Genomic DNA, 144,179 nt, shown 5'->3' on the forward strand with positions numbered 1-144,179 from the left:
GTGGGGCGGGGCGATATGGTTCAATCCTTTCCAGATTGGTAATTAGGAGGTCAAAGTTGAGTATCGCAGGGCCGAAAGTAAGACATATTTTAAGTTCAGTCAAGGCCTGGCTTTCCGGGATCCCTGCTATGAAACCGTGAACTGACCTCATGTTCGACGGAGATAAGGCCCGGACCGCGACTTTGCCAAGTTTGAAAGTCCCCCTTGAGAGAAGGGTGGCAAGCGCTTGAGTGGATTTGAGCTGCAGGAGCACGCAGCCAGACGCCAAAGGCACAGTCTGCTCAACAAGTCCGGGAAGTTCCCTTGCCAAACACGAGGCCAGTTTGAAAATAGAGAAAAGAGACATAATGGGGCCTACACTTCCGACTGACTGAAGGAGGTACTTAAAGGGCATGGTATTATGGGTCAGATGGTGCATATCCAACCCTGAAAGTGCCTCCCCCAGTAAAGGGGTCAGGATTTTACTCTGCCCCTTAGAGGTTTGGTTTTGGGTTGAAGACATAGTTCAAGAAAAAATTGGATAAGGATTGAAAAAGAGAAAGATGCATTGCTGCGGTTGTTATGATCCTGAACCTTATGTGAAACAAGTTAAGAATAAATATCACAGATAGTTTGAGCATCACAGTAAGAACAGTAAACAGCAAAATTAAGCACCTTACCGGTAAACAACCCAATATATACATATATAATGAGGAATAATTAAGTAATTTGGTAATTTTAATTGTTAAATTGAGAAATAGCCAAAGAAAAATTCCGAATACCAAATGACGTCCGAAATACTACAAGTTTTGAGATTTACGAAAATAGTAAAAAGATAAAATAACGGACGGGCAAGGTGTCTGGAGCAGTAGATGGATGTATATGTGTCGTCTATTCTCTATGGTCCCTCTAGTATATTCTTTAATGTAGGTGACAGAAGCTTAAACATTTCTTTGTTTACAAATTGCTCTGCGGTAATGGCGACCGGAAAAACGAAGAAATGAATGTCTCTGACATGTTCCTTTAATTTCTATATAAAAATTATTATTCGAAGGCACTTTCTGGTCTGGTCGGTTCTAAAAATATTCGACTTGTAACAGCGAGTAACAGCGCAATCAAGCCGACAAAAAATGATTGATCATGTGTGAAGTTAGTCGCAGTTTGAGAAACACTGCACATTTTTATCCTTTGAGATGCAGATTTAAGCTACACAGTTTTAATGATAATTAAATAATTATCAGCAAGCGGTGATTATGATAAAATGATTGGTATGAAAGAAAGCGTAGCAGATAATACATCGAAATCTCGAAACTGAATTCCTTCTTGTCATTTGCGCTGCATCATGGTAACACGGAAAAAATAGTCTTACAGATTGATAAACAATCTAGTGAAAAACCCACTTACGGGGAGATAGCTAGATCAGGGAAGCTTGTTTCCCATATCGGGTAACGGAAGTAGTTGCCGCTCTTTGACAACGCTCACTTGCAAAAGACCAACGGTTTTCATATATTGTTTAATCTTTTAAAACAAGTCCACGCATCACTTTATAAACAAGAAACGGATATATACGCTAATAGAATACCCCAAATGACACTCATTTTATGAAATAAAAGTTAGCTAAAAACGACACTGAGAGAGACTGAAAAATATTTGTTTGCCAGATGTACAAACTACTTATAGCAATTGAGAATAGTTGATAAATGTGTGTCACCTTTTGAATATATCTTACTGCAAATACAACCGAAATTCTTCTCACAACACTTCATTAAGACTTCAACAGTTGACATATATTTAATTGAATGACTACAGGCTTCCTGAAAAGTCCCAAAAAAGTGCCTGTCAACCGGACAGGCTGATGGAAAAGTTAGCCTGTCCAGACAAAAATTCACCTGACCGAACAGCGTGAGTTTATAACTGAAGAATTAATATATATATCATCATATTTATTGCAATGTGAAGCCTGTGTATAAGTACACTCGATAAAGTAAAAACAAAACACTTGCGTGTTCAAGTGATTACAGTGTATGATGGAAAACAGCTTTAAATTCTAGGCAGACTCAAAACAAAATAACATTTACACGATTGGTGTTGCCATTGAAGAACTTTAGCAACGACATACGTTTTTCATTTGAAGTTTTTTTTTACAACCATTGTATTAAATTGGATAGATGGTAATATGTCGGAACATTGAAATTGACGTTTTGGAAATAACAACATTTCAAAGGGAGAGCACCTTTAAGAATTAGTGACGCGTTAGTGTTCTTAATGACAAAAAGGCTTGAAATTCACGAAAAGAGTGATTCTAATGTGGCGTTTTCGTTCTTTTGGCAAGTATTAGACTTTTCAGTATTTAGTCATAATTTATTTTGGCCTGTCACAATGACCGGCGATATTAGAAACTTCGCCGGACCGTAAAGAATTTTGCCGGACAAGACCGGCGGTCCGGCCTTTTCAGGAAGCCTGGACTACCGGAATTACGTGGCGTAACGGTTAAATGTAGAATGATTTATTATCAAAATCGTTGAGCTTTGAGATCCTTTTAAGAAGTAAACACAAATCTAACCCTGAATTTCGACCACACCGAAATAAACCATGCCTAAGGCGTACATGCACATGGCAGTCACTAAAAAAATTGTACGCTCCGTGACATTTTACAAGTATCTTGCCGCAACGAATTATTCGGCAGTGATCAATGGAACAATGTTAACAGGGTCATAGATAGTCGTTAGTGAAACATATTATTAAATTATTAAATGTTAATTGTTCTTAATTTGACTAATGAACTTACACAACAATTTTCATATATTTTAAACATCCTCTTTATTCAAACAGCTTTGCTTTTATCACTTAGACAAAAAGTGAAACTATCGGCTCGTGTATGTATCAGTATCCATTGAAATCAGAGGTATAATAATAAAGATTGTTTAATATTTCCATCGATAATTTGGAAAATACTTGTTATTCTCACATAGCGTTTAAAATACTCAACAACTATCATGAAGGACGAACGTTTTATCCTTACGGTTCTAGGTTGGAATATTTTAAGTTCAATTGTCTATGCAAAATACATGGCTAAAACTTGCATAAGACAAGGTTATTGGCGGTGTATGGTTGTTTTATAGTAACATGACGTAGGCTATAGAGGTTATTTGTATGCAGTCATTATGATACAGCATGTATTCTACTTAATGTATACAAAGGCAAAACACACATTTGTGCTCCTACTGACACTTGTAAGGAAAAAAAACACACCTTAACTGATCTTTTCATGACGATCATGTGCTTGTATTGTGTAAATGAGCGCCCTGAACATTCCATATTTGATATCCTTATTCTGATAACAAAAGTATGTATATATGAGTAGGGTGTTTGCAACGTGTCAACCCCGTTGTCAACAATTTACAATGACCATTTTAATGAAAAAGAAACAACGTGCAGACTATGCAGCATGTCCTAATTTGATGAATCGACAAATAGTATTACCTTCCCATTTAAGTTATGAATACAGGACTTACGCTCGAAATTTTTATTCATTTTGGAGGGCATGTATGTTGTTTCATTACAATTTCTTATAAATAACGAAGTTGACACGTTAAAGTCGGCACAGGCTGTATGATATTCTTGAAAAGATTACGTACTTTTTTGAAAGTGCAACACGTTCGGCCGTTGATTTGGTTGGGCGCTTTTTCAGCACGTAAAAGTGGTGAAATTGATAGGTAGCAAGTTTTAATGTTCCTTCTTCCCTCTCAACCACCACCATATCTCCAAAAATAAGACAGGTATGAAATGTATACGAATACGCATCGCAATTTTAATTTTAATTTTATTACTTTTATTTACTTCAAATGTTCTATGATCTGATAAGAGCTTAAGCTGTGAACAAATTTCAACTCTAATTGTGGCAAGTATCAAATAATTCAGATTCGGAGATCTTATTTATTTTGTAGTGTTTAATTTAATATATTAGTATACTTTCATCTTTTGTATGACATCATGGGGTTTGACGCGGTCCAAATGGAGATTATCGACTAAAATCAACTTTTGAAATTATTCGAATACAGTTTTTGTGCCAATAACAGACCTTGTTACCTAAAGTAGTTTCGTTTGCTAAAAGATTATATAAGGGAACAATGGTCGCATGCAATATCAAACTAATATTGTTTTGCAACCCAAACAATATACATGTCATTAACAGTTTTAAAAGACAAACCGGTATTCCTGTTATATCATTCATGTTTTGACTATTGTTTGTTTCACTCAAAAAGGAAGAAAATTAAACGTTGAAGCTGTACAAATATTTGATGGATATACACGAATGATAATGTCTGTTTAATCACTTGTTCAATACTGTTAATTTGGTTGCCATCCAGAAGTGTTTTTGTTTCCAATATTATTGTTCTGCAGAATATCTTTTCAAGACGTTCAGTTTGATGTGAATAAAGATCAACGCTCATACTGTTTTGAACTATTTTAAAGACATGGCCTTTATATAATGAAAAGTATATCCGTGTGCTCTTGATGATAAAACATCACACAACGCAGATGTAATACCATGTATATACGAATTATAAAGTCACATATTAAATTGAATGACTATTGGAATCATATGACATGACATTCAGAAGTTGAATGACGATTTTGTTTTCAACATCGTTAACATATGAAAGCATGAAACGATACTTTAATATTCGTTAACATCGGACACTTATATTTAGTTTTAAATACGTGGAAATAATGGAATACATCGTCTATATATAATGTGTGATTTAGTAATACCGAAGACGAACTGCATAATTTACACAATGAAAACGATACCACGAAATTTCTTGTTGTTTTTGTTTCCTTAAATTTTAATTTTGCATTTATGTGTTCACTCCAGCGTTTGTTTCAAACTTGAGATGTAAAATATGCAATTTATCGGAATTCGTGCTTTCCAAATATAACATTTTTTGAAATTTTATTTCAGTATAATATTCACAAAACCGAAACGCGAAAGAAATTTCTACAGGCGTTTATCTTACTTAAAATACAATAACACGCAATTAAAGTAATATCGTTGTGGTAGCATTTTAAGGGGCCTTTTCACGTTTTAGCAAAATTGACAAAATTGAGAAAACTTGTCTCGGATTCGCACATTTTCGTTCTAGATATGATATTTGTAAGGCAACAGTTATACTGAATATCAACCATTCTCTAAAATAGCCATTATATGCATATTTTGACGATTTAAAAACCTGAACATTATAAAGCGTTGCAACGCGAATCGATTGAATAATTTTGAGAGCTCTGTTGTTGTCGTTATAGTTTGTGAAACTATGATGATTGCTTATATAAAGTATAAAATACATCTTGTATTGTATGAGAAAGGATGGCCGAGTGGTCTACGTGGTATTTATTTTACTCCAAGACTCCAGGTGTCAGTGGTCGAGCCCTGCTGAGGGTTACTTTTTTTCTTTTTCTTAAAATTTGATTCTTGATATTTTACTGGAGCTTTTAAGATCCTTGCAAATCTTTACGAGTCATCTGATATGAATGATATAATGACGAACATGAGATCCAGTGATACAACTTTTGATTATATATGATGCTATCAAATATTCTGTAAAGCACCGGCGTCTTTAATTGCCTGAGCAACAGCCTGTGCAATGCAATAAAATATATAGGATGATAATTGTGGTCTTTATCGTCTCGGTTTTCATCAAACTTACTCGTTCAAGCGGATGTAAAATAGTCAGGTCAATTTATGAAAAAATACCACTCAAACCCTAAAAAATTGCAACAAGAGGTATTTATTTTAACGGATACTGGTAGGGTAGAATGTCCTTTATACAATATCAACAGTTTACCAAAATCGGACCACTGAAAAATTGTTTTGTTTTTTCAAGATGGCGACCAAGATGGCCGCCAAAACCTATAAATGATGATAACTTTGGGAGTATCCACTCAAATTTCATTATTTAGGTGTCTATACTTAGGTTTTGGGGGGCAAATGACACATTAAGATACTAAAAATTATGTTGTATTAACTTGTGTTAACTTTGTTTTCCCTTATTGAACCTCATGCGTCATAAACAACCAAATATTTAAAACAGGCCCTCAGTATACAAACATATCGGACCTGCGTGTGCTTAACACTGCCTCATACTTGTTTGCTTTTAGGGTTGCGTCAACAATGCCATTATATTATATCATCAGGCCCTTTCTGTATTAATCAGAGCATTTAACGAGTTATTATTGTCTCTTTTTGTAATAAATGATTAAATAATGAGTGCAAACACATCCCAGTGTTTTTTCACCATTTTGGGAATGGGACCGGGTCCCTTTGGATTTGGAAAATTCGCGGCGTTTTGACTAAAATTGGGAAATAGTGTTGCTGTTTTGTTAACAAATGCTTTAACACTGAGGATATAAATGTGTCCAGTATTATATTTCCTAAGGTTGATCTTAGATGGATGGGAGATGAACAAAATATCGAGATCTTTTTTGTGTGGAAACCTTCCATTGGGAATTTTTGGCTCCCATTTGGGAAAATACTTTTTATACTTTTTTTTCCATTGGGAACGGGTCTGGTTACAGGACCCGATTTTGAATGGAAAAAAAACACTGCACCCAAACAAGATTTTTGTCCAATATGCAAGGAGGAGATTGAGATATCCAAGAATAACACTGTTGCTATTCAGTGGAAGGGAGTAAAGGGAATACATGGTGCTAGTGTGAAGCAGAAGTACGATCATTTTACTGCGGCTGGCACTTAAGTACGTAAAAATATCGTCAGCAGTATACAAATAATAAAAATATTAAAAGTTATGCTGCAAAGCAAAGTTGTAGTTCTGTACAAAAGAGAAACTCAAGACAATGGCATTGATGTTTTGAAAGTCATATTGACTGCATACTCTGTGGTGGTAAGGTTAAATCGGACACATGAAATTTTGGCTGGGTACGTACTGACCAATTTGTTTTTGAGTCCTGTGATTCCAGTTCAGATGTCATATGATTATTATATGGTAAAAACACAATGCGCAATGTTTCGGCAGTTAGTCATGCCCTTATTGAAGTTCGTTCACAGGCTGCCATATCACCACTGCAAGTTGAATTTGCTGTTCAAATCATTCATGTACACCGTTGGGAGGTAATTATCGAATGTAGAAGGTTTTTTTGGAACCTGATATCCTGAGCAGTGATATAGATTTGTTGGAGATGTATGTTTTCCCAGCTGCAGTGTTGACCAAAGTACTTTCATCATTGACAGCAAATGAACTATTCATTGGATGAAGGTCAATACATCTATTACCCCGGCATCGAATTGTCTGTATATGCAAAAACAGGCCGCAGAGCTGAACACTATCAATACGACAAATTCCCAACTTGGAGCACCGGTTGGCAATGCATGCTTGTACGGAGGAAGTATTCGAGGACCTGACGCGATTTTTGAATTATGACAAGAGGGTCGATATTTTGTGAGAAGTCCCCTTCAGATTCAGGTAGGCAACAACAAATTGGCAGGGTATGATGCATGGTTTGCATCAGGAAAGCCAGCACCCTGAGCAGTCGGCAGTCAAATTCTTGCCTAAAATCAATTGTACTCTGGGGATGAGTCGTGCAATATGTCAACATTAGACTCTGTAACCTTTCCATGAAACACAACCTTCCCACAATTTTAACGTTTAACAAACCCTTGCATTGGACGGCTGCTGAAATCATCATTGATGTGTCACAAAGTAGTTGCCTGAAAAGTATTGTTGTGATGTTGGGGTGTTTTCATACACTGATGAACTTACTGGGGCCATAGGATTCCTTATTGAAGGAACCGATCTAAAAACATACTTGAGACTATGGGGAACATGCCAGTGTGCACATTATGACAGGGAAAGCTGTCCAGACAGCTTTGCGGGGCCATTTTCGTGTTGACAAGTGCATTCACAGCCAGATCATATCAGGAAGATCCCGAGGTTCAGATTCTACTTGATCAGGCAGAGAAGTTGTACTCTTCCATTCTAAGGGGCGACACGACGCAGATGCTTCATTCTCTGACATTTAGATCAAACTCGAGACGGCTACAGAAAAGAAGAAACTCGAACTTGCCCGAACCACATAGACAAGCCAATTATTGAAGACTGAAGATTGAAGACATATTGTCGTATAAATTGAGTCCCCATCCTCCTGCCCCGTTTGATGTCAAGAACATACTTCGTAAAGCAGAAGAGCCTCAGATCATTCAGGCAACGAGAGATCAAGCTGTAAAAGTATCCAGTGAGGCCGTGATCAACTGTATTCTTAAATCAGATTGTGCTTGATGGTGGCTCCTTACTACATAGTTAACCATGGAAGAAGGGCAACACAAACAATGCAATAGCCGAGTCTTATGCAGAATTCACGGACAAGCAACAGTGGTGTTCGATGATTGCAAAGATGACCCTTCTATCAAAGATATTACACACCAGAGACGAGGACAAAAACGTGAACAAGAGTTTGAGTTTCGGCAAAAGGCAGAATTTTCATGCAAAAATAAGGACTTTTTTCTTGTGACAAAAACAAAGCAAGCATAATTGCTCTGATCAGCACAGCTCTGCCTAAAAGGGGATGTAATGTCCTTGTGTCCAGGGGATTCAGACGTTGATATTGTTAAAGTAACAGTGGAATGATCCCGTCCATAGCCCCACAACGTTAATCGGCAAGGATTCAGATTGTGTATCAGGTGATAGTGGACAGCTGATTGTAATAAATTGGATTTTAATGATATATCAACCATAGGTTGAAGTAACGTACCCTGGATAGTATATAGGCCCAGGAGCCCAATATAATCAAATACATTTATAAAAGCATGCTTCATTAGAGAAAAATTGACAAAGAGCAATGTAAAAAATTCCCACCCTCTGATATTGGAATCCTAACAATGTCATTAACTAAAATTTATCATAGACCCGTCATCGCGGGCCGCAAAAATTTCAAAAATAGCTTTAATCCAAAGCATCCCTTGGTCCTCTTATGGGCAATTGGATAACCTTTCAAAAGAAATCTGTCCAGCCGTTTACTCACAGTCGGCCGATAATCAAGCAATAGTTCGAGCCCGTTTGTCCTTAAGAGTAAATACGGGACCGACTTTCAAACAATATTTTTTAGTTTTCTCCCCTAAATCTATAACTCGCTTCTTATTCCTTTTTCACAACGAGGCATGTCACATAATGCTCCTGGGCCCATATACGTTACTTCCACCTGTGATAACAACTGCTCAGTGATATCAAAGATTAATTCAAAGTTTTATTTGTGTTTAAAATAAAAAGCATCACCTTTGAGTCAAACGTTATGAACTTGTGAACCTTATTATTGTGCAAGCAAACCCTGTAAAATTTCAGGCAATGTCCCTTGGGAAGAAAACTAATAACTTATATCATATTTTCCAATTTAATGATGTGAACATAAAACGTGAAGATGATGTTGTTCTTTTTGGCGTTACATTATATTTTTATCTTAGTTTTAACTCTCACATAAGTAACATCTGTAGAAAGGCATCAAGGCAACTAAATGTAATGAAGCAAATTGGTCACAATTTAAATAAGCTTTGTAAAATCACAATGTATCAATCTTTTATTTTATCAAACTTTTATTATCCCACTTACCTGGCACTTTACAATTGAAACAAATACATCAAAGAAAATGGAAACAAATCAAGAAAGAGCACAAAGATTTTACTTCAGATTATGATGGTCTTCTCACAAGGTCTGGTCTTCCATCCCTTAAAATAAGGCGCTTAAGAATATTTTTTTTTAATTATAATAAGGATGGTCCCTCTTACATGATTTTGTTGAAATTTAAGAACATTCTTATAATTTTAGGTATTCAAATACAGTTAGGCTACCTAAGCCAAGAACAATAAGGTATGGTATAAACTCTTTCAATACACAGTTGCAAAACTCTGGAATAATTTACCAACTCATTTCAGACAAATTTCATCCTTGAACTCCTTTAAATAAATGCTTGGCTTCTGGAATGGATCAGTTTGCTCTTGTCTATTTTGCGTAAATAAATATATATATTTTAAATTTTACATTTTGTAGCCTGTGGCACTGAATGGGTTTTAATCGAATCCCACGTCCTTGTGTCTGCTATTCTCTCCACTTAGATATGTTCCTTGCATGATCTCCACTCTTTGCCTTAGTTTTGTAAACATAAAGTGCTTATGCTCCCTGTTTTGCTACCTTATGTTTACCCTTATGTTTTGCTTCTCATGTGTTAAACATATTTAATATAATATTAATTTGAGCCGTGTATTGTTAAAAAAGTCATAGAGTTGTTAGATTTAATGTTTTATCTGTGCTCTTAAAATTTTACAACATCGTTTAAGCTGTGATTTTTCTTAATGATATTGTATAGCTTTTGAACTGTATGTTTTATGTTATTGTTTTTAGCTGCTATCTGATGTTTTAGCTTGCTTTATATATGTTCCTATATGTATTGTGGTGTCTTGTCATGTTAAATATGCATTCGGTTCCTTTGTTTTTCTTTTTTTACTGCTTTTAATTTTAAAGTAACATTACTATTCAAAATCAACGACAAATTCGTACAATTATTCGTAAAATAAACTTAACCAATTAAAAATCAGTGTTCCTTATGGCATTTCCCGAAATTTCAACGTCAGATGTGGTCTGGTAAAATAGATAATTGTAGATACAAAATGCTCGTTTTTCTTATTGTTTTTCATATCTATTCATACGACACATGAACACTCACATGGTGTTCGTGTGTCGTATGAATAGATATATTCGCGGGAATTAATTGTGGCCACAAATAAATAAAAACGAGCATTTTGTATGTACAAAAATCTATGTAATCATACCACATCTAGCGTTGAAATTTTGGCTATTGCTATAAGGAACACTGATTGTTAAGGTGTTAACTTTATTTTACAAAATACTTAACGAAATGTTCGTTAATTTTGAGCGTTATAGAGACTTTAATGTTTAACCTTTTATGTTTGTATGCGTTGTACATTATTTATTTATTCGTAACTAAGCTCTGTAGTATAAAATGTGTCTGAAATTTTAAGTGTATGTAAACACTACTCTTTTATAGAGAGTTTTAAGTTACCTCTAGTCTTTAAAAGCAATATTTAATTCATACTCATATTCTCTGTTGTTCTAAACTACAGTGTTGTTATAACTATGTTTGATTATAGGTGCTATATATCATGTTTGTTGCCATTCGATGTAATGTGTAAGTCGGCTTTTAAAGCTCTTCAGAGCTTGTGTAATCTTGTTTTGAAATACCCGACTTTATAAATAAATATTACTTGACTTGACTTGTGGCGGTGGGTATTTATGGAGTCCATGTTGGATTTAAGTGTATCATAAACTTACACTATGTCTTATGATCTTAAAGTGTTCTTTGGTCCTTGAAACCTGGATAAACGCACCAAAACAGCAAATTTGAGAGAATAATTACATAGTTATGATCATAAATTAGTTTTTGAGGTCATCTTGAAATAAACAATTTTCCAGAGGTCCGATATCGATAAACTGTTGATATTATACAGTACGTGTTGCCCTACCAAGATCGGTGAAAAAAACTTTTGTAGCCATTATTGGGGGGGGGGGGGTCAAAGTAAAAGTGCATATTGACCTTACTAAAAGTAAATAAATAATGCACAGCGATTTATGAATGTCAAGCAGAACACCAAACAGCAATGTGTAAACGCTTTAAGGTGCAAAACGAAATATGAATCCCCCCACCAATATTTTTGATATACTTTTCAATATAATGCCCAATGCTTTGCATTGACCGTTCCAAGGCGGTGACCCCAGCTTTATTAATATTTTGTGTTTATGTTGGTTTGTATTGTGCTGTATTGTGCTGTTTTGTACTGTTTGGGCAATCGGTCACTTGCCTTAAATAAAGGACCAACTAATTGTTTTTAATGAAAATTCAATACTGCTCCAGCAGCTGGAGTTTCACTTCTTTATATTGTCACATGGCATGTCAAACATTTGACTTGAAATATTTTTTTAAATACTCAAATTTTCTTTAATTTCTGTTAAATGTGGTTTCAATGTAAATCAAACACTCACTGATCGTTTTCATTCGTGTATGTACATTTAGTGCACACCTGTATAAATGTAGGAATGCAAACGGTTATTTTTATTGCTAAACCAATAAGTTTAATCGGTTAATTGAACGGTTTAACTAAAAACTTCATAATGTTTAAAGGGATCTTTTCACGCTTTGGTAAATTGACAAAATTGAAAAAAGTTGTTTCAGATTCGTAAGTTTTCGTTTTAGTTATGATATTTGGAGGAAACAGTAATACTGAACATTAACCATGCTCTAATATAGCCATTATATGCATCTTTTGACGATTTTAAAACCTAAAAATTATAAAGCGTTGCAACGCGAAACGATTGAATAATTTGGAGAGTTCTGTTTTTGTCGTTAAATTTTGTGAAACTACGAAGATTGCTTATATAAGGTATAAAATACGTCAAGAATGTGTACCCGGCGGAATAGCTCAGTAGGCTAAAGCGTTTTTACTTCAGGACTCTGGCAGGACTCCAGGGGTCACTGGTTCGAAACCTGCTCCGGGCAATGTTCTTTTCCTTTTTTAAATTTTTTTCTTGATTTTTTACTGGAGCTTTTACGATCCAATGTTTACATTTATCAATATAAAGCATTTAATGAATAAGTTAAAAAAATGCCAAAATCTGTGAAAAGGCCCCTTTAAGTATACTCTCAAATATATCATATTGCCCGTACATGTACTGTCTTTAAAACAAAACAAGAGTAATCTATGATCAGCTACGTTATTTAAATAGCAGACCACGTGTAAATGAAATAAATATATTATTAATGACAAATTAAATTAAATGGATTTGCCAACGTATGTTATATTTTGTATGTGATTATCACGTCTAAAACTAAATGGATAAAAATTAGCAACTTAATTATTAAGTTATTAAATAAGGTCTATTATTATGCATCTTTTTGTTGAGGGCGCTTACGCTCGCGTCGTAAAGCTTACTTAAATGTTTATAATTACTGTGTTTCTTTGTTCTTTGTGTTTTAATTTCTATGTTTCATTTTAAATTGATGTTTGTGTTACAGTACGTGGTTCTTTTAGGCTGGTCTGACGGCAGGTAAAATACAACTAACTGCAAATATATATTTAAATACTATATATTTAATGAATATCAAAGAATGCCGTTCATCGTATGTATACAACATCAACAAGGCATAGCATCAACGATTGATGTTATCTCCATACTTGACGACAATGTAAACAACGTAAACATAAATAACAATGGCGACGATGGATGTTATGAATACTTGAATACAGGTCGCACAGGTAATTCAATCTTACTTACATGTTACATAAAATACAATATGAAAATGGCTAAAAACATACATAAACATAAAACAATGATACTAAAGCAATTTACCTGCAAATATATATTTAAATACTATATATTTAATGAATATCAAAGAATGCCGTTCATCGTATGTATACAACATCAACAAGGCATATCATCAACGATTGATGTTCTATACATACGATTGGTCAGCGCTAGAGGGGAATTAGCATAACAAAGGAGAGTGGACAGGTGGACAGGTGAAGATAAATATAGATGTTAGTTTACCTGATACTGTATATGTCAACCTACGCCTACGTACATCTACGAATACGATGAACTTGACGGACGGACCTGAACTGTATAAATTAGGTTATGTAAAGAAAAACAAAATCATTTCAAGCATTTATACATTTTATTTATAAAAGATTCAATTATTGACCTGTAACATATTTCCCTCCTCCGAAGAAATGGCGTCCTCGACATCTATATATAAATGTACACAAGTAAAAGCGTTATACTAACATGATCAAATAAGCATTCAGATAATAATCACATGAAAATAGCAAAATACATAATCACATTTGCATACATCAAATGAAACCTTAACATCCAGGTGTCATTACAATACAGTACTGCAGTGTCAAATGCCTACAAACATATACCACTATACTATAGCTACAATCAAACTAATGCGTGGCTATAATACTACAGCTATATTATTCCATCTGAATAATCACACAAACATAACGGCATATCATTACTCTACGGTACAATTTCAATCTAAACTGAAGCTGACAAGCTAGAAATGCGTTATTTCATTTGGCAATACTGCAAGATACTATCTTTAAAATACAGTACACACACATAAGTCAAAATGTGCATGCAACAATTGCAAAATGTAAATGTTTCAACACTTACAGAAATCATCTCAATAATATATTATGGTAATACAAATAAAACAAAAGTCAAAATGTGCATATAACAATTGCAAAATGTAAATGTTACAACACTTACAGAAATCATCTCAATAATATGGTTATACAAATAAAACAAAAGTGACTGCTGTTCTGTACTGTTGTAATCTTTTCCAAACATCATCCCATGTAATGCACCATCAGTGTCTTGCACCTATTGCTGTCACTGACCCTCTCTGCTGGCCAACAACAAAATCACCACAGGTAATCACTCTGCTTGGTTTCCGCTGTCGTGAGGTCTTACGCGGTAATAATCCTGTTTCACCAGGCTTTCTTCTATGTGGAGGACGATATCTCGGTGCACTTGACCCAGACGAAGAAGACGAATCAGAACTAGCATGGTCACTAACAGAAACTGCTTCGGAGTCATCGCAATCTGTGACCTGTTCAGCTGACTCAGATTCCGAATTTGCTTCGCTGGACGTGGCACTTCCAATGTCTTCAATAGGCAGGCTGATAAATGGTAGAAGATGGTTTCTATGAAGAATCCGTTTTCTTCCTTGACCATCTTCCTTCTGCACTTCAAAAACAGGAAGGTCTTGATCCGGTTGAGCGAGAATCACATAGGGCATCTCTTCCCAGATGTTAGCTAACTTGTGTTTTCCCTTCAGACCGACGTTTCTCAGATGACATTTTCAGATGGCTACGTTATTGCAGAATCCACTGTATCGGATTTCCTTACAAACCCTGATAAAACAATCGATTCAAAGGGTTGTATGCTGATTTCTTTATCATTCGTAGAGCGGACTATTCCAATCGGCTTTCTGTGACTGATAAAAGAAACAGCTGTTCTCCAACCACTCCTTAAGTTTCCTTCAGCGGACTGTGGTATGAACTTCAGGACATTGGTTCCGACAATAACAGGGACTTCCAAATTATAGTCTGTATTCGGAACAACAAGTACAGGTACAAGAATATCATGATTGGGAACTCCTGGTACATTGACAACTGCCTCTATATAACCAATATAAGGTAAACTATTTCCATCTGGACCTTGGACAATGAATTCCTCTATGGTGTGTATTTCTGGTAACGGGTCTAGTTGCTTGTACCAATCTTCACTAACTGTGATCATAGATCCTGTGTCAACCAGGCAAGATGATTTTTTTCCATTTATAGTTACTTCGCTCTCATTTGAATGTCCGATAAGTCTGTCAAAAATGTTAATCTTTGGTGGAGGTCTTCTCTCTACGTTCTCCAGGCCCCCTTTTGTGGAGAACTTTTCTGGTTTAAATCATCTACAGGCTTCGTATCCTCACTCTTTTGCTCCTTTTCAGCCTGAACACTTCCTTTTCCTCTACCACGATTGTTTCTGCCTCTAGCATACCCTCGGCCTCTTAAATGTCTGTAGTCTCTGTCTCTATTTCCTGGAGTAGTTGTTTTGCTTTTGTATTCCTCGTTTTCTTTCTGGAGTGCATCTACCTTTTTATCCAACTGCTCAATCTTCTGTATAAGCAGTTTCATCATTTCTTCACTGTTGTCATCAGAAGAACTGATAACAGACTGTCGAGCTTTGTACGACGGCTTCTCTTTACCTTTCTCTTTCTTTTCTCTCTGTACCCTTATTTCAAACTCTTCAGCTCTTACTTTCTTCTGTAAATCTGCATAGCTAATGTCTGACTCAAAGTGCACTCTAGTTGCATTCTTCAATTCTTCATTCTGAAGCCCTCTCCAAAATTTCCTTTTCAGCATATCCTCTTTCTCGCTTGCATTTATTGCTGTCTTTCTACTTGCTTGTAAAAGCATCTCTTCTAGCCTGAGACCCCACTCAACTATCGACTCGGTCTCCTTCTGCTCTGCCAAAAAGAAATGGGACAAGATGCTATCTCTACTTGCTATGTTTCCAAATGCATCTTCTAGTTTCATTTCTATCATCTCCACTGTAGCATAAGGACCAAGGTGAAGCATAATTCGTTTCGCTTGTCCTTTTAAGGCTTTTCTTATAGCCTGCAACACAACCATCTCAGAATAAATTGCCTTTACACATTCTACTTCTAGCTTCCATTCTTCAAAAGTGGCTTCATTTCGAGGTACTGGCTCCATACCCGAAAATGATGTCAAATTCAACTTGCTATTTATATCCTCTGACTTCTCACGACATCTTAAGTCATTTCTATCATCATACTTCTTTCTTGTTTCATCTGCACTTTCAATACCTTTAATTTCAGTAGCCTCTTTCGGTTGCATGATTTCTATATCTTTACCTCGGTGTGCATCTGCTTCTTTACTATAGGCACCACCTATTTTAACTTTCTTCTCTGTTGTGACTTCTTTCAAGAAGGTCTCATGATTCATGTCCTTTGGACTCTCTTTTCTGCTTTCCTGCTCGTGGTGAAAGTAGTCATGCTGGTGTAAGGGCGTATCTCTATCTCTTATCATATCTTCCTGTATTCTCTGAAGAAGGTTTAGGTGTAAAAATTTCTCGTGCCATTCGTTCTTTAATCTCTCTATATTTCTTTCTTTGTCTATCAATTCCTGTTCTTTACGCTTATGTTTCATTTCCATCTCTTGTAGTCTTTCATTTAATCTTTTCTCTGTATCTCTCATATACAGATGTATTTCTGATTCCTTCTCATTCATCTTTCTTTCCTTTGTTTTGTATTCTTGTTCTATCTTATTCATTCTGTCGAGCATAGCTTTCTCAAAATCTTCTAGCTTCCTCTCTTTCGCTTGCATATATTGGTCCCTATTCATTAACAACCTCTCTCTATCCTGAAGTGTAACTTCTTTTTCCTCTAACTCTTTCCTCCAATTGTGTTCTACATCTCGTCCTCTACCTCGACTATCATGGAGTGTTACCTCATTTTCCTCCAACTCTTTCCTCCAAGTGTGTTCTAAATCTCTTTGTACCGCGCTACTCTGCTTGTTACTTTCATCCTCATCTGCAGTGTTGAACATACTACTTGACAACCCCTGTAACCTATCTCTCACGCTTCGAAAAACATCATCTAATGAGACGTCAAAAGCGCAATCAAGCTGATCACTAACAGATGTATTTATAGGTGGGCTCGGATTTCTGTTGCATAAAGTTGGCCCTGTGCCTTGAGTATTTCGTCTGCTCATGTCTCTATCTATACAACCAGTCAATTCTGCTGATGGATTTATTGTAAGCCCACTCACTTGTTCTGTTGTAACAAATGACCGTCTTCTTTGACTCCCATTGTCATCGTGTTGAGATAATATGTCCCTATCTCTGGGTGTGTCAGACGACTCTACTTGAGACATTTGTGCTCTATGTTCCCTTAGCAATTGATCTCTTTGTAAAATTACTTCTCGAATTTCCCTTTCTATATTCCTTCTTAATGCTCTCTCTTCCCTTTCACTGACTATATGATCCTCATCCATATTGAAATTTATCTGATAGATACAGTTTAGATCAAGTCAAGTATATTAAATCTTATCTCACTGTTTCATTCATAGAAGTTCACCTGATTCAGTACACTACAACTTCACATTCACATATACTAGTATAACTTTTAAGTATGTATATATACTCCTTACCACCAAACCATTCAATTTCCAAGTTCCTATTCAATAGCCTTTCTAGTACACCTTACTTCAAAAGCTACTTTCAAAGTAGTCACTTCAATTCAAATTCAATTTTTCAAACCCTTTTCTAACAATGGTACTCCTCATGCACCTCTCAAGTATTATATGTGCACACTTCGATACTTTCACAATTCTTGCAGTTATACTCCAACTTCATCAGCTAACTGCTTTCACTTTCACAGAATTAAACAATGACATTAATTATACACCATACTTTTCAAATCATATATCATTTATTTTTCAATCCACTTGTGACAACTTTCTATCATCAATTGACACCTTTTATATTTTATCCCCAATATCTCAGTTTATTCTATATGTTTATTATTACATATGTATCTTTACACACTTTAATTTTTATTTATCTTTGCAGGTATTTTATTTTGCCACAATATTGTATGTGTTATTATTTATTTCAATTTATACCAAGTAAACAACACATTTATAGTCTATGTATTTTATAATTGTTGAACCAATATTATAGAGAAAATGTATGTAGTATAGGATATACAACACACATTATGTATTTTATATATGTTTATTATTCAACCAATATTTATTATCTTGAAAAAAAAACTAAAAAAAATGTGCTCTGGTGATGATTCGAACCCACTTCGAACCAACACTTAAACACTATTACGCTTCTCTAAACAATGGCTTTACTGTCACGGCTATCCCGCAAACGGTAAACCAGTGCTTGTGAGATTCAATACCGCCAATAACACGTGACAAACTATCGATAAACTTTGCGTGTTTATTTTGTTCACATGCTGTTAAAATCCGATTCAATCCAAGAAATTTTTCCGACTGAGAAATTTCTTTACATCTATAAATCGTAAACGTGACTTTACGATTTATAAAATGTACACGCTACGCGTGATTGGAATTCCAATCATTGACAGCGTTTTGTTTTAATTTTCTACCACTTTCATAATTACAAAGTAATGAATACTGTTTAAAAATGAAAATTTTCACGCATGAATACTGTATGAAATAATATGCATTTACATGCATACAATTTCTATTTCTCAGGCCTTTTTCATATAATTTATTTTCTTCAATGGGTTAATATTAGACTACAGACTAATCTAGGCAAAACTATACTGTGATCTGTATAAACTAATATATGAAGCTAGGTGTAACTCCTACACATTTCTACTAGATCTTTTTTTCTAGAAAAGTGTTAGTATAAAGAGTGTAAGGAGTATAGCTATAGACTAGAATAAAGAGTGGGATATTTGGTGGCTGATGGTTCTACAATTAAGTAATAGTTCTTCACCAAAAAAAATGCAAAAGTAAAATGGGTAATTCACACAACAATACACCTTACCTATGTTATGACAGACAGTTGATCACTGACCTATAAACAGCCGACTGACCGCCAGGTATCTATTGTTATACGGAGTTTCAAATGTAGGACTAATCTACATGTGTATATAATCTGAACATATACCTGTCAGTGAGTTGGTTGCATATAAGTTTAAACAATGACAATTATGCACACAATTAAAACAATTTAACCACTTCTATATGAATAACACTAATCACTATGTGTATGATAAACACAATGACACACTAAATAGAGTTTATATGAAATAACTCCAATAACTAAATAGAGTTTATATAGAATAACTCAATTGTTATGATTTAAGTAGTGTCACACATAATGACACCAAAGTTTTGATCCCTTAGAACATCCGTAGAATAGTGAGTCGGCGAAAACGATCCTATCCCCGGGGTTAACTTTGGGTATCCTGGCAATCCTGCTAGCTAGCTATACTAGATCTCGTGTGCACACAGTTTATGGCAGAATAAAGGTATGTAGGGCCCACTTGCCTTCCAGTTGATATGTTTACATGTACATGTTGTATTTCTACAAAATACCTCGGTACCGATCTGTGCATCTGTATTCATATCCATACAGCGTCTGTATTCATCTATGCTTGTGTATCGTTACCCCTGCCAGCTTTACTACGTTGGGCGCCAGTGTTACAGTACGTGGTTCTTTTAGGCTGGTCTGACGGCAGGTAAAATACAACTAACTGCAAATATATATTTAAATACTATATATTTAATGAATATCAAAGAATGCCGTTCATCGTATGTATACAACATCAACAAGGCATAGCATCAACGATTGATGTTATCTCCATACTTGACGACAATGTAAACAACGTAAACATAAATAACAATGGCGACGATGGATGTTATGAATACTTGAATACAGGTCGCACAGGTAATTCAATCTTACTTACATGTTACATAAAATACAATATGAAAATGGCTAAAAACATACATAAACATAAAACAATGTTACTAAAGCAATTTACCTGCAAATATATATTTAAATACTATATATTTAATGAATATCAAAGAATGCCGTTCATCGTATGTATACAACATCAACAAGGCATATCATCAACGATTGATGTTCTATACATACGATTGGTCAGCGCTAGAGGGGAATTAGCATAACAAAGGAGAGTGGACAGGTGGACAGGTGAAGATAAATATAGATGTTAGTTTACCTGATACTGTATATGTCAACCTACGCCTACGTACATCTACGAATACGATGAACTTGACGGACGGACCTGAACTGTATAAATTAGGTTATGTAAAGAAAAACAAAATCATTTCAAGCATTTATACATTTTATTTATAAAAGATTCAATTATTGACCTGTAACATTTGGATGTTGTATTTTCTTTTTCAGGTTGATGTTAAGTGATGTATTTTAAGTATATTAGTTGAACTATTCTCCTTCTTATTTAAAACGCGTGTTAGACGTTGGTGTTGGCATCATTGATTACGAAATGCAGTAACAAAATATCAAATTCTGATGTAGAAAATATGGAAACAGGGCTACACTTATTTTTATTATCATTTCAAGTGTTAATTCGCACAAGCAATGTGCATATAGAGAATACTAGGTTAGCGTTGAATACAGAGAAGTTTATGTTGCGAGGCTTAGAACGCCGGTGTTCGAGCCGAGCAACATAAACTTCTCTGTATTCAACGCTAATCCTAGTATTCTATTTATCCCATTTGATTTTTTCAACGTGACATTTAACATAAATAGATCTAATAACCTTAACAATCATTTAAATTCAGTCATAAAAGCGCTTAAAATCTTACAAATGTAACCATGCGTAGTGATATACATGTATTTGTTCTGGTACGCAAAATAGTCTTAAAAAATTCACACACAAACTGTAAAACAAGTAAAAATATCACCATATGCATACATTCAATTTTACGCAGTATGCGAATTTTAACACATTACGACCGCGAAAAGAAGATTTTAATTTACTATAATTCATTTTATTTTCGAAAGAAAATGATCAAAATCCAATATGGCGGCGATTGCTCCTGACAAACTGCTGTCGATGTCAACATACATACATGTACACCATCGACGACCTAGTTCTGGCTACCATAGCTTTAAATGTCGCTTTTTATGATTTTTGACTGGCGCGACTTTGTACAGGTCTGTCATTCCTAAATAAACTGTACGCTGAAGTTTCTTTAGCTATCGAAGACCTTGACAATTTTGACGAGTAAACAGACAACTGCAGCGACTGACACTTTATTTGACAAAATATACAGGGCAATACGTTTTCCGACTTCGAACGACGAATTTAAGGACGCGCAGAACGTGTTTTTTTATATAATGTTATGGGTATGCCGTTTGTGATCCGATGCGTCAATGGCGCCCATGTTTAAAATCATTTCCCCGAGAACAGGGAACGACAAAAGTACAAACAAAAATCAAAACACGTAAGAACTAGTATCTTACCTTTAATTATCCTTTAAAATCCATCTAATAATCCATTTAACTCAATAATTGACGATTTTGCATCTAGGGTCTTTAATAATTATTTTAGCATAGTTAAATAAAGACCCTTATGCCATTCTATCACTTTATTCAAATGAGTTTATGAACGCGTTAAACTTTCTTCTTCGTCACACGCTACGTCATGTACTCTACATTACTGCTGTTCAAATGAACCGGAGCAGTTTATCTAATAATAGCCGTTGGTAAACTCGGTTGCATTTGCAGATTTCTGCATACAAACATAATTATGTTTAAACTTGCACAATGTTTTATTTATCTATGGTAAATGCCCTTATTGTACGAGAAAATAATTTAATATATAAATACACACAGAATGGAAAACATTCCAGTACACAACAGATAAATGGGTAGAAAATACCCGTGTACAAAATGGGACGTTCCCAATTCCAGTGTGGTGCTATTCTTACCATCTTATACTTTACACAGCTCTATGCCTAACGTGAATTAAATAGGAAAGCAAACATAGCAGATTATTCATGAACTGTGCGATATGTGTATGGCTTGTTGTACATTCTTAATATTTAAGTTAAATGTCAAAAGTATATGCTTTGGTTATAAACAATGCACATTACACGAAATAAGGAAAATATGATCAATTGACAATTCAGATATGTTGACATACAGTACATGTAGAAACATGTGAAATAAGTCGCGCTTATAATAAATCGTCAAAAAAATGGGGAAAATGACGCAATAAGTATGTCATTTTATGACGCCATCAATCAGCTGATTCATTATACGGATGGCGAAAAATTATGTCATATGACTAGATTTAAAGGTTGAAGGTCGAACAATGTTGAAGCTTAAGTTTTGTCGACTTTGTTTCTTATGAAAAATCATTCAGAGGTAAAGTAAATATAAATAAAAAAAAATAAAACAAAAATCGTGTTATTTTATATTTTATTTCAACAGTTCTTTTGGTGAATATGTCATATATATATTTTTCTGCAAAATATGCACATTTTCTTTTAATGGGTGACCTTAAAATTCGATCAATGAACCAAACAATATCGACCTAATTTTAGCGCATATCACATGACGTCATTTAAAAAGTAGTCCGTGTCCGCGACAGGTATATTCCACAGTGTTGAATACAAGCAAGTATATTCCACAACGTGTTATACCGTCAATGTCGCGGTGAAAATGGGATAAAAGCTAGTGCTGAATGGGTCAAGTTCCCCCCGGGTACTACTTCCCCGTACCACGTACCCCGGGTACTTTGAAGTATACTTCACCGTACACCGATTTTCAAATGATACTTTTGGGTAACCAGGTATACAAACAGGTACCCCATTTATCCTCATAAAACAATTCGTACCCAAAAAAATTTTCGTAACCAAAATGTTCGTACCCACATTTTTTTCGTACCCAAAATGTTCGTACCCAAATATTTTTTCGTACCCAAATTTTTGTTCGTACCCAAATTTTTCTTTGTACCCACATTTTTTGGCATATTTTTTTCGTACACAAAATGATCGTACCCAACTTTTGTTCGTACCCAAATGTTTTTTCGTTCCCAATTTTTGTCGTACCCACATATTTTTTCGTTACCACAATTTTCGTACACACACTTTTTTCGTACCCAAAATGTTCGTACCTACATTTTTTCGTTCCCAAAATTTTCGCAACCACATTTTTTTTCGTGCTTAAAATTTTCGTAACCATATTTTTGTTTTTTATACTTATATGTGAAAAATGTGGGTACGAAGATTTTGATAACGAAATAAATGTAGTTACAAAAATTTTGGTTCCCAAAAAAATGTGGGCAAGAAAATTTTGGATACGATAAAAAATGTGGATAGGACAATTTTGGTTACGAACAAAAATGTGGGTACGACAATTTTTGGTACGAAAGAATTATGCCAAAAAATTGGGTACGAAAAGAAATTTAGTAGTTAAAAAATTGTGGTACGAACATTTTGTGTACGAAAAAATATGCCAAAAAAATTGGGTACGAAACCAAATTTGGGTGCGATAACTTTGGGAACGAAAAAAATATTGGTACGAAAATTTTAGGTACGAAAAAAAATTTGGGTACTAATTTTTATTATGAAAAATAGGGTACCTGTAAGTAAACCGGCGTACCCAAAAGTAACATTTGAAAATCGGTTTTCGGTAAAGTATACTTTAAAGTAACCGTGGTACGGAAAAGGCGTACCCGGGAGGAACTTGACCCATTTAGCGTATGTAGTTTATTTTTAATACAAATGCATCTCTACTTGGAATACCAGACAGTCGCTCCAAATATAGGTGCAAGAAACACGATCAAACATTGCACATCAGTTATGTCTTACTCAGACATTAGACGATGTGTTCGTGTTACAAACTTGCATCAAAACTAATTGGAAATTCAGTTTTTATTGAAAAGGAATATGAGAAGTGACAACGCTACAAAAATACAAATACTATAACGTGTTACCGCCAACCATGTTTTGCGTTGCATGTGTTGGTATTGTGATAATGAAGGCTGTTTGTGACAGTTTATTCACGCCATGTAGTTAAAAACATAGTTTCAATATATTAAAGGGCGCAACATACTGTCTTACATATGCTCAACGGACTTTGAACATATTAATTGCCTCCGTTACCAGTAGCGATGCAAGTAACGCTTCGTCACACACGCATTACCGACCACAAATGCATGTCATCATCTCAGCGTCATGCGAACATGGGAAATATGTCATGTGTGACAAGTGTAGCTAAAGCGCAGTCGTACAGTCTTGACAAGAGATACACTGTCCGTTAATAGACCACGTGACTTTATAGCTGATTTCGTAGCTCTTTACAAGAATGTGATGATGCGCAGGCTTTCCTGGAGCTACGTATGCCTTTTATGGAACGTAATAGCTGGCAGAGTGTGTGGCTGGAGTCTAGCTACTCGATGAAATGTAGATGTTAACCGACTCTACGCGGGTGAGCGGAGAGTAATATGACGTGTTCCTGACCTCTGGCAACCTGTTTCGTGCGCCAAGTGTGGCGTTATTTAATAACACAAACATGATTATCAAATGTTTTGCTGCATGTCTGTCGCGTTAGTACGCACATTGCTACGACGAAAAAAAAAGCCACTTGACGTCCGCGAGCCATCAGACGCATGTGTCTTATTTCCTTTGAAACACCGACTCAAATGTAATTTCTGTGACTAGTATAGAACTATGTCCGGCAATCAGTTTCGCTTGTGCAGAATTAATAAGAAACTTTACATTTGAAACCCACTTGACTACAATGTGTACAATCGCGAGTGATAAGCTTCTTATACATTTAACTTAAACATTCGCTAAATTTCCAACAAAACGATTTTCTACATGTTCTTATGTTTATACACATTGCAACCGAGAACGCAAAATTAAACTAAACATTTCCGTTTTCAAAGTACCGTCAAATAGCAGCAGAGCTTAACACACGAATACGTCGTACTGCACAGTCAACGTCGTGCGGAAAGTATTTTCCTGTCCCAAATATCCGGCCTGATACGTGGACTAATATATGATGATCTATGTTATCATAGATGTGTACTTAGAAAGGATATTATTTCGGTAGTAAACGGATTATTCTTAAACTTTATGTTCTATAATATATTTAACGACTATATAGAAAGGAAGGACATCTTGATAGGTATGATTGAAATTCGGATCCTCAAAACGTCGACCTGGTATAGATATCCACGGTAGTTTAATTCAAATAAGTATACTAGTTATAGAATGTGATTTTGAGTGGATTTTAATCTGATCAGCTCGATGTTAGTCCTACAATAATTTTGGGTTTTCCAAAAGCTAAAAAGTCAGTATGTAGTCTATCCGTCAAACGGAAAAGTTAAATTGAGAAACATTTGATCGTATATGGTTAAGAACTGATGGACGTGCGTGTATGTTTATTTATTTTAAACTACGTCTGCGATAACGGCCTTTTGTTTGCCTTCACGATGTAAGTTTTTCAAACATTATTGTTTTTCACAATTTGATTTAAGGTTGTTCAGCTGAATTTGTTTTAAAAAAAACAATAACAACATATAAGCTTAAATTAATGAATTGATACTGGTATAAAATACTATTTAAGTATAGGGTTTATTAAATTGAAAACTATTGCTGATAAAACATCACAAAACATTATTTGCAATGCAAATGGAAAATCGTTTTAATACGTTATATTCCAGCAACTTCCTACTAGCATTACCTTGTTGAAAAACCTCGATAATGTGTTTAAATGTCACATCTGTTTAATTAACGGTATTTTACCCGTTTCATGTATGTTATTTAATCAGTGTTCCTAGACAATTGGCTGAAAAGTGTTCCTTAATAAGTTACTGACGCATGTTCCTTGAAAATGGAATAACATCTGTTCTTGGACAATTGGCTTACAAATGAAAATGTAAGCGTCACCATGGAAATAGAACACATTCTACGGAAAATCAATGCATCACCAGCGAAATCAAACAAAGTCTAGGGGGAACGAATACCATACTTGGAACACACATAGCACAGCATGTGTACAAATATAACGAAAACTTCTTAATAAGCTATTCAATTCAGAAGAGTTTAGACAAATGTAGTTAATAATTATATATGTAACACCAAAATAGTTTTGCTGGTATTTAACACAAAACGCAATAAGAAAATAACAGTTTAAAATGATTATTTATAAACACACCATTGCAATATCAAGAACAATCTCTATAAGAATAAAAGTATTTAAACAAGTATACAACTGTAAACTGGGTTTGGTAAATTAAAAATATAATTTTAACAACAACAGCGCAATGAAAGGATAAATTTCAAGTCATTAAAAAACAATACGAGCGCTTAATCAACACCTTCGACATAATTGATTACACGGCCAAAATACTGTATACCTGTGAATTTTTGTTTTATATGTGTGTGCAAAGCAATAATATATCTAGAATGATCATTGCCGGTTTAACTTTATCAGTTGGCAGCCAAGATATTCAAGTTTTACCAAAACACATAAATAAAAAAACATCTGTTAATGTTGAATGTATTGGAAATAATACTACAATTCGTCACTCGTTTAGAGCGATCAAGCGAATGAACAAGTAATGCACAGCCCTTTACAATGTTTCTCACGCAGAATAACAGACCGCATTTAGCACATGCTTTATGGTGCACAACGAATTTATGAATACCCTAACGATGCATACGCCTACCACTGTACTAACATACAGTGACGTAAGCGATTGTGTTCCGCGATTAAGCGGTAAAAAATCGCTTAAAAGTAAGCGTTTTTAACCGATTTAACCGCTGAATAGATTTTCAGCGGTTAATAAGCGTTTTAAACGGATTTCATCGGTTTTTAAGCGGGAAGCGGACAACGACAACAAGCGAGGCATGGTATTGTTATGCGCATGCGCCAACAAGAGACTTTAAATAGATTATGGGAAACCAACAAGTTATAAATAATACAACTTCATGTCTACATTTCCGTACGTTATACTCATTGAGTATGGGTCCGAAAACTATTTATGTTTATTTAACATAACTCGTACCATATGGAAGCATTATTTACTAGTATTGATCATTATATTTTTTTTTGTACAAAGGAACTTTATTTGTATACACTGGGAACTAACCAAGATTATACTGTAAATACTGATTTATACTGCATTATATATAATTATCCTATATAATATGATTTCTAACCTGTCCATACGAAAGCTGTTTTATGACTGATTTTGCATGCATGTAATTTTGTTTATCTTTTATGAATAACCCGATTTCTCGTTTATAATATGCAATATATTATGTCACCATTAGTTGATTAGTCCACTATATTTTTATCTCAAATCGTTGAATAAAAGTTCAATGGACAGTATAAAAGGCCGCTATTAAGAGGTTGGCCGAGTTTCATCAACTACAAGGTGAAGGGAATTTTATCTTAATATTTTTAGTGAAAGGAATGAAAAAACTGCATCTGATTTTTTTAAATACATGTTACAAAAACAATGCAAATATTTATAGCAAAACATCTTATATTCATTTATGCCTTTATTTAAAAAGAAATACTACTTGGAAAATGAAAATGTCGAGAGGAAGAAAATATGACGGTACTAAATACAAAATACTGGGAATAATAAAAATGTCGTATATAGGAAGACATATATAGGGCATTAAAACCATTTAAGTTTGTAAACTATTCCATGGACCTCAATCAACAAACATTAAACCAATGGTGTATACATACGCCCTTTAAAAATAATGTTGGTAAAAAGTATAAATCGTGGTTTCCAACCCACATGTACTCTAACTTGATAACAGCATGATTATAGCTAAGCACGTTAGCTTAATGCACTATAATTCAAATATTTATAATTTCAACTATTTGATTGAAGGATCATAAAATTTACTTGAGAATGTTCTATATGTTGACAACATAATACCATGCCTTTGCTGTTGTCATTAACGTATAACAACAGGCGGAGCATGTTCTATATGTTGGCAATTGAAAACCACGTATTGGCTGTTGTCTTGGACGTATAACAACAGACGAAGCATGTGCTATATGTTGACAATTGAATAACATGCATTGATTGTTGTAATGTACCTATAACAGCATGCGGAGCATGTTCTGTATGTTGACAATAAAAAACAATGCATTGGCTGTTGTCACGAGCGTATAACAATAGGCGGAGCATGTTCTATATGTTGACAACAGAATACCATGCATTGGCTGATGTCATGCACGAATAATAATAGGCGGAGAATGATCTATATGTTGACAATAGAAGACCATACCTTGGCTGTAGTCATGGATTTATAACAACAAATGGAGCATGTTGTGTAAGTTGACAATAAAATATCATGCCGTGAATGTTATCATGAACATATAACATCAGGTGAAATATTTTCTTTATGTTGACAACAAAATACCATGCCTTGGCTGTTGTCATAAACGTATAACAACAGGCGGCGGAGTATGTTCTCTATGTTGACGCTAGAATATTATGCCTTGGCTATTGTCACGAACGTATAGGAACAGGCGAAACATGTTCTATATGTTGACAATAGAATATCATGCCTTGACTGCTGTCATGAACATAAAACAACAGGTGAAGTATGTTCTATATGTTGACATCAGAATACCATACCCTGGCTATTGTCATGACCAGATAGGAACAGGCGGAGCATGTTCTATATGTTGACAACAGAATACCAGGCATTGGCTGTTGTCATGAACGTATAACAACAGGCGGAGCATGTTCTATATGTATGCAATAGAATACGATACCGTGGCTATTGTCACGAACGTATAAGAACAGGCGAAGCTTGTTCTATATGTTGATAATAGAATACCATGCATTGGCTGTTGTCATGATTATAACAACACCAGAGGGAGCATGTTCTATATGTTGACATCAGAATACCATGCCCTGGCTGTTGTCATGACCAGATAAGAACAGGCGGATCACGTTCTATATGTTGACAATATAAAACCACGTTTGGGCTGTTGTCTTGGACGTATAACAACAAACGGAGCATGTTGTGCAAGTTGATAATAAAATATTAAGCCTTGACTGCTGTCATGAATATATAACACCAGGTGAAATATGTTCTATATGTTGACAACAAAATACCATGCCTTGGCTATTGTCATGAACGTATAACAACAAACGGAGCATGTTTTGTAAGTTGACAATAGAATACCATGCCTTTGGCTGTTGTCTTGAATGTATACCAACAGACGGAGCATGTTCTGTAAGTTGACAATAAAGTATCATGGCCTGACCTCTGTCATGAACATATAACACCAGGTGAAATATGTTTTATATGTTGACAACAAAATACCATGCCTTGGCTGTTGTCATGAACGCATAAAAACAGGCGGAGCATGTTCTATATGTTTCAATAGCATACCATGCCTTGGCTATTGTCACGAGCGTATAACAACAAGCGGAGCATGTTCTATATGTTGACAATAGAATACCATGCCTTGGCTGTTGTCATGAACGTATAACAATAGGCGGAGCATGTTCTATATGTTGACAATAGAATACCATGCCTTGGCTGTTTTCTTGCACGTACAACAACAGACGGAGCATGTTCTGTAAGTTGACAATAAAGTATCATGCCCTGACTGCTGTCATGAACATATAACGCCAGGTAAAATATGTTCTATATGTTGACAACAAAATACCATGTTTTGGCTCTTGTCATGAACGCATAACAACTGGCGCAGCATGTTCTATATGTTGGCAATATAATACCATGCCTTGGCTGTTGTCACGAGCGTATAAAAAAGCGGAGCACGTTCTATATGTTGACAATAGAATACCATGCCTTGGCTGTTGTCATGAACGTATTACAATAGGCGGAGCGTGTTCTATATGTTGACAATATAAAACCATGCCTTGCCTGTTGTCAAGAACGTATAACAACAGACGGAGCATGGTCTGTAAGTTGACAATAAAATATCATGCCTTGACTGCTATCATGAACATATAACACCAGCTGTAGCATGTTCTTTATGTTGACAACAAAATACCATGCATTGGCTGTTTGCATGAACGTAAAACAATAACCAGAGCATGTTCTATATCTTGTCAATAGAATAACATGCCTTGATTGTTGTCATGTACGTATAACAGCAGGTGGAGCATGTTCTGTATGCTGACAATAAAATATCATACCTTTACTGCTGTCATTAACGTATAACAATAGGCGGAAAATGTCCTATAATTATGTTTACAATAGAATACCACGTCTTGGCTATTGTAATGAACATACATTATAACAAAAAAGGTGCTCGGTTCATATGTTGAAAATAGAATACCATGCCTTGGCTGTTGTCATGGATATAACACCAGGTAGAGCATGTTGTGTTCGTTGACAATAGAATACCACACCTTAGCTGTTGGCATGAACGGATAACAATAGTCGGAGCATGTTCTATATGTTGACAATAGAATACCATGCCTTGGCTGTTGTCATGGACATATAACACCAGGTAGAGCATGTTCTGTATGTTGACAATAGAATACCAGGTCTTGGCTGTTGGCATGAACGGATAACAATAGGAAAAGCATTTTCTATATGTTGACAATAAAATATCATGCCTTGACTGCTATCATGAGCATATAACACCAGCTGGAGCATGTTCTATATGTTGGCAACAGAATATCATACCTGTACTGTTGTCATGAACGTAAAACAACAGGCGGGGCCAGTCCTATAGGTTGCCAATAGAAAACCTTGCTTTTTCTGTTGTCATGCAGATATAACAAGACCAGATGGACCATGTTCTATATGTTAACAACATTATACCATGCCTGCCTTTGCTGTTGTCATGAACGTATTACAATAAGGTGGAGCATGTTCTGTATGTTGACAATATAATACCATGCCTTGGCTGTTGTCATGAACGGATAACAATAGGCGGAGCATGTTCTATATGTTGACATCACAATACCATGCACTGACAGCTGTCATGAACATATAACACCAGGTGAAATATGTTCTATATGTTGACAAAAAATACCATGCCTTGGCTGTTGTCATAAACTCATAACAACAGGCGGAGCATGTTCTATATGTTGTCAATATTATGCCATGTCTTGGCTGTTGTCATGAATGTATAACAACAGGCGGAGCTTGTTCTATATGTTGTCAATATTATGCCATGTCTTGGCTGTTGTCATGAACGCATAACAACAGGCGGAGCATGTTCTATATGTTGACACTAGAATACCATGCCTTGACTGCTGTCATGAACATATAACACCAGGTGAAATATGTTCTGTATGTTGACAATAGAATATCATGCCTTGACTGCTGTCATGAACATATAACAACAGGTGAAGTATGGGCATGATATCAGCATATTAAGCATGGTTATTACATACTGGACAGGTGTTTTTCCCAGTGTATACCAGTTCCCCACCCCGCATCATCTACGCCACAAACAGATGGAGACTTAATCAAAATTAAATGTCATCTTTGTAAAAATTTAAATATCTTCAATTAAAACTTAATTACATAGGAATTGACACTGTATTACAAAATGTGTCCAAAAATTCGCAGTCTAGTCAGTTTATTATTTAGGAGTGCATGGACACAATCTTGGTAGTCGCATTATGCGACTTCGGGCCGGCAAAGCGAACACACGCATGTCAATTAAAGCCACTACAAAACAGGATTTGTTTTGAAGTAAGATTTGTGCTATTTTAATGTATTGTTGATTGTTATTCACGTAAAATAATATGGTTGTTTCAGCTAAAATATCAACAGATGTTGTAGCAATAAATACGATCATGGTGATATTGTAATATTATAGTTGTTTGTGATGTTCTTGGTGTTCAAGCTATTAAAGCGTTTTTAATTTACTTGTTTGTATTTGCTTTAAAATATGTACGGGAAGGATGCATACAAAACAAAGTCCATATGCTTGACTAATGTATACACGTTTTAATTGAACTTAATTTAACTTAGAAAATAAGTAATATTCATCATTATACATTTCACTTTCACAACATCTCATATATATATTTAACAAAAGAGCACATATATTACACAACATCAAACATCTATTTAAACGTAAAACTGACTAGATTTGTTAGGCTTTTCAATTATTATCTATCTGAGTTATATATGCACTTATTTGTTAAGTACTAAATATTATTTTTAAAATTATAAACAAAATCCATTCAAATAGAAAACAAGAGCTGTGTTTGTGAAACAAAAATGCCCCCTACTGTGCCGCTTTGAAGCCATATATTTGACATTTGACCTTGAAGGATGACCTAGACGTTTCACTACTCAAAATGCCAAATTTCATGTTGTTATCTTTAATATTGTAAAAGTTATGACCAAGGTTAAAGTTTTGGGACAGACACACAGACACATGCATACAATGACAGACAGACAGGCCAAACTCAATAATCCCCCGATCATTCGATCAGGTGGGCATACAAAATCTCCCTGTTGCGAACATGTGTTTAAATGTCAATCAAATAATAAAGGTCTCACAAGTTCAGCAGAAGATTGCATCACACATGTCACTAGATGTTGTGGCATGCTTAGTCTTTCTTATCCGTATTTTATGTCGGTCTTGTTTTTTTTAAATAAATGTAACACTTGATTTAATTCTATATATTAGATTTTTGAAAACTATTATACAACACATGGTTTTAATGTAAACATATGTTAATCAGAACCAACAGTACTCAAAAGAATTATAAGTTAATAAAAACAACACAAATATTGATAATCGCAATGTTGAGTAAATATCGTACATGCATTAAGATTTAACAATAAACATAAAACAAGTGTTGTCCAAAGGCAAACTTCGTTAATAATACTTTCGTTTTGATAGTATAATGTACAGTTTCTCTAATTCAAGTAGAATGTCAACTGCAAAGACAAATTCGTTAATTTGATAAATAAAAAAAAAACAGAAACAAATTATTCTACGATACTGTAAATACAAACTCCAAATGGTCTTTTTGTTTTCTGTAAAGTGATGCATTATGTTTTTGTAATAAATCATAACCTGAGATTTAATTGAAAAGTAACTAGACCTTGTCAGATACAATATATTGTAAGATGCATGAAGAACTGATACTTTGCAAATTAATTAATATTTCTTAAGGCTTTTTTTACAAAACAAGTCACATTAAATCATAACATTTACAGATAAAATGTAGTACGTGTTTTTTGCTTTTCATAAAAACACCATATTTATATGCTACTGTAAGCGCCTTATAGACTTCCTATTTAAAACAAAGAAGTATTAAGGCAAAAACTATAAAATTATTTACAACACAGAAATTAATATAAACCATTTAAAATATAGTTTATAACACCTTGTTCCAAACTATTTATACGAAACAAAATATAGACGGTCAGTAGGCTTACATTAAAACACTGCCATACACATGTACTACTGTAAACGCCTTACTAAAAACTTCCTTTTTGGCACAAAGGAAAGTATTAAGGCAATCACTGTGCAATTATATACAACACCAAAAGTAATTGAAACCATTCAGAATATAAATTATAAGGGCCTTGTTCCAAACTATCTATCCAAAATAAAACAATAGACAGTCATTAGGCTGAAACTTTTACAATAAAATATCTATATACTCTCTCTCCTGTTAACGCCTTATTAAAGACTTCCTTTTTGGAATAAAATAAGAATTAAGGCCAACACTATATAATTATATATATAACAGAAAGTAAAATAAAGCATTTAAAAAAAGTTGATTTAGCTCATTGTTCCGAATTATCTGTTGGAAACAAAACAATATACATTCATAATGCTCAAACTATACAACATAATAATAAAATATGAATATCAAAACATAACTTTTTTCATCGATTGATTCGGTCATTATGCAACAATTTGAGTTTAAGCAATTACAATTTAACAATAGAAGTATATTTTTATGTTCCTTATTTGTAAAACCAGCCTTGAGTCTCTGTTTAAATACACCATTAGTTCAAGAGCAATCAAATATGTTTTTTTTTTGTAATCTTATTTTTTTTTCAAAGCAATGTATTGAATCAAAACTTATTATTTGATTATCTTTATCACTGAAACATCATCAAATATATAGAACACATCACATATATGTTAAACACATACCGGTAAAACATCTATATAAAAGCAAAGTTGACTAGACATTTATGGCTTGCATTAATAATTATAATATATGCACTTATTTGCAAAATAAAACTTAAATAAAATCTGCTTCTCTCGTCATTTATCACAATGGTGTGTGTATCCAATTATTATAATATATGCCTCCAAATGAGAGTGGAATAACACATGCAACCACAGAAGAGCATACTCCTACCATGCTCAGTCATTTATATCTGGTTTTAAGCCAGTCTTGTTATTTAATAAATGCGACTCAATTTAAATATTAAAAATACCATCAAATTCAAATGTTACATTTTACTTAAGTTAAGTTTAACACAGACAGAATAACTAGACATAGTAAGTCCTATATAACTCCCCCATCCACCAACTTGGAAGGAGGTTATGCTACATTTGTAAATTATATGTGAAATCTACCCATATGAATGTGTTTGCGATAGTCTGTCAGATCATGAGTAATGCCCGATAAAAAAAATGGAGATCAGTAAAAACATTCAAAAATTATATCGCCCTTTATACTGGTTTCAAAAAGCATAGTAATACATACAAGATTGTTTTTATTCAGTGGCCAGTTAAACAGAGTTTGGTCAAGAAACATATATTTACAAAATTAACCCAACAGGGAGACCCTTTGAGGCATACATGAATGCATAACATATAACAATACAGAATACGCAATTGGGATTGAGTGATCGGTTCAAGCGGAAACACAGAATATTTCATTTAAAAACGAGTGTTTGATATTTATTTTTGAAAATTACGTTATTTCCAATATAGTCAGAAATAATACATCTGCAAACAACACTTCATATATTTGCGTTTCATCATATATGGAAATGCCGACATGGACTATTTTAATTGTTCATACTTAGCATCGACCAATAAAATATAACATGGTGGGAGTTGTTAACCTTATTTTATCCCGTATGACATTCAAAACTTACGAAAGACAACAATTTGCTCGTCCACATTGACTCATGCAACTATTCATAGTAAGTAACAATATGACAATTTGTCAATATTAAATAAATCGACTAGATGTTTTGACTAGAAGTGTCTCATGTAGACAAAAAAGGAAAGTAATACATCCAATGTCGTCTATCTTAGACTAACACATCCCGCACATTTTAAAGTCCTACACGTAGGCATTATTCCACATTATATTCGCATCGTTTGCAAATAAAAGTGTCCGATCCTGCACTGTGTAGAGCTTCCCCTACACAGTGCGGCTTCTTGTGGAAGTAGCACTCGCACATCCCACAACGCATCTAAAATATATCATAATAATTATATGTACGGTACAATGGAAAACAATAAATCAATTAATGATATTCAAATAACCTTATTCGTTCTTTTTTTCTAAATTCAGACATCATAAACTTATTGAACGGTTTTATTTCAAACAAATCAATAAATTTGGCACTTTATGTACAGTTTTCCTTTGCCAGTGTTTTCGTCATAAAATATAACATTGACCGGCATATAAAGTCATTAATACCCATTTGAGTATTTTCGGACATGTAAATTTGTTTAAGCTGCAACTTGACCTAGATATTGGCCTGAATGTATTTCCATGCATATAACGGTAAACTATTGTACAATTTTCTATTGTTATACCGGATTACCAAGTTTCCTCTTTAAATACATACAGCGATATATTCGTAACTCAAAAATCTATTATAGATCAATAGAATATGTTAATTTTTCACACTGTGAGAGAGCAAATCAAATAGCAAAATGATGAATTTTTTTCTACTTTACAATCTAAGAATGAAATGATTTTAAAATTATAAAATTCTTACCAACTTTTCCTCCCCTTCTGGTTTCCAACCACATGAAAAACAGCACTCTTTAACATTCACTGAATATAATACATGATACATGTAGGTCATGTGAAATATTATAATACAAACAATTTAACATATTATCCCGAAAATTCGATTATGACATACATTTATGATAGACAAATAAGGCGATTGAAAAAAATGAAAAAAATAAACTGTAAAGGGTCCGTTAATACATGATGGCTTGTACTTATACCTACACTTGCCTTATACTAATTATGTGGAATTTGTTTGATACAAAAGCATTCATAATATAGTCTTAAGTGTTGAACTTTCCACTAAAAATTCACTTGTAACATTCAAATGTATCGATACCTTCATATAAAAGAAGAGTGGCTGCAATCTCTTTTCTTTTGTTGAGCACGTCCTTCTTTTCAAAGATACATGGCATCCTCAAAATATGGTTTTCTGCGAACTGAAATTAGTACGTGTCTGAATAATAGTAACACATTTAACACATTTTTCGTCAAAAAAAGCTCCTACGAAAAACACCTAAGGTTTAAACTGTAAGTATAATCCTTGTTATCTTGAAATCGACATTATGTCGTCAATTTGAAATAAGGTTTGCCATTTACACAGTTTTATCACATTTTAACGAAACCTATATTACAGCGATTGATGTCATACCATCACTATGTAAATGCCACAGTTGAAACCATCAGTTTGTTTTGAATGAACTGGAACTTCCAGCCTCCAATTTGTGTTGTTATTCAAGGTTCGTCCGAGAAATTTTCTGAAGAAAGAATGACAAAATGCAATTAAACGACCAAAATGTTTGCACATTTACAAAAAAAACAGAATTGTTTAATTTTCACGCGAGAACAAAAACGGAAAAATGATTTGATAAAATGAAGTTTATGTTATTAGTTGATGCTGTTCACTTCAGTACATTATTCGACTTACTTCCAGTTTTGTAACATTTGTCTTTGTTGGAAGGCTGTTTCTCCCAATGAGTTATAAAAGTACACTACTTTCTTTACGGCTCAATAACCTGTAAAAATAAACTAGAGCTATCACTAAGAGTGATTCATTCCCCCCACCACAAACCTTAATTTAACAGTTGAAATATAAAAGTAAAACACAATAATCACCCGATCATTCGATCAGGTGGGCATACAAAATCTCCCTGTTGCGAACATGTGTTTAAATGTCAATCAAATAATAAAGGTCTCACAAGTTCAGCAGAATATTGCATCACACATGTCACTAGATGTTGTGGCATGCTTAGTCTTTCTTATCCGTATTTTATGTCGGTCTTGTTTTTTGTTGAAATAAATGTAACACTTGATTTAATTCTAAATATTAGATTTTTGAAAACTATTATACAACACATGGTTTTAATGTAAACATATGTTAATCAGAACCAACAGTACTCAAAAGAATTATAAGTTAATAAAAACAACACAAATATTGATAATCGCAATGTTGAGTAAATATCGTACATGCATTAAGATTTAACAATAAACATAAAACAAGTGTTGTCCAAAGGCAAAATTCGTTAATAATACTTTCGTTTTGATAGTATAATGTACAGTTTCTCTAATTCAAGTAGAATATCAACTGCAAACACAATTCGTTAATTTGATATATGAAAAAAAAACAGAAACAAATTATTATACGATATTGTAAATACAAACTCCAAATGGTCTTTTTGTTTTCTGTAAAGTGATGCATTATGTTTTTGTAATAAATCATAACCTGAGATTTAATTAAAAAGTAACTAGACCTTGTCAGATACAATATATTGTAAGTGCATGAAGAACTGATTTTTTGCAAATTAATTAATATTTCTTAAGGCTTTTTTTACAAAACAAGTCACATTAAATCATAACATTTACAGCTAAAATGTAGTACGTGTTTTTTGCTTTTCATAAAAACACCATATTTATATGCTACTGTAAGCGCCTTAAAGACTTCCTATTTAAAACAAAAACGTATTAAGGCAAAAACTATAAAATTATTTACAACACAAAAATTAATATAAACCATTTAAAATATAGTTTATAAACACCTTGTTCCAAACTATTTATACGAAACCAAATATAGACGGTCAGTAGGCTTACATTATAACACTGCCATACATATGTACTATTGTAAACGCCTTACTAAAAACTTCCTTTTTGGCACAAAGGAAAGTATTAAGGCAATCACTGTGCAATTATATACAACACCAAAAGTAATTGAAACCATTCAGAATATAGATTATAAGGGCCTTGTTCCAAACTATCTATCCAAAACAAAACAATAGACAGTCATTAGGCTTAAACTTTTACAATAAAATATCTATATACTCTCTCTCCTGTTAACGCCTTGTTAAAGACTTCCTTTTTGGAATAAAATAAGAATTAAGGCCAACACTATATAATTATATATATAACAGAAAGTGAAATAAAGCATTTAAAAAAAGTTGATTTAGCTCATTGTTCCGAACTATCTGTTGGAAACAAAACAATATACATTCATAATGCTCAAACTATACAACATAATAATAAAATAAGAATATCAAAACATAACTTTTTTCATCGATTGATTCGGTCATTATGCAACAATTTGAGTATAAGCAATTATACTTTAACAATAGAAGTATATTTTTATGTTCCTTATTTGTAAAACCAGCCTTGAGTCTCTGTTTAAATACACCATTATTTCAAGAGCAATCAAATATGTTTTTTTTGTAATCTATTTTTTTTTTCAAGCAATGTATTGAATCAAAACTTATTATTTGATTATCTTTATCACTGAAACATCATCAAATATATAGAACACATCAAATATATGTTAAACACATACCGGTAAAACATCTATATAAAAGCAAAGTTGACTAGACATTTATGGCTTGCATTAATAATATGTGCTTATAATATATGCACTTATTTGCAAAATAAAACTTAAATAAAATCTGCTTCTCTCGTCATTTATCACAATGGTGTGTGTATCCAATTATTATAATATATGCCTCCAAATTAGAGTGGAATAACACATGCAACCACAGAAGAGCATACTCCTACCATGCTCAGTCATTTATATCTGGTTTTAAGCCAGTCTTGTTATTTTATAAATGCGACTCAATTTAAATATTAAAAATACCATCAAATTCAAATGTTACATTCTACTTAAGTTAAGTTTAACACAGACAGAATAACTAGACATAGTAAGTCCTATATAACTCCCCCATCCACCAACTTGGAAGGAGGTTATGCTACATTTGTAAATTATATGTGAAATCTACCCATATGAATGTGTTTGCGATAGTCTGTCAGATCATGAGTAATGCCCGATACAAAAATGAAGATCAGTAAAAACATTCAAAAATTATATCGCCCTTTATACTGGTTTCAAAAAGCATAGTAATACATACAAGATTGTTTTTATTCAGTGGCCAGTTAAACAGAGTTTGGTCAAGAAACATATATTTACAAAATTAACCCAACAGGGAGACCCTTTGAGGCATACATGAATGCATAACATATAACAATACAGAATACGCAATTGGGATTGAGTGATCGGTTCAAGCGGAAACACAGAATATTTTATTTAAAAACGAGTGTTTGATGTTTATTTTTGAAAATTACGTTATTTCCAATATAGTCAGAAATAATACATCTGCAAATAACACTTCATATATTTGCGTTTCATCATATATGGAAATGCCGACATGGACTATTTTAATTGTTCATACTTAGCATCGACCAATAAAATATAACGGAGGTGGGAGTTGTTAACCTTATTTTATCCCGTATGACATTCAAAACTTACGAAAGACAACAATTTGCTCGTCCACATTGACTCATGCAACTATTCATAGTAAGTAACAATATGACAATTTGTCAATATTAAATAAATCGACTAGATGTTTGGCTAGAAGTGTCTCATGTAGACAAAGAAAGGAAAGTAATACATCCAATGTCGTCTATCTTAGACTAACACATCCCGCACATTTTAAAGTCCTACACGTAGGCATTATTCCACATTATATTCGCATCGTTTGCAAATGAAAGTGTCCGATCCTGCACTGTGTAGAGCTTCCCCTACACAGTGCGGCTTCTTGTGGAAGTAGCACTCGCACATCCCACAACGCATCTAAAATATATCATAATAATTATATGTACGGTACAATGGAAAACAATAAATCAATTAATGGTATTCAAAAAACCTTATTCGTTCTTTTTTTCTAAATTCAGACATCATAAACTTATTGAACGGTTTTATTTCAAACATATCAATAAATTTGGCACTTTATGTACAGTTTTCCTTTGCCAGTGTTTTCGTCATAAAATATAACATTGACCGGCATATAAAGTCATTAATACCCATTTGAGTATTTTCGGACATGTAAATTTGTTTAAGCTGCAACTTGACCTAGATATTGGCCTGAATGTATTTCCATGCGTATAACGGTAAACTATTGTACAATTTTCTATTGTTATACCGGATTATCAAGTTTCCTCTTTAAATACATACAGCGATATATTCGTAACTCAAAGATCTATTATAGATCAATAGAATCTGTTAATTGTTCACACGGTGAGAGAGCTAATCAAATAGCAAAATGATGATTTTTTTTCTACTTTACAATCTAAGAATGAAATGATTTTAAAATTATAAAATTCTTACCAACTTTTCCTCCCCTTCTGGTTTCCAACCACATGAAAAACAGCACTCTTTAACATTCACTGAATATAAGACATGATACATGTAGGTCATGTGAAATATTATAATACAAACAATTTAACATATTATCCCGAAAATTCGATAATGACATACATTTATGATAGACAAATAAGGCGCTTGAAAAAAATGAAAAAAATAAACTGTAAAGGGTCCGTTAATACATGATGGCTTGTACTTATACCTACACTTGCCTTATACTAATTATTTGGAATTTGTTTGATACAAAAGCATTCATAATATAGTCTTAAGTGTTGAACTTTCCACTAAAAATTCACTTGTAACATTCAAATGTATCGATACCTTCATATAAAAGAAGAGTGGCTGCAATCTCTTTTCTTTTGTTGAGCACGTTCTTCTTTTCAAAGATACATGGCAACCCCAAAATATGGTTTTCTGCGAACTGAAATTAGTACGTGTCTGAATAATAGTAGCGCATTTAAGCAAAGGCCGGTTATGATTTTATTTTATGACAGTGGTTTATACTGTGCACATGTTCCTCAAATTTTGATGTATAGTATAAATTAAAATTTCACATATTTTTCGTCAAAACAAGCTCCTACGAAAAACACCTAAGGTTTAAACTGTTAGTATAATCCGTGTTATCTTGAAATCTACATTATGTCGTCAATTTGAAATAAGGTTTGCCATTTACACAGTTTTATCACATTTTAAAGAAACATATATTACAGCGATTGATGTCATACCATCACTATGTAAATGCCACAGTTGAAACCATCAGTTTGTTTTAAATGAACTGGAACTTCCAGCCTCCAGTTTGTGTTGTTATTCAAGGTTCGTCCGAGAAATTTTCTGAAGAAAGAATGACAACATGCAATTAAACGACCAAAATGTTTGCACATTTACATAAAAAACAGAATTGTTTAATTTTCACGCGAGAACAAAAACGGAAAAATGATTTGATAAAATGTAGTTTATGTTATTAGTTGATGCTGTTCACTTCAGTACATTATTCAACTTACTTCCAGTTTTGTAACATTTGTCTTTGTTGGAAGGCTGTTTCTCCCAATGAGTTATAAAAGTACACTACTTTCTTTACGGCTCAATAACCTGTAAAAATAAACTAGAGCTATCACTAAGAGTGATTCATTCCCCCCACCACAAACCTTAATTTAACAGTTGATATATAAAAGTAAAACACAATAATCCCCCGATCATTCGATCAGGTGGGCATACAAAATCTCCCTGTTGCGAACATGTGTTTAAATGTCAATCAAATCAAAGGTCTCACAAGTTCAGCAGAAGATTGCATCACACATGTCACTAGATGTTGTGGCATGCTTAGTCTTTCTTATCCGTATTTTATGTCGGTCTTGTTGTTTTTTTTAAATAAATGTAACACTTGATTTAATTCTAAATATTAGATTTTTGAAAACTATTATACAACACATGGTTTTAATGTAAACATATGTTAATCAGAACCAACAGTACTCAAAAGAATTATAAGTTAATAAAAACAACACAAATATTGATATTCGCAATGTTGAGTAAATATCGTACATGCATTAAGATTTAACAATAAACATAAAACAAGTGTTGTCCAATGGCAAAATTCGTTAATAATACTTTCGTTTTGATAGTATAATGTACAGTTTCTCTAATTCAAGTAGAATATCAACTGCAAAGACAAATTCGTTAATTTGATAAATAAAAAAAACAGAAACAAATTATTCTACGATACTGTAAATACAAACTCCAAATGGTATTTTTGTTTTCTGTAAAGAGATGCATTATGTTTTTGTAATAAATCATTACCTGAGATTTAATTGAAAAGTAACTAGACCTTGTCAGATACAATATATTGTAAGATGCATGAAGAACTGATACTTTGCAAATAAATTAATATTTCTTAAGGCTTTTTTTACAAAACAAGTCACATTAAATCATAACATTTACAGCTAAAATGAAGTACGTGTTTTTTGCTTTTCATAAAAACACCATATTTATATGCTACTGTAAGCGCCTTATAGACTTCCTATTTAAAACAATAAAGTATTAAGGCAAAAACTATAAAATTATTTACAACATAGAAATTAATATAAACCATTTAAAATATAGTTTATTAATACCTTGTTCCAAACTATTTATACGAAACCAAATATAGACGGTCAGTAGGCTTACATTATAACACTGCCATACATATGAACTACTGTAAACGCCTTACTAAAAACTTCCTTTTTGGCACAAAGGAAAGTATTAAGGCAATCACTGTGCAATTATATACAACACCAAAAGTAATTGAAACCATTCAGAATATAGATTATAAGGGCCATGTTCCGAACTATCTATCCAAAATAAAACAATAGACAGGCATTAGGCTTAAACTTTTACAATAAAATATCTATATACTCTCTCTCTCCTGTTAACGCCTTATTAAAGACGTCCTTTTTGGAATAAAATAAGAATTAAGGCCAACACTATATAATTATATATATAACAGAAAGTAAAATAAAGCATTTAAAAAAAGTTGATTTAGCTAATTGTTCCGAACTATCTGTTGGAAACAAAACAATATACATTCATAATGCTCAAACTATACAACAAATTAATAAAATAAGAATATCAAAACATAACTTTTTTCATCGATTGATTCGGTCATTATGCAACAATTTGGGTATAAGCAATTACACTTTAACAATAGAAGTATATTTTTATGTTCCTTATTTGTAAAACCAGCCTTGAGTCTCTGTTTAAATACACCATTATTTCAAGAGCAATCAAATATGTTTTTTTGTAATCTTATTTTTTTTTTCAAAGCAATGTATGGAATCAAAACTTATTATTTGATTATCTTTATCACTGAAACATCATCAAATATATAGAACACAGCACATATATGTTAAACACATACCGGTAAAACATCTATATATAAGCAAAGTTGACTAGACATTTATGGCTTGCATTAATAATCTGTGCTTATAATATATGCACTTATATGCAAAATAAAACTTAAATAAAATCTGCTTCTCTCGTCATTTATCACAATGGTGTGTGTATCCAATTATTATAATATATGACTCCAAATTAGAGTGGAATAACACATGCAACCACAGAAGAGCATACTCCTACCATGCTCAGTCATTTATATCTGGTTTTTAGCCAGTCTTGTTATTTTATAAATGCGACTCAATTTAAATATTAAAAATACTATCAAATTCAAATGTTACATTCTACTTAAGTTAAGTTTAACACAGACAGAATAACTAGACATAGTAAGTCCTATATAACTCCCCCATACACCAACTTGGAAGGAGGTTATGCTACATTTGTAAATTATATGTGAAATCTACCCATATGAATGTGTTTGCGATAGTCTGTCAGATCATGAGTAATGCCCGATAAAAAAAATGAAGATCAGTAAAAACATTCAAAAATTATATCGCCCTTTATACTGGTTTCAAAAAGCGTAGTAATACATACAAGATTGTTTTTATTCAGTGGCCAGTTAAACAGAGTTTGGTCAAGAAACATATATTTACAAAATTAACCCAACAGGGAGACCCTTTGAGGCATACATGAATGCATAACATATAACAATACAGAATACGCAATTGGGATTGAGTGATCGGTTCAAGCGGAAACACAGAATATTTTATTTAAAAACGAGTGTTTGATATTTATTTTTGAAAATTACGTTATTTCCAATATAGTCAGAAATAATACATCTGCAAACAACACTTCATATATTTGCGTTTCATCATATATGGAAATGCCGACATGGACTATTTAAATTGTTCATACTTAGCATCGACCAATAAAATATAACGGAGGTGGGAGTTGTTAACTTTAATTTATCCCGTATGACATTCAAAACTTCTGAAAGACACCAATTTGCTCGTCCACATGGACTCATGCAACTATTCATAGTAAGTAACAATATGACAATTTGTCAATATTAAATAAATCGACTAGATGTTTTGACTAGCAGTGTCTCATGTAGACAAAGAAAGGAAAGTAATACATCCAATGTCGTCTATCTTAGACTAACATATCCCGCACATTTTAAAGTCCTACACGTAGGCATTATTCCACATTATATTCGAATCGTTTGCAAATGAAAGTGTCCGATCCTGCACTATGTAGAGCTTCCCCTACACAGTGCGGCTTCTTGTGGAAGTAGCACTCGCACATCCCACAACGCATCTAAAATATATCATAATAATTATATGTACGGTACAATGGAAAACAATAAATCAATTAATGGTATTCAAATAACCTTATTCGTTCTTTTTTTCTAAATTCAGACATCATTAACTTATTGAACGGTTTTATTTCAAACATATCAATAAATTTGGCACTTTATGTACAGTTTTCCTTTGCCAGTGTTTTCGTCATAAAATATAACATTGACCGGCATATAAAGTCATTAATACCCATTTGAGTATTTTCGGACATGTAAATTTGTTTAAGCTGCAACTTGACCTAGATATTTGCCTGAATGTATTTCCATGCGTATAACGGTAAACTATTGTACAATTTTCTATTGTTATACCGGATTACCAAGTTTCCTCTTTAAAAACATACAGTGATATATTCGTAACTCAAAAATCTATTAAAGATCAATAGAATCTGTTAATTGTTCACACGGTGAGAGAGCAAATCAAATAGCAAAATGATGAATTTTTTTCTACTTTACAATCTAAGAATGAAATGATTTTAAAATTATAAAATTCTTACCAACTTTTCCTCCCCTTCTGGTTTCCAACCACATGAAAAACAGCACTCTTTAACATTCACTGAATATAATACATGATACATGTAGGTCATGTGAAATATTATAATACAAACAATTTAACATATTATCCCGAAAATTCTATAATGACATACATTTATGATAGACAAATAAGGCGATTGAAAAAAATGAAAAAAATAAACTGTAAAGGGTCCGTTAATACATGATGGCTTGTACTTATACCTACACTTGCCTTACACTAATTATGTGGAATTTGTTTGATACAAAAGCATTCATTATATAGTCTTAAGTGTTGAACTTTCCACTAAAAATTCACTTGTAACATTCAAATGTATCGATACCTTCATATAAAAGAAGAGTGGCTGCAATCTATTTTCTTTTGTTGAGTACGTCCTTCTTTTCAAAGATACATGGCAACCCCAAAATATGGTTTTCTGCGAACTGAAATTAGTACGTGTCTGAATAATAGTAACGCATTTAAGCAAAGGCCGGTTATGATTTTATTTTATGACAGTGGTTTATACTGTGTACATGTTCCTGAAATTTTGATGTATAGTATTAATTAAAATTTCACATATTTTTCGTCAAAAAAAGCTCCTACGAAAAACACCTAAGGTTTAAACTGTTAGTATAATCCTTGTTATCTTGAAATCGACATTATGTCGTCAATTTGAAATAAGGTTTGCCATTTACACAATTTTATAACATTTTAAAGAAACATATATTACAGCGATTGATGTCATACCATCACTATGTAAATGCCACAGTTGAAACCATCAGTTTGTTTTGAATGAACTGGAACTTCCAGCCTCCAGTTTGTGTTGTTATTCAAGGTTCGTCCGAGAAATTTTCTGAAGAAAGAATGACAACATGCAATTAAACGACCAAAATGTTTGCACATTTACATAAAAAACAGAATTGTTTAATTTTCACGCGAGAACAAAAACGGAAAAAATGATTTGATAAAATGTAGTTTATGTTATTAGTTGATGCTGTTCACTTCAGTACATTATTCAACTTACTTCCAGTTTTGTAACATTTGTCTTTGTTGGAAGGCTGTTTCTCCCAATGAGTTATAAAAGTACACTACTTTCTTTACGGCTCAATAACCTGTAAAAATAAACTAGAGCTATCACTAACAGTGATTCATTCCCCCCACCACAAACCTTAATTTAACAGTTGATATATAAAAGTAAAGTGATTTCCAATTGGAATAAATGTACACTGTCTATTCTCGAAACTCACTAAGTTATAACTACACATTAAGTTTGATGTTTGTAGTTTGAAAAACTGTCATAATATAGCCAACGTTGAAGCTGACGCAGTGACCTTTACCTTGAGATCTGCGAGTTTGTGGAGCTAAAAATTCATTGATATGCATCTAAATATGAAGGTTGTTAGTGGCAGCACATTACCGGTAATCAAGAGTCTATGTTAATGTATGTTTAATGAGAGAACACAGTGACTTTAACCTAGTGACCAAAATGTAGTTTGATATGTAGAAATTATTGAGGTGGTTATACATATATGAAAACTGAAGATTTTAAATGGAATCTCTTGAAGTTTCCCATTAGAGGTCCAAGTGACCTTGACCTTTGACATAGTGACCTGAACAAGTGCTGTCGCCATAGGATGACCTGTGCCCCCTATAAACGCTTTCATAGAAGTTATTTAAATGCAATAAATGACCCCGTGACCTAGTTTTTGACCCGGCATAACCCATATTCAAACTTGACCTAGATAATGTCTAGATACAACTTTTGACCAAGTTTGGTAAAGATCGGATGAAAATTGCTTGAATTATTGAGCGAAAACTAATCCGGACAGACGGAATGACTGACGGACGGTGCGATGTTAATATGCCTCCAGAACCTATGTTCTGGGGGCATAAAAGTGATGTGGTATGTTAGACTAATAGCAGAGCATCAACGTATGAATTCTGAAGGTTGTAGATGGAAGCACTTTTCTTATATAGTCAATAATACAGTTTGCTATAACATATCACATTGACTTTGACCTTTCACCTAGGGGCCCGAAAGAGGGTCTGACAAGTCATGTAAAGATCACCAAGGTGCATCTACATATGAAGTTTGATATTTGTAGGTCGAAGCAATTCCATTCTGGGGCAAATGTTAAAGTTGTCTATCTAGAGGTCACAGTGACATTGACCTTTGAACTAATGACCCGAAAGATAGTTGTCGTTTAAAATTCATTGAGGTATATCTACATATGAACTTTGAAGGTTGTATGTTTATGGGTTCAAAACTTATTCATGAAAATAAAATCGGGACGTGCGGACAAAAAATCAGGAAGAACTGACAAAGTAAATTTGACATTTGACCTACTGTCCGGAAAGAGAGTCGACGCGCAAAACTCATTGAGGTGTATCTACTTATGACCTTTGAAGGTTGTTTAATAATTAAAAAGTCATTCGTGGAAACAAAATCTGGTCGTCCGGACGGGACGTACGGACAACAAATCGGGACGTACGGACGGGACGTGCTGGGATAGGGACGGACGGGATAAACATATTCTTTTATAGCCCCCCAACAGAGTCTGTGGGGGTATAAATGTAAGCGTGTTTGTAAAATACAAACTAGTTTTTTTTTACAGGTAATCTTGCCGTAAGCAGGTTGTAATTTAAGTTTGTGTTAGCAAGTCTACAGAAATGGCCCACATGTTGACCTGTGTTTAATTCCACGAGTTAGACGTTGGCTTGTAATAAAAGTACCTGGACGATATAATGCCATATAAATACCAAATGATGTGAACAAAATGTTTGCTCGGCTGAATGCAGTTCAACTTCCATGAATTTCCTAGAATATTTTGTCATGTTTTTTGTCGTTGTGGATGCTGTATAAAATAAATCACTCAAGTATAGCGACCCTCGTGATTATATCAGTACTCATCTGAACTCAAAGCATGCCTAATTGTTCATTAATTGCAACACACTAAAATAGCGTTTTTCATGCATCATAATTTTGTCATTGACATTGATATTTAGATTCGAACAATAGCAGCATACTAACCAAGAGATTCCAGTGGTTACCCCTTTGGAAGTAAGCTCCAACAATCATGTCGTATTCATAAACTCTGTACTGTGAATTGATAAATAAAAAAGTAAAAACAAGAGCCGTCACTTTAAAATGACAATGCCTCCGAAGGGTCATTTGACATTGCATTTAGCACCAGATGTGAAGGTAACTATTGATCAAAGTTGAAAAAAGTCAGCAGAAATGTAGCATTTATAGTCCTGAGAGGTGTTGTGTCCAAAATTAAATAAATGCATTTGTTTAAAACAAAAATTCATGGTACAATTAATTATGAACAACATCTGAAAACTGGATAATTAGATTTTCAAGGTCAATTTCGTCCAGAAATCAAATTAAAATCAATATATGCATCAGCCATATAAAGATGGCTCGTTGAAGAAAGATGGTGTCGTGCCAAAAATGAAAATTAAAAGTAAATCCATTTACCTGTAAGAAAGATATTACAAATATTATAGTTAAAATAGGAGATTTGCATAGTCAATGTCATCCTACAGTCAATGTCATAAAATTAATTTTATCGAAAAGATCTTGTCTCAAGGGGTGTTGTGTTAAAATATAAAGTAAATCAATTAACCTGTTAGAAAGATATGGCCCGTGTTAAGAGTTTAAAAAAAGATTGTACCTTCAAAGTCAATGTCATCCTGGGTTCAAGGTCATTAATTATGTGTCATCGAAAAGATCTTGCCCCAAGGCCATATTATCCAAGTATGACTTATAAGGAAATTAAGACCAATGTTAAAGTTTTCGGACGGACTGACTGGCGAAATGACAGACGGACAGTTCAAACACTGTAAGCCTCCGGAAACACTGCGAAAATAAACAGATGCGTTAATACAATTAAAATTGTTGTAAGTAAATATGGAATTTCTGGCAAAATTCCACGAGCATTATAACATATACACACTATACAGAGAAAGCGAAAAAAATGTTGATTTCATCCAAAGTAACAATAACGTATCTTTTTGCACTGTATTACGAATTAATTAACTTTATTTATGTTAGTTCGCTATATCGAAAGATATATTTACATTATTATTTTTCGGCTTATGGGAATCATTCATGATGCTAGTCATAGTTGAACAAGTTGATCTTTATTTGACCCTTGTCGATCGCAGCTTGGGTTAGATGGGCCAAATAACCGTCTATGACCTGGAAAGTTATGCCATGATTATCTTCATTGTTTGTTAGACATTAAAGAGGATAGTCAGCAATGTGTTATAATATTGATAAAAACACCATATACAGTACTTGCAGTGTAATGTTAATAAAACCCTTGTACCAATAGTCTTTACAGCATAAAAAAATAAGAGCACTGCATAACGGGTGCGACGCTCGGCTGCGGTTGCAGTTTTGAATAAAAGAAAGCTTGTTAGATTTTTTTTAAAGATGTAACAGTGACCTTAATCTTTGACCTAGTGATACAAAAATGGGTGTGGCATGTAGAACGCATCAAGATGCAGCTACATATGAAGTTTCAAAGTTGAAGGTTAAAGCACTTTGATTTTAGAGCCAATGTTCAAATCCTTAACAAAATGGTAAGGTTTTAGCACGACGCGGACGACACGACGAGCTGGCTATGACAATACCTCGGGTTTTCTCCGAAAACAGCAGAGCTAAAAACCACTATGGCAGTTTTGTAAGTACAAAAATACTTCCTTTTGAAGTACGGGACTCATTCTCGTTATGGCTATGAACATGCCCGATCATAATATGTGGTTAGCCTCTTATTCACAAATATATTAAATGGTACAACCAAACTACCTGATCTGTCAGCCATTCACCCATATCCAACGATCGAATGTCATTGTATGTTATGTTTACGTTATGGACATTTCCCGCTATGTAGTCAGTGCCATCTGGCAAAGCCCATATTTTTTCTACCGCGTTCTTGGCTGAAAAAATAAAGCATCGGCGTTTGTAAAACATTGACCTTATATTTGTAAGAATTTATTTTTTTTACATTTTGAAACAAGTTCGAAATACAACAGTCGCTCTCGAGACTTATTCTAGATTGAAGCAACCTCGAAGAGAGAGAGAGGGAGAAAGAAAGAGACAGAGGTTATGGATACGGAATATGTAAGGACATTAAATGAACGTACCTTTCTGAGAGTCGATATCAAAGTTAAATTCGTTTTCATTCTTAAAGTTATCATCCCATTTCACTTTTTTGCCTGTTCTGTCCCTTTCACATTTTCCTGACTCTGAAACAAATTAATGAAAGCATTATAAATAACGGAAAAGTATGTACTTTCAATTCACAGTTAATTTTGAGGCGTATTTTTGAGTCTGATCGCATTTTCCAAACTTGTTAAACAACGACATCATTTCACCCTTTTCTGCGTGTCAAATCAATAACGGCAGACTCAGATAGAATGTGGGGTCGTTTTCTCTTTAAAGTTAACATATTGGAATATTTGTTATTGCTTTAATTGTGTCTTGCTTACCAAATCAATACCAAACTAATAAGGTTCACATACTTAAGTTCCGGAAATTATATGGCCATTACGCGGGGTACTCGAAAAATAATGCGACCTAAACCTTGACTCCTTTACTTCAAGTTCAAATGGAATATACCATAAATCAAAATAAATGGCAGCATTTCAGCTCCGCGAGTCGATAGTTCATATACTGCATTATTTTACTTAATTTTGGTATAGTTTAGTTAATGGAGTCCTTGGATGTTTGTTTACATTAAAACACTGGCTCTTTTCTGTGTAATTTTAAGGTACTTTTTCTGACAATTTTAGAGACGCATAAGTATTGTAGCAGCTTCTTAAATTCAATAAGTAAGAAAAGTTCGTCAAATTAAATAACAAAATGTGTATATGATCATGTATAGTAGGCTTATATTGAACTCATAAGCAATACCTTTCTCTGTGATTTCAGTCGCCGGCCTTTTCTTTCCTCCAGTACTCAAAGACAGTTTCGCTCGTTTACCTCTCTTTTTAGCTGTAAACATAATTAAAAAATTCTTTTAAAGTAAAGAAATATATTTGAAATTTTGTGTTAAAGATTGTATGAAAACATTTATAAGGCTGTTAAAAGTACGTGAATCCCGAAGGGCTTCTCGTTATAACATTTCTGGTGTTTTTCAAACAACCATACAAAACAAAAATATCAAATATATGCGTAATATTTACATTTTAAATAAATTGAACTTACAAATGGTTTAAGTTCAATTTTATGTAAACAGCTTATTTATTTAAATATTGGCGCAATTTTCTAATTTCATAAACAGACACAGAAATATAAATACCTTTTACTAATGTTATCATATAGTATATTGGTTACTAACATGATCTGAGTGCAAATCGTGTATCAAGAATACGCAACAATTCATAGCTCTGCCCCGGGAGCTAATATTTTTCATCGAAGAACAAAATATCTTTTGATTCAATAGTTTAACATAGACTAGTGCCCAGGAAAGTGAAATGTTATATTTTTGAAATTGCATAACATAAGACAGATCAGAATACCTCGGCACATTCCCTACTTAATTTAAACTGGTGTAAGCGTCTTCTGAATTTTAATCCTGTAATGTTTTCTTCCTTTAATTCAAAACATTCGATAGATGAAAATTAGCTCTTGATTATATTTCACTTTTCGGAGCATACCTGGTATAGCATATTCGGACGGGTTCTCCTTTAAACTTTCATCATCGACAAACGACGTTTCTGAAATGAATTTGGAAAATATGCATGTTTCATCGAGAAAACTGTATATATATAAACGAATAATATAATAATTTAACTTTTGATGTAGTGCATATTTGCTCAATACAGAAATAGAGTTGTGTTTGTGGAGTGACTGTTGACATTTGATAAGCCCGCATATGTAAAGAGACGGTAACACTAATTTTGTTAAACTATGCATAAAAGAGCAAATGTTTGTTCTACATGGTCAACATGATCGTACCTGTCTTGGCGACACCCTGTTTGCGTTTTTTGCGCTTCGGAAGTTCAGTCATACCAGTCCTATTACTTTCAGTTTTATCCAACAAAAGTCCACCACTCTTTGGGCATGCTTCTGTCATCTGTTCCACTACGCTACTCAATGTTTCCCTTACACCCTCAAGACATTCTTTTGACTGGATCAGGAAACTGAGATTGTGAATTTTGCTTAGCAGTTCTCGAACTTTTTTTGAACTTGCCTTTATTCCTGTTAATAGCGAAGAGGATGGAGGTTCGCAGTGTAGCTTATCATCAGTTTGTTCTACCTCTCCTACTGCTTCCATGGAGTTATCTTCATTTAGGAAACACGGAATAGTGTTATCAGATTTGTTGAAGAGGTCACCGTCCAGGTTGAAAATAGGGTTTGCAGTGTAGATATCGCACAGCAAAGAAAAAGACACGTCATCAAAATGACGAAATATTGCTGCAAAATGCTTACAGGACACATTGGTCTTCCGGAAGGGTCTGCACTCACATGATGGCATTGTCGCTTCCGTTCCGAGACAAATCGGGTATACTTTCGCACCTGATCTGACAATGAATGATATGTCGTCAAGACGCGTGATATTATCAGCTGTGATTGATAACGCTTTAGTCTCAACATCCTTCATATGCTACACCAGCTGAAACGGTCTATGATATAGGAAGACAGGCACGTGCTCAGCTGCTTTCCTCCATCCACGAGACATTGTAATGTTTGCTGTGAGGTACCTTCAAAGTAAAGGTTTTATAATTCATTTATAAGCAAATTATGGTTTTGAACAAACGCTTATACGTGTTATTTGCTAAATTAACCAAAACTAGATGGAGTAACAAAGCAATTCGTCATTATACTAAGAAATATTTCTTTTATATGCACAGCAACACCACAAATATTGTCAAATTTACAAAACTTATGTTAACATAAAATACCATGGGCGTAATAATTATGTTGCGGGACAAGTTCCTTTTGCCGCAAATTCGGTCCTTCAGAAAACATTGGACGATATTGTGTATTTCAAAAAGTCCCTTTAATTATGCTTTGATGTATGAACGTTTAACGGTACTACAATTCACTTTCAACTAACTTTAGACCTTGAAGTATATGCTGTATTAAGGTAGCTTAGGTCGATATTTGCAATTTTCGGTAAATGCGAAATCATAAAAATAAAGATATCTTTTAAAATACTGGGGATACATTTGTACAAGTATTTTTAACAGGTATGTAAACATGGTATACCTTAACAACAATATGGTTACTCACGTGACGTATTATACCCAAAATAGTTCAAATAAGAAATTCCCTTCGACCATCATTTTTTGAAAAAGCCGCAAAATGTTATCTTTCTCCTTATCATGAATTCTCTTTCTGTTTCTTGTAGGTAATGGAAAATCAGTGCCTCTGTTTTTTACGTATTCAATTAAAATAATTTAAGAGCATTATGAGTGACAAACATGTCAAATTTACCTGATCCCAGTAAAAAAATATAGTCTAAATTTAAGATTAAGCATTTTATCAAAACTCTGTCCATTACTTACTGACATGTAAAGCAGAAAACATTTGCATAATAGCGGGTAGTTTTATTTTTTCCGTTTTGTTCAAAACTTGATGGTCGACTTTAAATTTGTATTTTTTTTGGTACTTGTGTATATCACTTTATCAACTACTTGGCTATTACGTTACACCATGGTACAGAACTTGTCACCTGACCTTTCCAACAAAATAAAATAGTACATGTAGATGCAGAAAGCATGCTAAATCAAACTGAATGTATTAATTGTTTTCACATAAACATTATCTATATAAACTTACTTTCTGTAATGATCAACGAAGAATTCTTCAATAAGACACTGCATCAGTCATGTTACAGTCGATTCCTTGTGTGCGACAAGATACTCGTATTTGAACACTTTGTTCTGTGACTCAACGCCGTTGTTTGTGTTTATCACCAGGATCAACCAGTTTCCACGGAATGCCCACCCAAGTCTGAAGAAACCAATTACATAATGCAAAAAAGGCAATTCATTCATATAATGATACATAGAAATAAAGGACCCATGCAAATCGAATCTAAGGGCGCGACATGGAAAAATGCCGGGCTAAGCCTTCATTTGTCAGTAAGTATTCAGCTGAAACATGACTGGCATATATGTGCCTCGACACAGGATCGAACCCGGAACCTTATGCACTCAGCTACGAAGGAACAATCGTAGCGTTCTTTACATATTTGCCTAGCTTTATCAAAATAAATTCATATAAGACATGGACAGGACAGGACACATCCATTATTGCACTATCTTGAACGTCCTAGTTTGACGTTGGCCTTATATAGAGAGTTATTGTCTTGATCGGAATACGTCATATGCCTTTGCTACACATTTATATAAACTATTTTAAACAAATAATTCCATGCATGAAAAGACATAAGGAAAAGACTACATGAAATGCGAACATGCGGACGGTTCAAAAACTACACGCTATATAACTGACGGGCAGACTGACACCAAATTACACCCCTAAGTAAACAACTCACTATTTTAGGGGCAGATCACTCAATAAAAAGAAGTAAAAGTAGGCCCGCTACCACCATCTTTTATTTCATGAATTTGTTTCAATTATAAATTAATAATTCTCTTTAATATTGCAAAGTTTCATACAAATTGAATGTTAAGTTTTTTTTTCGTTCTTTGTCTATAATGTATAAAAATGGAAAAACTACCAGATGTGCCTTCAAGTTGTTTTAATAAAACATACTCAAATCTATTCTCGACCAATCAACTATACTATCATATGAAATTCTTAACTATATTTAATACCGACATAACCGAAAATAAAATATACCTGGTACTTTGGTAGCCACTGTCGTTCTATGTATTGTTTCAAGTTGGGATTAGAATTCCAGATTTCACTTTCCGTTATGTCCCAAAATCTTTGGTTAAACTCCTCTTCGGTAATGGCTTCAGCAAGACCCTGTTGAATGAACAATATCCATATACTCAGGATCAAAAGCAACAGACATAAGTTAAATCCATTGGACCACGAAACATGAGAATTTCCATGCAATAGCATTTACTCATTAGTTTCATGTTAAGAAAACTTGAATAAACGGGATAAGAACCTAGTGTTGCACACATCAAATTTGAAACTAATAAACGTGTTCCGTACAAGTGAATGAACGTCTATTAATATTGAATTGTTGATTTTCAGTTTGACAGAAAGGGAAATGGGAAACTACTTTTCATGGACTGACACATCTGTGATACCGGAGACGTCTGGACAGTGGTCAATTATTTTATAAAGAAATAATCAAATTTTGTAGAAACAGTTACAGTTTCTATTTTACGTACATTAAGTATCGACAGGACAGTGTCTTTGCAATCAGTTACGCCATTTTTCGTAGAATTTGTCCAACGCACCCAAGCCTGTTTTCTGTGGAAGTCACAAATGAAAGTGTTGGCGTCTGAAAATAAATAAATATAAAAAATAACTACTTAACCCTACACATGCACTAGGATGTAATAAATACGAGGACTTAAGTTACTTATTTTACCGTAATAAGTGTTTTCATCCTCAACTTTAGAATGAAAAATATATGTTAGGCTTATGTTATGGTTTCACAATTCTATGATCGATTGATGATTGAAATTATGTTATACGCAGAGGATGACATAATTTCAAGTAAGGAATATCGATTGTACTAACAGGTTACCATATCGAAATTAACAAGAGCAACGCCTTGCGGGTGAAGACCGCTAATCTATTTTTCTTTTAAAGGTGAAGGGACCTAGCTCAATACTTCACAAAGGAGGGAGGGGTGGGGTGAAGAGGTATGTATAGTGTTGGTGTGTGGTCATTTAATACATTATATTCAAAAAAAAAGAAAAAAATGCAAAAAAATAATAAAAAAATAATGGGGGGGGAATTCTTGGGTGGGATGATTGGACGGTATTTTAAACATAAAATAATAAAACAATATTTTAGTATTTAACCATGTTTAGAAAAAATGGGTGGCGGTTGGGGGAGTATAGTGTGAGGGTGTAGTCGTTTATTAGATGATCTTTAAAAAAAGAAAAAACAATATTTTCTTTGGGGGGGGATTCTGGGGTGGGGGGACGTGGGGGATGGTTTGGGTGGAGTCTATTGTGGTATGTCAGGTAAGAGTTGTTATGTCAAAGTATCAATAAAATCTAATCATAAATAAATAAGTTATGGCAATTTTAGCAAAATTTTATAATTTGACCTTGAAAGTCAGGGTCATTGAAAGGTCAAGGTAAAATTTAACTTGCCAGGTACAGCACCCTCATAAATAGCATGAAAGTTTTTGAATTTTGAAAGCAATAGCATTGATACTTTAGAATTAAAGTGGATCTGAACACAAAATTTGACCATATATTCAAAGATACTAAGTCAAAAAAGGGCTATAATTCCGCCAAAATGACAACCAGAGTTATGCAACTCGTCCTGTACTGTCCCCTTATGACAGTTTGCGAGTATTCCAAGTATGAAAGGAATATCTATGATACTTTAGGAGTAAAGTAGACAAAAACACAAAACTTAATTAAATTTTTCAATATCTAAATATAAAGGGCCCATAATTCAGAGTAACATGACTTTACCTGTACAGTCCCCTGATATAGTTAGTAAGTGTTGCAAGTATGAAAGCAATAGCTTTGATACTTTAGGAATAAAGTGGACCTAAACACAAAACTTTACCAAATTTTCAGTTTTCTAAGTATAAAAAGGGCACATAATTCTGTCAAAATGCATGCCAGAGTTATTTATCTTTGCCTGCCCAGTCCCTTCATGATAGTAAGTAAGTGTACCAAGTTTGATTGCAATAGCATTGATACTTTCTGAGAAAAGTGGACCTCAACACAAAACTTAACCGGACGCCAACGCTGACGCCGACGCCGACACTGACGCCGACGTCAAGGTGATGACAATAGCTCATAAAATGTTTTTCAAAAAAAAGATGAGCTTTAAAGGAACGCTTGGCGTTTAGTTCTAGTATGCCAGCCTTTATTGAAAGTGGAGGCATGTTAATATTTTAATAAAAGCCCTTTTAGAAAGAAGGGGGATAGCTCATGTAAAGTTCTAATTAGTGAATATGAATACATCAGCAATATTTAATAATATGCAGTTGTTAAAAATCAAACAAAAAATTCACATTTATCCTTTTATACCTGGGAAAGTCATTTTTATCGCATTCTGTTCGACCTCAGAAGCGTCTATCATGAATGAAGATGGGTTAAAACCGCTGTTGGCCTCCTTCAATCTGCCCAAGGCTTCGGCAAAGGATACGGAATTTTCATTCTCGACTACCATTGTTGCAACGATGTAGTACCCGCTGTTAGTGTACACACAGAGAAAAAATAAGGGTAAAGCGTATCTAGTGGTACGATATGTTGCGTCCAGAAATACTAGCTCTTTACCGTATTTGGCAAGCAGACGTTGTTGCCATTCGTCAATGGGAACTTTAAGATGAGCAGCCTGAAATATGAAGACTATGAATCGTTACTTCTGTGCATCTTTATGCATGCGCATTAAAATTGGGCGAAACGTCAGAATTCGGTTTGCAAATGTTAAGATTTTTTTTTTATATAAAGGATGCAATTTATATAATATTTTGTCAAATTTTGCATTCACCTGCACCAATCATCGAGTCATAAGTCGGCCATTACTTAACATTAGACGAAAGTTGCAGCAATAACACATTAACTTCTTTCCCCCACATATACCCATTCACACCTTGATTGAATGGAACCCCGTAGATTTATTTATTGTGCCCAGAGTAATTCGTGATGGATCAAGTAGGATTCGAACCCAATTCCTTTGTATCTCAAGCCAAAGGACGTACCAGTGGCCCAACGTGTCCCGTAATTTTTATACGAGATCATTTTAACAGAAATATTCAAGATGAACAGTCATGTGGTTTAACGGGTAAGCATCAGCTAAACTTCATTTTAGCGTTTCGAAGCAACCGTTAAGAAGCAATAATTATTTAGTTTCTTTATCCACAATTAGAGTCCCGTTCTAGTTTTCAGCACTTTTCGCGCCAAATGGCATATTGGGCATGTATAATAAGTGAATACTTAAGTCTCCCATTATATGGCCCTGATAATCTTCGATCTTGGGCAGATCAATGAAAATGCATTTTTCCATTTTCACCTCGTCATAAACTGCCGATTGTAGGTCTTTCCGCAATTGTTGCGAACACTTGTCCTTGCAGAAATGATTATCTTTCTTAGGCTGCAAATTAAAATATCAATAATGCTGATTGCATATTGAATCAAAACTATAAAACGCAGAACTTTTCGTAAATGAAATGAAAATTTGAAGACGTTCGTAATCAAAAATTTTAAACGGTTATAAGTTGGAAAACAGGCAATTAAAAGTCTTCCGGAATAGAATTCATTTGAATTCAAAACATGCTGTTTGTTGACGAGTCCCATCACAAATAAAATTCTGCGATTGAACGGACAATTTCCCCATAATTATTGAAATTACTGTACTGTATAGTTTATGCTAACCAAACCTTTGTATACATGTGTGTGTGTGTGTGCGTGCGTGCGTGTGCGTGTGTGTGTGTGTGTGTGTGTGTGTGTGCGTGCGTGCGTGCGTGCGTGCGTGTGTGTGTGTGCGTGCGTGTGTGTGTGTGTGTGTGTGTGTATAGCTATCAACGTGGGGACCAAACTTGACTTACCGACAGTGACTTACACCCTAGTCCTCAGAAAGTTTTTATTTATTTCCGTTAGTTTTGTCGCCCTACATCTTTTAAACACAAAACTACATAGTCCTCAAGTTGCCGGCTAACCATGGTACTCATACACATATTACGCACAGTTAACTACTGTCACGTGACCTTGAAAATTGCATAATCGACTTGTATCCGTGTTTAGTCGCCTGTATGACCATTCGCTATAGTTTGGTACTCCGCTTTATGTGATATATGAAATGAAGGTCCTCGTCTTGTATGTAGTTGTCCAGTGTGTGATATATGTGACGTCAGAGGTCGCGACCTTAACTTCAGTGCGAGGACTTACACTCTAGTCAAAAGAAGTAGTCAGCATGGCGAAGACTTAAAACGTGTTGTTTAAACAACTGTTGCCATGGATTACAATGTGGGAGTTGCATTAAAAAAAGCTCCATTAACTAGTGGAATATTGGTTTCTTTCAACAAGGTATGATATACAATTCTTTATTTTTTGTTTGTTGCTAATTTTAATGCAAAACATTAACATTGCAAATCAACAAGACAACATACATCGAGGATATTTATTACGTTTAAAGATATGAAAAAAGTTGCCTAATTCGTCGTAGTGAGCCAGTTTAAAGCGATTGTTGTGAATATACTGTAAGTTTTCTTTTTACGTTTATTATTTTCAAGCTATATTTTGGATACACGATGTTTAATGTCATGTTTTTGTTTGCATTCAAAAAAATTTAAATGGTAAAATAATCTGTTTTATACTAAACGTGGATTGCTCGTAGTTGCTTATATATATTCGTCATTGTTGGTTAAAGTAGAACACCTAAATTTATTTCGTGTTAAAATACTGGGAACAATCTGTACTCCACAAACTGATTTACATCATCATCTCAACATGCGATCTCGTTTGGTCAGTGACTCATTATGCTTATTATCTGAACTTTGTGACCATATTTTCAAATGTTTCATAGGAACAATACATAAACCGCCACAAAACGCTATATAGTGTTCTACCAGCTAGTGGCTAGAAGAATTATCGCGCGCTTTCGTTTTAAAAACAGGTTTGTTTCTGAATTTCACATGTTAATTAAAATTCAATGTCACGTCATAAAAAGTCTTAGACATTCTTTTGACCCTTTTCATATTAAATTCAACGTAGAGAAAATAAACTTTCGGTTAAAAAAAGTTATATACTTTTTTCTCATGGTTAAATTGGTAGTTAATGAAGCGAAAACAATGAAAAATCAGGTTTTGCATTCTTTTTTGGACAGAACCAATAACCTTATGCAAACAAATAAGATCTGAAAAGTTCCGATCTCGGGTATGCACCAAATTGCAATTGCTTGACAATAATAGCAAATAAATAACAAAATCATGCGTGACACGCATGAGGAGCTGGTGCCATGCATGAGAGAATGTAATACAAAAATGGTTCTGGCTTTAGGCCACAACAAATTGATTAAATGTTTTTCATATTTGCCGCACCTATAAATTTTAAAACGAAATAAAAATATTTTTATTTTGCGCCCTCAGCAACAATTTTGCAGTGCACCTATTCATTTAATGATTTAGTTTAATTAAGGGTAGGGATAACTTAAAATTAAACTAGGAATTTATTAGATGTATTTCTTGTATTAGGTTTAAGAAAGACAGTCTCAACATTTTGGAAAAAAACATTGAAACTTATGACAGCTCCTTAAGGAAATTTTTAATCTTCAAAAAGGAGATTTTCACATTTGGCGGCAGTCAATATTTCTTGCTGCAGAAATAGAACAGAACTTTAAAGGTAAATTGTAACAAGAAATATCTTTAAAAAAGATATACGGCGTAAATAGTTTAATGAATGAGATCAAGTATAGCGAATGTCTTTTTCTGTGCAGTTCTTAGCTGCATCACACGCAGTACGGGATGTTACGGGGAGTTTTCGCGGCTTATTTTACATTATAACATATTGCTGGTCATAAACCTATAGATACAAAACAGAAAACCAAAAGAAGAATGGAAGTGAAATTTAAACATATGAGTCAACCGGCCACACGAGAAGTATCCGTATTTATAGGCGCGTTCTTCGAACAAACCTGTTTTAGTGGTTTGTCGGGCATTGCTATTTGATTCGATTATTAACAGTATCAATTATCATCGTGCTAATGCTTAAAGTGATATTATGGGCATTTTGCACTGTTGAATTGAGCTGAAAAGAATTAACAGGTCAAAATAGTTAGTTAAAATGTGGTTACTGATTAATTATCTGCAACTCACCTTGCTACCAGTTGTTTATAAAAATATATTTTATATTCGATATTCTTACGTGACCCACCCAGTCCTGTAAGCTGAAATGATCCGTAAAACAATTTCGTGTCTTTATGTCGTATGAACAAATCTGCACTAAAACTAAATTTAGGTTCAACTCGTAAACGCATGATCAGTTATCAAACGAAAGTACGGTTGATATTCAAATGCATTATTATTCTCTTTCTGGTATATTGTTTTAGTATGATGATGCTGCATTAATTAATATAAGTGTATATGAAGTAGAAACATCAAAAATAATCAACGGTTGCGATAGACACCTATAAACTGTTACATGCTCATAATATCACTTTAGAACATTAGGCAATATGGACGAATAATTATTGTTAAATTTATCAACAATAATATTTATCATTGTATTGTTGAAAACACATTAAGAATCTATTATTTACATACCATAATTATATTGCTGAATATCTTCATTTAACATATTTCTGGTCTAAAGAAAATTCCAGGTCACCTAGTTCACGGATAGCGTCTTTATTATATAACGATTATTTTACTGGCCGCCAACTCCGGTGATGACCTGTATATAAACTCTGAATGTCCGCGAATTGACCCGATATACCTCGCGGGTTGAAATGCAATGCTTTAAAGTGAGGCCTCGCTTCCGCTGCTCTTTATACTTTTACATGTTAACATGTTGACAGGAATAAGGAAGTAAGTACTAAATATGAGAACATAGCCTTTTAAGTATAAACGCTCTTGCGCTGGTAATACTCTGAAAATAAAAGGTGTACGCACAAACTGTATTGATGTCGAGAATTGAGTGTAAAACTGTTCTATCTATTAAGCCTTTTCATTCGAGATAAAATTGTTTCATACAGTAAAACAGTGTTACAAAGACGCGGATATGTTTCCAATGTTCTGGTGGTATACTCAAATCAGCCAATGGAATAAATGAAGTGTATTCATTCGTACCTAGCCGCGGGAAATTTTATTGGACACTTACAAAGGTCAGGCTAAGGTGAAAAGCTGGCTTATGCAGCTTACGCCGAAAAAATCTAAACGTAAGGGAGACACTTTTCTAGGTAAATAAACACAGCACAGATTTAAAATTAATGAGTAATGTAGTCAAAACTATGATTGCATTCTGTTTGAAATTCTGTGCATGCCATGAAATGGGTCAAATTTCTCAATTTTTTTATTGAAAATGAGGTGGATGGGGGGAAATATAAAGGTCCTTAGTTTCACAAGTAACAGTATCCAGATTAAGTTTGCAAATCCAGATTATTTGCAAACTTATTTTTTTTATTTATTGAACAAGTGTTATGAAATTTTGCATATTTGTAGGGGGCATTGAGTACATACATATAATTGAAAAAAAAAGAGTTAAAATGTTTTTGGAAAGTAGAGTTATTTGATGATAAAGTTGCCATCCCCCGTTGGATCCCAACGGAGTTTTGGCTCCCCCGTTAAGAATTACAATTCTCCAACGGAAGTTTTTTCCAGACGGGAGAATTTTACCTATATTTTACAAAAAATGTAATTTAAATAGTATGCTTTGTTTTCTGTTTCAATGTTTATAAATACACATGTTTGTTATAATTGTAAGAAATATGTACTTTAATAAGAAAATTAAGTGTTTGTAGATTTTCTTCCCCCGTGGGGTTTTGACGGGGGATCCCGTCCATCTCCCATATCCATTAAACTCCAACGGAGTTTTCACGGGGGACCCCATCAATCCCCCATTTAAATTAAACCCCAATGGGAGTTTGACGGGGGATCCCCGTTTAACCCCAATTTATAAAGAACTCCAATGGGAGTTTGACCAGAGAAGGGAGGGGGGATCAGACTTCAATAAACAGTTTATACCCATTGCAAAATATTCCATTATATAAAGAGTAAAAGACACCAAACTTTATTAAATAATTGATGTTCTCTTTTTAAGGTGTCAAAATCAATTTATAATTTTTGAATTTTCTTAACTCGGTACGTTACGTTGAATAAAATGTCTTTTTGAAAGAGATTAGACCCACATATTGCTATTTCTGTAAAGATGAATTTAAAACGTTCCATAATTTTGAAAGACTGTATAAATAATATAGTGACTTATCTCGAAAATATATTACATTTACCTTTTGATAATCCAAACGTTGCTTTTATCCATTTCTGTGATGATAAATACAATCCAGAAAGACAATAACATTGGAAACATACTTATTGTCATTCGGAATTGTATTATTGTGTTGTTTATTCCCCTTTAACAGTTTTTGAAGTTTTTTGCTCGAAATTTTGGGTCCGTCTATAATGCGTATATGACTCATTTTCGCGAATATGAACGAAACGAACGAATATGATCGAATATTTGCAATATTGATGCTTTTTCTGCAATGTTTTTATCAACAAATTACAGTTTAATTTAAAATACAATTAAGACTGTTAACATAAATAGAGCAATTCTCTAGCCATTATCATGTTTCGAACTCTAAAGTCATGTTCGCGAATATGAACATTGTTTTTAGGCTATACAACAAGCACGACGACTCCACAATACAAGGTTTACAGTCAACTCGTACCTAAGTCAACTCGCACGGTAGTCAACTCGCACGTTGTTTGGTCAACTCGCACGGAAGTCAACTCGTACCTAAAAGTCAACTCGCACGGTAGTGAAACTATTTAATTCAATACTTTTTATTGCAATATTTTCACAAAATAACACATTTTTTAACAAATTGTGTTTACACCAGGTTACATTATCGGCACATTATAACAGACAGTAAACGTACTTTTTAAAATATATTTTTTAAACTATTATTTTTATTAAAATATTTGAAACACACATTGTCAAAGCTTTATCATGTACACAAGTAGACATTCATCAATATACTTTTATTTTCATATTTATTTCAATATTTACATACAGTATCAAAGCTGTACAATATGTACACAAGTAGACATACATCTATATACTTTTATTTTAATATTTATTTCAATATTTACACACATTATCAAAGATTTACAATATGTACACTAATATTGTAATTTAATGAATAGGACATAAAGACTGATAGAACTATGAATTATTAAGAATTTAATATTTGTCATAAAACTATTAATGAAGATCCCGTTACCTATGGAAAACTTATTGCGCACACAATTATAAGTAAAAAACGTATAACAATAATGTTAACGTGAGTACAAATACGTATAGCTTAGTATCATATAAACCGAGTATATATGATTATCATACCTACATGTATTGAAACATTTTTGTACGCAAAGATTATTAATTTTACAATAATAATCAGTCATAATACAATTTTACAGAATCAAATGTGTATTTAATTAATAATTTAATAAAATTGCCCAGCATTATCAAAATTTGAACATGAGTTACAGTTCTACATTAATTAATTAAATATTAAATTGTAAAGCATGACAAATTAAAATATTTATTTAAGTATTCCATACTACAGCCTTATTTCTAGGCAACCCCTCTCAGTAATAGCCTTATCTACCCCTCGATTATTAGTACCCTCATCAGCTCTGAATGACTGACAGATTATCTGTTTATTGTAATTTTAGGGGTGGGAAATAGGATATGGTGTTTTCAGGTATTGTTACTTTCTTGACTGATTAGGTGACATATGGTTTATTATTACAATTCCAAATTAACAATTAAAGTGATATTATGGGCATGTTTCACTGTTGAATTGAGCTGAACATGATTAACAGGTCAAAAGAGTTAGTTTAAATGTGGTTACTGACGAATTATCTGCAACTCATCTTGCTGCCAGTTGTTTATAAAATGTATAAATTATAGTCGATATTTTACATGACTCACCCAGTCCTCTAAGCCGAAATGATCCGTAAAACAAAATGGTGTATTTGTGTCGTATGAACGAATCTGCACTAAAACTAGATTTAGATTCACTTCGTAAATCAAATCTTGTGTGTCGTCAGTTGTCAAAACGAAACTACGGTTGATATTCAAATGCATTATTTTTCTCTTTCCGGGATATTGTTGTAGTATGTTGATGCTGCATTAACAAATATAAGTGTATATGAAGTGAAAACACCAAAAATAAACAACGGTTGCGATAGACACCTATAAACTGTAATATTCCTATAATATCACTTTAACATACTAACGTATGAACATTTCAAAATCTGTCATAGCTTATTAAAAAAGTAAGACATATCAGCTTATATAAAATTTATAACAATTAAATAGAAATTAGAATACAAATAATTAACAAAAACAAAACATGACCGCTGAAAAAGAGCTCTACAAAGACTACATAGACATTTCACAAATGTCACGAAAAACCACTTAAATGTTCACTCGATCTTAACAGAATAAATACATCATGAAGAATTATATTCATAGAAGAATTTCCATATCAAAAATGTTAGAAAACCATTTTAAAACAGCCGATATCTGTTGATATTCGCCCCTTTCGCGAATATAGTAATATACGCTCTTTAGTCGTACCGAGCACATATCAGTGAAAGGGGGAAAAATTACATATCTTTAGGGTATGGGTAACCTATGGTCTTTAAAAATCGATTAGGAATTTATAAAAGGTATTTCTTGTGTTAGATTTAAGAAAGAATGTCTCAAAATATTGTAAAAAAAAACATTGAAAATTGAAACTAGCAACAGCTCCCTTGCAAGGATATTTTGGATCTCCAAAAAGGAGGTTTTTGCGAAGGTCAATATTTCAGGTAATATTACACTAATTCCGATTCCCATAGGGTCCCATTATAAAACTGACAACTTTCACAGCATTTTTCTTGCCTTTCCGACGTATCAATTTTTCCGAACCTGGTATCATTTTAAAGATGGATCTGTCATCTTCCAATAATTGCAATCAAAAACATACCGTCTCGCAACTTCTAAGAAAGTAAATCGCTGTCGAATGAACCCACCGTAGAAAAACGTGTTTCGGAATCCTAATTTCGACAAAAGCCCCACACAATAGAAAACACACCCTCAAAAGTTCATCTTTTAAGTTAGCTTCCAATCCAAGGCATCAAAGTACTCCAGACACATACAGGATATTACAAATAACCACAAAAGACATGTCTCACATTGTTAAATGGCTTATATTCAAGAAGAGAAAAGGAACTCTTTAGAAATAGGCACTACTTTCGAATGGACCACGGAGGGATACACAATGATTTAGTGTAATGTAACCTTTAAGGGAACTCAACTTTGTCCTATCTTTTTCAAACTTTCTCCACATGAGATTTCAACTATTTCCACAATGAATATGCAATTTCAGTGCATTCGGATGGGGGTAAAGGCCTTAAAATGGCCATTTAAAGCGGTGACTAAATTGGCCGCAGTCAAGTCGGAATGCATGATTTTTAGTCTAAGTGACGACAGCTGATTTTGCGTCTCCAATTATTGTTACGCGTAACTTTCATGGCAAAAACTGGTATCATTGCATGCGAAATTCACCAATATATCAGCAAAAGGCCCAAATAAATGTATTGATTGTGAATCAGTGTACTTTTCTTGATGAAATAGGAGACTTTTTTTAAATTTTAAGCACTTTTTTCAATAAAAAACTCACTGACAGCATATAAAATCATGTTTTTTAAGAAAATTATTATTAAAAGCTTCACTTACAATCTAAACATACACATTGCAATTACAAAAATTAATGCTATTATGATGAGAGGCATAATTTTCAGCTTTCAAGCCGATACAAGCCAGCTACCCAAAATTAACACTTAAAAAGGCGCAAATCGCTCCTTCAACAGCTTACGACACAAAGTGACACTTAATGCGCATCCAGATAGTCTCTCTCATATAAATAAGTCCTGTTAGCGACATTTTATTAAGTATTCTCTTTAAAATCCAGAGTTGAAAGCGTAAGTTTTGCAAAAATGTCCACAGTCACCATGCAAAAGAGCATGTTTGCTAAGGAATTCCTACGCGAGTGGCCACACTAATGTCCTGGCAGGAAAGTCATTTGGGTGTGATTCCTCTGTAGTTCAGTGAACATTCATTCCACTACCTGGGGATGACTATCAGGATCAATTTTCCCAGCTTGGTGTAGTGTTGACCTTTCAGGATGTTGATGGATCGTCCACAAGCGCTGCACCACTGCGGCCTCTGTTCAGGACACAGAGTCGGATTGAGGTGTACACAAACCCGCAGTCAGGCAAGGATCATCCAGACCTTTAATAAAATAAAATGTTTAGGCCCCTGAAACTGGCAATTATGTTCAACACTGAGATAAGGAAACACATAGAGGAGACATCATGCCATGGCTTTCTCATTATTGACACGGCAAACTCGAGCAGCCGGGGACTTGGCTCTAAACAAAAACAGGTATGCTCCATCAATGTGAGCAAGATGGCATGTCAGAGTTAAAAAGGGCAAACAAACATACAAAAGAGATATGTAGGAAATTAGAAATTAAATGCCAGAAGTAATTTTAAGTATTGTTTTTCTGTCTGCAAGGGTTGCTGTGGAAAATAGTGCTTAACGCATAGTTTGGCCTGTAGGGGTTCTGCTAGAAAGAACAAATCGAAGTCATATCTGCCCGCGAACTGTAAGCTTGAGATAACCATATTTGATGAAGTACTGCTTTGAGAATGCATTCTTATTGTACTTGAACCAGATCGCATTGACAGCACAAGGCTTCAGACCCCCCAAAAGTGTGAGGCTTTCAATAGTGCTTACCTGATACCAGACCGCATTGCCCGAGACAGTGACTTTCTCCCGGAACTGCACAGGCTGCATCCGCAGCACAACCCTTAAGCTCAATCATGGTCTGGCTGACTCTGAAATAGTGAAATCTGATTTTACAGATGCTCATTTGTCTAAAGGTTATGAGTTTATTGCCTATCTTATTAAAAGCAAACACAATGACATGCTTAAAAAGACATGTGCATTTCTGAAAAGACATACAGCTGCCCGATACTTGACTAGGAAAAGGCGCTATGGTCTTCACTCTGAAATTCATTACTCTAAGGGCTTAACAGAACAAAAGCCAGATCTTACAGCTAATTGGCCCCACCTACAGCTAAATATGCTTTATAGGTTGAAAATAAAGTTATTTGTCTGAAGAACTAGTGCTATTAACTCATCAGCTATGTGCTCCACTGGCCGCAATTCTGTAAACATAGTGTATATATGGAAATACCTAGTCTACCACCTGCACCGCACCACTACGTCCACTGTAAAAATACACAGCTAAGTTAGTACTTTAACGAACAAACTGAAATTCATGTGTTAATTAAACAATCAGTATGATGACTCACATTGAAATCATGTCCAGTGCACCAGTCAGAGCAAGACAGCTAGCGGATTGTTGACCATCTACGGCTCAAGGACAAACGGTCAGGCCTACAAACAAAGAGAAAAATGGCATAAATGGGTTGCATGCATGTAATTTTGCATATTTTTCATCTTGCTCTCCACCTGAAACTTCAATCTATGGACATAATAATATTTACATTTAAGATTTGTTGGAAATGTTACCCTTACTTGTCCATACCAGGTCCCCCACCCATCCGGAACAGTCCAAAACCACATAAAACATCCATTTGGACCAAAATATTGACACCTCTCATCTATTTTAGCACCCAAATCATCAAAACATTCATTAAAATTCATTTTCTACTTGTCTCGCTTGCAGACGAATCCATGTGACCTTGACATTGCAGTAAATGTGCTTTTTTAAGGGAACTCAACTTTGTCCTATCTTTTTCAAACTTTCTCCACATGAGATTTCAACTATTTCCACAATGAATATGCAATTTCAGTGCATTCGGATGGGGGTAAAGGCCTTAAAATGGCCATTTAAAGCGGTGACTAAATTGGCCGCAGTCAAGTCGGAATGCATGATTTTTAGTCTAAGTGACGACAGCTGATTTTGCGTCTCCAATTATTGTTACGCGTAACTTTCATGGCAAAAACTGGTATCATTGCATGCGAAATTCACCAATATATCAGCAAAAGGCCCAAATAAATGTATTGATTGTGAATCAGTGTACTTTTCTTGATGAAATAGGAGACTTTTTTTAAATTTTAAGCACTTTTTTCAATAAAAAACTCACTGACAGCATATAAAATCATGTTTTTTAAGAAAATTATTATTAAAAGCTTCACTTACAATCTAAACATACACATTGCAATTACAAAAATTAATGCTATTATGATGAGAGGCATAATTTTCAGCTTTCAAGCCTGATACAAGCCAGCTACCCAAAATTAACACTTAAAAAGGCGCAAATCGCTCCTTCAACAGCTTACGACACAAAGTGACACTTAATGCGCATCCAGATAGTCTCTCTCATATAAATAAGTCCTGTTAGCGACATTTTATTAAGTATTCTCTTTAAAATCCAGAGTTGAAAGCGTAAGTTTTGCAAAAATGTCCACAGTCACCATGCAAAAGAGCATGTTTGCTAAGGAATTCCTACGCGAGTGGCCACACTAATGTCGTGGCAGGAAAGTCATTTGGGTGTGATTCCTCTGTAGTTCAGTGAACATTCATTCCACTACCTGGGGATGACTATCAGGATCAATTTTCCCAGCTTGGTGTAGTGTTGACCTTTCAGGATGTTGATGGATCGTCCACAAGCGCTGCACCACTGCGGCCTCTGTTCAGGACACAGAGTCGGATTGAGGTGTACACAAACCCGCAGTCAGGCAAGGATCATCCAGACCTTTAATAAAATAAAATGTTTAGGCCCCTGAAACTGGCAATTATGTTCAACACTGAGATAAGGAAACACATAGAGGAGACATCATGCCATGGCTTTCTCATTATTGACACGGCAAACTCGAGCAGCCGGGGACTTGGCTCTAAACAAAAACAGGTATGCTCCATCAATGTGAGCAAGATGGCATGTCAGAGTTAAAAAGGGCAAACAAACATACAAAAGAGATATGTAGGAAATTAGAAATTAAATGCCAGAAGTAATTTTAAGTATTGTTTTTCTGTCTGCAAGGGTTGCTGTGGAAAATAGTGCTTAACGCATAGTTTGGCCTGTAGGGGTTCTGCTAGCAAGAACAAATCGAAGTCATATCTGCCCGCGAACTGTAAGCTTGAGATAACCATATTTGATGAAGTACTGCTTTGAGAATGCATTCTTATTGTACTTGAACCAGATCGCATTGACAGCACAAGGCTTCAGACCCCCCAAAAGTGTGAGGCTTTCAATAGTGCTTACCTGATACCAGACCGCATTGCCCGAGACAGTGACTTTCTCCCGGAACTGCACAGGCTGCATCCGCAGCACAACCCTTAAGCTCAATCATGGTCTGGCTGACTCTGAAATAGTGAAATCTGATTTTACAGATGCTCATTTGTCTAAAGGTTATGAGTTTATTGCCTATCTTATTAAAAGCAAACACAATGACATGCTTAAAAAGACATGTGCATTTCTGAAAAGACATACAGCTGCCCGATACTTGACTAGGAAAAGGCGCTATGGTCTTCACTCTGAAATTCATTACTCTAAGGGCTTAACAGAACAAAAGCCAGATCTTACAGCTAATTGGCCCCACCTACAGCTAAATATGCTTTATAGGTTGAAAATAAAGTTATTTGTCTGAAGAACTAGTGCTATTAACTCATCAGCTATGTTGCTCCACTGGCCGCAATTCTGTAAACATAGTGTATATATGGAAATACCTAGTCTACCACCTGCACCGCACCACTACGTCCACTGTAAAAATACACAGCTAAGTTAGTACTTTAACGAACAAACTGAAATTCATGTGTTAATTAAACAATCAGTATGATGACTCACATTGAAATCATGTCCAGTGCACCAGTCAGAGCAAGACAGCTAGCGGATTGTTGACCATCTACGGCTCAAGGACAAACGGTCAGGCCTACAAACAAAGAGAAAAATGGCATAAATGGGTTGCATGCATGTAATTTTGCATATTTTTCATCTTGCTCTCCACCTGAAACTTCAATCTATGGACATAATAATATTTACATTTAAGATTTGTTGGAAATGTTACCCTTACTTGTCCATACCAGGTCCCCCACCCATCCGGAACAGTCCAAAACCACATAAAACATCCATTTGGACCAAAATATTGACACCTCTCATCTATTTTAGCACCCAAATCATCAAAACATTCATTAAATTCATTTTCTACTTGTCTCGCTTGCAGACGAATCCATGTGACCTTGACATTGCAGTAAATGTGCTTTTTAAAGGGAACTCAACTTTGTCCTATCTTTTTCAAACTTTCTCCACATGAGATTTCAACTATTTCCACAATGAATATGCAATTTCAGTGCATTCGGATGGGGGTAAAGGCCTTAAAATGGCCATTTAAAGCGGTGACTAAATTGGCCGCAGTCAAGTCGGAATGCATGATTTTTAGTCTAAGTGACGACAGCTGATTTTGCGTCTCCAATTATTGTTACGCGTAACTTTCATGGCAAAAACTGGTATCATTGCATGCGAAATTCACCAATATATCAGCAAAAGGCCCAAATAAATGTATTGATTGTGAATCAGTGTACTTTTCTTGATGAAATAGGAGACTTTTTTTAAATTTTAAGCACTTTTTTCAATAAAAAACTCACTGACAGCATATAAAATCATGTTTTTTAAGAAAATTATTATTAAAAGCTTCACTTACAATCTAAACATACACATTGCAATTACAAAAATTAATGCTATTATGATGAGAGGCATAATTTTCAGCTTTCAAGCCGATACAAGCCGGCTACCCAAAATTAACACTTAAAAAGGCGCAAATCGCTCCTTCAACAGCTTACGACACAAAGTGACACTTAATGCGCATCCAGATAGTCTCTCTCATATAAATAAGTCCTGTTAGCGACATTTTATTAAGTATTCTCTTTAAAATCCAGTGTTGAAAGCGTAAGTTTTGCAAAAATGTCCACAGTCACCATGCAAAAGAGCATGTTTGCTAAGGAATTCCTACGCGAGTGGCCACACTAATGTCGTGGCAGGGAAGTCATTTGGGTGTGATTCCTCTGTAGTTCAGTGAACATTCATTCCACTACCTGGGGATGACTATCAGGATCAATATTCCCAGCTTGGTGTAGTGTTGACCTTTCAGGATGTTGATGGATCGTCCACAAGCGCTGCACCACTGCGGCCTCTGTTCAGGACACAGAGTCGGATTGAGGTGTACACAAACCCGCAGTCAGGCAAGGATCATCCAGACCTTTAATAAAATAAAATGTTTAGGCCCCTGAAACTGGCAATTATGTTCAACACTGAGATAAGGAAACACATAGAGGAGACATCATGCCATTGCTTTCTCATTATTGACACGGCAAACTCGAGCAGCCGGGGACTTGGCTCTAAACAAAAACAGGTATGCTCCATCAATGTGAGCAAGATGGCATGTCAGAGTTAAAAAGGGCAAACAAACATACAAAAGAGATATGTAGGAAATTAGAAATTAAATGCCAGAAGTAATTTTAAGTATTGTTTTTCTGACTGCAAGGGTTGCTGTGGAAAATAGTGCTTAACGCATAGTTTGGCCTGTAGGGGTTCTGCTAGCAAGAACAAATCGAAGTCATATCTGCCCGCGAACTGTAAGCTTGAGATAACCATATTTGATGAAGTACTGCTTTGAGAATGCATTCTTATTGTACTTGAACCAGATCGCATTGACAGCACAAGGCTTCAGACCCCCCAAAAGTGTGAGGCTTTCAATAGTGCTTACCTGATACCAGACCGCATTGCCCGAGACAGTGACTTTCTCCCGGAACTGCACAGGCTGCATCCGCAGCACAACCCTTAAGCTCAATCATGGTCTGGCTGACTCTGAAATAGTGAAATCTGATTTTACAGATGCTCATTTGTCTAAAGGTTATGAGTTTATTGCCTATCTTATTAAAAGCAAACACAATGACATGCTTAAAAAGACATGTGCATTTCTGAAAAGACATACAGCTGCCCGATACTTGACTAGGAAAAGGCGCTATGGTCTTCACTCTGAAATTCATTACTCTAAGGGCTTAACAGAACAAAAGCCAGATCTTACAGCTAATTGGCCCCACCTACAGCTAAATATGCTTTATAGGTTGAAAATAAAGTTATTTGTCTGAAGAACTAGTGCTATTAACTCATCAGCTATGTTGCTCCACTGGCCGCAATTCTGTAAACATAGTGTATATATGGAAATACCTAGTCTACCACCTGCACCGCACCACTACGTCCACTGTAAAAATACACAGCTAAGTTAGTACTTTAACGAACAAACTGAAATTCATGTGTTAATTAAACAATCAGTATGATGACTCACATTGAAATCATGTCCAGTGCACCAGTCAGAGCAAGACAGCTAGCGGATTGTTGACCATCTACGGCTCAAGGACAAACGGTCAGGCCTACAAACAAAGAGAAAAATGGCATAAATGGGTTGCATGCATGTAATTTTGCATATTTTTCATCTTGCTCTCCACCTGAAACTTCAATCTATGGACATAATAATATTTACATTTAAGATTTGTTGGAAATGTTACCCTTACTTGTCCATACCAGGTCCCCCACCCATCCGGAACAGTCCAAAACCACATAAAACATCCATTTGGACCAAAATATTGACACCTCTCATCTATTTTAGCACCCAAATCATCAAAACATTCATTAAAATTCATTTTCTACTTGTCTCGCTTGCAGACGAATCCATGTGACCTTGACATTGCAGTAAATGTGCTTTTTAAAGGGAACTCAACTTTGTCCTATCTTTTTCAAACTTTCTCCACATGAGATTTCAACTATTTCCACAATGAATATGCAATTTCAGTGCATTCGGATGGGGGTAAAGGCCTTAAAATGGCCATTTAAAGCGGTGACTAAATTGGCCGCAGTCAAGTCGGAATGCATGATTTTTAGTCTAAGTGACGACAGCTGATTTTGCGTCTCCAATTATTGTTACGCGTAACTTTCATGGCAAAAACTGGTATCATTGCATGCGAAATTCACCAATATATCAGCAAAAGGCCCAAATAAATGTATTGATTGTGAATCAGTGTACTTTTCTTGATGAAATAGGAGACTTTTTTTAAATTTTAAGCACTTTTTTCAATAAAAAACTCACTGACAGCATATAAAATCATGTTTTTTAAGAAAATTATTATTAAAAGCTTCACTTACAATCTAAACATACACATTGCAATTACAAAAATTAATGCTATTATGATGAGAGGCATAATTTTCAGCTTTCAAGCCGATACAAGCCAGCTACCCAAAATTAACACTTAAAAAGGCGCAAATCGCTCCTTCAACAGCTTACGACACAAAGTGACACTTAATGCGCATCCAGATAGTCTCTCTCATATAAATAAGTCCTGTTAGCGACATTTTATTAAGTATTCTCTTTAAAATCCAGAGTTGAAAGCGTAAGTTTTGCAAAAATGTCCACAGTCACCATGCAAAAGAGCATGTTTGCTAAGGAATTCCTACGCGAGTGGCCACACTAATGTCGTGGCAGGAAAGTCATTTGGGTGTGATTCCTCTGTAGTTCAGTGAACATTCATTCCACTACCTGGGGATGACTATCAGGATCAATTTTCCCAGCTTGGTGTAGTGTTGACCTTTCAGGATGTTGATGGATCGTCCACAAGCGCTGCACCACTGCGGCCTCTGTTCAGGACACAGAGTCGGATTGAGGTGTACACAAACCCGCAGTCAGGCAAGGATCATCCAGACCTTTAATAAAATAAAATGTTTAGGCCCCTGAAACTGGCAATTATGTTCAACACTGAGATAAGGAAACACATAGAGGAGACATCATGCCATGGCTTTCTCATTATTGACACGGCAAACTCGAGCAGCCGGGGACTTGGCTCTAAACAAAAACAGGTATGCTCCATCAATGTGAGCAAGATGGCATGTCAGAGTTAAAAAGGGCAAACAAACATACAAAAGAGATATGTAGGAAATTAGAAATTAAATGCCAGAAGTAATTTTAAGTATTGTTTTTCTGTCTGCAAGGGTTGCTGTGGAAAATAGTGCTTAACGCATAGTTTGGCCTGTAGGGGTTCTGCTAGCAAGAACAAATCGAAGTCATATCTGCCCGCGAACTGTAAGCTTGAGATAACCATATTTGATGAAGTACTGCTTTGAGAATGCATTCTTATTGTACTTGAACCAGATCGCATTGACAGCACAAGGCTTCAGACCCCCCAAAAGTGTGAGGCTTTCAATAGTGCTTACCTGATACCAGACCGCATTGCCCGAGACAGTGACTTTCTCCCGGAACTGCACAGGCTGCATCCGCAGCACAACCCTTAAGCTCAATCATGGTCTGGCTGACTCTGAAATAGTGAAATCTGATTTTACAGATGCTCATTTGTCTAAAGGTTATGAGTTTATTGCCTATCTTATTAAAAGCAAACACAATGACATGCTTAAAAAGACATGTGCATTTCTGAAAAGACATACAGCTGCCCGATACTTGACTAGGAAAAGGCGCTATGGTCTTCACTCTGAAATTCATTACTCTAAGGGCTTAACAGAACAAAAGCCAGATCTTACAGCTAATTGGCCCCACCTACAGCTAAATATGCTTTATAGGTTGAAAATAAAGTTATTTGTCTGAAGAACTAGTGCTATTAACTCATCAGCTATGTTGCTCCACTGGCCGCAATTCTGTAAACATAGTGTATATATGGAAATACCTAGTCTACCACCTGCACCGCACCACTACGTCCACTGTAAAAATACACAGCTAAGTTAGTACTTTAACGAACAAACTGAAATTCATGTGTTAATTAAACAATCAGTATGATGACTCACATTGAAATCATGTCCAGTGCACCAGTCAGAGCAAGACAGCTAGCGGATTGTTGACCATCTACGGCTCAAGGACAAACGGTCAGGCCTACAAACAAAGAGAAAAATGGCATAAATGGGTTGCATGCATGTAATTTTGCATATTTTTCATCTTGCTCTCCACCTGAAACTTCAATCTATGGACATAATAATATTTACATTTAAGATTTGTTGGAAATGTTACCCTTACTTGTCCATACCAGGTCCCCCACCCATCCGGAACAGTCCAAAACCACATAAAACATCCATTTGGACCAAAATATTGACACCTCTCATCTATTTTAGCACCCAAATCATCAAAACATTCATTAAAATTCATTTTCTACTTGTCTCGCTTGCAGACGAATCCATGTGACCTTGACATTGCAGTAAATGTGCTTTTTAAAGGGAACTCAACTTTGTCCTATCTTTTTCAAACTTTCTCCACATGAGATTTCAACTATTTCCACAATGAATATGCAATTTCAGTGCATTCGGATGGGGGTAAAGGCCTTAAAATGGCCATTTAAAGCGGTGACTAAATTGGCCGCAGTCAAGTCGGAATGCATGATTTTTAGTCTAAGTGACGACAGCTGATTTTGCGTCTCCAATTATTGTTACGCGTAACTTTCATGGCAAAAACTGGTATCATTGCATGCGAAATTCACCAATATATCAGCAAAAGGCCCAAATAAATGTATTGATTGTGAATCAGTGTACTTTTCTTGATGAAATAGGAGACTTTTTTTAAATTTTAAGCACTTTTTTCAATAAAAAACTCACTGACAGCATATAAAATCATGTTTTTTAAGAAAATTATTATTAAAAGCTTCACTTACAATCTAAACATACACATTGCAATTACAAAAATTAATGCTATTATGATGAGAGGCATAATTTTCAGCTTTCAAGCCGATACAAGCCAGCTACCCAAAATTAACACTTAAAAAGGCGCAAATCGCTCCTTCAACAGCTTACGACACAAAGTGACACTTAATGCGCATCCAGATAGTCTCTCTCATATAAATAAGTCCTGTTAGCGACATTTTATTAAGTATTCTCTTTAAAATCCAGTGTTGAAAGCGTAAGTTTTGCAAAAATGTCCACAGTCACCATGCAAAAGAGCATGTTTGCTAAGGAATTCCTACGCGAGTGGCCACACTAATGTCGTGGCAGGAAAGTCATTTGGGTGTGATTCCTCTGTAGTTCAGTGAACATTCATTCCACTACCTGGGGATGACTATCAGGATCAATTTCCCAGCTTGGTGTAGTGTTGACCTTTCAGGATGTTGATGGATCGTCCACAAGCGCTGCACCACTGCGGCCTCTGTTCAGGACACAGAGTCGGATTGAGGTGTACACAAACCCGCAGTCAGGCAAGGATCATCCAGACCTTTAATAAAATAAAATGTTTAGGCCCCTGAAACTGGCAATTATGTTCAACACTGAGATAAGGAAACACATAGAGGAGACATCATGCCATGGCTTTCTCATTATTGACACGGCAAACTCGAGCAGCCGGGGACTTGGCTCTAAACAAAAACAGGTATGCTCCATCAATGTGAGCAAGATGGCATGTCAGAGTTAAAAAGGGCAAACAAACATACAAAAGAGATATGTAGGAAATTAGAAATTAAATGCCAGAAGTAATTTTAAGTATTGTTTTTCTGTCTGCAAGGGTTGCTGTGGAAAATAGTGCTTAACGCATAGTTTGGCCTGTAGGGGTTCTGCTAGCAAGAACAAATCGAAGTCATATCTGCCCGCGAACTGTAAGCTTGAGATAACCATATTTGATGAAGTACTGCTTTGAGAATGCATTCTTATTGTACTTGAACCAGATCGCATTGACAGCACAAGGCTTCAGACCCCCCAAAAGTGTGAGGCTTTCAATAGTGCTTACCTGATACCAGACCGCATTGCCCGAGACAGTGACTTTCTCCCGGAACTGCACAGGCTGCATCCGCAGCACAACCCTTAAGCTCAATCATGGTCTGGCTGACTCTGAAATAGTGAAATCTGATTTTACAGATGCTCATTTGTCTAAAGGTTATGAGTTTATTGCCTATCTTATTAAAAGCAAACACAATGACATGCTTAAAAAGACATGTGCATTTCTGAAAAGACATACAGCTGCCCGATACTTGACTAGGAAAAGGCGCTATGGTCTTCACTCTGAAATTCATTACTCTAAGGGCTTAACAGAACAAAAGCCAGATCTTACAGCTAATTGGCCCCACCTACAGCTAAATATGCTTTATAGGTTGAAAATAAAGTTATTTGTCTGAAGAACTAGTGCTATTAACTCATCAGCTATGTTGCTCCACTGGCCGCAATTCTGTAAACATAGTGTATATATGGAAATACCTAGTCTACCACCTGCACCGCACCACTACGTCCACTGTAAAAATACACAGCTAAGTTAGTACTTTAACGAACAAACTGAAATTCATGTGTTAATTAAACAATCAGTATGATGACTCACATTGAAATCATGTCCAGTGCACCAGTCAGAGCAAGACAGCTAGCGGATTGTTGACCATCTACGGCTCAAGGACAAACGGTCAGGCCTACAAACAAAGAGAAAAATGGCATAAATGGGTTGCATGCATGTAATTTTGCATATTTTTCATCTTGCTCTCCACCTGAAACTTCAATCTATGGACATAATAATATTTACATTTAAGATTTGTTGGAAATGTTACCCTTACTTGTCCATACCAGGTCCCCCACCCATCCGGAACAGTCCAAAACCACATAAAACATCCATTTGGACCAAAATATTGACACCTCTCATCTATTTTAGCACCCAAATCATCAAAACATTCATTAAAATTCATTTTCTACTTGTCTCGCTTGCAGACGAATCCATGTGACCTTGACATTGCAGTAAATGTGCTTTTTAAAGGGAACTCAACTTTGTCCTATCTTTTTCAAACTTTCTCCACATGAGATTTCAACTATTTCCACAATGAATATGCAATTTCAGTGCATTCGGATGGGGGTAAAGGCCTTAAAATGGCCATTTAAAGCGGTGACTAAATTGGCCGCAGTCAAGTCGGAATGCATGATTTTTAGTCTAAGTGACGACAGCTGATTTTGCGTCTCCAATTATTGTTACGCGTAACTTTCATGGCAAAAACTGGTATCATTGCATGCGAAATTCACCAATATATCAGCAAAAGGCCCAAATAAATGTATTGATTGTGAATCAGTGTACTTTTCTTGATGAAATAGGAGACTTTTTTAAATTTTAAGCACTTTTTTCAATAAAAAACTCACTGACAGCATATAAAATCATGTTTTTTAAGAAAATTATTATTAAAAGCTTCACTTACAATCTAAACATACACATTGCAATTACAAAAATTAATGCTATTATGATGAGAGGCATAATTTTCAGCTTTCAAGCCGATACAAGCCGGCTACCCAAAATTAACACTTAAAAAGGCGCAAATCGCTCCTTCAACAGCTTACGACACAAAGTGACACTTAATGCGCATCCAGATAGTCTCTCTCATATAAATAAGTCCTGTTAGCGACATTTTATTAAGTATTCTCTTTAAAATCCAGTGTTGAAAGCGTAAGTTTTGCAAAAATGTCCACAGTCACCATGCAAAAGAGCATGTTTGCTAAGGAATTCCTACGCGAGTGGCCACACTAATGTCGTGGCAGGAAAGTCATTTGGGTGTGATTCCTCTGTAGTTCAGTGAACATTCATTCCACTACCTGGGGATGACTATCAGGATCAATTTTCCCAGCTTGGTGTAGTGTTGACCTTTCAGGATGTTGATGGATCGTCCACAAGCGCTGCACCACTGCGGCCTCTGTTCAGGACACAGAGTCGGATTGAGGTGTACACAAACCCGCAGTCAGGCAAGGATCATCCAGACCTTTAATAAAATAAAATGTTTAGGCCCCTGAAACTGGCAATTATGTTCAACACTGAGATAAGGAAACACATAGAGGAGACATCATGCCATGGCTTTCTCATTATTGACACGGCAAACTCGAGCAGCCGGGGACTTGGCTCTAAACAAAAACAGGTATGCTCCATCAATGTGAGCAAGATGGCATGTCAGAGTTAAAAAGGGCAAACAAACATACAAAAGAGATATGTAGGAAATTAGAAATTAAATGCCAGAAGTAATTTTAAGTATTGTTTTTCTGTCTGCAAGGGTTGCTGTGGAAAATAGTGCTTAACGCATAGTTTGGCCTGTAGGGGTTCTGCTAGCAAGAACAAATCGAAGTCATATCTGCCCGCGAACTGTAAGCTTGAGATAACCATATCTGATGAAGTACTGCTTTGAGAATGCATTCTTATTGTACTTGAACCAGATCGCATTGACAGCACAAGGCTTCAGACCCCCCAAAAGTGTGAGGCTTTCAATAGTGCTTACCTGATACCAGACCGCATTGCCCGAGACAGTGACTTTCTCCCGGAACTGCACAGGCTGCATCCGCAGCACAACCCTTAAGCTCAATCATGGTCTGGCTGACTCTGAAATAGTGAAATCTGATTTACAGATGCTCATTTGTCTAAAGGTTATGAGTTTATTGCCTATCTTATTAAAAGCAAACACAATGACATGCTTAAAAAGACATGTGCATTTCTGAAAAGACATACAGCTGCCCGATACTTGACTAGGAAAAGGCGCTATGGTCTTCACTCTGAAATTCATTACTCTAAGGGCTTAACAGAACAAAAGCCAGATCTTACAGCTAATTGGCCCCAACTACAGCTAAATATGCTTTATAGGTTGAAAATAACGTGATTTGTCTGAAGAACTAGTGCTATTAACTCATCAGCTATGTTGCTCCACTGGCCGCAATTCTGTAAACATAGTGTATATATGGAAATACCTAGTCTACCACCTGCACCGTACCACTACGTCCACTGTAAAAATACACAGCTAAGTTAGTACTTTAACGAACAAACTGAAATTCATGTGTTAATTAAACAATCAGTATGATGACTCACATTGAAATCATGTCCAGTGCACCAGTCAGAGCAAGACAGCTAGCGGATTGTTGACCATCTACAGCTCAAGGACAAACGGTCAGGCCTACAAACAAAGAGAAAAATGGCATAAATGGGTTGCATGCATGTAATTTTGCATATTTTTCATCTTGCTCTCCACCTGAAACTTCAATCTATGGACATAATAATATTTACATTTAAGATTTGTTGGAAATGTTACCCTTACTTGTCCATACCAGGTCCCCCACCCATCCGGAACAGTCCAAAACCACATAAAACATCCATTTGGACCAAAATATTGACACCTCTCATCTATTTTAGCACCCAAATCATCAAAACATTCATTAAAATTCATTTTCTACTTGTCTCGCTTGCAGACGAATCCATGTGACCTTGACATTGCAGTAAATGTGCTTTTATAAGGGAACTCAACTTTGTCCTATCTTTTTCAAACTTTCTCCACATGAGATTTCAACTATTTCCACAATGAATATGCAATTTCAGTGCATTCGGATGGGGGTAAAGGCCTTAAAATGGCCATTTAAAGCGGTGACTAAATTGGCCGCAGTCAAGTCGGAATGCATGATTTTTAGTCTAAGTGACGACAGCTGATTTTGCGTCTCCAATTATTGTTACGCGTAACTTTCATGGCAAAAACTGGTATCATTGCATGCGAAATTCACCAATATATCAGCAAAAGGCCCAAATAAATGTATTGATTGTGAATCAGTGTACTTTTCTTGATGAAATAGGAGACTTTTTTAAAATTTTAAGCACTTTTTTCAATAAAAAACTCACTGACAGCATATAAAATCATGTTTTTTAAGAAAATCATTATTAAAAGCTTCACTTACAATCTAAACATACACATTGCAATTACAAAAATTAATGCTATTATGATGAGAGGCATAATTTTCAGCTTTCAAGCCGATACAAGCCGGCTACCCAAAATTAACACTTAAAAAGGCGCAAATCGCTCCTTCAACAGCTTACAACACAAAGTGACACTTAATGCGCATCCAAATAGTCTCTCTCATATAAATAAGTCCTGTTAGCGACATTTTATTAAGTATCCTCTTTAAAATCCAGTGTTGAAAGCGTAAGTTTTGCAAAAATGTCCACAGTCACCATGCAAAAGAGCATGTTTGCTAAGGAATTCCTACGCGAGTGGCCACACTAATGTCGTGGCAGGAAAGTCATTTGGGTGTGATTCCTCTGTAGTTCAGTGAACATTCATTCCACTACCTGGGGATGACTATCAGGATCAATTTTCCCAGCTTGGTGTAGTGTTGACCTTTCAGGATGTTGATGGATCGTCCACAAGCGCTGCACCACTGCGGCCTCTGTTCAGGACACAGAGTCGGATTGAGGTGTACACAAACCCGCAGTCAGGCAAGGATCATCCAGACCTTTAATAAAATAAAATGTTTAGGCCCCTGAAACTGGCAATTATGTTCAACACTGAGATAAGGAAACACATAGAGGAGACATCATGCCATGGCTTTCTCATTATTGACACGGCAAACTCGAGCAGCCGGGGACTTGGCTCTAAACAAAAACAGGTATGCTCCATCAATGTGAGCAAGATGGCATGTCAGAGTTAAAAAGGGCAAACAAACATACAAAAGAGATATGTAGGAAATTAGAAATTAAATGCCAGAAGTAATTTTAAGTATTGTTTTTCTGTCTGCAAGGGTTGCTGTGGAAAATAGTGCTTAACGCATAGTTTGGCCTGTAGGGGTTCTGCTAGCAAGAACAAATCGAAGTCATATCTGCCCGCGAACTGTAAGCTTAAGATAACCATATCTGATGAAGTACTGCTTTGAGAATGCATTCTTATTGTACTTGAACCAGATCGCATTGACAGCACAAGGCTTCAGACCCCCCAAAAGTGTGAGGCTTTCAATAGTGCTTACCTGATACCAGACCGCATTGCCCGAGACAGTGACTTTCTCCCGGAACTGCACAGGCTGCATCCGCAGCACAACCCTTAAGCTCAATCATGGTCTGGCTGACTCTGAAATAGTGAAATCTGAATTTACAGATGCTCATTTGTCTAAAGGTTATGAGTTTATTGCCTATCTTATTAAAAGCAAACACAATGACATGCTTAAAAAGACATGTGCATTTCTGAAAAGACATACAGCTGCCCGATACTTGACTAGGAAAAGGCGCTATGGTCTTCACTCTGAAATTCATTACTCTAAGGGCTTAACAGAACAAAAGCCAGATCTTACAGCTAATTGGCCCCAACTACAGCTAAATATGCTTTATAGGTTGAAAATAACGTGATTTGTCTGAAGAACTAGTGCTATTAACTCATCAGCTATGTTGCTCCACTGGCCGCAATTCTGTAAACATAGTGTATATATGGAAATACCTAGTCTACCACCTGCACCGTACCACTACGTCCACTGTAAAAATACACAGCTAAGTTAGTACTTTAACGAACAAACTGAAATTCATGTGTTAATTAAACAATCAGTATGATGACTCACATTGAAATCATGTCCAGTGCACCAGTCAGAGCAAGACAGCTAGCGGATTGTTGACCATCTACAGCTCAATGACAAACGGTCATGCCTACAAACAAAGAGAAAAATGGCATAAATGGGTTGCATGCATGTAATTTTGCATATTTTTCATCTTGCTCTCCACCTGAAACTTCAATCTATGGACATAATAATATTTCCATTTAAGATTTGTTGGAAATGTTACCCTTACTTGTCCATACCAGGTCCCCCACCCATCCGGAACAGTCCAAAACCACCTAAAACATCCATTTGGACCAAAATATTGACAACTCTCATCTATTTTAGCACCCAAATCATCAAAACATTCATTAAAATTCATTTTCTACTTGTCTCGCTTGCAGACGAATCCATGTGACCTTGACATTGCAGTAAATGTGCTTTTTAAATTTAAGGGAACTCAACTTTGTCCTATCTTTTTCAAACTTTCTCCACATGAGATTTCAACTATTTCCACAATGAATATGCAATTTCAGTGCATTCGGATGGGGGTAAAGGCCTTAAAATGGCCATTTAAAGCGGTGACTAAATTGGCCGCAGTCAAGTCGGAATGCATGATTTTTAGTCTAAGTGACGACAGCTGATTTTGCGTCTCCAATTATTGTTACGCGTAACTTTCATGGCAAAAACTGGTATCATTGCATGCGAAATTCACCAATATATCAGCAAAAGGCCCAAATAAATGTATTGATTGTGAATCAGTGTACTTTTCTTGATGAAATAGGAGACTTTTTTAAAATTTTAAGCACTTTTTTCAATAAAAAACTCACTGACAGCATATAAAATCATGTTTTTTAAGAAAATCATTATTAAAAGCTTCACTTACAATCTAAACATACACATTGCAATTACAAAAATTAATGCTATTATGATGAGAGGCATAATTTTCAGCTTTCAAGCCGATACAAGCCGGCTACCCAAAATTAACACTTAAAAAGGCGCAAATCGCTCCTTCAACAGCTTACAACACAAAGTGACACTTAATGCGCATCCAAATAGTCTCTCTCATATAAATAAGTCCTGTTAGCGACATTTTATTAAGTATCCTCTTTAAAATCCAGTGTTGAAAGCGTAAGTTTTGCAAAAATGTCCACAGTCACCATGCAAAAGAGCATGTTTGCTAAGGAATTCCTACGCGAGTGGCCACACTAATGTCGTGGCAGGAAAGTCATTTGGGTGTGATTCCTCTGTAGTTCAGTGAACATTCATTCCACTACCTGGGGATGACTATCAGGATCAATTTTCCCAGCTTGGTGTAGTGTTGACCTTTCAGGATGTTGATGGATCGTCCACAAGCGCTGCACCACTGCGGCCTCTGTTCAGGACACAGAGTCGGATTGAGGTGTACACAAACCCGCAGTCAGGCAAGGATCATCCAGACCTTTAATAAAATAAAATGTTTAGGCCCCTGAAACTGGCAATTATGTTCAACACTGAGATAAGGAAACACATAGAGGAGACATCATGCCATGGCTTTCTCATTATTGACACGGCAAACTCGAGCAGCCGGGGACTTGGCTCTAAACAAAAACAGGTATGCTCCATCAATGTGAGCAAGATGGCATGTCAGAGTTAAAAAGGGCAAACAAACATACAAAAGAGATATGTAGGAAATTAGAAATTAAATGCCAGAAGTAATTTTAAGTATTGTTTTTCTGTCTGCAAGGGTTGCTGTGGAAAATAGTGCTTAACGCATAGTTTGGCCTGTAGGGGTTCTGCTAGCAAGAACAAATCGAAGTCATATCTGCCCGCGAACTGTAAGCTTAAGATAACCATATCTGATGAAGTACTGCTTTGAGAATGCATTCTTATTGTACTTGAACCAGATCGCATTGACAGCACAAGGCTTCAGACCCCCCAAAAGTGTGAGGCTTTCAATAGTGCTTACCTGATACCAGACCGCATTGCCCGAGACAGTGACTTTCTCCCGGAACTGCACAGGCTGCATCCGCAGCACAACCCTTAAGCTCAATCATGGTCTGGCTGACTCTGAAATAGTGAAATCTGAATTTACAGATGCTCATTTGTCTAAAGGTTATGAGTTTATTGCCTATCTTATTAAAAGCAAACACAATGACATGCTTAAAAAGACATGTGCATTTCTGAAAAGACATACAGCTGCCCGATACTTGACTAGGAAAAGGCGCTATGGTCTTCACTCTGAAATTCATTACTCTAAGGGCTTAACAGAACAAAAGCCAGATCTTACAGCTAATTGGCCCCAACTACAGCTAAATATGCTTTATAGGTTGAAAATAACGTGATTTGTCTGAAGAACTAGTGCTATTAACTCATCAGCTATGTTGCTCCACTGGCCGCAATTCTGTAAACATAGTGTATATATGGAAATACCTAGTCTACCACCTGCACCGTACCACTACGTCCACTGTAAAAATACACAGCTAAGTTAGTACTTTAACGAACAAACTGAAATTCATGTGTTAATTAAACAATCAGTATGATGACTCACATTGAAATCATGTCCAGTGCACCAGTCAGAGCAAGACAGCTAGCGGATTGTTGACCATCTACAGCTCAATGACAAACGGTCATGCCTACAAACAAAGAGAAAAATGGCATAAATGGGTTGCATGCATGTAATTTTGCATATTTTTCATCTTGCTCTCCACCTGAAACTTCAATCTATGGACATAATAATATTTCCATTTAAGATTTGTTGGAAATGTTACCCTTACTTGTCCATACCAGGTCCCCCACCCATCCGGAACAGTCCAAAACCACCTAAAACATCCATTTGGACCAAAATATTGACAACTCTCATCTATTTTAGCACCCAAATCATCAAAACATTCATTAAAATTCATTTTCTACTTGTCTCGCTTGCAGACGAATCCATGTGACCTTGACATTGCAGTAAATGTGCTTTTTAAATTTAAGGGAACTCAACTTTGTCCTATCTTTTTCAAACTTTCTCCACATGAGATTTCAACTATTTCCACAATGAATATGCAATTTCAGTGCATTCGGATGGGGGTAAAGGCCTTAAAATGGCCATTTAAAGCGGTGACTAAATTGGCCGCAGTCAAGTCGGAATGCATGATTTTTAGTCTAAGTGACGACAGCTGATTTTGCGTCTCCAATTATTGTTACGCGTAACTTTCATGGCAAAAACTGGTATCATTGCATGCGAAATTCACCAATATATCAGCAAAAGGCCCAAATAAATGTATTGATTGTGAATCAGTGTACTTTTCTTGATGAAATAGGAGACTTTTTTAAAATTTTAAGCACTTTTTTCAATAAAAAACTCACTGACAGCATATAAAATCATGTTTTTTAAGAAAATCATTATTAAAAGCTTCACTTACAATCTAAACATACACATTGCAATTACAAAAATTAATGCTATTATGATGAGAGGCATAATTTTCAGCTTTCAAGCCGATACAAGCCGGCTACCCAAAATTAACACTTAAAAAGGCGCAAATCGCTCCTTCAACAGCTTACAACACAAAGTGACACTTAATGCGCATCCAAATAGTCTCTCTCATATAAATAAGTCCTGTTAGCGACATTTTATTAAGTATCCTCTTTAAAATCCAGTGTTGAAAGCGTAAGTTTTGCAAAAATGTCCACAGTCACCATGCAAAAGAGCATGTTTGCTAAGGAATTCCTACGCGAGTGGCCACACTAATGTCGTGGCAGGAAAGTCATTTGGGTGTGATTCCTCTGTAGTTCAGTGAACATTCATTCCACTACCTGGGGATGACTATCAGGATCAATTTTCCCAGCTTGGTGTAGTGTTGACCTTTCAGGATGTTGATGGATCGTCCACAAGCGCTGCACCACTGCGGCCTCTGTTCAGGACACAGAGTCGGATTGAGGTGTACACAAACCCGCAGTCAGGCAAGGATCATCCAGACCTTTAATAAAATAAAATGTTTAGGCCCCTGAAACTGGCAATTATGTTCAACACTGAGATAAGGAAACACATAGAGGAGACATCATGCCATGGCTTTCTCATTATTGACACGGCAAACTCGAGCAGCCGGGGACTTGGCTCTAAACAAAAACAGGTATGCTCCATCAATGTGAGCAAGATGGCATGTCAGAGTTAAAAAGGGCAAACAAACATACAAAAGAGATATGTAGGAAATTAGAAATTAAATGCCAGAAGTAATTTTAAGTATTGTTTTTCTGTCTGCAAGGGTTGCTGTGGAAAATAGTGCTTAACGCATAGTTTGGCCTGTAGGGGTTCTGCTAGCAAGAACAAATCGAAGTCATATCTGCCCGCGAACTGTAAGCTTAAGATAACCATATCTGATGAAGTACTGCTTTGAGAATGCATTCTTATTGTACTTGAACCAGATCGCATTGACAGCACAAGGCTTCAGACCCCCCAAAAGTGTGAGGCTTTCAATAGTGCTTACCTGATACCAGACCGCATTGCCCGAGACAGTGACTTTCTCCCGGAACTGCACAGGCTGCATCCGCAGCACAACCCTTAAGCTCAATCATGGTCTGGCTGACTCTGAAATAGTGAAATCTGAATTTACAGATGCTCATTTGTCTAAAGGTTATGAGTTTATTGCCTATCTTATTAAAAGCAAACACAATGACATGCTTAAAAAGACATGTGCATTTCTGAAAAGACATACAGCTGCCCGATACTTGACTAGGAAAAGGCGCTATGGTCTTCACTCTGAAATTCATTACTCTAAGGGCTTAACAGAACAAAAGCCAGATCTTACAGCTAATTGGCCCCAACTACAGCTAAATATGCTTTATAGGTTGAAAATAACGTGATTTGTCTGAAGAACTAGTGCTATTAACTCATCAGCTATGTTGCTCCACTGGCCGCAATTCTGTAAACATAGTGTATATATGGAAATACCTAGTCTACCACCTGCACCGTACCACTACGTCCACTGTAAAAATACACAGCTAAGTTAGTACTTTAACGAACAAACTGAAATTCATGTGTTAATTAAACAATCAGTATGATGACTCACATTGAAATCATGTCCAGTGCACCAGTCAGAGCAAGACAGCTAGCGGATTGTTGACCATCTACAGCTCAATGACAAACGGTCATGCCTACAAACAAAGAGAAAAATGGCATAAATGGGTTGCATGCATGTAATTTTGCATATTTTTCATCTTGCTCTCCACCTGAAACTTCAATCTATGGACATAATAATATTTCCATTTAAGATTTGTTGGAAATGTTACCCTTACTTGTCCATACCAGGTCCCCCACCCATCCGGAACAGTCCAAAACCACCTAAAACATCCATTTGGACCAAAATATTGACAACTCTCATCTATTTTAGCACCCAAATCATCAAAACATTCATTAAAATTCATTTTCTACTTGTCTCGCTTGCAGACGAATCCATGTGACCTTGACATTGCAGTAAATGTGCTTTTTAAATTTAAGGGAACTCAACTTTGTCCTATCTTTTTCAAACTTTCTCCACATGAGATTTCAACTATTTCCACAATGAATATGCAATTTCAGTGCATTCGGATGGGGGTAAAGGCCTTAAAATGGCCATTTAAAGCGGTGACTAAATTGGCCGCAGTCAAGTCGGAATGCATGATTTTTAGTCTAAGTGACGACAGCTGATTTTGCGTCTCCAATTATTGTTACGCGTAACTTTCATGGCAAAAACTGGTATCATTGCATGCGAAATTCACCAATATATCAGCAAAAGGCCCAAATAAATGTATTGATTGTGAATCAGTGTACTTTTCTTGATGAAATAGGAGACTTTTTTAAAATTTTAAGCACTTTTTTCAATAAAAAACTCACTGACAGCATATAAAATCATGTTTTTTAAGAAAATCATTATTAAAAGCTTCACTTACAATCTAAACATACACATTGCAATTACAAAAATTAATGCTATTATGATGAGAGGCATAATTTTCAGCTTTCAAGCCGATACAAGCCGGCTACCCAAAATTAACACTTAAAAAGGCGCAAATCGCTCCTTCAACAGCTTACAACACAAAGTGACACTTAATGCGCATCCAAATAGTCTCTCTCATATAAATAAGTCCTGTTAGCGACATTTTATTAAGTATCCTCTTTAAAATCCAGTGTTGAAAGCGTAAGTTTTGCAAAAATGTCCACAGTCACCATGCAAAAGAGCATGTTTGCTAAGGAATTCCTACGCGAGTGGCCACACTAATGTCGTGGCAGGAAAGTCATTTGGGTGTGATTCCTCTGTAGTTCAGTGAACATTCATTCCACTACCTGGGGATGACTATCAGGATCAATTTTCCCAGCTTGGTGTAGTGTTGACCTTTCAGGATGTTGATGGATCGTCCACAAGCGCTGCACCACTGCGGCCTCTGTTCAGGACACAGAGTCGGATTGAGGTGTACACAAACCCGCAGTCAGGCAAGGATCATCCAGACCTTTAATAAAATAAAATGTTTAGGCCCCTGAAACTGGCAATTATGTTCAACACTGAGATAAGGAAACACATAGAGGAGACATCATGCCATGGCTTTCTCATTATTGACACGGCAAACTCGAGCAGCCGGGGACTTGGCTCTAAACAAAAACAGGTATGCTCCATCAATGTGAGCAAGATGGCATGTCAGAGTTAAAAAGGGCAAACAAACATACAAAAGAGATATGTAGGAAATTAGAAATTAAATGCCAGAAGTAATTTTAAGTATTGTTTTTCTGTCTGCAAGGGTTGCTGTGGAAAATAGTGCTTAACGCATAGTTTGGCCTGTAGGGGTTCTGCTAGCAAGAACAAATCGAAGTCATATCTGCCCGCGAACTGTAAGCTTAAGATAACCATATCTGATGAAGTACTGCTTTGAGAATGCATTCTTATTGTACTTGAACCAGATCGCATTGACAGCACAAGGCTTCAGACCCCCCAAAAGTGTGAGGCTTTCAATAGTGCTTACCTGATACCAGACCGCATTGCCCGAGACAGTGACTTTCTCCCGGAACTGCACAGGCTGCATCCGCAGCACAACCCTTAAGCTCAATCATGGTCTGGCTGACTCTGAAATAGTGAAATCTGAATTTACAGATGCTCATTTGTCTAAAGGTTATGAGTTTATTGCCTATCTTATTAAAAGCAAACACAATGACATGCTTAAAAAGACATGTGCATTTCTGAAAAGACATATACTCAAACCCGGTTGAGTCGCGGGTCGTTTTGACTCGCGGTATTTCATTAGCGCCCTCTGGATTGTGTTTGTAAACAAACCTGCGTGACCTACTTTTGAAATCTGACAGAAAACATCTTTTGCTGCCAGTATGAATAGATTTTTGGTAAGTAACTACCCAAAAACGATTTAAAACATCATTTTAAACAAAAATTATGTAAAAATCCATGTTAAAATGAAATTTCCCTTTCAACTTTTTCACTTTTTAAGTTCGTCTGCTTGCGGTTGCTTAGGTCAGACACTACCAATATTATTCTCTTTGTGAAGGGGTTACACACCACCGATTTTTAAAAATTATTTCGATAGGTCAGGCTCTATAAACACTTCAATATTTAGCTAATAGATTCATCTCTTGAAAGTGACACAGATGACGTATGCTGTGTGTGTAAGAAAAGTAGTCCACCTGCATTGAGGAAGGATGTTTCGGTTGTTTTTGTGAAATGGGATGAATGTAGTGTGTGTGCACATTGGGTACATCTGAGCTTCTGCACTGATGTACGTTTCTTGAGGCGAGATAGCTTCTTCAGGTGTCCCCATTGCGCAGAAGAATGAATGAACATGAACAGTTATTTGAATATTGAGAATTACAATTAGACACTGCTTGAACATAACTGTGATATTTATTTTATTTGATGTATTAAATTCCATATGTTCTAATTGTTATATACGTTATTGATTGTTACTTTGAATAGTATGTCAGATCTTTATGTTAAATTTAATATTAGTGTCGTTTAACCTATTTACCGCGAGTCAACCGGGAGGGAAAATAAACAACAATGGCGGACAGTGGTGTTGTTTTTGTTGATACCGCAGTTAAAATTGAAGGATTTTCGTCATAAAAAGGCTATTTTCCAATGAAGTTAAGTCAGATATGTTTTTCTTTTAAATTATTTATCTGATATTTGAAGATGGTTTCTAGACGCAATTGAATATTCCTTAAGTACCGCGACTCACCCGGGTTGCAGGCTACAGCTGCCCGATACTTGACTAGGAAAAGGCGCTATGGTCTTCACTCTGAAATTCATTACTCTAAGGGCTTAACAGAACAAAAGCCAGATCTTACAGCTAATTGGCCCCAACTACAGCTAAATATGCTTTATAGGTTGAAAATAACGTGATTTGTCTGAAGAACTAGTGCTATTAACTCATCAGCTATGTTGCTCCACTGGCCGCAATTCTGTAAACATAGTGTATATATGGAAATACCTAGTCTACCACCTGCACCGTACCACTACGTCCACTGTAAAAATACACAGCTAAGTTAGTACTTTAACGAACAAACTGAAATTCATGTGTTAATTAAACAATCAGTATGATGACTCACATTGAAATCATGTCCAGTGCACCAGTCAGAGCAAGACAGCTAGCGGATTGTTGACCATCTACAGCTCAATGACAAACGGTCATGCCTACAAACAAAGAGAAAAATGGCATAAATGGGTTGCATGCATGTAATTTTGCATATTTTTCATCTTGCTCTCCACCTGAAACTTCAATCTATGGACATAATAATATTTCCATTTAAGATTTGTTGGAAATGTTACCCTTACTTGTCCATACCAGGTCCCCCACCCATCCGGAACAGTCCAAAACCACCTAAAACATCCATTTGGACCAAAATATTGACAACTCTCATCTATTTTAGCACCCAAATCATCAAAACATTCATTAAAATTCATTTTCTACTTGTCTCGCTTGCAGACGAATCCATGTGACCTTGACATTGCAGTAAATGTGCTTTTTAAAGGTTATATTACACTAATTCCGATTCCCATAGGGTCCCATTATAAAACTGACAACTTTCACAGCATTTTTCTTGCCTTTCCGACGTATCAATTTTTCCGAACCTGGTATCATTTTAAAGATGGATCTGTCATCTTCCAATAATTGCAATCAAAAACATACCGTCTCGCAACTTCTAAGAAAGTAAATCGCTGTCGAATGAACCCACCGTAGAAAAACGTGTTTCGGAATCCTAATTTCGACAAAAGCCCCACACAATAGAAAACACACCCTCAAAAGTTCATCTTTTAAGTTAGCTTCCAATCCAAGGCATCAAAGTACTCCAGACACATACAGGATATTACAAATAACCACAAAAGACATGTCTCACATTGTTAAATGGCTTATATTCAAGAAGAGAAAAGGAACTCTTTAGAAATAGGCACTACTTTCGAATGGACCACGGAGGGATACACAATGATTTAGTGTAATGTAACCTAAAAGCGTGACATCATAACGAGGGAAAATTGCGTCGAACTTACAAAAAAGGTCCTTTCTATATCAAACACGACATAAACTGAGGTAGGCCCTTTTTAACATAAGCTTATATTGTTTGTTGTCCGTGTATTTATTTATAACTCATTACATTTTACTACAGTATGATAATGTGGTGATTCGCCCCATGGTTATTTCGATCCCGATTGCAAGCAGAGCCTTTTCTACAAAACTTCAGTTTACAGGTTGGATAGTTCATTGACCCCCTGCTGAGATTTATTAAATCAACTTATGGTTTCTGTAATAAAGTTTTAGTTCAATTAATCGTTCTCCAGAAACTTCATTAGACCTGTTAGTGTTTGCTCATGTCTCATGAGCACTTTTTAGCCATAATGGAATGTTGCCAGCTCTTGCCACGCGGAGGCCACCTCTTGTAACATATACATATGCAAAGAAGGTACTAAAGTTACATAATTCAAGATCATGATTATAATAACAAATGTGAACAATGATAAAAAACAACAGAAAACCAGGTATGAATACCATTGACATTTATACTGCAATACGGTTGACTCGCGGTACTTGACGACTATTCACTTGCACCTGGAAACGATCTTCATATATCAGATAAATGTTTATTTTTTCTCCCTGTAGATTCACGGTAAAAAGGTTAAACTGCACCAATTTAAAATTAACCATGAATCAAAGCTCTGACATACCATTTAAAGTAACAATCAATAAAGTATAGAACATTTTAATATATGGAATTTAAGACATCAAATAAAATAATTAGCACAGTTATTTTCAAGCAGTGTCGTATTTTTTCGTTACGACAATTAACTGGACTTTAAAAATTCAAATATTATTAAAGTCTTAACTTTACAACATTTAATTACCAAAAATCGATTCCATTCTGTAGCGAGAGATGTTTTCTGTCAGATCTGACAAGAAGGTCATGCAGGTTTGTTTATAAACATAAGCCAGAGGGTGCTAATGAAATACCGCGACTCAATCTGACCCGCGAGTTAATCGGGTTCGAGTATATAAAGAAATATATAAGACGGGGCATTTAACTTGTGTTTAATTTATTTCATGATAGAAATGTAACCTCCTGTCACGCGGGGTATTTCTAATTACTTGTACTCGTAACAAGCAAGTTACAATATACTTTATTCACTGAATACAATCAATATTCATATAGCTTAAGCCTTGTTTATAGGAAGTCAGTAGTAGAGGATGACGTCCTGAAAATATACAACACAACATACATTTATTAAAACATGTGTGGTTCCTCTCAAGAGTATATGACAATACGCATACACACAAGAATCAAAGCACTATAATTAATATTAAAACAAGTTAAAACAATAAATCATCCTGCACAGATATAAATTCCTACACATACTGCATCATACAATGATACAAACATACAACATGAACAAATACATACAAATGACTAACTAAACACAATTTACTCACTGAATATGTGCTATTCAGGACCTGTTGTTCCTATATATGGCTGGTGGGGTTAGTTCTGCTAGTTATCATTTACTGATTCCTAATGAAATATATAAAACTAACTGGATTTCTATTTCTTTCTCCAAATCTGGTCTATGAAAAAGTGACAAGCGAATGACTTCCGCTTGGGACAAACCAAAAAATTATTAACCGCAACCTTAATGTACAGGTTACACTATACTAAGTTTTACGCCTAGTTACAGAAATATCAACGGAATGCACAAATAAACTATCAGCAGAGTTTTAATTACATCACAACTGATTGAAGGTGTTAATCCTGTTGTCTTATCAGCGGGGTGTTAATAAAATCGCCTCCGATTGAAGGTGATAATCTGATTACCTGCTGCGCACCTGCCTCAATATGATACAAATCCTGTTGCTACATGCACATGTGTACTGTAACACTGCAGAACATAGAATGTATCATTATCAATTGTTAAAAAGTTAAGTTTAAGAATGTGCAGTGATCCACTTTTTCTTGCAATAAATAATGCAGATATAACAATTTAACAAGTACAGAGTGTGCTAAGAAAGTTATTAGCCAGGGCTCTTAATTGAAACTCGCACACTCGCAAAATGCGATAACAAAATCAGTTTTGCAAAATCTGTATGATGATTCTTACAAGCCATTGCAAGTAAAAAATTGACTTAACTCTAAACATCTCCGTTATACATCGCAACCTGTCATTTCAGAAATAGATTGTAACCTTTCATTTTTTTAAATTTGCCACCTCTTTCAAAGAGAGATAAACATGAATGTGAACAAGTTAGCAGCCCCAAGTCAATCTGATCCTATTGGAAACATTTCATATTTAATAGACTAGTGAATGTCAATATGTGTACAAACTGTATTCCCTAGCTGTTTTTACACATATTTCAACAATTGCATGAATTTATTAGCAGGTTGAACAAAGTTTACCAAGATGCTCTTTTCTTACGTTATTTTGCTGTTTGGGTCTTATGCTGGTTGATTTGGTTATGATATATGGGGCTGTAAAGACTAGGTATATGACATATATGGGTGGTCCTGACATTCTACATTTAATAATAAATATACTACAGTACACTCCACGTGTTTCCCCAATTTCCCTCCATAAGCCGCGTGCAGTAACGCCGAGGAAAATTAAGAAAATTTCGCGATACGCGGCGTTTGCATGATTTGGGATGCCGCCTTGAACAATCGGCAAAATTGATAAGCTGACACGGCTACCCTCGGCGTTGGCAACGCGGGGAAACTTCGTGTTTTACGAGATAACGATCAATTTAACTTCGTTTGACTTCCTGATTTTCAAATAAAATTACATTTATTAATTTACAAGTACATATATATATATATATTATACCATTAAAAAAAAACAACCAAGATAGATCGATCCCCATGTGGTTGTAGAAGTAGTTGTTTAGAAAACTCGTTGATTTACGACAAACAAAACGTTGTCTTTTAAGTTAAAAATTAAACTGATTCTTACCAATTAATATAATCACAGTTTGCAACATTGTTTTTATTTTGATAATTTAATCCAAAGTTTTCATGTTAGCAGATGTTTTTTCTATATTGAACATGTAAACAAATGACCTATCTGTCTGTCTGTCTGTCTGTCTGTCTGTCTGTCTGTCTGTCTGTCTGTCTGTCTGTCTGTCTGTCTGTCTGTCTGTCTGTCTGTCTGTCTGTCTGTCTGTCTGTCTGTCTGTCTGTCTGTCTGTCTGTCTGTCTGTCTGTCTGTCTGTCTGTCTGTCTGTCTGTCTGTCTGTCTGTCTGTCTGTCTGTCTGTCTGTCTGTCTGTCTGTCTGTCTGTCTGTCTGTCTGTCTGTCTGTCTGTCTGTCTGTCTGTCTGTCTGTCTATCCCTTCCCATCCCATCCCATCCCATCCCATCCCATCCCATCCCATCCCATCCCATCCATCCATCCATCCATCCATCTATCTATCTATCCTAGGTTGGCGCTAAGGAAAAAAAATTAGTAGCCAAATTTCAGCACTACGATAACGACATACATTATAACCTTATTTGCTCAATCAGGGTTTTTTTTTAGTAAGAAAGTGACGCCGATATTCGGCGTCTTCCCCTACCAGAATTTTTCCCCTAAAAATACCATTTCCCCTCCAAAAATATAATTTTTCACCAAAATATAATATTTTACCCTCAAATAAAAAATGTTTTTTTTTTCTTTTGGGAAGTCGACACTTATCCAATTTGTACCATGTACAACGATCTCGCTCTCTCTCTCTCTCTCTCCCGTCGAACACTCAAATCTGGGAATCCCAGTGATTCTATATATAGCTCTTAAATTACGTCATTGAAACCGGGCAACTAATCGTATTATTCATGTGACTATTTTACTGGATTACGGTCTTGCGCGAGAAGGGTGTTTCGTCAATTAATTACCGGAAACCAGTCGAATTTTCATCCGGGTTATGTGAAAGCCAAGATATAAGCGTTAAAACAGAAAAAAGTCTCACAATTGGCGTTCATACACGAACAAAATAAAACGTTCGGACTCGGAAAATATTAATTGCGTTGACACATTTTTTAAGAATGAATCATCAAAAACCGTTGAAACCCAGCAGGATTCGGAGGTACATGTAATCAACATTGATTAATACTGTCGGATTATTGTGAAAGTGAAAGTAGTCAATCGGCAGCTGCCGCACCTTTCCCTTCCAATACTGTAGCAGATTTAGATCGTCAACCCATTCATCATGAAATTGAAATCATAATATTGACACCGTTCCCCGGCCCAGTTGAAAACATTTCCCATTATTAGATCTACACCTGCAACTTTATTTAGGACTTTGACTTTAATATCATACTTGTTCATGTGTTTAAGAACAAAAAGGTCAGAGACATGCCTCTTTTTAAAAAAAAAAACACCTGAAGTCTGTAGGTGAGTTATAGACATTGAAATGAACAGTTTTTATTTTTCCCCAAATATGTCTCTTTCGTACTTGATTTTCCCCTTTTACCCAGCGTCCAGCGTCTTCCCCTTTTTCTAAAAAAAACCCCTGGCTCAATGAACGACATAATCATTATCATGAATCTATAGGTATCAACAATGACTGTATTAAATTATCAATGAAGTCACATTTAAATAAATCATTTGTAACCTGAAATCAAATAATTTCATGTTTTTTTTAATTTTTCATTTATATTTATTTTCATGCACTGACATAAACGGTATACAATGTTAGAACTTTCAGATATGCCCCGGTCTTTGATTGCGTGGGTCTTGCGTAACTCCTATTCGCCACCCCCCCCTTCTCCCAATAATTTTTGCCGTAGTCTGGTGCTTCTTAATTCTTGAAAGATACATTTACTGCAATGTATTCTTGAATTGACATATTTTTCCAAAGTTGCAATAGATAATTTATTCAAACGTACCGGTAAATTTGTAAGTCTTAAATACTGCATGTACTGAGCGGCTAGGCTATATTTAGTTACACATCGTCTGTTATTAAACAGCATGCTTTGCATGCGTAGAACTTGGCATTGCAGACAACAGCAATAATTTCGCGCTCTTTCTTATAACACGGGTTTTACATGGCATACCGGTATTAGTGCATAGTGAATAGTTATTATCACGTGGCTGTAGAAAAACTGTTTAAATCAGTTTTACAAATAGACATGATAAAATATACATGCACTGGATTTAATTATTTGTTACCGCATCAAATTATTAACAGGTTTTGTTTTTCACAACTTACTCGCCGTAAGTAATTTTACACTGCTCACCAATTGCAATTAACTTCTCATAATTAATGATTGTTTTATACAGTACGGTAAATAATTGTGATGATGATGCCCGAAACCACCTTTAATGTACTGCTTTATTTACTAGTTTTATATCACTTATTAATGCTACAACTGTGATTCATTGTTAATAAACCTGCGATAAACGCTTACTCTGTGACACACGTCAATCAAAAATAATAATCGCTATATAACTCCACCTCCATAAACATTCTCGTAACCGATTGGACGTTAAATATCACAGTTTGGCGACTGGAAAGTTACCCGAAAATTTCCCGTGATGCATCTGTCAGCATACATGACTGTGTTATGTGGCTTGAATATACGATACGGGCATCCGATTATCTCTTATCAATGGACTATCTATTACCACCTGGAGCTTTTATGGCGATTACATTTGGAAATTGGTACGGAGTTCTCTTTAAAAGTAGGGAATATTATAAACTTATAGAGAAATATCAGGTTTTTTTGCAATCACCATTTTCATTCACATTTTAAACTTTAATCGCCAGCTGAAAGATTCAATCGCTTTTAGCGATTTTGGCGATCGGAAACGCTAGCATAGCTATCTGTCTGTCTGTCTGTCTGTCTGTTTTGTCTGTCTGTCTGTCTGTCTATCTATACTGTCTAACTCCCCTTGCGGGTATTATTGACAGGTGCGCAGTCAGTGCAAAATAAAATTGTTCAAAGTGAATAAGTGAGAAAGATAAAAGTATGTTCGATTAATCATTCATGGTGAAACGATTTAAGGTTAAAGCTGATAAAAACATGTCTCTCGGAGTTCAAGGGGCAGAAGGGGAAAGCAGGGACCGCTTAAACCCTTCAAGATCAGGATGTAATACTGTAGTGGCAGGGAGGTTGTTCCAATAATTTGGAGTGGTATGGATCTGTCTGAAAGCGAGGGGGTGCATGTGACGAGTGAATCTGGTGGGTTGCTCAATATATGATGACAGGGGCACGGCTACTAAACCTTGAACAATTTTGAAAAAGATAATAAATTTAGCGTCATTTCGTCTGTCTTGTAGGGTCTGCCAACCAAGTTCCTGTTGCATGGAGACCCTATTAAAAGTCTCGGAAATCTGTGTGAATTGACAGTTTGACGTTATCAAAGGAAAGCCACTTCCTGTCTGAATGCATAACTTACTCAAATAAACATGTTCAACGAATGCATAAGGAATGGTTTTAATTGTCGGAACAAAGTCAATTCACTAAAGCATTTATTTTCTCTTCGTAGGTAGGTTATTCCATTGATTGCTAAATAAAGGTGGTAGCTATTGAGTTGAGAGTTGCATTAAATATGCACAGTTGTGTTCTAGTTGTGTCGACATTCAAAACAATGATTCAGAGCTCCAGATAAGGATTTGTGAAATTAGTAGCGGTACTGCCACTGACAGAAAGAAAAGGAGTAACCCTTAAAATCAATTAGTACCTGTACTACTGTATCCAAAAATACAGGTAGTACTGTACTACCCGTGTTCTTGGATATTGAAGGGTGTATAACAGACTTTACAGAAACATTTGCAGCAATTATAATAAATATATGTAGCTTCTTAAACAGTTACTGTATTAGGTTTTCCATTCTGAATTATGATGCTAATACAACTACACATTAAAACTCATGACTCATACTATTTCTTCATTTTTATTGACAAGAAAACACAAGCCAACTAGTAATCTAAGTAAATGAACACTTATTTCACTGTCTCATCCGTTTCCCATCGTGTTTTCTAACGTTTTACGCCACCGATGCAATCAAATCGTTTAATATCGGGGCGACAATGTCTTTTTCTGGGTTTACAGATTTAATGTCAGGATGGTTAGAAGACACCGTGTGTAGTCACTATATGACAACAACGTGTTGTTTTGAGCCGCTTTCGGTTTAGCCGGCATTCAATTGCGCGCAGACATATCGTTTTTGACGGATTTACAAGTTACAGGAAATCACGCGACTGAATAGACAATAATATATGAACCCAGTCTACAACTTTTCGGTAATTTAAATTAACGAAAAGCGCCTTTAGGTTAGAGACCAACAAATCACGCCTTGCTGACGCAGACGTATCGGTACGGCCAGATTTATTTCGTAAATGCGAAAAATGGATATAAATGTCGTAATTGTTTGTCCAGTTTATACAAATAAATGCGCAAATCTTAGTGAAAAAGGCGTATTTACGGCTGTACGGCCCTTATCTGGAGCTCTGATGATTACCAGTAATTATGGACCAAATCGGCAGAGTGACATTCACACATGTTAATCCCTTTTGTAAAAACAACACATAATGCCAAACACTTTATCCAGTTCCGTCCAGATGTTCTCTTTAATCAGTATACAGTACTATAACTGTTTCAATAATTACTATACTAAAATACCGTAACGATAAAGATATTTGAATTGAAAATAATTTGGAGGAAATATAAAATTAATTGTGATATAATTGTGTTAAAAAATATCAAAGAAACTTTTAACCGAAATCAACAGAATTCAGTGTTTTCTGCACTACCAAGTTTGTATCAAAAAATCAATACACGCACACTTTCCACGCTTTTCACGCATAAACCTTGAACTTGTACATGTACATTGTAGCATATTTTTCGCGAGTTTTTGTCGGGAAATATACATGATGACTGTAAACGTCGTGTTAACATTAAAAATCGGAAGCGTGTTTCGGATTACAAACACTTATTCTCATTTGGAAATTAAACGGAACATTTATTCTGGTGTTATATGTGTTATGAATTAAATATTTATTGGTCAAAACGCTTTACGTGATGTATATTCATTCATATTGTCGACTTACCTGTGAATAAATACATATACGAATTGTTTATACAATTATCTTTATTTTTATAAGCCACAGTATTTAAACAATTTTTAATGACAATGTTTTTATTTGTTGGCATGCCCAGTAGCACACTGCTAGCGCGGTGTTTCGCTGCGGTCGCTGATAAGAACGGAAATTGTCTGCATTTACAGACAAGGCTAAAGTAATTCACGCCGTGGGTGTAGCGAACTCGGTGGAACGCTGCGTTTTACCGCGCTTTTAAACTCCGCCTAAACACTCGCTAGCAGGAATAAAAACGCGGAGTGAGCGCGTTTTTTGGGGAAAATGCGTGGAGTGTACTGTATATTAACGGTATATAATAGAATTACATTTAATAACTGTAAGAACAAGTTTTAGAAACAATAAAGGTTTCAGCACCATTTAGTAGAGTTTTCTTATACTTAATGAAAAAAAGCTATTAAAACCCAATTTAACTGATTAAAATAAAGTCGCTTGCAAACAAGTTTACCACAAAGTGGAGCCCTGGTAACTGAAAAACATTCTTATATACAATACCATACCCTTTATAGATGTGTGAGTAAAAAAAAATCCAACTAAATAAGAATGGCACAATCAAAACATAAAAACAACACAAATATATATTATTTCCTGAAAGTTCATGCAATAATGCCCAAGTCTGCAAAATAAAAGTTTTTTAAGTTTTATTAAAACTGAAAAGTGCAGTCTCGGTACAAAACATACAGTACAGCCAACGCGGAACAAACATAATCCGCGGCTATGCCACGGCCAGATTATTAGTACGCGGCGGCGGAATCGTGTGTTCACGCGGCGCAACGCCGTGGCACTCGGCATTGATCCGCGCAACTACGCCGAGTCTGTATTAACCTCGAGTACTTTTGCGGAGTTAATCCACCGCATACGTACGCGATGGATCTAGTGCAAAGATAATCACTTACATGTATATATGTATAGCGTAGAAACCAAGATTTACGCTATTTTCATAATTATTTTTTTCACGTTTTAATAAGCAATATGACACGTAATGCACTTTAACAAATTGTTGTTGAATTAATTATGCACAACTGTAAATGTTTCGTTTGATTCTCAAATTATCATTATTAAATTTTTAATCCGAAACACTTCTGAATTGTAATGCTTACGCGACCTTTGGCAAATTATAGCGTCAAATACACAGTGCTAAAATATTCTTTGTCTCATAAAAAGCGCTGGAAAACTATGCAGGCATGTAGAACGTCAGTTGGAAAGTGAGGCTGTATTTTGTGTTGAACATCACGTCAGGCGTTAATCGAGTGTTCAGTGGAAAAAAAAGCCCGCCCCGATTAGACGTTATTTCATCATCTCTTTAAATAGTAACAAATGCCAAAATGTATTTGATACTTAAGAAATATGGAGAATGTTTGTGTATCGTAAATATTAACCAGCATTTGTTTTGAAACTGGAATATACGGGTAATTAGTAGCAATATTAACTGTACAATATGAACAAAATGAAACGAGTTTATATACGCATATCCAAACAAAAGTTATTATAAGCTGATAATTAACAAAACAACAAATGTGTCTTCACCGTCTTGATTATTGATGTGGCTTCAAACTGCTAATTGTCTCAGCTTAAATATAATAGCAAAAACAGCATGCAATTAATTTATAAATCCACCATATGGTGGAGCTTTGACCACTTGTATGTGTGAAAACATAATTACGTGACCTTGTATATGTGTTAAATACATACACTACGGGCGGGAAACAAACTTAATTAGCCGGACACATTAACTATGCTTACATGTATATGCTAATTCAATCCGTGCACATTAAATTTATAATGATTTAAAAAAAAATATTATAATTGTTCTTTCAAAATTTGTTAACTACATGACTGTAACTAATAATTTTAATTTTTTTAAATATTTTATGATGCGCATCGACTCGGCATCATGTTGCAAATTGCGGCATGCCTCGGCCGACAGATGCAAAGCTTCGCGGTGAAATGTGACTTGCCGCCGCATACTGACGCGGCTTCAACGACTGACGCAGCATCGACTTGTTTCGCCTTGCCGCCGCGGATCGCGAAATACGTTTGTTTCGCGTTGGCTGTACTGTACATAATGTTAAACAATGTTTATTTCATTAAAATGTTTCCATGCCGGTACAATGTTGCATGCCCACTGCATGGGTTAAGTTGCTATATTTAAGTATTTTAGATATGTTACACTCTGTTTTTGAGGAGTTGGCTCCCTGAACTAAGACTTTTCATGATAGACAAAAGAATGAATTATTAGGTTTGACATGGGTTACCTCCCTGATATCGATACTGATTCATATTTAATGTCCTCATATATGATGGGTAATTAAGCATACTTACACATTTAATACAGTACAGGCAACGTGTACTTTGACAAAAACGCGTGTCTGCGGTGTTCAATTTTCCCGATGGGTGACATTTCGCGGGGGGCGGACACGCTACTGACCGCGGTGTTCGGCGAACACCCAAAATCGCCGCGATTGCATGCTTTCATTAACTGGAACACCCGTGATCACCGCAATGCCGCGCGGCCATTGATACATGTAATACCTGTCTGCGATGGTCATTCAAGAGTTTTAAATTTACATGTACAATGTACAAATGAACATAATAAACTACATGTATGTGCAAATGTATGCATTCTTAAAGTGATATTATGGGCAACTAACAGTATTTGCAATATACAATGTAGGTGTGTATCGTAACCGTTGTTTGTTTTTTCTGTTTTCGCTCGATATACACTTGTATTTGTTGATGCAGCATCAACATAATTAAACAATATCCCGAAAAGAAAAATAATCCATTTGAATATCAACCGTACTTTCGTTTTGACAACTTACGACAGAAATGAATCGATGTACGATGCGAGTCTAAATGTAGTTTTCATGCAGATTCTTTCATACCACACAATGACACAATTTGGTTTTACGGATCATTTCAGGTTAGAGGGATGGGTGAGTCATGTAACATACCGTAAAACGTTGTGTATAACGCGCATTTATGTATAACGCGCATCTACTTTTTAAAGCTAAAAAATCGGGAAAAAAAGTTTTTGAACCAAAAAAATCGGGGGAAAAATTCCGTACCGCAGGCTAACTGAAAATCGTTATATTTACATTGCCGATCTTACTTATTCTTTTATTGCTTCAATTATAATTATTATTTTTAAGACAATAACGATACAACTAGTTGGTGTTTTTTTTAAATCATATGCGTAAAAATAAATGTTTGGATTTAAATGAATTATGCATGAAATGCACACTTTCCACGAGGATACCATCAAGGTTTTCATCATATGTCTCCGAAGTAACTGTCCACGATTTTATCGTGGAGTACACATAACGGATGGATTAGTTATAACTAAGAAACTGACATTATTGATTGGTATTGTCACCTGGTTATTCATGCATGACTAATTCACAACCGCGCGTTTTATTTACAATGCCGATATCATGCGTTCTTTTCGAGTGTCTAAAATTGACAGGAGACTTTAACGACTCAAACTTCTCAACACCATCACGACATTACCGGCGATAAACAAACAATGGAGGTGTGAAGCCGTTTGCCGGTTCGCATGTTTTGATAATAGCCCAGCTACACAAAACTTGACAGGTGACGCAAATTGCTCAATAATCACATCCTCAATCTTGACAAGACGTATGAAAACGTGTAAACAAACAAAGCATCAATTTTATGAACACATTTGAAAAGCAAGAAAAATAATCTTAAATATATCGGGAAATACCTTGCCGACATACTATTGTAAATCGACAAGTGCCCCCAAATAAATTGTGTAACCCTAGTACAGTAGGGTATAATATTGTGGGAAAAGTAAACAATAACATTTAAATAAAAATGGCTTCCTCGTTTTTCATTCTCTTCTTCAAATTTATTTGATTTCAATGCTCTGTACGTACCTGAAAAAAGATAGAAAATATATATGTTAACTTTATAATGTTTGTTCATCTTATTCAGATCGTCAATATAACACTATTATTAACATAGTTACAGTTAAAACACCGGAGAACAGAATGATGCGAATTACCGCTACTGGGTAACTGACAGCGACGAAATGTCTTGGCATGGCTGTAGTTGTGCATAACGCGCATCAAGTTTTTAGAATAAAATTTTGGGGTAAAAAAGTGCGCCTTATACACAACTTTTTACGGTATCGAAAATAATATAAATTTTTTATAAACAAACGGTAACAAGATGAGTTGTAGATAATTTCAGATACCACATTCATTATAACTTATTGTTTTCACCCGTTTCTTTTCAGCTCAATTCAACAGTAACAAAATGCCCATCACTTTAAATTATCTACAACTCGTCTTGCTTCCAGTGGTTAATAAAAAAATATAATATTCGATATTTTTCATGACAGTTCAGTCCTCTAAGCTGAAATGATCCGTAAAACAAATTTGTGTCTTTGTGTCGTATGAATGAATCTGCACTAAAATGAAATTTAGGTTTACATCGTACCCCTAATCATAACGAAAGTACAATTGATATTCAAATGATTTTTTGATTTTTCCGGGATATCGTTTTAGAATGTTGATGATGCATTCATAGATATAAGTTTATGTAAAGTGACAACACCAAAAAATAACCGACGGTTGCGATAGACACCTATAAACATTGCATATATTGTTAGATGCGCATAATATTACGTTAAATACTTAAAATATCCTTCGACCAGCATGTACATAAAAATAGACTATATTTACTTGTATTCATTATCGCTTAAAGCGGGTATATACGATTTTTTATATGTGTTTAATTGTAATACATTGATAAAATATGTTACAATAAAACAAAATAGGCAAGAAAAATTACACATTAAAGCCGAATTTCATAAAATGCAGCAAAGACAAATTAGCGCCCCGAGTCGATTGTGACGTACATATTTTCCTACAATAACCGAAGCATTCGTCTTTGCATTAGGATCGGAGTTAGTGTTCGTGTGTCGTATGAATAGATATTGTTGCAGGAATTCAAATAAACCGTTAAACTAAGTTTAGATTCACATCGTACATGTATGGTTTACATGCTAGCGAATTCGGCTGCACAGCCGTTTTAAATTTCAGAATTAAATATCTGGCTTATTTCGCATTTTTCGACACGTTCTTCTTAACTTTTATTTTAATTTATATTTAAATATATATATAATAAGTTTATTACACATTTTATATAAATTCATAAATATTTGACAACAACGTATATACCCGCTTTAAATGAAAGGGATCAATAATTTACGTTTATATTTAATTATTTTTTTTTTGCGAACACGATGAACACCGCGGTAGATATAATGGGTCCGCGGTGATTCGCGGTGTCCACCTTATTGAAAACGGCCCCCGCGAATATTTGATCTGAACACCCATCGCGGGGGTCGTTTGGTAAGCGAACACCGTAAAATGAACACCGCGACGAGTGGCGTTTGTCAAAGTACACGTTGCCTGTACTGTATATCAGTATGTTTATAACGAAACATAAAGGTATTTACTTACGTAAGTTGGTTTTAATAGTGACAACTATTATAAATGTAAGGAAATGCTCAGATTAAATACCCATAAATAACATGCAATTTAATTGGCAAATTACTTTGTATGATGCAAAGTTCTAGTAGGCAATATAACACATTGACTTGCTAAGACTTAAAAGGGAATTGTTCAAAGAACTTTGATGTTTTGCTACAATGTCTAAGTTGTTCTACTGTGAAAACCACATTTTAAATCACTATGTTATGTTTATGTCCCCCACTCGCTATAGTGGGGGACATATTGTTTTTACCCTGTCTGTTGGTTGGTGTGTTTGTTTGTCCCAACTTTAACATTTTGCTATAACTCATGGAGTCATTGGAGCTGCATATTTTGAGTGGTGAAAGGTCAAGGTCATCCTTCAAGGTCAAAGGTCAAATATATAGCTTCAAAGCGGCGCAGAAGGGGACATAGTGTTTCTGACAAACACATATCTTGTATTACCTTTTCCCCTGCCTATGTTTGAAGTCTCTAAGATCTAATTCGCAGGTCATAGGAGCTTGTGACATGAAATAAGTAGTTCAATGGCAACAACAAATACATAATAATTGCAGGGCACCATATCCATAACTCTGTATGACTGTGTTTAGTGTTTATATAGCCCTTTGTTTTTATTTTGCTGAGCATAGCTACTAACTGTTATTGCTGGGGTTTTTTTTAGAAAAAGGGGAAGACGCTGGACGCTGGGTAAAAGGGGAAAATCGAGTGCGAAAGAGACATATTTGGGGAAAAAAATAAAAACTGTTCATTTCAATGTCTATAACTCACCTACAGACTTACGGGGGTTTTTTTTAGAAAAAGAGGCATGTCTCTGACCTTTTTGTTCTTAAACACATGAACAAGTATGATATTAAAGTCAAAATCCTAAATAAAGTTGCAGGGGTAGCTCTAATAATGGGAAATGTTTTCAACTGGGGCCGGGGAACAATGTCAATATTGTGATTTCAATTTCATGATGAATGGCTTGACGATCTAGATCTGCTACAGTATTGGAAGGGAAAGGTGTGGCAGCTGCCGATTGTCTACTTTCACTTTCACAATAATCCGACAGTATTAATCAATGTTGATTACATGTACCTCCGAATCCTGCTGGGTTTCAACGGTTTTTGATGATTCATTCTTAAAAAATGCGTCAACACAATTAATATTTTCCGAGTCCGAACGTTGTATTTTGTGTGTGTATGAACGCGAATTGTGAGACTTTTTTCAGTTTTAATGTTTATATCTTGGCTTTCACATAACCCGGATGAAAATTCGACTGGTTTCCGGTAATTAATTGACGAAACACCCTTCTCGCGCAAGACCGGAGTCCAGTAAAATAGTCACATGATTAATACGATTAGTTGCCCGGTTTCCATGACGTAATTTAAGAGCTATATATAGAATCACTGGGATTCCCAGATTTGAGTGTTCGTCGGGAGAGAGAGAGAGCGAGATCGTTGTGCATCGTACAAATTGGATAAGTGTCGACTTCCCAAAAGAAAAAAAACATTTCTTTGAGGGTAAAATATTATATTTTGGTGAAAAATTATATTTTTGGAGGGGAAATGTATTTTTTAGGGGAAAAATTCTGGTAGGGGAAGACGCCGAATATCGGCGTCACTTTCTTAGTAAAAAAAAACCCTGTATTGTATTGAGCTGAAATAGTTTGAATGCATTGAATCAAATGACATTTCATATATTGAATGATTAAAGGCTTTGAGAGGAAGTGCATGGTAAACGTACCAAAACTCTGTCTTCAGTATTTACATGATTATTGTCCTTTTTTTTAACTCATTTCTATTAGAATTGACGTTATATGAAACTGGAAAGATCTTCAGAAAACTTTTTGTTAAAATGCATAGTGGCAGACTCTTTAGAGTGTTATTTGCAATCATAGCTCTTGTTTTGTACTTGTCCTAACATCATAACACTTATTTAATTATGCAGATCATAACTACATGTAAAAAGTATTTAAGTTTTATGTTGAAACTTTAGAGTAAAATAGAAATCTTTGACATGTCCGTTGTTTTATATGTGTTTGCAAAGCAATATGACTCAAATAGTATCATACACCCAATTTATTTTACTCAAACTAACCCTTTGAAATAGCAAAGCAGAATTAAGAGGCATAACGTATTCTTCCTTAATTGAGAGCTTGTGGTCTTTGTTATTGTTGTGTTTTTTATTGAATGGAATGTTATATAAAACGGTCATTATAATATTAAGGAACGATAAGATGCAGAGTGCTATCTTTAATATTTAAAAGTTATTGTTGGTTATTAATTGTTTGTTCTCGAACAAATACATGTATGTTTTCACCTTTTTTGAAGATCAATACCAAACTTTTGGGTCTAACATCACGTTCAGGTATTTAAAGACCCTTAAAGAACCCTTTTTCAGTGTGCGAAATACTGCCACCTGCCACTCTACAGGGGTGACAACTGTTACCAGCTGTATTCACTGACTGCTCCACAATCTATAACTAAGTTTTTATTTTGTAATTTGTTTTTTCCAAGCATTTTATTGTGTCTGCTTCATAAAAAAAATCCAATAACTGATGCAAATTACAGCTTTACAATTTACTGTGACAGAAAAAGGGCTGCTAAAAGCATGTAAATTGGTAAGAACTTCTGAAAATTGTATCAGTTGGCAACTACATGTAGTAATGCCTATTTTAAAGGGACATTTTCACAGATTTAGACATGTATTGAAGTTTTTCATTAAATGTTTTATTTTGATAAATGTAAACATTGGATCTAAAATGGTCCAGTAACAAACAAGAATACAATTAAAGAAGAAAACCCTCAACTGGGCTTGAACCACTGACAACTTACCTAAAAGTATATTGCTTAGACCACTCGGCCAATTACAATGAGTGATGTATTTTATACTTTATATAAGCAATCCTTGTAGTATCACACAATATAACGACAACAACAGAATTCTTTAAATTATTCAATTATTTTGCATTGCAACATTTTATCATTTTCATTTTTTAAATCGTCAAAAGATGCATATAATAGATATTTTAGAGCATGATGACTGTTCAGTTTTTGTTTTTCCTCACAAATATCATAACTACCAGAAAACTGTGCAAATCTGAAGCATTGTTTTTATTTTATCAATTTAACAAAATGTTGAAAGGCTCCTTTAAAGAGAATGTGAATTTCAATAGTGCATGAAGGCAACATATAGTTAAAGTGTGGGATGTACTGCGTAATATTAGTATTAACATTATTAAACCAAGTAGTCTTCAATGAAATATTTAACAAAATAGTATTTAACATAATTAAAAGCTAATTATTCTAAATAAATGCATCAGTTTATTAAAACAATGTTTGTGATCAGGGTATCTGTTATTTAAGTTGTTCGCGCAATTGGTAAAAATTCCTCTTTAAATTGATTTGTTTACTTCTTTTTAAACAGTACGTGTTTCCTTATTCCTCATCATTGACAAGAACTTTGTATTATTACCGCTTAGGGCAGTTTGTATTAACAAATATGTTCTCCGTATCTTCACTTTTTCAAGGTGCACTGGTAAGGTACTCACAAATTTAATTACTTCAGCACCATGTTCTGATTTTCGCGTAGGCAAGCGATTCAATTTTGAAGCGAACATCTAAGTGTGTTTGGTCTTAAACCGTTCAACTAAAGGAATTTATATTAACTTCGTGATGCTTCAGATAACATTTTGCTTTTGCCTAAGCTGTCATGTGTGTTCATGGATAGGCAGGTTTTGTTTCATGTACGTGGTTTGCTCGCTTATTTTGAAATATTCCAATTGCTTGTTCAGATCTCTATCATGTGAATATGAAATAAATCTTCCTGTTTTGGTGTTTGTTAAATCACGATAACGATACATAATTTCCCTGCAATTGTATTGTGTTTATTAGTTTTTAGGACAAAAACTACTCTTAATGGGTGTTTACTGAATGACTTGCCATAATGTTTGTAATGTCTGATTTGAATAAGAGATATAAAAAAATACCATAAGAACTAGCATTTGAGTTGATTATGTTAATGATACACTACCAAAATTACAAACTCCTGGTCAAAACTGGGACTCTGTTAATGCAGACTTGTAGAATATCTTATAAATCTATTTAAAAAAAAACGCTGTTTGATAAGTCGAGCTCATTCACTCAAAAGATGGATACATATTTATCTTTAGCACTAACCGTTTTATCCATTCCATAAAGTAATAACAATTCAAATAATAACAGTGACATGCCCGTATTTGATGTGTTAATTCCACATGGTTATATTCATGGTCTATGTCAATTTTGGTAGTAAAAAATTAAATGAAGCAAAGGCTTAGTCTGTTCTATAACATGATTAAAGATTAATGAATAGTGTAAGTTTGAGAGGGTTTATGGTGCACACAAACAACTAATTGCTATTTTCAAGGTCAATGTTGTAATAAGAGGTCAAATAAATAGGGCTAGACCACTATTTAAGTATATCTTGCATAACAATATTTTAAGACCTTGACAAAATTGTTGTTCACTGGAACCATATCATTGTATTAAAAAGCATATTTGATCATCAAAAGTCAAACAAGAAATATCTTTAAAAAAGATATACGGCGTAAATAGTTTAATGAATGAGATCAAGTATAGCGAATGTCTTTTTCTGTGCAGTTCTTAGCTGCATCACACGCAGTACGGGATGTTACGGGGAGTTTTCGCGGCTTATTTTACATTATAACATATTGCTGGTCATAAACCTATAGATACAAAACAGAAAACCAAAAGAAGAATGGAAGTGAAATTTAAACATATGAGTCAACCGGCCACACGAGAAGTATCCGTATTTATAGGCGCGTTCTTCGAACAAACCTGTTTTAGTGGTTTGTCGGGCATTGCTATTTGATTCGATTATTAACAGTATCAATTATCATCGTGCTAATGCTTAAAGTGATATTATGGGCATTTTGCACTGTTGAATTGAGCTGAAAAGAATTAACAGGTCAAAATAGTTAGTTAAAATGTGGTTACTGATTAATTATCTGCAACTCACCTTGCTACCAGTTGTTTATAAAAATATATTTTATATTCGATATTCTTACGTGACCCACCCAGTCCTGTAAGCTGAAATGATCCGTAAAACAATTTCGTGTCTTTGTGTCGTATGAACAAATCTGCACTAAAACTAAATTTAGGTTCAACTCGTAAACGCATGATCAGTTGTCAAACGAAAGTACGGTTGATATTCAAATGCATTATTTTTCTCTTTCTGGTATATTGTTTTAGTATGATGATGCTGCATTAATTAATATAAGTGTATATGAAGTAGAAACATCAAAAATAATCAACGGTTGCGATAGACACCTATAAACTGTTACATGCTCATAATATCACTTTAGTACATTAGGCAATATGGACGAATAATTATTGTTAAATTTATCAACAATAATATTTATCATTGTATTGTTGAAAACACATTAAGAATCTATTATTTACATACCATAATTATATTGCTGAATATCTTCATTTAACATATTTCTGGTCTAAAGAAAATTCCAAGTCACCTAGTTCACGGATAGCGTTTTTATTATATAACGATTATTTTACTGGCCGCCAACTCCGGTGATGACCTGTATATAAACTCTGAATGTCCGCGAATTGACCCGATATACCTCGCGGGTTGAAATGCAATGCTTTAAAGTGAGGCCTTGCTTCCATTGCTCTTTATACTTTTACATGTTAACATGTTGACAGGAATAAGGAAGTAAGTACTAAATATGAGAACATAGCCTTTTAAGTATAAACGCTCTTGCGCTGGTAATACTCTGAAAATAAAAGGTGTACGCACAAACTGTATTGATGTCGAGAATTGAGTGTAAAACTGTTCTATCTATTAAGCCTTTTCATTCGAGATTGTTTCATACAGTTAAACAGTGTTACAAAGACGCGGATATGTTTCCAATGTTCTGGTGGTATACTCAAATCAGCCAATGGAATAAATGAAGTGTATTCATTCGTACCTAGCCGCGGGAAATTTTATTGGAATTTTATTGGACACTTACAAAGGTCAGGCTAAGGTGAAAAGCTGGCTTAATACAGCTTACGCCGAAAAACAGCACTTATGTTCAAGCCTAGGCATTGTGTCTACAAGGTATACAGCACTGTCAGTGATACATGTATGTTTAGGTCATATTGTTGTACATGTAGTGGGGTTGCAATTAGTTTGGTGACACTTTCAGTGCTGTACGTGATTGAAAATGTGTCTGCAATAGTAATAATTATAACAAATAACTGTGAACATATTTTTATTATGCCCCCCTTCGAAGAAGAGGGGGTATATTGCTTTGCTCATGTCGGTCTGTCGGTCCGTCAGTCGGTCGGTCCGTCCACCAGGTGGTTGTCAGACGATAACTCAAGAACGCTTGGGCCTATAGGATCATGAAACTTCATAGGTACATTGATCATGACTCGCAGATGACCCCTATTGATTTTGAGGTCACTAGGTCAAAGGTCAAGGTTACGGTGACCTGAAATAGTAAAATGGTTTCCGGATGATAACTCAAGAACGCTTAGGCCTAGGATCATGAAACTTGATAGGTAGATTGATCATGACTCGCAGATGACCCCTATTGATTTTCAGGTCACTAGGTCAAAGGTCAAGGTCACAGTGACCCGAAATAGTAAAATGGTTTCCGGATGATAACTCAAGAACGCTTAGGCCTAGGATCATGAAACTTGATAGGTAGATTGATCAGGACTCGCAGATGACCCCTATTGATTTTGAGGTCACTAGGTCAAAGGTCAAGGTCACAGTGACCCGAAATAGTAAAATGGTTTCCGGATGATAACTCAAGAACGCTTAGGCCTAGGATCATTAAACTTGATAGGTAGATTGATCATGACTCGCAGATGACCCCTATTGATTTTCAGGTCACTAGGTCAAAGGTCACGATGACCCGAAATAGTAAAATAGTTTCCGGATGATAACTGAAGAACGCTTATTCCTAGGATCATGAAACTTGATAGGTAGAATGATCATGACTCGCAGATGACCCCTATTGATTTTCAGGTCACTAGGTCAAAGGTCAAGGTCACGGTGACCCGAAATAGTAAAATGGTGTCCGGATGATAACTCAAGAATGCTTATGGCTAGGATCATGAAACTTCATAGGTACATTGATCATGACTGGCAGATGACCCCTATTGATTTTCAGGTCACTAGGTCAAAGGTGAAGGTCACAGTGACAAAAAACATATTCACACAATGGCTCTCACTACAACGGAGAGCCCATATGGGGGGCATGCATGTTTTACAAACAGCCCTTGTTAAAAGTTAAAGTAAATGGGTTTCTCTTATACAAAATCTATTGTTTCCACTAATGGCTTATTACCAAAAATCATAGGCCTCATTTTGTTTGTTCATTGCTATAATATGATGGTGCATCGAAGTGCGTCATCATTTATGTACAGTAATGATTCATATTGGTAAGCGAACTCAGAGAGATGAACATCATGGCGAGTGGCGTTTTTTTCAGTACACGGTGTTTGTACTGTAATGATATCTTTATTTTGTCAAGAATGGGATGGGCTATCATTGAAAATGTCTGGTTATTTTATGTTGTTATATTGTTTGTTAATAAGGACAATTTTGCATGTTAAACACTTAAAGCATATCTTTCTTATAATGTCTTCGGCAAGTGTTTTTAGGTCCCCCACTATAGTAGTGGGGGACATATTGTTTTTGCCCTGTCTGTTGGTCTGTTGGTTGGTCTGTTGGTTGGTTTGCGCCAACTATAACATTTTGCAATAACTTTTGCTATATTGAATATAGCAACTTGATATTAGGCATGCATGTGTATCTCATGGAGTTGCACATTTTGAGTGGTGCAAGGTCAAGGTCAAGGTCATCCTTCAAGGTCAGAGGTCAAATATATGTGGCCAAAATCGCTCATTTTATGAATACTTTTGCAATATTGAAGATAGCAACTTGATATTTGGCATGCATGTGTAACTTATGGAGCTGCACATTTTGAGTGGTGAAAGGTCAAGGTCATCCTTTAAGGTCAGAGGTCAAATATATGTGGCCCAAATTGCTTATTTTATGAATACTTTTGCAATATTGAAGATAGCAACTTGATATTTGGCATGCATGTATATCTCATGGAGCTGCACATTTTGAGTGGTGAAAGGTCAAGGTCATCCTTCTAGGTCAAATATATGGGTCAAAATTGCTCGTGTACAGTACAGCCAACACAGCACAAACATAATCCGCGGCTACGCCTTGGCCAGATTATTAGTACGTGGCGGCCGAATCGTGTGTTCACACGGCGTATCGCTGAGGCACTCGGCATTGATCCGCGCAACGATGTCGAGTCTGTATTAACCTCGCGTACTTTCGCGGAGTAAATCCGCCTCATATGTACGCGGCAGATCGAGTGAAAATATATCATCCTACATGTACATACATGTATGTGTAGCGTAGAATTAATTAAGCGCACATGTTAATGTTTTGTTCGATTATCATTATTAATTTTGTAATCCGAAACACACTTCCGAAATTTAATGCTAACGCGACCTTTGGCAATTCTAGCTTCAAATAAACAGTGCTAAAATATACTTTGTTTCATAAAATGCGCGCAAAAATTATGCAGACATGTAGAACGTCGTTTGGAAAGTTTGGGTGTATTTTGTGTTGTATAAATACATGAACATCACGTCAGGTGTAAATCACGTGTTCAGTTGGAAAAAAACTGCCCCGATTAGACGTTATTTCATCATCTCTATAAATAGTAACAATGCCAAAATGTATTTGATACTTAAGGAAATATTGAGAATGTTTGTGTATCATAAATATTTACCAGCATTTGCTTTAAAACTGGAATAGATGGGATTATTGGGTAATTAGTAGCGATATTAATTGTATAATACATGTATGAACAAAAATAAAACTTGTTTATATACGCATATTCAAACAATAGTTACAATAAGCTGATAACAAAACAACAAATACGTCGTCACCGTCCGCGCACAATACATTTATTATGATTTTAATTATTATTATAATAGTTCTTTTAAAATTTGTTAACTACATGTAGCTAATAATTTTAATAAGATTTTTTATTTCATGATGCCCATCGACTCGGCATCATGTCGCAGATTGCGACATGCCTCGGAGAAATGCGACTTGCCGCCGCATACTGACGCGGCTTCAATGACTGACGCGGCATCGACTCGTTTCGCCTTGCCGCCGCAGATCGGGAAATACTTTTGTTCCGCTTTGGCTGTACTGTAATGTAACTTCTGCAATATTGAAGCTAGCAATTTTATATTTGACATGCATGGAGCTGCACATTTTGAGTAGTGAAGGGTCACGTTCAAGGTCATCCTTCAAGGTCAAACGTCATATAGGGGGACATTGTGTTTCACAAACACATCTTGTTTAAATACGGTAAACTAAACGTTGATCATCAGGATTATTTGTCTACAGATCTTATGTAAAGGAAATATCATTCATTGTCTGTATTGGGATAATTTTCAAACACCACTGCAACTAGTGGTCTATCCTTTACTGAACTAAACGTCTAATTCTACATAGGCGGAGAGCTAATTTAAATATCAGTATTCTTGAAAGGGTTTTTGTGTCGTAGCACGTACCAAACTTGATTTCACTGTAAGCTTAAGTGATCGCCTAGACGAGTCAGAACTGTCAGTTGTTGATTTGTATTTTGTAATGTAACTCACAAATGCAAAATGGTAATTCTAATAGAATAGTTTTGCAATGAAAATCCATACTCTCAATTTTTTAGCTTGGCTGTTTTCGTAGAAAACCTGAGGTATTGTCATAGCCAGCTCGTCGTCCGCTGTATGCATCGTGCTCAAACCTTAACATGTTGTTAAGGTTTTGAACATTGTCTCTAAAATTAAAGTGCTTTAACCTACAACTTTGAAACTTCATATGTAGCTGCACCTTGATGAGTTCTTCATGCTACACCCATTTTTGGGTCACTAGGTGAAAGGTCAAGGTCAGTGTGACCTCTAAAAAATAAAAATAAAAATTTCTGACAAGCTTTCATTTATTCAAAACTGCATGTTGCACCCGCAGCCGAGCGTGGCACCCGTTATGCGATTCTCTTGTTTAATCTTAATTATTGTTTGGTAAACACATATTTATTACTTTACTCATGAAATATGACTTCTTTGGGCTGAAAACACAGACTGTAAAATAATTTTCCAATAGTCACTTATGAAACTGACTGACTTCAGGGTTTTTTTTACTAAGAAAGTGACGCCGATATTCGGCGTCTTCCCCTACCAGAATTTTTCCCCTCAAAATACAATTTCCCCACCAAAAATTTCATTTTTCACCAAAATATAATATTTTCTCTCAAAGAAATGTTTATTTTTTCTTTAAGCATTCGACAATTATCCAATTTGCACCATGTACAACAATCTTTCTCTCTCTCCAGACGAACACAAAAAATCTGGGAATCCCAGTTATTCTAAATATATCAATAAATTACCGGAAACCAGTCGAATTTTCATCCGGGCTATGTGCAAGCCAAGATATAAACGTGAAAACAGAAAAAAATGTCTCACAATTGGCGTTCTTACACAAACAAAACAAACATTCGGACTCGGAAGATACTGAACCCATTGAGGCATTTTTTAAGGAAAGAATCATCGAAAACCGTTATAACCCAGCAGGATTCTGAGGTAATCAACATCGAACATTGTGAATATGAATGTAGACAATCGGCAGCTGCCGCTCCTTTCCCTTCCAGGGCTTTTTTTCCTGACTTTGTGAAGCGGCCCTGGCCCCCTTACTTTGTGAAAAAATGAGTCGCGAACTTTTCAAAATTGTGAAAACATGAGTTGCAATCTTTTCAAAATTGTGACAAATTGAGTCGCGAACTTTTCAAAATTGTGAAAAATTGAGTCGCGAACTTCTTAAAATTGTGAAAAACCGAGTCGTGAAATTATGAAAATTGTGAAAAACGGCCCATTTTGTAAAATTTCACGGCCATGTTAGGTTTGTGAATTGTCCTATTCAAAATTGTGAAATGTCCTTCCACGGCCACTCATAAATAAGGAAAAAAAGCCCTGAGCCTTCCAATACGGTAGCAGATCAAGATCGTCAACCCATTCATCATGAAATTGAAATCACAAAATTGACATCGTCCCCCGGCCCCAGTACAGAAATATAGTTGAAAACATTTCCCATAATAAGATCTACACCTGCAACTTAATTAAGGACTTTGACTTTAATACGTGTTAAATGTGTTTAAGAACAAAAAGGACAGAGACAAGCCTCTTTTGATGAGTGATAGACATTGAAATGAACAGTTTTTATTTTTTCCCCTAAAATGTCTCTTTCAAACTCTTTTTTCCCCTTTCACCCAGCGTCCAGCGTCTTCCCCTTTCTCTAAAAAAAACCCCTGGACATATCTTGATTTTTGAGTTGTCCACTCTGAAGTCATTGTAAAGCTACAGTATAGCCAGGTCTTGAACTGAATGACTTTAGCTTGAATTTTGAGTTATGCACTCTGAAGTCATTGTATAGCTACAGTAGAGCCATATCTTGAACTGAATGACTTGAGCTTTAATTTTGAGTTGTCCACTCTGAAGTCACTGTATAGCTACAGAATAGCCAGATCTTGAACTGAATGACTTGAGCTTTAATTTTGAGTTGTCCACTCTGAAGTCATTGTAAAGCTACAGTAGAGCCATATCTTGAACTGAATGACTTTAGCTTGAATTTTGAGTTATGCACTCTGAAGTCATTGTATAGCTACAGTAGAGCCATATCTTGAACTGAATGACTTGAGCTTTAATTTTGAGTTGTCCACTCTGAAGTCACTGTATAGCTACAGAATAGCCAGATCTTGAACTGAATGACTTGAGCTTTAATTTTGAGTTGTCAACTCTGAAGTCATTGTAAAGCTACAGTATAGCCAGGTCTTGAACTGAATGACTTTAGCTTGAATTTTGAGTTATGCACTCTGAAGTCATTGTATAGCTACAGTAGAGCCATATCTTGAACTGAATGACTTGAGCTTTAATTTTGAGTTGTCCACTCTGAAGTCACTGTATAGCTACAGAATAGCCAGGTCTTGAACTGGCTGACTTTAGCTTGAATTTTGAGTTGTCCACTCTGAAGTCACTGTATAGCAACAGTATAGCCAAATCTTGAACTGAATGACTTTAGCTTGAATTTTGAGTTGTCCACTCAGAAGTCACTGTATAGCTACAGTATAGCCAGATCTTGAACTGAATGACTTTAGCTTGAATTTTGAGTTGTCCACTCTGAAGTCATGGTATAGCTACAGTATAGCCAGATCTTGAACTGAATGACTTTAGCTTGAATTTTGAGTTGTCCACTCTGAAGTCGCTATATAGCTACAGTATAGCCAGGTCTTGAAATGAATGACTTAAGCTTGAATTTTGAGTTGTCCGCTCTAAAGTCACTGTATAGCTACAGTATAGCCAGGTCTTGAATTGAATGACTTAAGCTTGAATTTTGAGTTGTCCGCTCTAAAGTCACTGTATAGCTACAGTATAGCCAGGTCTTGTACTGAATGACTTTAGCTTGAATTTTGAGTTGTCCACTCTGAAGTCACTGTATAGCTACAGTCTTGTACTGAATGACTTTAGCTTGAATTCTGAGTTGTCCACTCTGAAGTTGCTGTATAGCTACAGTCTTGTACTGAATGACTTTAGCTTGAATTCTGAGTTGTCCACTCTGAAGTTGCTGTATAGCTACAGTCTTGAACTGAATGACTTTAGCTTGAATTCTGAGTTGTCCACTCTGAAGTCACTGTATAGCTACAGTCTTGTACTGAATGACTTTAGCTTGAATTCTGAGTTGTCCACTCTGAAGTTGCTGTATAGCTACAGTCTTGAACTGAATGACTTTAGCTTGAATTTTGAGTTGTCCACTCTGAAGTCACTGTATAGCTACAGTATAGCCAGGTCTTGAACTGAATGACTTTAGCTTGAATTTTGAGTTGTCCACTCTGAAGTCACTGTATAGCTATAGTATAGCCAGGTCTTGAACTGAATGACTAGCTTGAATTTTGAGTTGTCCACTCTGAAGTCACTATATAGCTATAGTATAACCAGGTCTTGAACTGAATGACTTTAGCTTGAATTTTGAGTTGTCCACTCTGAAGTCACTGTATAGCTATAGTATAGTATGACTGTATGTCCAGTATGCCATTGTAAGTCTGATGTGATGACTGTATGCGCAGTATGTCATTGTATGTCTAGCGTGATGACAGTATGTCCGGTATGTCATGGATTGGCCAGTGTGATGACTGTATGTCCAGTATGTCATTGTATGTCTATAGTGTGATCACTGTATGTCCAGTATGTCATTGTATGTCTATAGTGTGATCACTGTATGTCCAGTATGTCATTGTATGTCTATAGTGTGATGACTGTATGTCCAGTATGTCATTGTATGTCTATAGTGTGATCACTGTATGTCCAGTATGTCATTGTATGCTAAGTGTGATGACTGTATGTCCAGTATGTCATTGTATGTCTATAGTGTGATCACTGTATGTCCAGTATGTCATTGTATGTCTATAGTGTGATCACTGTATGTCCAGTATGTCATTGTATGCTAAGTGTGATGACTGTATGTCCAGTATGTCATTGTATGTCTATAGTGTGATGACTGTATGTCCAGTATGTCATTGTATGTCTATAGTGTGATCACTGTATGTCCAGTATGTCATTGTATGTCTATAGTGTGATCACTGTATGTCCAGTATGTCATTGTATGTCTATAGTGTGATGACTGTATGTCCAGTATGTCATTGTATGTCTATAGTGTGATCACTGTATGTCCAGTATGTCATTGTATGTCTATAGTGTGATCACTGTATGTCCAGTATGTCATTGTATGCTAAGTGTGATGACTGTATGTCCAGTATGTCATTGTATGCTAAGTGTGATCACTGTATGTCCAGTATGTCATTGTATGTCTATAGTGTGATCACTGTATGTCCAGTATGTCATTGTATGTCTATAGTGTGATCACTGTATGTCCAGTATGTCATTGTATGTCTATAGTGTGATCACTGTATGTCCAGTATGTCATTGTATGTCTATAGTGTGATGACTGTATGTCCAGTATGTCATTTCATATACAGTGTGATGCCAGTTCACTGTCAGCAAAACATATGTAATGAGGATATCCAAATTAATTGCCATATCGAATAATTGTCATACACTGTCCTTAACACTTCCTGAACAAATGAAAACTACGTTTCAAACTCAGCTTTGAAAATCAATACACTTTTAGTGTTCCAGTTTATGTGTACACAATTGTTGATGAACCTGAGCCTTTACTCTTTTTAAACAACAGTTTCTTGTTTCATTTCAAGCACTACCATGTGCGATATTATATTGTAGTACTTACTAGATTTACAAGATTAAGTTTCTGTTACTTCTACATTATTTTCTGTTGAGCATTGGTCTCAGCTGTCATGTACATAATTACAATTATGTATATATATTATATGTAGATTAATTGAATCATTTGAAAGTATTGTATTTTATGTTCGGTCCAACCTGACTTAGCGGTAACTTGAATTAAGCGGTCTCCTGGCATTAGAGGTCAGTTAATATAACAACCTTGAATTGTTTTTATTACACCGGAGTCTAATGGTCAAGTTTTTTTCTGCAATTTAAAAAAGTCTGTTTAACGGACATGATCCCAAAAGCAAACAGTGCTCAATGATCATTATATCTCAATCTTATTTCATAAATATCAAGCAAAGTATTATTTGCAAGTTTAATCCCTTTAACAAACACTTGTTCTATGACATTCATTACATACATTTCCAAGAAAAATATGTTGGTGCTGTAAAACGCTGGTTTAAAGACATTGTCATTATTTTTACAATGCGTACAAGATTTTAAGCAATAAACAAACATCAGAAACAAATTCGTTATCAACAGGCTGGACCTTACAAAATTGTACAGGCATTTTTTCGCTGTGACTGAAACAAGCAATCATAGTGGTTCATTTGATTGGCGTTTTGCCAAACATTGTTAAATAATTGCATAGTTGGTGTTATTTGTAATAAAGTAATATATACAGAACACTTGTACTTAAAATCATTTCTATTGGTATGCTGTTGGATGAGAATGAAGATAACTATTAATTTCAGGGTCATTAGGTCACAAGTATTAAAAACAAATATCAATAAATTGAGACCAGGGGCAGGTTACAAGAACCATAACTCTTTAAGTACTGTTATTCGGGTTATTGCCCTTTGCTTCTTTTGCTGAGCATAACTACAAACTGTAAAAAAATAAAGAAATTAATGTTTACTTCCTGATGCTTCAGATAGCATTGTGCAAAAGGTTTCATGTTGGTGCAGGGATAGGCAGCTTTTGTTTCATGTGGTATGCTAGTCCATATTGAATTATGCAGATTGTGTGTCTAGATATCTATCATTTGAAGCTTTGCAAAACACGCATAAAAAACGTCCTCTTTGGGTGGTTGTTTCATCACAATAACAAAACAAAACATTCCTATATTTGATGTATTATTTTTAAAGAAATACACTGTAACTCCAATATAACGCGCTCCGTTATAACGCTGAATCCAATATAACGCGGGGGGTGCTTGGATCCCATTTTTTCTCCAACCTTCCATTTGATTTCTGATTCAAATCCGTATTATGCAACTTCATGTATTTTCAGACAATTCAAAGATGGCGGCAATCACATGTTGATTGCTTTATTCAACCGTCTGTTGAACCGATTATAATCGCCTCGAGGTTAAACTACACAGACAGCTAATTGGTGTTAATCTGTTGTGTAATGTCAATAAAGGTGTGAAAAACTCGCGTGTCAGTGTTTATTGCATGTATTCCTCATCAGAGCGGTTCAGTGCGATAATTTCCATAAGTTAAGTGCAAGCGGGATAGTTATACAATTAACGTTATTCAAAACGATTGAAAAATTCTTACTTTGATATAGTTGCAGTTTGACTATATTAAATGAGCGGCTGTGAAATATACTGCCCACTGTATAAAACAACTTTTTCTGTCATTTCATTATCATTCTAGTATTATGTCATTTAATCTTTCAGTTCGTTTATAAGAAATTAAATAATGCAGACGATTTATTTACATGCGAACCCAGTGTACCGGTAATTGTAAACAGAGTTTCACTTTCATTTTCGCGGGGTATCAGAAAGTCCCCGGGAAACACGTTTTTTGCATGCGTATGACGCAATAAAACATTTTTTTGTACATGAATCGTATTGCATTTCGATCTAAATTTAAAGTCGCACGTCCAATGAAAGCTCTGCCCCATAATGCACTGTACTCTTAACCCGTCTGAAAATGGCATATATGCGTACGGTTGTGTTTACGAATTTCTTAATCATATATCGTCATTAATGTTCAACTTCAAGATTATTATTTTTTAAGTGATGTTGCAATTTTATTGGATTATCAGATAAATGTGCATATAAGAAAAGCGGTGTGTATACTGTTATTGATACGATTGGGTTTATATGCATGTATTTGCGTCAACACAGCATGGCAATATACATGACCTATATTATAGGCTATTCTATACCTGTTTTTTTTATAGCGCCCTGCAGTAAATGAGCTCAAAACTTATAACGCGGATCCGTTATAACGCTGTTTCGCGGCTATATTTATTTGGACCCCATTGACCGCGCTATATTGGAGTTACAGTGTAATAAATTCCCTGACTGGGTGTTTTCGAGATTGCTATCAGAGTAGCATATCACATTAACCATTGTGTGAGATACTCAACAATACTTAGCTTATTTCCTTGTCATTGTTTATAACGTCTGATTTGAATTAGAGATACAGCTAGATCACAGTATAACTAAAGCCCTTGTGTCGAACATTTTAACAATACACTTCTATTGTACCAAATTCTTGGATCAAAGCCGGGACTCTGTTAGTGTGGACTTGTAGAATCATATCTAATAAATATATTTTTGAAAACCGAGTAATTATTATTTTCAAGCTTATTTTCATGGACAACAATGGATTATCAATACCATCTGAATTATTGTATGAATCTAGCACATTCCCCCCTTAAAGCAAATGTATTTGTCCATCATTAGCCCTTATTAGGGTATCCTTAAATTTTTAACAATTCTTATAATCACAGTTACAGTCAAAGTTTGAGTTAATAAGATAATTAATTGTTCAATATGTTGACATATGTTAATTTGGTTTTAAATCAGGACATATTACAAGGTGACTTTTAGTGTCTTTTTGAACATAACCACAGTATCAGTTGTAGCACTAGGGATGAAATAGAAACATGTCCAAGTATGACCATAAAACATTGCATGCTTTTTTATGCCCCCGGATCCATACATGATACATCGGGGGTATATTGTCAGGGCCCTCAATCCATTTAAGGGGAAGTGGGTCGCTGCTTATAGCAGGGGGAATTTTCGCGTGTTTCCCTTTTTGGGGGGATTTTTTACTTACTCTCTAATTATAACATTTGTACATGTTTGCACTATATTCATTGCTTTTTTCATAATTTAGTATGTTTGACAAGATAAAATTAAAATAGAATTGAGATATAATAATCATGAGACACATCTATCTATAAAACAATTAATTTTTTATAATTTTTTTAATTTTTATTTTAGGGGGAATTTTTCCCCCAAAAAGGGGAAAAAAGTATACTTTTCAGGGGGGGGGGGGGAGGAATGCGGCCGAATTTCGGCCGTGGATTTGACAGATTGAGGGCCCTGATTGTTTTTGGCCTGTCTGTCATTCTGTCCCAAAACTTTAACCTTACAGTAAAGTTTTGCAATAACTTTTGAAAATCATTTCGATACAAGATTATTGTAACGATGTGTAACTATGATCGTGCAATGTTCAATATTGTAAATCTTCTGAAGATATAAGATATCCTTTCGATACAAGTTTATTGATACGATGTGTAACTATGATCGTGCAATGTTCAATATTGGAAATCTTCTGAAGATATAAGATATCCTGTCGATACAAGTTAATTGATACGATGTGTAACTATAATCGTGCAAACTTCAATATTGTAAATCTTCTGAAGATATAAGATATCCTTTTGATACAAGTTTATTGATACGATGTGTAACTATGATCGTTCAATGTTCAATATTGTAAATCTTCTGAAGATATAAGATATCCTTTCAATACAAGTTTATTGATACAATGTGTAACTATGATCGTGCAATGTTCAATATTGTAAATCGTCTGAAGATATAAGATATCCTTTCAATACAAGTTTATTGATACGATGTGTAACTATGATCGTGCAATGTTCAATATTGTAAATCTTCTGAAGATATAAGATATCCTTTCGATACAAGTTTATTGATATAATGTGTAACTATGATAGTGCAATGTTCAATATTGTAAATCTTCTGAAGATATAAGATATCCTTTTGCTACAAGTTTATTGATACAATGTGTTACTATGATCGTGCAATGTTCAATATTGTAAATCTTCTGAAGATATAAGATATCCTTACGATACAAGTTTATTGATACGATGTGCAACTATGATCGTGCAATGTTCAATATTGTAAATCTTCTGAAGATATAAGATATCCTTTCGATACAAGTTTATTGATACGATGTGTAACTATGATCGTGCAATGTTCAATATTGTAAATCTTCTGAAGATATAAGATATCCTTTCAATACAACTTTATTGATACGATGTGTAACTATGATCGTGCAATGTTCAATATTGTAAATCTTTTGAAATATAAGATATCCTTTCAATACAAGTTTATTGATACGATGTGTAACTATGATCGTGCAATGTTCGCACTAATTACTTTACTATAGTTACGTGCAAATATAACTATGTGTAGCCAAGTCGGTCGTAATACGGTTTGTTTTGACTTGGTAAACCGATATACTATGTATGGGTAGCCAAGTCGGTCATAATACGGTTTGTTTTGACTTGGTAAACCGATAAACTATGTGCAGCCAAGTCGGTCGTAATACGGTTTGTTTTGACTAGGTAAACCGATATACTGTGTGCAGCCAAGTGGGTCGTAATACGGTTTGTTTTGACTTGTTAACCGATATTTGTCAGTGTTTTTTTATGGCAATTTCGGGCCATTCCCCTTAAAAAAGAGTATATATTTTTTCCCCATTTGTAAAAAAAATCCCCTCCAGAAGTAAAAAAAAAAAAAAAAAATTTTTTTTTTTTTTTTTTATAGAAAGAACTGTTTCATTATCATGACAAATATATCTCAAATTTATTTCATAAATAACTTACAAGGTATATATCTAAAATTCATATGATTTTTAATTATTTTAAAGTGTTATATTAAATTAGATTAGTTTTTTCCAAATCAGTGGACTTTTCACATGAATTGCATATTTCTCCCAAAATGGCCAGGAAAATGCCTGATGTATCTATATTGTGTCAATATTTGTTGATAAAAACATTTCAATTTGGTCCATTTTATTGATAAAAAATGCTAAAATTTGCCATTTAATCGATTTAAAAAAAACTCAATTCGACTCAAAATGGCTAAGAAAACTGAGACTATGCATGAAGGCTGAACTGTCTGAAACTAATGTTGAAAAAATCATTGATATATATTTCAGAAAAAGGACAGACATTCTGCTGTGAATATTATATTCATACAAACATGTGTATTCATATAATAAATATTACATATAAAAGAGTGAATTTTTTATTTTCCCCTTTTCCTAAAAAACGACGCATTCTATCCCCAATGGACGGGCCCCGCCACCATTCCCCTATAAGTGAAAAAAAAACACTGTTTGTCGTGTATTTGATGAGTGCTTTTATCAAGTAACCGATCTGATTAAAATTGTGTATTGAAACTTTGGTTACTTCTCCATAATGTTAAGACATCTATTATAACTGTGACTGGTTAAAAGGCGCGAGTGCCGGGGCATGATGCGGAGTGAATACTCGTTGTGGATGCAGAGAAAATTCGAAAACAAATGAATCCTTCTGCGGCATTATATTATAAGTGACATCTAATAGTCCTCTACCAAGTTTGTTCAAATTATGCCCCTGGGGTCAAATTTGACCCTGCCCCGGGGGGTCAAAAATTTGAAAATTTGCTTATATAAGGCCTATTTTGTGCAAACTATAAAAATCTCCTTGTCCATAGCCATTGGGCCTAGGGCTACCAAATTTTGTATGTAGTGACATCTTATAGTCCTCTATCAAGTTTGTTCAAATTATGCCCCTGGGGTCAAATTTGACCCTGCCCGGGGGTCAAAAAATTGAAAATTTGCTTATATAAGGCCTATTTTGTGAAAACTTTAAAAATCTTCTCCTCCATAACCATTGGGCCTAGGGCTACCAAATTCGGTATGTAGTGACATCTAATAGTCCTCTACCAAGTTTGTTCAAATTATGCCCCTGGGGTCAAATTTGACTCTGCCCCAGGGGGTCAAAAAATTGAAAAAATGCTTATATAAGGCCTATTTTGTGCAAACTTTAAAAATCTTCTTGTCCATAACTGTATGGCATAGGGCTACCCAATTTGGTATGTAATGACATCTTATAGTCCTCTACCAAGTTTGTTCAAATTAAGCCCCTGGGATCAAATTTGACGGTTCCCGAGGTGTCACAAAATTGTACATATGCTTATATTGGGCCCATTTTGTGCAAACTATAAAAATCTTCTTGTCCATAACCATTGGGCCTATTTCTACCAAATTCGGTAGGTAGTGACATCTAATAGCTCACTACTTAGTTTGTTCAAATTATGCCCATAGGAACAAATTTGACCTTGCCCAAGGGGTCACAAAAATGAACATATGCTTAAATAGGGCCTATTTTGTGCAAACTTTAAAAATCTTCTTGTTCTTAATTATAGAGCCTAGGGCTACTAAATTTAGTATGTAGTGATATCTAATAGTCCTCTACCAAATTTGTTCAAATTATTTCCCTGGGCGCAAATTTGACCCGGCCTCGGGGGTCACAAAACTGAACATATGACATTTTTTACCAGTGGAGATTACTGCGGCCGTTTGGCTGTGACCAACAACAACATCAACATCTTGCAAACATGAGATAAAACCCAGTCATTAAGTGCCATTTTAGGTCAGATGGTGACTGCTTACAAAGGCATTGAAGTAAGAACATGTGTTATGAATGTTTTTGTTATAAACTGAAACAAGAAATATCTTTAAAAAAGATATACGGCGTTGATTGTGGTCGATGTTTATGAACGATCAAAAGTTATCTCTACATGTATGAGATAAAAAGTAGTTGATGGCTTTTTTCTGCGCAGTTCTTAGCTACATCACAAGCAAATCAATTACGGGGTGTTGCGCCAGATTTCGTGGCTTATTTTGCTTTATGTGATATTATTACTCAGATATTTAAAATTAAAGAATAGAAAAACACAAGAAACATAAAAATAAACAAGTGCATATAGGTCAGCCGGCAATACTCGAATCTTATTTAATTGCATAATTATAGTATAGTGAATTATTGTGCTCATGCTTAATAAACTGGTCTAAATGGATTAATATTTCTAATTAATTTTATCAAAATTGGTCCTTATCATGCAAATGATGAAAACATATTAAAAATCGATGATTGACATACCACAATAATATCGCCGAATATCTTTATTTAGTATCTTTCTGATCAAAACAGACTTCAAGTGCACAAAGTTTACGAGACGGCGTTTATATAAAGATTTCTGCAACTGACCGCAAACTGACCTTGATACCTTGCGGATTGGAATGCAATGCATTAAAGTTAGGTAACAATTCTGCTGCTGAAACGACGGCTTGTTTACGCCAACTGTACACGACCAAGGCAATAGCTGTGCCTAAAATATTGATATATCGACAAAGCGACTTAACGAACTATTTACTCCATCAAACAAAAATAGCATAGATTCCAATTTTTTACTTCAATGAAAAGATCGCAACCCCTTCTGCGAACTCTGGTGATGAACTGTATATAAACTCTGACTTTCACACACTGGCCGCGAATTGACCCCGAAACCTCGCGGGTTGAAATGCAATGCAAGTAAGTACTAGATATGAGAATATAGCCTTTAGTATAAACGCTTTTGCGCTGGTAATTCTCTGAAAATAAAAGGTGAACGCACAGACTGTATTTATGTCCAAAATTGATTGTAAAACTGTTCTATCTATTGAGCCTTTTCATTAGAGATAAAATTGTTTCATGCAGGAAAACAGTGTTACAAAGACGCGGATATGTTTCCAATGTTCTGGTGTTATACTCAAATCAGCCAATGGAATAAATGAAGTGTATTCATTTGTACCTAGCCGCGGGAAATTTTATTTGAATATTATTGGACACTTACAAAGGTCAAGTCAGGGTGAAAAGCTGGCTTAATACAGCTTACGCCGAAAAAGTCGGGTTTTATTTAAATATGTCGAAACTGACCATATATCCAGATGAAAATATTTTGGATGACATGTTAATTTCATGTCTTTTTTGTAGTGTTTAAACCAGTTTAATAATATATTATTGATTTTAAAAACACAACTTCCATGAACATAATTATTTCAAGGAAAGTCAATATATGATACTGCACGGTGAACTCAAACTTTGTATCTAAGAGAAGGTGTTGAAATTAATGAAGTGCAATGTTCTTTACTATCGTATATGCTGCTTTTTAATAACTAATGATTCATTGTTCCATTAATTATGTGAATCGTGACTGATCATGAATTGTTGAAATGATTGTCAATTGCTAAACAATCCATATATATTTCTGACCATTTTATAATTTTCTTAATATAAGTTATGAATTGATCTTAGAAGTCAAATGTATTACTTAATTAAATACATGTATAAATATAAAGAAATAATCTTTAGATTATCATAATATTCTCATGCCTGTTGGTCTTAGGGATGTGTGGGTTGATGAGCAATATCTCCTTTTATCAAATTTTTTTCTACCGTACCTGATCATTTCCTTCATATTCCATTTTAATTCAATTGACGTCTGCAACCTCTTTAAAATTGGGAAAGTCCAAAATGTGTCGTCTGGTAAAGGGTTAAGGCATTTTGATTCCTATGGGTCTTGTAAATCTGTTTCAAATCAAATGCGTAGATTTGATCTTCAACATCTAAAAATATGTGAAATAGAAAGAACGACAATATCTTTTGGAGAGATAAATGTACCTACATTATAAGCAAAGGACCTGTGCAACAATTCCCGGGCTTTTTTGTCAGTTTAGTTAACATGGTAGTAACTTTTTCCATATATAAAAATGCTCACCCTTCCAACTTTAAGCGCCCAGTGGGACGAGGGATAGAAAGACTAAGTCACATGCTTGAGTACATTTCAACCCATGCGCATTACATGTTTTTTTCGCAAAGAAAAAACAGAAGAGCGATACAGGGCCATCATTGCCCTCTTGTTTAACTTTCCTGTAAAATTTTAAAATATGGACTTATCACTGTTTTGCATTAAGGTGACGATATGTAACAAACAACAAAATTTAAATATTAACCCTTTACCACTTAGATACGTATTTTGACGCATTTGTAGTCCCTTAGAAAGTTAAATTTAATTGAAGACCTTTCTTGCAAGATTCAAGTTTTAAAGTCTTAATTTCCAACCCTTAGATACTGATGAGCAGCAAAAAGCGTAAAACCTGAACAAACTGCGAGTTACTTGCAGGCTGTTCTGGTTTTATGCTGTTTGCACATAGCCATTTCCACTTTGCTTCTGAGTGGGAAAGGGTTAAACACCTGTTATGCAGCAAACTAATAGTTAAATAAAATAAAGAAAAGCTATGTATATCTCAAAATTTTGTACACAGTTATGCTATTATGTAGTGACAAAGTTACAGTTGGGGGCATTCGTAGTGTATACAAATTTCTTGTTTATTAACAACTCTATACTCTATTGATTATATATAATTGTTCATCTTTCTTTGTTGTGATCAAATTTGAAGTTTCAGTCATGTGTTGTAAAATTAAACACAACAATATTGTAGACACTCATATTGGTAAAAAAGATGCCCCCCCCCCCCTCATCAAAAGAAAGTAATTTCTAAACATTACTTATTTTAAGCCTGTAAGTAGTTTACACCAAGGAGAATCAAAGAATAAAGATAACATGTAATTAAAAGTTAAGTATTTGTTTATTATGCCCCCCTTCCAAGAAGAGGGGGTATATTACTTTGCTCATGTCGGTCTGTCGGTCAGTCTGACGGTCGGTCCGTCCACCAGGTGGTTGTCAGACGATAACTCAAGAACGCTTGGGCCTAGGATCATGAAACTTCATAGGTACATTGATCATGACTCGCAGATGACCCCTATTGATTTTGAGGTCACTAGGTCAAAGGTCTAGGTCACGGTGACCAGAAATAGTAAAATGGTTTTTGAATGATAACTCAAGAACGCATACACCTAGGATCATGAAACTTCCTGGGTAGATTGATCATGACTTGCAGATGACCCTTATTGATTTTGAGGTCACTAGGTCAAAGGTCAAGGTCACGGTGACCCGAAATAGTAAAATCATTTCTGGAGGATAACTCAAGAACGCATACGCCTAGGATCATGAAACTTCATGGGTAGATTGATCATGACTTGCAGATGACACCTATTGATTTTGAGGTCACTAGGTCAAAGGTCAAGGTCACGGTGACCCGAAATAGTAAAATGATTTTCGGATGATAACTCAAGAACGCATACGCCTAGGATCATGAAACTTCATAGGTAGATTGATTATGACTTGCAGGTTACCCCTATTGATTTTGAGGTCACAAGGTCAAAGGTCAAGGTCACGGTGACCCGAAATAGTAAAATGATTTTCGGATGATAACTCAAGAACGCTTTTGCCTAGGATCATGACACTTCATAGGTACATTGATCATGACCCGCAGATGACCCCTATTGATTTTCAGGTCACTAGGTCAAAGGTCAAGGTCACAGTGACAAAAATCGTATTCACACAATGGCTGCCACTACAACGGACAGCCCATATGGGGGGCATGCATGTTTTACAAACAGCCCTTGTTTAAATGTCATCCATCTTAAATAAGGGTCAGCCAGTTTTTACCTTTGAGACATCTTAACCTGTAGCATATTTACTACCAATTCCCATCTTTTATGCTGTTTTCATTTGACCTGTTTGTTGTATTAACGGTTTATTTGAGTTTGATTCCCGCTGAGAAGTGGTACTCTGATATTTATGCCCCCCTTTGAAGAAGAGGGGGTATATTGTTTTGCACATTTCGGTCGGTCGGTCTGTCCGTCCCTCGGTCCATCCACCAGATGGTTTCCGGATGATAACTCAGGAACATTTAGGCCTAGGATTATGAAACTTCATAGGTACATTGATCATGACCGGCAGATGACCCCTATTGATTTGCAGGTCACTAGGTCAAACGTCAAGGTCACAGTGACTCGAAATAGTAAAATGGTTTCTAGATGACCCCTATTGATTATCAGGTCACTAGGTCAAAGGTCAAGGTCACAGTGACTCGAAACAGTAAAATGGTTTCTGGATGATAACTCAAGAATGCTTGCACTTAAGATCATGAAACTTCATAGAACAGAACAGAATAGTTTATTTTTTACTTAAGCATGTGAAGCTCATCGTCATTAACATACATATAAATAACAGCATGCGTTGGTTTCCTGATGATTACTCAAGAATGCTTACGCCTAGGATCATGAAACTTCATAGGTACATTGATCATGACTGGCAGATGACCCCTATTGATTTTCAGGTCACTAGGTCAAAGGTCAAGGTCACAGTGACTCCAAATAGTAAAATGGTTTCCGGATGATAACTCAAGAATGCTTATGCCTAGGATCATGAAACTTCATAGGTACATTGATCATGACTGGCAGATGACCCCTATTAATTTTCAGGTCACTAGGTCAAAGGTCAAGGTCACAGTGACTCGAAACAGTAAAATGGTTTCCTGATGATAACTCAATAATAATTAGGCCTAGGATCATGAAACTTCATAAGTATATTGATCTTAACTGGCAGATGACCCCTATTGATTTTCAGGTCACTAGGTCAAAGGTCAAGGTAACAGTGACAAAAATGTTTTCACACAATTGCTGCCACTACAACTGACAGCCCATATGGGAGGCATGCATGTTTTACAAACAGCCCTGTTTGTATAACAGCCTTATGGAGAATGTTTTTTTTACCTACAAGTCACATTGTTGGTACAAAAGGCAATAACATATGCACATTTAAAAGTATACATTTGTACGCTTCTTTTCTTATGTTTTACAAAATATTTTAATCAAAATTTATTGTTGTATTTATACTGTTCAAGGTGCTAGATCAACGGGGTTTTTCAGGGGTTAACACACGGGCTGGACAGAATGAAAGCACACTATTAAGACTAATACAAGATATTAAAATGCAGTTGTAAAAATCGTTAGTGCATAAAAGACAGTTTGTCTTTTAGTTTGTGCCGATATCTTACAATTTAAGAACACATTTTTAATGCGTCTGCAATCGGTGACACAATTTCAAGCTGTGTGCTGCATACCTGTGTCAATGAATGATGTACACATCAAAGTTTTGACCAAGAACACAGGCTTATTAGATAAAGTGATTCTTCTGTATTTCTCATTGGAATAAGCAGCATAAAAAACGGTATTTTTATGGACAAGTTGAAATTCTTAATATAAATAATTGTATAAAGTTATTTGAAAAAGCACAACTTACTGCATGGTGCGTTTACATCCATTAACGTTCAGTTGTGAACCCCACACAGTCACATGATCCTGCAACCTGTATTTTATTCTTCATAATTAAACATTCATTAGTAATTTACAAAATTCAAGTATCCTATTTATATAATTATGGCTGTTATGATAAAAGATATATTAATTATTTTCTAAAATTGAATTGTTTTTTTTGTATACAACTATGTGCCTGAAATATTTGTTACTTTACAGCTTCATCCAGTGACATTGTAAGCAAACGCCCTAACCACGTTGCCCATGGTCTTTATTTTTTAATAAATAAACATGCCTAATCCAAGGATTGAATAATGGTCAGCTTATATTCATACTGTTGTTCTTTTTTTAGCTCACCTAATTGCTCAGGTGAGCTTTTGTGACCGGTCTTTGTCCATCGTCTGTCCGTCCGTCCGTTCACATTTGTTCGTAAACACTCTAGAGGCCACATTTTTTGTCCGATCTAAATGAAACTTGGTCAAAAGCTTTTTCCAAATGAAATCTCGGTTGAGTTCGAAACTGGGTCGTGCCGGGTTAAAAACTAGGTCACTAGGTAAAAAAAAAAAAAAAAAAAAACCTTGTAAACACTGTAGAAGTCACATTTCATGCCCAATCTTTTTGTAACTTTGTCAAAATGTTTGTCTTAATGATATGTTGGTTGAGTTTAAAAGTGGTTCCAGTTCGTTAAAAAACATGGCCGCCAGTGGGCGGGGCAGTTTTCCTTATTTGGCTATAGAGAAACCTTGTAAACACTCTAGAAGTCACAATTTTTTACCAATCATCATGAAAGTTGGTCAAAACACTGGTTTTTATTGATATCTCGAGTTCAAAAATGGTCTAGATCGGTGAAAAAACATGGCCGCCAGTGGGCGGGGCATTTTTCTCTATATGTATATAGTAAAAACATGTGAACACTTTAGAAGTCACATTTTTGACCCAATTTTCATTAAATTTGGTCAGAACATTTGTTTCCTTGATATGAGAGTTGACTTCGAAAATGGTTCCGGTCAGTTGAATAATATGGCTGCCCGGGGGGGGGGGGGCAGTTTTCTTATATTTATATAGTAAAAAAAGCTTGTGAACACTAGAAGTCACATTTTTTGCCCAATCATCATGAAACTTGGTGAATGATTGGTTTTATATATATGTCAGATGAGTTCGCAAATGGTCCTAATCGGTCAAAAAACATGGCTGCCAGGGGGTGGGGTAGTTTTTCTTATTTGACTAAAGAGAAACCTTGTGATCGAACACTATAGAAGTCACATTTTTTGCCTAATCATCGTGAAACTTACTCAATACATTGGTTTATTGATTTCTCGGACAAGTTGAAAAATGGCTCAGATCGGTGAAACACACTTTTTAGCTCACCTGATTGTTCAGGTGAGATTTTAGGATTGGTCTTTGTCCGCTATCCGCCCGTCCACTTGTCCACATTTGGTTTGTAAACACTCCAGCATTCACATTTGTCAAGAATTCTTTATCAAAGTTGCTGAAATATCTCGGTCAAGTTTGATAATGAGCAAAATCACATAATTAATGCCATAATTATTGCCCTTAGAGTGTCCAAATTTTCATTATATTATACAACATCCTTGAAAACACTCTAGAGTTCACAATTTTGTTTCAGATTTTATGAATCTTTGTCATGATATTTTTTTTGTAAGCCAAGTTTGATGTTTGGTAAGGGGGTCAACTCAAAATATGGGTCACCAGGTCAAATCTTACAAAAACAAAAAGACTCTATACGCCAGAGTTTTGGTTCAATAATGATGAAACTTGACCAGGATGTTTGTCTGGACAATATCTAGGTCAAGTTTAACGTTTGGTAACGATTGAATGAAACGACTCCTCAGGTGAGCGAACTAGCGCCATCTTGGCCCTCTTGTGATTGCTTAGCTATATAATAAAAACAATGCTTCAAATTAGGGATAGAAGTGTTTTCAGTATTATTTTACTAAGGTACTAATGACTTATAATTTGGCTGGATGGGAGATGAACAAGATGTTGAAAAAAAATAAAATGTCTTTTCAAAACCTTCATTTGGGAATTTTTAGGTCCCCTTTTTGGGAAAAATGTATATTTTGTATGACACGGATCGAATGATTGGGGGTATATTGTTTTTAGCCTGTCTGTCTGTCATTGTATGTGTGTGTCTGTCCCAAAACTTTAAGGTTGTTCATAACTTTTGCAATATTGAAGATAGCAACTTGATATTTGGCATGCATGTGTATATCATGGAGCTGGACAGTTTGAGTTGTGAAAGGTCAAAGTCAACTTTCAAGGTCAAAGGTTTTTTTTTTCTAAAATAGCTGCCTTGCGGCTTCAAAGGGCAGTAGTGGGCATTGTGTTTCACAAACACAGGTCTTGTTCCATTCAGAATGGGGCCAAATACCGGACTGGATTGTTAACGGAAAAGACACTGCTTAAGTATTGGATAAATGTTTTAAAAAGTATGTCCTCCTTCCAGCCCTAATAATTTATAAAGAATATCTCAAAATCTTTATATTTAAAAAATGCTAAATGTTTAACTGTAAAAAATTCCCCTTGAGCAGTTATATTTTTTGCAACATAATAACAAGTTGACCTCTAAGATGATTGCTGTAATTTGGGCTTTGAGATCATTCAGTTACAAAGCATATTTAAACAATGGATCATATCTCTTTAATCTGACTGGATGTAATAGCCATAATTAAATAACAAAAGCACTACCAACACTGGTGTATTATCATTCTGGTCTTTGATTTATCTTTAGCGTCTTTGACCCTGTCTGTTGAAAACAATTTAAGCCGTGACAAATACGTCTTTATAAATGTTCTATTGTTCTATGATAATATATACAGATTCAAAAGGTTTGAACATAATCAGAAGACATCTGAGTGGGCACAAGAAGATTTAAGGCTCCTCAAAACCTCTCCTCTTTCAATCAAAGTTGATTAATTGAGTGAATGATCATATCAGAAATTCCAAAATGTTTAAAGGGGCAAATTATATATAGTAGTTCTCCATGACAATACATATTCTTTGTTTTCAAAAAGGTATTTATGTTTTACATACATGCCTTTAGTGAGATTCGAACTTATGCCTACACGAAACCTACTTTCATGAAATTTTAACTTCACTAAAGTCCTGTTATTAATAGTGTGCATGTGTATAGTGGAACTTAATGTACATTATATATTATTAGTATACTACTACCAATTGTCCAATGCATACTAAAATTCCCGTGGCAACAATTTTTAGCTCGACTATTATATATGAAATATATATAGTGGAGCTATTCTACTCACCCCTGTGTCAGCGTTAGCGTGAGCTTTGGATTGTTAAAGTTTGCGTACCACCTCAAATATTTTCAATGTCGCTTGACATATTGCTTTCATATTTTGCATACTTCTTGACCAACATGACCCCAATATATAAACAAGAGCCGACAACTGCATCAAGCATTTTGTAAGAATTATGTCCCTTTTTGCACTTAGAATATGCATATTATAGATAAATCTATGTTAAAGTGTGCATACCAGCTCAAATATTTTCTATGTCCCTTGACATATTGCTTTTATATTTTGCATACTTCTTTACCAACATGACCCCAATCTATAAACAAGAGCAGACAATTATATCAAGCATTTTGTAAGAATTATGTCCCTTTTTCCACTTAAAATATGCATATTATTGATAAATATATGTTAAAATTTGCGTACGAGCTTAAATATTTTCTATGTCCCTTTACATATTGCTTTTATATTTTGCATACTTCTTTGCCAACATGCCCAAATATATAAACAAATGCAGACAACTGTATCAAGCATTTTGTAAGAATTATGTTCCCTTTTTATACTTAGACAATTGAAAATTTGGTTAAGATTTTTGTTTAGGTTCGCTTTATTCCATAAGTATCAAAGCTATTGCTTTCATACTTGCAACATTTACTAACTATCATAAGGGGACTGTACAGGCAAAGTTATGTAACTCTGACTGGCATTTTGACAGAATTGCGGCCCCTTTTGTACTTATATAATTGAACATTTGGTTAAGTTTTATGTTGTGGTCCATTTTACTCCTAAAGTATCATAGCTATGGCTTTTAGACTTGGAACACTCGCTAACTATCATAAGGGGACTGTACAGGGCAATATGCATAACCCTGGCTGGCATTTTAATGGAATTATGGGGTGTAAAATAACGGTCACCCGTCACCCAACAGTGCTTTGATTAGGTAACAGGTGCTAGTCTGGTTGCCATGTTAAAATACTGTGCGGTCGTTTAATAACGAAACAGTACACTCCACACGTTTTCCCAAAAAAACGCGCTCCCTCCGCGGGTTTTTTCTGCTAGCAAGTGTTCACGGTGCATTTGGAGAGCGAGATGAACTCGATAAAACGCTCGGCGTTACGCCGCATTCGGTAATTCCCGCGGCATGTATTACTTTAGCCTAGTCGGTAAATGCAGACAATTTCCGTTCTTATCAGTGACCGCCGCGTTAGCAGTGTGCTACTGGGCATGCCAAAAAATAAAAAAAATTGTTATAATAAATTGTTTAAATATTGTAGTACATGTACAAAAAAGAAAATTGTAAAGAAAATTAATATATGTTTTAATTCACAGGTACGTCTACAATATGAATTAATACGCCAGGTGATCGTTTAAAGTTTATATGGATAAATGTTCCGTAAAATTTCCAAATGAGAATAATAATTAGTAATCCGAAACACACTACGATTTTAAATGTTAACATGGCATTTACAAATGCTTCCAATATACAGTCATCATATATATATTTCCCGACAAAAGCGCGCAAAAATTATGCTGCAATGTACAAGGTCAAGGTATATTCCTGCAAAGCGTGTGTGTATTGATTTTTTGATACGCAGAGAACACTTAATTCTATTGATTTCGGTTAAAAGCTTCTTTGGTATTTTTTAACAAAATTATATCGCAAATAGGTTGATATTTCCTACAAAATAATTTCAAATCGAGCACGCAGAATCTTTATCGTTACGGTATTTAAGTAGAGTAATTATTTTAACAGTAATTGTACTGTAAACTGATTAAAGAGAAGATATCTGGGCGGAACTGGATTAAGTGTTCGACATTATGAAAACACGCAAAGCTTGTCTACTGACCTATTGTGTAGACTGCTGTCTGCGGTGTTTTGACAAAAGGGATTAACATGTGTGAATGTCACTCAAAATACAACTATTTGTATCAAACATGTAAACTTTTGGATGTGTGCAAAAGCAAGACATACTTTTGCCATACTTTCATGACTACATGTAGATTATGCCGTGCTCTAATTTAGCCACAAAGGCTATAGAGCTTAGAAGTTTGAAACATGAACAAGTAGAACTATTTCACGATTGGTTGTTTTATGGATACCAGATAATTGACAGTTACAAAGCATATTTAAACAATGGACCATATCTATTTAGACTGACTGAATATGATAGCCATTATAAAATAACAAAAGCATTATCATAGGCCTATAAACATACTGCTCTGTGATATGTATTTGGCTCTCTTTTAATGCTTCTTTGATCTTTTCTGCTGGAAACAATGTAAGCGGTGATAAATATGCCTTTACAGATGTTCTATGATATTATCAAAAATGACAAACTTTGAAATGAATCAGCAGACATCAGTCTGCACGAAATAATTTGAGGCAACAGAAAAACCCTCCTCTGTGAATCTAATTGTCTTCAATAATTTAATTAAATGATCCTGATCAAATATCCACTGTATTACCCAAAAGTCCAAGATGTTTAAAAGGGCATATTGATGGTATTTCCTGCCAAATACAATGTATATACACTTATTCTACATACAAACATACATATTCCCACTTTTTAAGCAAGTTTGTATCTAGTTACAATGTTATATTGATGAGATCGTTATGAAAAACCTTATGCAATGCAAACAATTTGTTTTTATATTCATGACAGTTGGATTAAGCGCAGTTAAAACTTTCCAAAAAGCGCACATTTTATCAACATGTGTGCTTTTATGTGGGTTTAAACTATGCTTAAAGTGTGTTTTATGTGCGCTTTTTATCAGTACTGACTTAACTCACTTAAATGTTCAGTTTTTACCCACATAAAAGCGCACATTTTGACACTGTCTTAAGCATACTTTTTCTTATCTAGTTTAAGCGCACTTTAACCCACATAAAGCGCACATTTGACGTAGTTCCTGTTTTTTTGTTGTTTTTTTTGTAAAAACTCACTTGTTAAGAAAAAGCGCACATAAAACTCAGTGCCAATAACACCAGGTTAAACACACGCAAAATGTACGTTAAATGTACGTTTTGCTCACTTTTTTGAGAAGGATTTAATTCAAGTTTAAACATCAAAACATTGCCCAGCTGGAATAAAATTATAATTCGGCATACTATTCTTGTTGAACCAGGCATTTATTTGTACTATTCTTCTTAACTAAATGTATTTAATACTTCTATACTGACTGTCAGTTTAAGTTTGCTTTCCATTCAAGGCACCTTTATTCATACATTCTTTCTATTCGAGGTTAAAAGTAACCTGATCCTGTAGTTGTTCTCACATGCATGACGGTTTACATAGTGACAAGGTTTACTACAATTACAAAACCTGCGGCAAAGAGCTTTTAGGATCATTGTTTGGCAAATATTTTGTTTAAGATATGATTTTCTGAGTCAAGTTAGACGTTTTAAATGTTGTGTTATTGTACAAAATATATAAAAGTGTGTGTCTTTATAATATGTTTCTTTATTGATGCATATTTTTTCTGAATTTTAAGTGTCAAAAAGTGACTTTGTTGAAATTATTCAAAAGGTACAAAATGGCAGCAAGTGCTAAGTCTTTAGTTGATCAGAGTTCTAATGAAGTGAAGGACTATATTTGTAATGCCTGTGAAGACCAGAATAATGCTGAGACAAGTGCTGATTTCTATTGTAAACAGTGTGAACGATTTTATTGTGGAAACTGTATTGATCCCCATGGTAAAGCATTGGCTAAACATACAGCATTTGGAAGAGTAGATATAGATAAGTGGCCAGTTTCCAAAAAAGTGGTGGATTTTCTACTAACTTGTTATGAACACAAAGACAATAAAGTTGACAAGTTCTGCACCACCCACAGTCAGCTGTGCTGCCCTCAGTGTGTATTCAATTATCACAGGTACGTAAATAGCCTTCAGTGGTTTTGTTAGTACAAGAAAAAGAAAAACATATGGGCCATGCTCTGTGAAAAGGGGATTTATTACATGAGCAACACTTTTCGCCTAAACTGGATTTTTGCTAAGAAGATACTTTCTTGAAACGAAAAATATAGAAGCAGAAAGTGTCGTCCCTGATTAGCTTATGCGGACTGCACAGGCTAATTTGGGACGACACTTTATGCACCGAACCTCCTTTTCACACAGCACAGCCCATATAATATACAGAAATTTAGACGTTTTCAACCCATATTTGTCATGACATAACATTCTAAACAAGAGACTTTATGACAAAGTACATGTTTATTTTCAAACCCACCAATCTGTTATTAGCTCCACTGACCAAAGGCCAGCGGGGCTTATGTCATGGTCCTGTGTCCGTTGTGTGTGCGTCCGTGCGTCGATGCGTCCGTGCGTTAACTTTTTCTTAAAAAATCTTCTTCTCCTAAACTACTGCTGAAATTTCTCAGGAATATTCATGTGGTGAGCCTCTTTCAAATTTGTTCAAATTATGCTCCTGGGGTCAAATTTGACCCTGCCCCGGGGGGTCAAAAAATTGAAAATTTGCTTATATAAGGCCCATTTTGTGCAAACTTTATAAATCTTCTTGTCCATAACCATTGGGCCTAGGGCTACCAAATTTAGTATGTAGTGACATCTTATATAGTCCTCTACCAAGTTTGTTCAAATTATGCCCCGGGGGTCAAATTTGACCCTGCCCCTGGGGGTTACAAAATTTAAAAATTTATTATATAAGGCCTATTTTGTGCAAGATTGTGAAAATTTTCATGATATTATACAAAATCCTTTTTAACACTCTAGAGGTCACAATTTTGATTCAGATTGTATTAATCTTGGTCATAATATTTATCAGGGTTTTTTTTGGCCCGATTTTATAGCCAAAATTCGGCTATGTTCCCAATCCCAAAAAGTATACTTTTTTCCCAAAATGTGGCAAAAATTTCTAATTTCCAAAAAAAAATTAAAAATATTTTTTTTAGAAAGAATTCTAATGCGTATTTTATCTCAATTTCAATTACATCTAACAAAGTATTATATGATTTTGTTCTTTTAATTTTAATGATTATAAAGAGTTGTTCCCTAATCAGTGGACTTTTCATGTGGAAAAAAAGGCTAATGAATTTATTTTCCCAATTTCATGAAAATGCCGATAAAATTCCCAATTCCAAAGCCATGGGCTATCTTCCCAAAATGTGGAAAAAAAAACCTGTTTATTTTTGTAAGCACAGTGCGATGTTTGGTCATGAGAGGTCAAAATATAGGTCACCTGGTCAAATCTTACAAAAACATCTTGGCCCTCTTTTTATGTATCATTTCAGGGCTATATCTCACATACCATACACGATTCCAACATGAAACTTCATGGGTGTATAGATATCAATAAAGAGAAATGCCTTGTACTAAAGAACTAAAACCATCCACTTTTTAAACAAGAGTTACATGTACATGTATTGCCCTTTGTAAATTTTGTATGATGTGCCTTTTCAGGACTATATCTCAGATATGGTACACTATTTTGACATGAACTTTCATGTGTCACTGTATGTAAATATCAATTAGAAGTGCTATGCACAAGAATCATAAACCTACACTTTCTTAAATAAGAGTTATTGACTGTGTTTGTATCATGTAACTTTTCAGACTGTGGCCAATTGTATAAATCTGGATAACTCTTATCAAGAGGATAACTTTTGGTTATCTTCAATTTTATGATAAGATAACCAAAAGTTATCCGCTGGATAAGAGTTATCCAGATTTATTCAATTGGCTGGGCAGGGCTATATTTCAGATATGATACAAGATTTAAAAATGAAACTTCAAGGGTGTGTAGAAATCAATAAGGACAATTATTGCTCTGCATGAAAAGAATTACCGTACACATAATTACTTAGTTTAAGGAGTATACTGTATATCAAGAGATAAGCACCCATCCATAAACAATCTTTTTTGTGGGGATATAAATTTAGCAAATGCACTTCTTATTTATGTCCTTGATTGGTGTACATTAAAGTAAAGAGGCTGCACAAGATTGACTTTACAACTTTCAATACATAAAAAAACTTTACATGGATAAATAATTGTTAACACAATCATTTAATGTTGCTTGATTGGTCATTGTCGGCTTGGGTACTACTTACATGTACCCCGGGTACTCTTAAGTGTACTTACATGTACCCCGGGTACGGTAAATATACTAAAAGGTACCCGGGAATTTTAAGGCTAAATCGGTCGTTGTCAGCTTAAAAAAAAAATTAATTATGTTCACATTTATGTCAATTTTCTGTTAAATTGCCTCTATATTATCGAAACTCATACTCAAAAAGCATGTTGATGCATTTTTTAAGAGAATTTTTTTAAGATAAACAATATTGTTTTAAGGTAATCGGTAGCGCGTTTTGGGCGGGAATACAATTCGGGTACAGTCTAATATCGACCGGATACGTTTAAGCATATTTACCGCACCCGGGGTACAAGTAAGTATATTTAAGAGTACCCGGGGTACATATAAGTAGTACCCGAGCCGACAATGACCAATCGAGCGTTAATGTTAGTATCAGTTAATTGTTTAAATATAAATATTTGAAGTATGATTATTAAATCAAGAAATTTAGTTGCAAACGATAATCTATCTCTTATGACCAACTCAATAGCTTAAAAAGAATTTTGCAATACAGAAATGATCCATAGAGTATATTTATTTAACATTATTATAGGTCTGTTGGAATGTTAAAGAAATGTTTAAAAGCTGAATAACAGATCTATTAACATATTTCTCTTCAGTGACTATACTTATGGCACAAAATTGACTTTGCTTAATTGATCATTTGAATTGATAACGCACTTGAATAATTAAAATGGAAATGCTATACCTTAAAATGTTTTTTGGTCCAATTATGACTTTGAAAATAATTCAGTACCCATGCTTCAATAGCTCCTACAATGAAATGACCCTACCCAGTGAATACCTGTAAATTGTAATATATATATTAGATATAATTGCTCCGCAAATCTCTTTGTGTGAGTGTAAAATCCTGTCAGGCAATTTTCTACAATCCATTGAATTGCTTGTATACCATACCTGACAAGTCACTCAAAGCCTTTGACTAGTAATGGTTTCAAAATATGAAACCAATATTTGAAAATTTCAATTCAAAATGCACTGCGATCAGCAATTAAAGGGACTTGTTCACATGTTTGGACATACATGTAAGGCAAAAGATAACTGTTGGGGTATATTGGGTAATTCACTCCCTGTTTTTGACAACAATAGGGTTTTTGTAAATTGAATAGAGTTTTAGCACAAATTTTCACCCCCTACTTTTGAGCTTAATTGGGTTTTTCGCCCCCGTTTTTTTAACTCATTTGGGTAATTTAGCGAATGACATATATAATATAATAAAGATGTACTAAGGTTACTATATTATTTATACAAATGAAATTCAAAAAGGTACCTGTACATAACAACAAACAATTTCTGAATATCTGATCAAAGTTCATACATTTTTGCGTTGAATAA

The 144,179-nt window shown here is 35.1% G+C and overlaps 2 protein-coding genes and 1 long non-coding RNA gene across 45 annotated transcripts in view; 1 reads left to right on the forward strand and 2 right to left on the reverse strand.

Annotated features, from left to right (window-relative positions):
• Positions 1–15,481: 15,481 nt before the first annotated feature.
• LOC127840470 (DNA ligase 1-like) lies at positions 15,482–53,021 on the reverse strand. Its single transcript, XM_052368888.1, has 5 exons — positions 52,502–53,021; positions 52,201–52,260; positions 51,455–51,535; positions 50,686–50,787; positions 15,482–17,175 (listed from the first exon to the last, which is right to left on the reverse strand). Exons 1-5 carry the CDS (start codon positions 53,019–53,021, stop codon positions 15,482–15,484), a joined length of 2,457 nt encoding a protein of 818 aa, XP_052224848.1.
• Positions 53,022–67,070: 14,049 nt separating this feature from the next.
• On the reverse strand, positions 67,071–92,928 carry LOC127841704 (uncharacterized). Of its 43 annotated transcripts, none has more exons than XR_008031228.1 (21): positions 92,263–92,928; positions 83,163–83,263; positions 82,492–82,655; positions 81,247–81,331; positions 80,666–80,766; positions 79,995–80,158; positions 78,751–78,835; positions 78,169–78,269; positions 77,499–77,661; positions 76,254–76,338; positions 75,672–75,772; positions 75,001–75,164; positions 73,756–73,840; positions 73,174–73,274; positions 72,503–72,666; positions 71,259–71,343; positions 70,677–70,777; positions 70,006–70,169; positions 68,760–68,844; positions 68,179–68,279; positions 67,071–67,671 (listed from the first exon to the last, which is right to left on the reverse strand). It is a non-coding gene; the product is annotated as an uncharacterized LOC127841704 (long non-coding RNA). The 43 variants fall into 43 exon arrangements; XR_008031225.1 differs by lacking the exon at positions 83,163–83,263 and adding an exon at positions 85,666–85,766; XR_008031236.1 differs by lacking the exons at positions 82,492–82,655; positions 83,163–83,263 and adding exons at positions 84,995–85,158; positions 85,666–85,766.
• Positions 92,929–140,047: 47,119 nt separating this feature from the next.
• Positions 140,048–144,179, forward strand: part of LOC127840471 (uncharacterized) — a 137,689-nt gene continuing 133,557 nt past the window's right edge. The window contains exon 1 of the mRNA XM_052368889.1: positions 140,048–140,604. Within this exon, the coding sequence (XP_052224849.1) occupies positions 140,267–140,604 (338 nt within the window). The 5' untranslated portion in view covers positions 140,048–140,266. The remainder of the gene's footprint in view (positions 140,605–144,179) is intronic.

This window comes from Dreissena polymorpha, chromosome 8, assembly GCF_020536995.1.
Source record: "Dreissena polymorpha isolate Duluth1 chromosome 8, UMN_Dpol_1.0, whole genome shotgun sequence".
In the NCBI taxonomy this organism is placed as follows: domain Eukaryota; kingdom Metazoa; phylum Mollusca; class Bivalvia; order Myida; family Dreissenidae; genus Dreissena; species Dreissena polymorpha.

Excerpts from the sequence above, each read along its gene's own strand:
- LOC127840470 (XM_052368888.1), bottom strand. The coding sequence starts at position 53,021 with ATGCCATCATGTGAGTGCAGACCCTTCCGGAAGACCAATGTGTCCTGT. Across the intron at positions 52,261-52,501 it reads ACAGGGTGTCGCCAAGACAG|AAACGTCGTTTGTCGATGAT; the intron begins GTACGATCATGT and ends AATTCATTTCAG. Across the intron at positions 17,176-50,685 it reads TGATATCGACTCTCAGAAAG|ATGAGGATGAAAGTAACAAG; the intron begins GTACGTTCATTT and ends TCAACACTGCAG.